Source organism: Argopecten irradians, chromosome 6 (assembly GCF_041381155.1).
Source record: "Argopecten irradians isolate NY chromosome 6, Ai_NY, whole genome shotgun sequence".
NCBI lineage: Eukaryota > Metazoa > Mollusca > Bivalvia > Pectinida > Pectinidae > Argopecten > Argopecten irradians.
Window position 1 is genome coordinate 16,285,218 of NC_091139.1, and position 143,747 is coordinate 16,428,964.

At 34.4% G+C, this 143,747-nt stretch overlaps 3 protein-coding genes and 2 long non-coding RNA genes across 16 annotated transcripts; 2 read left to right on the plus strand and 3 right to left on the minus strand.

Moving 5' to 3' along the window:
* The first annotated feature begins 30,914 nt into the window (after positions 1-30,914).
* LOC138326372 (uncharacterized) lies at positions 30,915-50,794 on the plus strand. Its single transcript, XM_069272483.1, has 12 exons — positions 30,915-30,963; positions 31,269-31,502; positions 38,338-38,547; positions 40,535-40,780; positions 42,659-42,757; positions 43,889-43,984; positions 44,264-44,356; positions 45,712-45,804; positions 47,298-47,390; positions 47,656-47,751; positions 49,557-49,727; positions 50,067-50,794. Exons 1-12 carry the CDS (start codon positions 30,915-30,917, stop codon positions 50,189-50,191), a joined length of 1,605 nt encoding a protein of 534 aa, XP_069128584.1. The 3' UTR covers positions 50,192-50,794.
* Positions 50,795-54,910: 4,116 nt separating this feature from the next.
* On the minus strand, positions 54,911-91,802 carry LOC138325147 (cell death abnormality protein 1-like). 11 transcript variants are annotated; one of them, XM_069270607.1, is made up of 23 exons: positions 91,685-91,802; positions 90,943-91,181; positions 89,962-90,060; positions 89,303-89,395; positions 79,139-79,348; positions 76,694-76,939; positions 76,124-76,222; positions 75,842-75,934; positions 74,856-74,951; positions 74,478-74,573; positions 72,541-72,636; positions 72,066-72,155; positions 70,381-70,473; positions 69,239-69,337; positions 68,738-68,833; positions 68,157-68,252; positions 66,937-67,035; positions 66,431-66,526; positions 65,850-65,945; positions 65,285-65,377; positions 64,056-64,151; positions 61,959-62,255; positions 54,918-58,419 (listed from the first exon to the last, which is right to left on the minus strand). In XM_069270607.1, exons 5-23 carry the CDS (start codon positions 79,341-79,343, stop codon positions 58,241-58,243), a joined length of 2,361 nt encoding a protein of 786 aa, XP_069126708.1. In that variant the 5' UTR covers positions 79,344-79,348; positions 89,303-89,395; positions 89,962-90,060; positions 90,943-91,181; positions 91,685-91,802; the 3' UTR covers positions 54,918-58,240. The 11 variants fall into 11 exon arrangements, with proteins under 11 accessions (XP_069126712.1, XP_069126716.1, XP_069126714.1 ...); XM_069270608.1 differs by having other exon boundaries at positions 90,943-91,119; positions 91,685-91,793; XM_069270615.1 differs by lacking the exons at positions 90,943-91,181; positions 91,685-91,802 and having other exon boundaries at positions 54,915-58,419; positions 89,962-90,024.
* Positions 91,803-98,100: 6,298 nt separating this feature from the next.
* Positions 98,101-118,977, minus strand: LOC138325146 (receptor-type tyrosine-protein phosphatase alpha-like). 2 transcript variants are annotated; one of them, XM_069270601.1, is made up of 32 exons: positions 118,817-118,977; positions 116,823-117,032; positions 116,308-116,547; positions 115,279-115,377; positions 114,750-114,842; positions 112,372-112,464; positions 111,705-111,800; positions 111,409-111,504; positions 110,660-110,755; positions 110,300-110,389; positions 110,056-110,151; positions 108,967-109,062; positions 108,615-108,704; positions 108,107-108,235; positions 107,413-107,518; positions 107,099-107,187; positions 106,662-106,924; positions 106,314-106,401; positions 105,899-105,975; positions 105,497-105,533; positions 104,893-104,990; positions 104,554-104,682; positions 104,097-104,242; positions 103,736-103,871; positions 103,140-103,286; positions 102,319-102,418; positions 101,929-102,002; positions 101,362-101,487; positions 100,474-100,590; positions 100,042-100,199; positions 99,218-99,353; positions 98,101-98,834 (listed from the first exon to the last, which is right to left on the minus strand). In XM_069270601.1, exons 1-32 carry the CDS (start codon positions 118,947-118,949, stop codon positions 98,766-98,768), a joined length of 3,753 nt encoding a protein of 1,250 aa, XP_069126702.1. In that variant the 5' UTR covers positions 118,950-118,977; the 3' UTR covers positions 98,101-98,765. The 2 variants fall into 2 exon arrangements, with proteins under 2 accessions (XP_069126702.1, XP_069126703.1); XM_069270602.1 differs by lacking the exon at positions 111,705-111,800 and having other exon boundaries at positions 118,817-118,976.
* On the plus strand, positions 113,269-126,247 carry LOC138325154 (uncharacterized). The gene is made up of 4 exons (XR_011208734.1): positions 113,269-113,431; positions 114,735-114,802; positions 115,281-115,393; positions 126,077-126,247. It is a non-coding gene; the product is annotated as an uncharacterized lncRNA (long non-coding RNA).
* A 1,517-nt stretch (positions 126,248-127,764) lies between these two features.
* On the minus strand, positions 127,765-129,092 carry LOC138325152 (uncharacterized). The gene is made up of 2 exons (XR_011208732.1): positions 128,417-129,092; positions 127,765-128,027 (listed from the first exon to the last, which is right to left on the minus strand). It is a non-coding gene; the product is annotated as an uncharacterized lncRNA (long non-coding RNA).
* Between the last annotated feature and the right edge of the window lie 14,655 nt (positions 129,093-143,747).

Genomic DNA, 143,747 nt, shown 5'->3' on the forward strand with positions numbered 1-143,747 from the left:
AAAAAACATGTATATATGACTTATGTGATTTAATATCATATCATAACTCGAACATATGAAGAAATAATAAAGCGTAATTGTGCACAATCATTGCTTTTAAATAAGAGGCTAGCTGCAATAACTATCAACATACCGTAAAGTATTTTTATATGTATAGAACCAGACGATAGCATGACCAAGGGTCCTATTTAAATTGTGGCTAACATTACTTATAGATTACTAGTATTATCTTTGAATATATGGTTTTAATAAAGACATATTTCAATATGAGGAGAAATACATTTATCTTGTTTGAATTAAGTTATTTTGACCTTGTGTCCCTACAAAGATCATTTTCATGCGGTTTAAGGGGTGGTCGATTTATAACATATAGAACTGCGAAATTAAATATTTCTTTTAATCTAGACTCTTATTTTTAAATCCGATGTTAACTATTAAGTTGTAACTCATGGCCCTTTGTGTTCCTGGCGTTGGATTAAAAAGAGGGGCATTGACCTAAACGTAAAAAATTTAAATAATGTGATTGATTGTTAAAGATGCTCCACCGCTGACAAATGGTATTTGTTCACATACCAAAAACAGGAGCAGACGATTTGGTAATTTTCTGCAGTTACAAAAGTTACTTACTTTACACCATTACCACCATTGAAAAGTTTTTAGGTTCTTATTCTACTTCAATTTGAAAATATGAAAAATAATTAATTGCATCCCGAAAAAATTCCGTGGCACTATATCCTATATGGAATAAAGTACAGATTGCGAATGCACCAAAAGCAAAATAAATTATTTTTATATTATTATTTTTTGTGTTAATTAGACATATATATACACGATTAAACACCAATTATTGTTCAAATAATGAATATCATTTATGCTCTGTCGGCGGTGGAGCACCTTTAACATCCTTGTTCAATATTATAGAGACGTCGTGTAAGAGTAGCGTCACAATAGATTTCATACCATAGATGTCTGTAGCCAATCAAAAGTTTGTAATCTGTCTCGAAATGTTCTAAAATCAATAATTTCTATTTTAAGTGTAAAGCATATAAAGGAACTCTAAATACACCATATACTTTATATACAGAAATACACGTATATCTAGAACATAATTTAAGTCGTATACACCTTATTGTCCATACAAGTATCATCTTCATGTGTTTTTAGACATTATAAAATGAAATACAATACACAATCATTTCATAATTGTTACCATTTAAACTTAACACTACTTCAAGCAATAATGTCTACTTGTATGATTATAATTTTGCCTATTTTACATTTCGAAACGGACCCAAATTTCGGAATCCGTGCCGGTGTCGGTGTCCGTACTCCGTGTCGGACAAAATGAGAGATGTCTAATAGACTTCTAAAGGACTTAATTGACTATTTTTCAAGATGGATCGATTATAGGTTTATACCAACAAAAAGCCTTTGACATAATAGAATGGTTATGTATAGTTTATATGAGTTTAGATTTGGAAATAATATTTTTCTTTTAACAAGAGGCCCATGGGCCTTAACGGTCACCTGATATTTCATATAGATTTTCAAATACACTATAAATTATGATGCTACGATATTATAACAGTGAATGGACATATATCATTCTTCTCAGCTACAGTGTAGAGTCCAGACAATGTATTGGCTTATAAGGATGCCTCACATAACCTATTGCTTTCCTCTTCCTGTAGTGTGATGTAATAATATAGTTATATTGATTTTCCCTGCCAACTCAAACAGTCTGAAATTTATGAAAATATAGAAAAAAATATAGGACTTGTGATTTTATGAAACGGTTATATAAAGAAAACTACACTGTCATACATAGCTCGCACACATTATCTCATGCCTGCATGCTTTCATGTAACATCATCATCTTTATCATCAAATACTAATGACCTCACATAATCACCCTCACCATCATGATTGTTTCATACCATTATTTTCACTAACCAACACATGCATTCTTATTATATAGAATTCGAATATTGTTTGGGTATTACCTGGTACTGTAAACCACTCTGTTTCTATGGCAACTATGTTGTTTACTCCCGACTCCTTTTCTGCAGGATTTAATTTAGTCAAGGGATTATATATTTGTGTACATTATATCTATATAAAGTAAAAAAAAACACGCCACAATATTATCATTAATATTTATATTAATAACTACTTAATATATATAATTCATGTCATTTCAAATATAACCTCGAGAGTACACTATATCTACATATGTAATTGTAACATCATGTGAAAATTTGATTTATAATATTAGAGAACGTATATATATGACGATTGATTTTTTTTTAAAAAGTAAATATGAATTTCAAATGTCTATGCTCTTTGCACCCATGTGAAATTTCTTCAAAAATAAAAAAAAAAGAAAAAAAAAGAAAAATGTTTTACTAATGATACACAGTAAATCCTTTTAAAATTGTAATGACAAATGAAGTTAAATTAAAAATTCTACCTACTATCACAACGCCAATTATATCACCGAAAGTAGAAATGAAAAAAAAATGAAATATTCAATTACAATATGAAATATCTTGGGTTAATGTTTGAAAAAAATGATAAAAAATACAGACATTGCAATTACAAATGAAATGAAAGAATTTCAATGGAGAAGTATACAATTAATGTACGTAAACTAATGCATACTGAAAACCAATTAAGTTTACTGAATAAATCTGATCAATTATGTTATATGTGTAGACCTGAAAATGAGACTTTGAACCAATTGTTTTTAACTGTATATTCGTAACAGATTTGTTAAAAATAATGCATGATGCAAAATTTACTTAAAGACAAGATGTTCTTGTACATACAATGTGGAAAAGGAGGTGATGATTTAAAAATACCGAAACTTGCTACAAAAATTGTGATTTCATCAATTAAGTACTATTATGTATGTGAGAGTTAATGTTCCTTGTTGCTGATATAGATTTAATACTATTGAGGTTTCATACTCGATACTCAGTTTAATGAATCCTTAAAACTACTTATTGATTGTTTATAAAGTTACCTTTTAATAAAATAATCATTGAATCATAATCACTAAAGTTGCAAAAAAACGCTCCATATCAAGTAATTCCGAAGCGCATTTTTTCATGGATTATACAAATGAATGGAGATATTTTATATCGACAAAATTTGATTGTACTTGGGGTTTGAATTAGACAAAATGTCGTTTAAACGTGCATTCGACTGTTTGATGTCAAACACAGAAACAAACGAAACTATTCATACAACCGATATCCGATTACGTTACCCGATATATATATATATGTACCATACCATTATTACCATATAAATACTTGATCAAGTGTGTTTGTGACTCATTGAAGGTCGATTTCCTTCGTGGGCGGTTTAAGAGCATTGTAAATGAATGGTACAATATGTGAAACGGAATAGTCTCTATTTTACTTTTTATATAAGAGTTGTCGTCCCTGACATATGTGCTGAAAATTAACTGTACACTATTTGAAATTATATATAAAGTTATTTTGAATGGATGTGAATGAATGAGATGTAATAGCGTGTAAATGATTTAATATATCTGTATTAAATGTGAAAGTGTTCTAAATTAGAATAATTAATTTAAATATGGAAATTGATGTGAGAGCCATTACGTTGTTATTTACATGTCTATTGATTTGTTTTCCTTTTAGAAAAAAGTGGATCGTATAAATAAAAAAGAGTATCAGATACATTACAATATTTCTCCCATACTTTCTCACTTTTTCTTTCATACGCACTGGAAAGTGACGTTACGTCATCAATACATACGACCATTGTTGACTCATGATGACCTTCCTGTGATGTCGGCGGTTTGAAAATGTTTCTTAACAAATGAATTTTCCGTTACTGCTGTTGAACCCTATCTGTCAACGCCAAAAGTGTAATACAATTACGACAAGTATCAAGATCAAGACAAGTACTCCGCGGCGTCGAGAATCAAAACGTTTTTTTCATTGGATGGTTCGTTTACAAGATTGGCGGGGCTAAACATGACTTGAAGGGCACGTGGGTTTGGATGTTACAATTTGGTGTTTGTGCCAAAGATGGACGGGGCCTTCATATGTATACATGTATCAGCGAGGACCGATGATATTTCAACATAAACAATTATAATATTCTAAGATTGATCAAATTATCGTTGGTGTTATTTTCTTTATTAATTAGTACCCGGCTTAGTTTTCATTATCGACAATATGAATTCGGGAAGGTCGGGAAACTCATGATTATATACATAAAATCTACCCTGCATGCAGTTCAAGTTTGGAGATACACACACATGTAATGTTCGACTCGTAGTACTCTACGTAAATGTAGAAATCTTCATCTTACATCTCTGGTATTTTTGGAATATTTTGCCTATCATACTGAAAGGTTACAATTTTGTCACATGCATAGGCCTATAACATCTAATTTTAATTGTCCGCGAACGTTTGTGACACAAGGGAAATTAACACGCGGGGTTTGTTTAAATTTTAATACCTCTCAAATTTGACCGGAACATAAATTTACGATTACAAATTAAAAACCGTTAGGATTTCTGTAATAAACTGGTACAAATTACAATATATGTGTTAAATGTAATACAGATATATGTAAGCTTATAATTAGGTACTGTGAAACCCGCCATGATCTGATAAACACGGAGTCTTAAAAATGATGGCAGATGCGTATACGAAAAAGCGTAATGATTTCTCTTATAAACCGATACAATATTTACTAAATGAATTTTAGTGATAGCGAATGTATAATTGAAGTAATAAAAACACCTTTTATGGTAAAGAACTTAATTTCAACGATAATATAAATTACAACACAATTTTTAAATCTAGGTGGATTAGATATCATTAGGTTTTGAAAATAATTAACATTATAAAATAATATTTAAAGACGGATAAGCAGCGAACATTAACTTGACAAAAAATGGAAACTTTAAAACAAAAAAGCCAGAAATATAATGATTTAAACACATTTAGGTAAAATCCGCTTGAATCTATCCCGGGCTATACTCGTCATGGAATTTTGATATAAGTTTCAGATATTGTCGAGAATATTGTTTTGTGACATATCATTTTGTGAATAAAACTTAATTAATAACTGTTAAAAGGAAATAGAACTTTTTTGTCACCGAAAGTCTAGAGCTACAAAATTGATTAAAAGATTGATGGTTTAGGTAAATGAAATCAAGTTGATTTCAAACTCTTCATTCTACAAGCAGAAAGCTGAATTACACATGAAATATATTATCACTAAGGTTTATGATGAATACGTTTAATCATAGTTTTGGACTCGCTCATGCATATTCTACGAGCAGGAGACACATGAATTTTTATTAGGGGATTGGCAAATATCTAAAGAAATGTTTTTTTTGCAAATGGGGCTGGTAATTCTTAGTGACGGGACTATGTATATATGTGTAGGATGATTTTGAAAGGAAAACTATCGCTCTTTCCAGCGGTAGTAGCCGTTTTTATGAAGATGTGCCAGAAATGTGTTTTTATAGCCGCTAAAGGTAGACGGGTTAGAAATTTAGCCACAACGTTCAGCTGACGTTTGATCTTCAGCAAATGAGACTTCAATCATTTTTAACTCCGCCTACTTCAAGTTCAGCCAATCATCGCCACCTTAGGGTGAGTGGGACGCGACTATCTTGTTGCGTCACTTCATTCAATACAATGTACACTCGCTACAGTAGTATAGTACTTTCGTCGTTCACAGATAGGGTTCAACGGCAGTAAAGTATGAGGGAAAACGAATCAAGCATGTCCCTGTCAGGTAGGCAGGGATTTCTACCCTATCTGCACTGCCGTGAGGGTAAGATCACCTGTCTTACCCAGGGCAAGACAGCATGCATGTGTCGAACATATTCGCGTGATAAACTGAAAGTTGTAAAACGTTCATGCATTAACATGACTGTGCAGTCAGTCCCATTGGACATTCTACATCACCTTTAACCATTAGTTCGTGCTTCAAATGTATCCTTCCACGCCAACATTTTAAAGAGATAATTCATTCATGTCAATTCTGTTACTTAAGAAATGATTTTTATTTTTTGTATGTACTGGTATGTAAACTGCATTTGTTGGTTAGATATTTAAAAATGACGCGCGTTTCAACCGACTATTTCTTTTAAAGTTAATGTTTCGATAAACGTTATACGATTAATGTAATAGCTGGTCAATCCCAGAATGGCTGGCTCCAATTTGGTGGGCAATGTTGTCAAGTTCAGAATGTACACAAAATATAGTTTCACAATAACATTATCTTTTTCATTCCATTGATGCAATATTCCTTAAACATTTAATTTTCTGGAATATAATTCATTATATTCAAATTGATTATATTGAAAAATTAAAAAGGAGAGAAACAATAGGCCAAATCTAATGCGCATTAACACTACTTGTGGAATTCAGTGTTCCGGTGTACGTATTCTTGCGCAACAACCGACTGCGTTTACACAAGTGTAAACGATTTCCCAGTTGATAAAGTTATATAGCAAAGAAATTACACGGAAATGTAAATATATAAGCACGAAGGAAAATATATGGCATTCGACATTCCTTATGAAACATAAAACATAACATATGGACAAATTCCACGATATTGTTAAGTATTTTCCAAGTTCCAAATCGTATATTAATACGATTTAGCAAATACACTATGTACGCTGTACTCATACCTGTGTCCATGTAATTCATTAATCCAATATATGTAGTGATTTCTACGCAGGAAACGGCGCAGCAAAAATGTTTCCCAACAACAAAATATTATTGTTAACCATTTATTTGACCTGCTATCAATCAGTAAAAACAACAACAACAACAAAAATATATAGAAATACAAAAGAGAATGATTATTTTACAGTCATTTAGTTTACAAATCATCACCGGATGCATATACAGGTCATATGGTTGTTATTTTTTCCAAACCGCTGACACTACAGTTTCCTGGTGTCTTAGAATTCCATGAATATAACATTGACTATTGACAAAATTTTGTAGACTAGTAGCGTATCAAAATGAATTCCGAAACGTTTTGTGTCTTTTAGAATGAACACATCCATTGTTAATTTTTTTTCCTGAGTATAACGCAAGGAAATGTCAGATGGTTACTACAGTGTCACATATTTCTTTCACATGTTCTTAATGATAATCATTATTATTGTGCGTGCTTTCTCATGTCGTCTTCGATGTCGATGAGCTGGTGAACTGATGTGACATTACATTACCGGTTTTCCATCGTGGTTATATCTTTTCAACCGTCCGTGGCTAGAGTTAACATTATGAACAAATGGTTCAAGGAAGTTGGAGCTCTTCCTGTTTCAAACCTAGTGATTCACATATCGTACATGATGTTCCAGACTTCCCCGGCATGATGGAAAAGACACCAGATCCACATTCTTCGAAGGGTTGAGTTGGTTCTCCTTAATTCGTATGAAGCACAATTCCTCATTCTTGTAAATCTTCAGTGACCATAGATGGCACAGGTGAATTCTTTGAGGTCATAAATGAGGTCTACAGTGAAGTTCCACTCTTTGCCAAGTCTCCGCGCAAACACCAGATGTGACACAACCAGCACCTTGAAGGGAGTGGGAAAAGTCAGGCCAATGTAAAGCATTTGACATTTATGACCTCATTAAAGACCTCGAGGATATCACCAGTGCCATCTATAGTCGCACGAGGGTCCACAAGGTTGATGAATGGTGCTTCATACGAATAATGGAGCCATGTGCTAAGGAAGACCAATTCCACCATTAGAAGAATCTGGATCTGGTGTAATTTCCGTTATGAAAGTCTGAAACATCATATACGATATGTTAGAATCTGAAGGAGATCCCACATGCTTGAACCTGTTGTTCCTGATATGAACTCTGGCCATGGATGGGTCATGAAAGATGACAGGCTAGAACAACACTGGTAATGTACTGTCATATCAGCTCATCGACATCGAAGACGACGCTCTGGCTTTCGACGAATTGGATATAGATATCTCGATTATTCTTATTAGGACTGCATGTACCAGCTACCAGGCATGTCGAGTCACTTTAGTGGCTAGAGCAGTGAGGCGAGAAAGCACGCATAATGGTAATGATTATGATTGAGAACCAGATAAATATGTGACAATGTAGTAACCATCTTACATTTTGCTTATTCTATGCATAGGAAATAAACAATGACTGTGCTCATTTTCAAGACCCAAACTTTTATAGCATTTCTATATATTTTTGTTATTGTTGTTTTTACTGATTGATAACAGGTCAAATAACTGATTACGAATGATAGTTTGTTGTTGGGAAACATTTTTTGCTGCGTCAAGTCTAATATGAAAAATTTGCTTTAAAATGTTGCTTTTTTTAGCTTAAAATCCGAGTTTTTCATTTCCTGCGTAGAAATCACTACATATACTAGATTATTTGGTCCTGATATGCATTTGTTGTTATATTGTGGTCATTTTTATACCTCATTTGTCTATTTCGGTAGAAAACTGTCGATGTTGTGACTTTTTTTCAATTGTTTGTGAAAATCCAGATGGCGGCCATCTTTATGACGTCATAACCGGAAGTTCCTCTCAACTTATACAATGTTAACATTTTGAATTGTGATCAGTGGGTCAAAGGGGTAAGAAAAATATTGGTCCGGAGGTTTGGGGGGGGTGTATGTGGGACCCTCCTAGCCCATGGCCTAAATAAGATGTTAACATCATAGTCATGCGGCAGGTTTATTAAACATATCACTATTGTTTGTTGTTAATTTGGACAATGGAGAAGGACATGTTCTGAAGTTTCGTCAGATTGATTACATGAGCAGCGAGGACTAACTACAAGATTGTGATAATGTGAGAGTTTAGGGAACTGCAATGCGTTCTGAGGCGGGAGTGATGATTCTGGCCATTTCTTGTTTACAATGATAATAGTAGAGGGGGGCAGTTGGAATATCAGTATTGAGGCATTTTTCGAGACCGGTAATAGACAGGTTAAATTTTACGATGTCCGGAAGGAAGTTCCATAGGTTGACAGAAGAAGGTAGAAAGGAATCTTTGTAGAGGTAAGTACGGCATGAAGTTTGACAGAAAGAGCCGTCTCCCTCGTGCTATAGAGTATATATTATGATGAGGAGGTGGGAGCATGTTAGTTTAGTAAGAGGGGCACTGACCATTTCTGGGGTATATACAGATATACAATCTGATTGGGAGGGAGAACTCGATACAACAGCTAAAATAGATAAAAAGAAGAGGGCGAAATTAAAACGTTTTACGGCCACCGAGTGATAAGCAAAATATTTTGCATGAAGATACATTAAATTTGTATGGTCTATAACTTTCGCTCTTTTTTCATAGTGAAAACAGTTTAAGTGTTATACATGTTTTTCTCCGTCTATCTGAGTTTTAAACTTTCTAGTTTTACCACTTTTTATAAAGTTGCAGCACTGGAAGTATTTTTAATTATCAGAGTAAAAACTCTTTTTAACGTGTACACGTGAAAAATAGGCTCCAAATATGCCGAATCATTCCGAACTCTTCCGAACATCGTCGCGACAATCTCGAAGTAACACGAGAGTTGTGAATCCAAAAGAAACTACAAAGAAAATAATGCTTGCACATTACAATTGTAAAATTGAAGATTTTAACAGGTTCCTCTTGGAGGGCCGACTCTGACATACGACAAAGAAGAAAATGATTTCGTTAACATCTTTTATTTTCGGGTTTCCGGTTCTAGTCAGTATCTATAAAATATACAAATAACACTAATTAATACTCAATCGAACGCACTCATAGTGATTACACTCACACTTACAAAACTCTTATTTAGATTCAGAGAATCCACATATTATCGAACAATTTCACACATCTCCACAACAAATACAAATACCAAGTTACAAGTAAAACTAAAGGGATGTTTGATATTATTATCAAACACAACAATGATACAAACTTATAATACTCGATCGACAATGATCGATCGACGTCAATATATAAAAAGTTACTAATATATGAAAATATATAATTTACTGATTTTGGGAGATTGAATTACTTATTCCAATAATTTACATTAGCCTTAATGTATTTGTAAAGTAAAATCATTATTCACTTACCCCGTGTATGGCACAAGGGACGTTCATATAAATGTGTATGGAAACGACGATAGAGCAACGATGATCGTCTTATCTATTGAGGATCCAAATTAGAAGTGAAGAAAGGAAATGAAGTAAGTCGAGAAAGGAAAGAAAGTGTTAACGCGCATGTCCAGGTCAAGTGGTCAATGTCCGTAACACGTGCAAAACTATATACTGTATACATATTATGCCCAGTATACCTAATCGTACGATGGCCGATATCAGCCGTCACGTTACTCCCATTAATGTATGACAGGTTACATACATGTGATACGAGTAAACTTGACATAGGTAAAAACACATGACAGGTTACTCACATGTGATACGAGTAACCTGACATAGGTAAAAACACATGACAGGTTACTCACATGTGATACGAGTAACCTGACATAGGTAAAAACACATGACAGGTTACTCACATGTGATACGAGTAACCTGACATAGGTAAAAACACATGACAGGTTACTCACATGTGATACGAGTAACCAGACATAGGTAATAAGACATGACAGGTCAACTATTCTACATACAACACACATATACGCGACGAAACCGAAAGTAGACGCGGACTTACGGATGAACACAAAGAAATACAAAAACACTGACAAATTCAATTAATATAATAAATTAACAATATATCAAACAAGAGGCCGAGAGGGCCTGTATCGCTCAAATGTTTTTTTTCTCTAAATTCTGTCATTTAGTAATTAGTGATTTAAAAATAACAATGACAAATTGATTTTTTAAATTTTGAATCCCAAACATATAATGATGCTATAGATACCATACGAATATGCTATCCAATACATAGTTTCAGAGAGGTAGTGATTTATATGAAAATAGTAGCCTAATTAACCTTTTTGGTCCTGCGTCTAAGGCCCCCGGAGGTCAGCTCTATCATTTTTTAAATTTTAAATCCCCACCCTTTAAGGATGCTACCATTGCATTATGAGTGCTATCCCATGCTTAGTTTAAGAGAAGAAGTCGTTAATATGGAAATAGCCAAATTGACCCCTTTTGACCCCGCCCCTCATACCCCCAGGGGTCAGCCCCATCATTTGTACAATTTTGAATCCTCACCCTATAAGGATTCTACTATTGCATTATGAGCGCCCCTCAGGTCCCCGGGGGATCAGCCCCATCATTTGTACAATTTTGAATCCCCATCCTATAAAGATGCTACCATTGCATTATGAGAGCTCTCCCATACTCAGTTTCAGAGAAGTTGTTTATATTGAAATAGAAATTTGCCCACTTTTGACCCCGCCCCTCAGGCCCCCGTGGAGTCAGCCCCATCATTTGTACAATTTTAAATTCCCACCCTACAAGGACTCTACCATTGCATTATGGGTACTATCCCATGCTCAGTTTCAGAGAAGAAGTCGTTTATATGGAAATAGCCAAATTGAACCCTTTGACCTCGCCCATCAGGCCCCAGGGGGGTAAGCCCCATCATTTGTACAATTTTGAAACAAGTCCGTATATGAGATATGTTTCCATTTATTCAAGTTGTATCTAATCAAGCTTAAATTCAGGGTTTTCACTCAACAGCGACATCTACATACGTAAACTAATCCTTTTAACCAACCGTCCGACTTATCTAAACACACTACAAACTAATCACTAACTACTTTCATCTGACTGTCCAATGACTCCAGCTGTATCTCTCGGCTGACTCTCAGCTAACTGTCCCACTCTCAGGGTGTCTTTCCCTTCTACCGACGACACTAATTTACATCTCTATTCTAAGACTACTATTATTAGCTATATACTCTATTCTAAGGACATATATTGATAGGACGGCTATCAAAACACATGCATACCTAAAATAGGATGGCCCCTGAACTCTTTGTGACCTTGGCCTAAATTGGACATAGCACCTAGATACCATAACTAAAGATAGAACAATACTGAATATGCAAATTAAAGACTGACCCATGCACCACATCTTTATTTGATGCTGAAGATAGTCGTCGGAATCACCAGGGAGCAGAAGTATATAAATAACTCCAAACTAAGATAAGGAATTCCCCTATCCATCCTTAGCCTAATGACCGACCCTTACTACAGACAGCTCATTAGTTAGGCTCTATAGATACACAATCACTGACCCTTTTATTTACATACCAACTCCCCTGCAGTGCCCTAATGTTCTTTCCACCATTACCACATCATTAGCACTCTCACACTGACCACAGCCCTTTCTAACCTATAAATGGCTTAGTATACAGATGGCGTTGACCGGAACCGCCATCTATATTTAACCCCTGCTGGTCTGCTGACCCAATAACTACAAACTAATTGGACACGGTAATTTTTACACCCAATTAATGATCTTAGTGATCTAAATATACCTGTCATAGAGAACTAACAACTAAAACTACTTAAAAATACAATTATACTCAACCTTTATACAATAAAAACGCCACACTATCCCCTGCCTGCTGTGAGCTCCTGCGAACACTTTGAAAACCAAATGTTAATCCAGAGAATTTGAAATAAGGTTACACTTAAAGTAATAAATCCCGAGAATAAGTAATATTGTCAAGTTCATCTCTGCAACGTAATCCTGGATGGCCGAATAAAAATGGAACACATGTACTTATTTTTATTGTCAGGTTCATCACTGCAATTTAATCCTTATCCCATTCCGAGTGGTCAAAAATAAAATTTCATGCATTTATTTGCATTGTCAAGTTAATCACTGCAACTTAATCCTTATTCCATTCCGAGTGGTCGAAAAATAAAATTTCATGCACTTATTTTTATTGTCTCATTACTGCAAATTTGATTTTATTATGCGACTAAATCTGACATCGGAGTTTCCATGGGCAAGCTAGTTCTTGGACGTGTTCTTCAGACCAGGCTGTAAATTTATTTGAGGCAGCTGTTGGTTTTCACTTTAGCTGAGTTTTGCTCTCTTTGTTGTTTACTCCGGACCATTTTTCTGGCCATACCTGGATCAGATGGTTTGGTGTTGAAACCATGTATGATGATTTGGATGTTGACATCCCAGCAGGAAATGAAGAATTAGAGGTTGACTCTCAGCACAATATGATGACTTATTCGTTGAAGAATTGGTCCCGGCGTTGCAATTCCAGTAGAAGACGATTGTTTAGGCTTTGTTATCCCTTGTTCAACGGTGATGCAGAGAGCTGCGAGGTTGTGGTCTTCACCAACTACCAGATGCTTTTCATCAATTCTGGAGATATCGACGACTTTTGACCGTTTCTGTTATTTTCTTTAGCCCGATTTATCCTCTTTGAAGTTTTTCTGCAAGAACCCTCTGGTAGTTGAGGGAGCGGCTCTCGCTCTCTTTGAGGTGTTCTTGTTGTTGGCGATGTCGTTCGTGAGATTTTTTCTCTAGCGTGTCTATTTTCTTTTCAATTTCAGTTAGTCGACCATTGACGTCGTTTAAAAAATCGACCAAAATTTGAGCAGTAGTCTGCGGCGATTGTTGTACTATTGGCTGGTGTGTAGCTGGGTTCGGTAACGCCGTGCAGAAATAGACCTCCGACACCGGCGAATAGGGATTAACGTCAACTTCATCTTGTACTGGAGTCCCCAAATCGCGCTCCATAACTCAAAATGTTGGATTGTAGATGTTGATCCGTCTGTAACTTTAAGAAAACTGAATACCACCCACACGTGACAGTCTCTAATATGATGAATCTAGGTTTTCGTCAAAAGTTTCTTCAAAGGCTTTCTTTCCATGACGGTTATCAGATTTATCTAGTGAATGCTCATTTGTTTCTTCAAAATTAATGATTACTTTCTAAACACTGGGCTATTAAGATAGACGGACCTGTTGGCAAAGACATTCTGTAGGGATCACTGATAAAAACCCCAAAAACATCAGTCTACAGGCAACTGGACTTTTTCTAAAGGCGTCCTTTCGGAACAGACATCAACTATCCAGTTACAATTAAAACCCAATAAACAACTAACAAATCACAAACAAATTGTTTCATACTGTCCTTCAACCACACTGAAAAACTTTCTTAACTCCAACATTTACCATTCTCCAAGTGTTCAAAAATTTCTAGATCCCTCGATACCATGTTCCCAAAACAATCTCAAAAATTCTCAATTTTCCATCAACAAACTACACGTAGCTACAACTATATACACAAAACTTATATATATCTACATGTATTGGTGATCTCCTGCCTAGACCAGACTACCTCTCCCATAGTTCTATTCCAAACCTATAACAAAACCTATGTACAAAATCACACAATAACTAAGTCCATGCCAAACACTGCCAAGATGTATTTTCTATTTTGAAATCACATCAAAATTAGTAGACTGGCCACCAGACCCTAAGTTGTTGATAAGACTTTCTCAGCAGAGTTCTTTACTAGATTATCTCCCCCTAGTTTAAAACTTAGTCTAGAATCAGGCATGTAGTAGAGACAAAAATAATCAAGCCAATTTTAGTGAATTTTTTAATATTCTAGAGACTGGTGGCCAGTCTACAAAATTAGGTACAACTGGACAATACTCCCTCAACATTTCCAAGTTCACCGTTTTAAAATCCCATTAAAACTCACACCAGAACTGGACAATGCATCAGTATTTCCAAGTTTTTTCTGTACCACCTCACTGATTTGAAATCCCATCAAAACCATCATTGAATAATAAGCGAATAAACTTCTCTATAACTAATCACAAGTTCGTTTGTCATTAAGTATATACACTACATAGTACCACAACTCCATTTCCATAGTCCTTATATGTTCCAACCGTTTTGGCGTTTGTACAGTCCTATATATATATATAGTTTACTTATTTTCAAGGATCCCATTGTTGTTCAGATAGATTACTATTGACGGCTTTTAGGGAGACAAATACAAAGTTCTCAGTAAAGTCACTTTCTCTAGAACTGTTATGCATATCGTTTTCATCATATTTCCTACAAAAAATGCTTTGATTGTTCACCAATGACACACATTGTCCAATTAATAGAAGGTAAATCAGGAGTCCACACATCATTTTGTACCAGTCAACAATACCAGTATTTCTGCTCTCATATAAATTAGAACAGGCACGTGTTAAAGTCTTAATCCCACTTCTGACACCAGTTGTTACGTTTTTGCGTTCTGTGCTTTAATCTGAAGAAGTATCCCACTTCTGACACCAGTTGTTATGATTTACTACCACTGCTTTATTCAGAAGAAATATCCCACTTCTGACACCAGTTGTTAATTTTTCTCTTTGTTGTAACCAAAGTATAAATAAAGTTCAAGTTTCAGGTTGTCAGGCACCGCCGAAAAATATTAAACAAAGTATTCAAGTCGTATCAAATCAAGCTAAAGTTCATGGTTTTCACTCACCAGCAACATCTACATACGTAAACTAATCCGTTTAACCAACTGTCCGACTTATCTAAACGCACTACAAACTAATCACTAACTTATATCATCTGACTGTCCAATGATTCCAGCTGTATCTCTCGACTGGCTCTCAACTAACTGTCCCACCCTCAGGGTGTCTTTCCCTTTTACCGACGACACTAATTTACATCTCTATTCTAAGACTACTATCATTAACTATATACTCTATTCTAAGGATACATATTTATAAACTGCTATTCTTAACTAGATAATCTAAACTAAGGATATATATTTATAGGACGGCTATCAATACACATGCATACCTAAAATAGGATGGCCCCTGAACTCTTTGCGACCCTGGCCTAAATTATAGCACCTAGATACCATAACTAAAGATAGAACAATACTGAATATGCAAATTTAAGACTGACCCATGCACCACATCTTTATCTAATGCTAAAGATAGTCGTCGGAATCACCAGTGAGCAGAAGTATATAAATAACTCCAAACTAAGATAAGGAATTTCCCTATCCATTCTTAGCCTAATGACCGACCCTTACTACAGACAGTTCATTAGTTAGGCTCTATAGATACACAACCACTGACCCCTTTATTTACATACCAACTCCCCTACAGTGCCCTAATGTTCTCCCCACCATTACTACATCATTAGCGCTCTCAGACTGACCACAGCCCTTTCTAGCCTATAAATGGCTTAGTATACAGATGGCGTTGACCATAACCGCCATCTATATTTAACCCATGCTGGTCTGCTGACCCAATAACAACCAACTAATTGGACATGGTAATTGTAACACCAAATTAATGATCCTTGTGATATAAATCCACCTGTCATAGAGAACTAAAACTACTTAAAAATACAATTATATTCAACCTTTATACAATAAAAACGCCACAGTACTATCCTATACTCAGTTTCAGAGAAGAAGTCGTTTATATGGAAATAGCCAAATTGACCCCTTTTGGCCCCGCCCCTCAGGCCTATGGGTGGTCAGCCCCATCATTTGTACAATTTTGAATCCCCACCCTATAAGGATGCTACCATTGCATTATGAGCGTTCCCCCATGCTCAGTTGCAGAGAAGAAATCGTTTATATAGAAATAGCCAAATTGACCTCTTTTGACCCCGCCCCTCAGGCCCCCGGGGGGTCAGCCCCATCATTTGTACAATTTTGAATCCCCAGCCTATAAGGATGCTACAATTGCATTATGAGCGTTCTCCCATGCTCAGTTGCAGAGAAGAAATCGTTTATATAGAAATAGCCATATTGACCCCTTTTGACCCCGCCCCTCTGGCCCCCGTGGGATCAGCCCCATTATTTGTACAATTTTGAATCCCCACCCTATAAGAATGCTTCCAATGCATTATAAGTGCTATCCCATGCATAGTTTCAGAGAAGAAGTCATTTATATGGAAATAGCCAAATTGACCTCTTTTGACCCCGCCTCTCAGGCCCCCGGGGGGTCAGCCCCATCATTTGTACAATTTTTAATCCCCACGCTATAAGGATTCTATCATTGCATTATGAGTGTTCTCCCATGCTCAGTTTCAGAGAAGAAGTCGTTGATATGGTAATAGCTAAATTGACCCCTATTGGCCCCGCCCCTCAGGCCCCTGGGTGGGTCAGCTCCATCATTTATACAATTGTCAGTCAGCAACCCATAAGGATGCTACCAGTCAAATTTTATTGAATTCCTACCAGCGGTTATGGAGAAGAAGTCGATTGTTGACGGACGACGGACGACGGACGGTATTCCATAAGCTCACCTCCGGTCCTTCGGACCAGGTGAGCTAATACTAAATAAACATTCTCATTTACCAGGTGCAACACAATATTTGATATACACAATATTTTAAGGCAATATGTGAATTGGATGTTTCAATTACTCATTCTGTCGACATAAATGTATGCCGGCATAATTTGCTCATATTAGCCAGAAGGAAAACATAAACAAACACATGTGCGCTTACGCTAGTTACCTGGCTCACCACGTACAGGTCGTGTCGACGTCAATCACGTGATACGATTCGGAATCCGACAAAACCCGAAGTCACTTAACATAGCGGTGATTGAAGGCGCTTTATTCAAAACCAGAAATATATTATCCCTAGATTTCGGCTCTCTTATAGGTCGACGTATACTTTTGGGGAGCTAAGTCATCAAGTTACATGTCCATGTTCAAATATCAAATATTTAAGTGACATATCTTTACAGTGAAATTAGCATGAAATATAACTTTAAATATATATATAAAAACATTAAAAAAACTTAACAAATCATTTCAGTAATGTATGCATAAAATAATGTGGTTCTCAGTGAGTTTTTTAACAAACAATATATTTTGTTTGGATTAAAGGTATGGCATTATTTGATTTCTAGTAAATATGTTTTCCCATTTTTGGAATCATTGTGTCTTATTTTGTTGATATAATTATTCTTGATATTAAGAAGAATGTTTTTTTTTTTTCATATCATGCTCCACAATAAATGGGAATCTGTATATTTCTTAGGATTTTTTTTTTATAAAATCCGGATTTTCATACCTATTTCCGGTTCTGTTAATTGCTATGAACTATCTAACCCATCCAAGATCTATCTAACCCAGCCTAAACAAACTCTACATGTGTTGTCTATTCAACTGCTTTCATATCTCATTTTTATGTAAGTAAATTATTGTCCGTCACTTCTAGTGTTTGTTTGAAATAATGTACATGTACTCGATTACATTATACTCCTAAATATAACCAACAACTTACAAAGAATAACTTAGATAACAGTCGTGACTGAAACATCTGATTACAATACCCTCTCCATCTTACACGAGTTCTGTCTCAGGCTTCATCGCTTCACCTAATCCTTAACTAGAAGAAAGTCACACAACACTTAGAGGATTATCACGTAATGGTTTATCCGTCCACATGCTAGCGTGCTTCATGGAATTTGCCTCTGTCCAGTTGGCATTCATATTGGCTTTGAATGCCAACTGATAGACGTCAATGCTTATATTTACATTTGGTTAAAATTTCATGATGAAATCCCAATGGATTTACATCTATAATAAATTAATCATTCATTATCGTCATGGATGAAACAGCCATTTGAACAGCTGTTTTCCGTGATCACTGGCACGACAATTGCGATATCACAATGAAAATGACGTCATAATAAGCGCTTGAAGTTTATGGACTATATGAATGCAAACTGTGCATGGTAAGGTTACATAGTGGGACTGCAGTGAAGATGTAAATATAGGCAGGACACTCGACCGCACAGCTACAAAACAACTTAATATATAGGACTAAGCCGCGAAAATACCTATAATTTTATAATCATTTAACGTCACACTGTCAAAGTACATATCGGAATGGATCACTTCGTTACTCTTCTTTAGACATTAATTAGTAATGATAAATCCTGTAATTGAACAAATTGCATAAAAAGGAGATGGTTTATAAAGGACAATACCCGATACTTCATTGTTGATATGACTTCGTTAAAAACAAACATATTCATCTGATTGATTTTTACCATGAAATACGTGCCTAAGACGCATGATATTCATTTGAAAAGCTAGGAAGTTTTTACTTCACATCGACAGCTTAGACATCTCATCAGTTGCCTCGTTCATATCATATCTTCCACCCAGACTACTCTAAGTCTGTTCTCTGACAAACGAATGGAATTATTTCCAGGCAATGGAGGTCAACAAGCCACCCATCTTCCTCTGTGGCTCCGCAATCACAATTGAACTGGGCTGGCAGGTACGTGTGAGTGTAATCGTTGAGTTGGACATAAGTCCAGTAAGAGGAGTTTAGATCGGTCCCGTCAAGCCATACCCATGTTCCCTCGGTTTCTTGGTCGCCGATACCTATCCATGCTAAAGTATTATAACCATTTCCTGTAAGCAATTAATTAGAATGACAATATTCTTTCACAAACTAAATTAGCGGTGAATACATTGCTCACAAAATTGATTTAAAGTTTTCATATTATGCAAACACAATCTACCCTATTCGGTGTATTTATCATAACAAATGTATTTTACTAAGCTAAATTCATGTTCTGTTGTAATAAACCAATTATTAAGATGTAAACAAAGTTTCTTTTTCGTAATTTCAATTTAAAAACAAGTTTGCGAAGATTAACACTCCAAATAAGAAAGGTAATCCCTATCGATGTAAATGTTCTTCGTGGAATTCATCTTTCAAGAATTTACTTGGATCGCAAACTTACCGAATATAAATCGCATGTGAAAGCAAAAAGACTTACAATAATGTCTTGGTTTAATAAATCTAGTAATTGACATTTATTTTTTTTCAATTCTCGAGGAATGCAATAATTCATTCATTCGGGTCATAACATTTTTCGTTAAGAGAATGTAGTGTACTTTTTATTATACTGACAAACATATGAAGATTTGTGTTTTCTTCCTGAGCTTATACAGGACGACATTATCAATCTGGTTACTACATAGATATTTAATAACCATTTTCACCAGACAAGATACCAAATAGAGGGGTTATAATAGTCTAAATATTGAAATCCTTCTGAAATTGCTTTGATTTAACAAAATTATTATGTTGTGTTAAAAGTTGCTTAAAATATGCCTACTGAGCGCCGATGAAAACACTATAAAAATAGCTAATTTTTAATGGTTATAAAAACTTTATAGACCAAAATGATGATTTCGACAGTTTTATCCAACCAAAACGTCAGCTAAAGATCAAACATAGATAGACACAAGGCAAATGTTTCAACCCTTCCCTCAAAACTCATTTTCACACTTTCAGTATCTGATGTGAACTCCATTTGCGTCTACACAAGCTCGACACCTTCGCAAAATGACCGAACCAGACGCTGGATTCTAACTAGCTGACTGTTTCTCAACTCTTCTTGAAGAGCAATTTCAAGGTGGCGTCGATTATGTGGCTGTGGTTGACATCGTTTCACAGATTGACCTAACTTGTCCCACAGGCGTTCAATCGGACTGAGGTCAGGAGAGAAGGCAGGCCAGGGCAGTGTCTGAATATTTTGGTTATTGAGGAAGTATGTCGTCAGCATGAATACGCACAGGTACTATCTTGCTGCTGAACGTCGACGGCTGCATGATTTCGAACGAACAGCCCGACGGTAGTTTGTATATATAGTATATAGTTTGTCAATATAACGTCGCGCCGTTAGGTTACCATCCGCAAGGTCGAATGAAATCCCTCCCCAACTCATCACGCTACCACCACCCGGCCTGAAACATTCGTTGACGCAGGAATCGACGTAGCGTTCTCTCCGTCGTTTCAAACCAAGATTTCTGCTTTAACTATTACGGAGATGAAAGCAAGACTCATCCACGAACAAGACGAGTCGTCATTGCAACATGAACCATCGGCGAATGATGCCTGGTCCACGTTAGACGATTTCGACGTCGACGTGGTGTAAGCACGTTTCCATTCAACGGAAATGTCTTCGCGCGTTTAAACCAGCACTACACAAACGGCAGCGGATGGTAGAAACATCCGTCTTCCATTGATGCTAATCTTTGTTCTGGCCGTTTGGGCAGCTGTTTGGAAGCGGTCACGGTGATGGACTGGCCGTATATAGCGGTCTTGTCCAGCCGACGTCACTGGTTGCCTCCAACCACGCTGTCTATCGTTCAAGGAACCAGTTTATTCGTAACGCTGTTGAAGTCTAACAACAGTGGACGGCGAACAGCCCGTTCTTCGTTGCAATTTCACGGCGTAAAAGTCCATTTGCCAACATACCCATAACTTCGTAACGCTGGTTGTCTGTAAGTCAAGCTATGGTTTTCCAAACTAAGCGGAGTTTTCAAAATTACCAATGACTAGACATATTGTGGAAGATAGATCAAACGCGTATTAATACAACGTACACGTGCATAAAGGTGCGTTTTCGACAATTGGCCGCTTCACGGCCCGGGAACGATTTCAATCATGCGGATCATTATTTGTTTCATTGATCATTTACTCAAGGTTGTAGATTACTAACGTTGTAGATGTGAACCATGATTTAAAAAAAAAATCATTCACTAAACAAGTGTGGTGTTTTCCTCGGCGCTCATCATATAATATTGTTTATGAGTAATACTTTTCCCGTTCGATGTGTCAGTATTTTGAGTCAGAACGATCAAAACTTAATTCTTAATATACATGCTTTAGTATTCACATCACATATGCATATGCATGATTTAGTATTCATCGGGGCCGCGGTAACCGAGTGGTGTTTGAAGATGTCTCGAAATGTTATCACAATCATTCTGGGTCGCGAGTTCGAATCCCATTTGGGGCATTTGCAAGGTACTGGCCGCTGATCGATGGTTTTTCTCTGGTTACTCTGGCTTTCCTCCACGTCCGTATATAACTATGGCGGCTGTTAATAGGAAGTTACACTAATACATGTATTACTAGTATTCATTTTGATATATTTCTACAAATAATTAATTCATCTTACGATAATTACCATAACTGAAGTACGCCTGATGTTTTTTAGCATTATCTATAATGACTAGTCGGCCATGGTCTTGTTCACATTGTGTTTTTGCGTTGTCCCAGGTCGCACCCCCACTGTGAAGTTTCACACATAAAGGTCCATCCTTGATCCATGAATAGCCCGCTAGATCACAACCTACAATTTGACAATTTGTAATTATGTTTTATGACAATATTTGATTCAATAGCCTTATCTAACACATGCATATAACGATATTACATAAATCGTATAATTATTGCCTTTAGATTTGTGAAAACATACATAATAAACGGGTTTATCGTTTAACCTTCCATTAACTACCAATGTCATTTATGATGAGGAATGCCGGAAATCCATGTGGACAAAACGATTACTACCTTGCAACTATCCACTCACAGCTATGAGATGCATACTGCATGTAGCATAAGTATAATCAGCAGTGAGATACCGCTAAGCGGTTAAAAATTGAGTGGTTTAATTTCGCATTATTTTAAAAACTAACGAACTGTTAAAACAGTCAATGACATTCCTTAAATAAAATAGCTGAAAAAAGAATTAGTGAACCGTGAATCAATTTAAAGGATTTAATGTAACTTAAGAAATATATGTAGCAGATGTAATGCCACTTTGAACACATTAATTTTTCATTCAATTCATGGATTTTTCTTGAACATAAACATACAGAGACCGGACAGAAGTATTCGGACAAACGCGTCGTGATGTATACTTCTAAATTTCGTGCGGCGCGTAAAATTCCGAATAAATCCAGTTTGGAGGCTTGGTTTGCGTCATCGTAAACGTCATCGGAAAGATGACGTCATGCGTAATGTTGTGGCGGTAAAAATAAATTACGTCGTCTGCTGACGGAATCGCAGGAATTCACGGATATAACATGGGTCGTCGTGGTAAAGAAGTGACATCAGGCTTAAGAAAAGCAGTCGTAGCGATGATAGAAGGTGGGATAAAAACAAAGAATTGTTGCAGTTAGGTTAGGCATACCAAAATCTAGAATTTCTTATATTTGGAAGCGATATGTGAGACGAGGAAACATTGAAAATACACATCGATGTGGAAGGACGCCATATTTGACAGATCGCGACCAGAGAAGGCTCTTAAAAGTTGTGCGCGGAAATAGGAGAAAAACGTTGTATGAAGTAACAGCCGAATTAAATGACTACAGGAACACTGTAAATGATGCACAGGTTAGTAAGAAAAAGATTGACCGGAATTTCAAAAATCAGGGATACCGTAGTAGGGTAGTGAAGAAAACCATGGTTGTGCGTGAAGTCAATTTGAGGAGACGTGTGACATTTTGCTTTGATAAAAGAAATCTGACTGTAGAAAACTATTGGAAAGATGTTATATTTTTTCAAAAGTTAAATCGTGATCGGTAATGACAACATAATTTGAATATGGAGGCGAAAAGACTAGGCATACCGGCCAGCCTGCATCTGTCCGCGGTCACACTGAAAATGTTCCGTGATGATTTGGGGGTGTATTACCCATCATGGAGTTGGTACTGTTTGCAGTGTAAATGGAATCATCAATTCACTAAAAGATATTGAAATTTTGGAAGAGAATTTGTGGCCAGTTTTAGCGAGACACTTCACAAACCAAAACTACATTTTTTCAACAGGACAATGCTCCAATTCACAAGGCTCGTGTTGTGTCTGAATATTTTTACAAACCATGGTATTCCCGTTTTAGAATGGCCCCCACAAAGACCTGATTTAAATATCATCGAAAATGTGTGGTTAAAACTTAAAATACGACTAAAACCAGTGGTCAACAACATCAATAATCAAACAGAACTCTTTGACGCAATACAAATCATCTGGCAAGGCATTGATGTAGAATACATTCAAGGTTTATACCAATCGATTCCCGATCATCTGAAGGAAGTACGGAAGTCCAAGGGTCAGATCACCAAATATTAGGTCAGTATCAAAACACATTTTCTCAGCGAGATGTTAACATGACGGTACTGCGGCCATTTTGTTCGAATACTTCTGAACATAAACATAGCTTTAAGATTGTAGACCCTATTTAAACTGCAGTATCTAGTGTATGCACCCGACCTAATCTTATATATCACTGTTGACTCGTAGAGTGTTGTTGATGGTAAATTGAAGCAAAAATGCAAAAACAAAAAAAATGTACTTTTTTGTTGCAAGTTCACAGGGTTCCTTATATCATGCCATTTTGTTTACTAGTGTTTCTGGTTTTGACCAGATTCGCCTTTATTTTGCCATACCCATCGAGTCTTTTTTGACCTTGTCAGGACAATGGCGACTGTAGATTATAGCATACAAATGCGGCATATATAGGACGTCCCAATTGATACCAAGGGATGAATGTATATATTCAAATGTTACTATGTCATCTGAACATACGCGAAATAATGTTTTAAATTCATTTCCACAATTCTGCATGTTTTGGTACAAATTCTGCAGTTAAACATATTTTTCTCAAAACTAGTCTTCGTTCCCTTTTAGTGTTCCTATATAATTGACGTATTAAAGATGATTGAAAAGCCATCCTTAATGTTATATTGGCATCATATAATCTACAGCTGCCATTTTCCCGACAAGGTCTTTGTATGTCTAAATATAATGATATGCTTATGTGGTGACAGAAATATGTACTGAACCCTGTGAACTTGCGACAAAAAATATAATTCTTTGCACATTTTACCAAAATTTACAAATAACATGACAATCTACGAGTCAACAGTAATAGCTAAGGTTTTGGAGGATTCATAGACACTTTATATCAACTAAGTTATGTTCAAGTACACCTAAGAAGTTATATATAGGCATACAAATAATCACTAGTTTGAACAGGGTCTTAGACCTTAAGCAAATATATATGTTGGAACCTATGTCACAATCTTAGTTTGACATACATTATATGTATCTGATGACAATGAAACAACAGCATTGCAATGAACTCATTCAGCGACAAGTCATAAAGAATTAGTGCAAGATTAATTTCATTATTTGTAATTTTATTGACATCATATTTCAGATTTTAAATTTAAAAGTAATCAATTTATTGCATAAAAGTTTGCAAAGCGGCTTACCATGTGTATTTTTGTAGATGACCTCTGTCTCCTTAAGGGTAGAAATCGGGCTGTGTGTTATGTACCGGAAACCACGACAGGCTCCGGTGACGTTGCTGTACCCAAACATCAGGCAGTCAGAGTTAAACAAACAGACGGCAGCACAGCCGCTCAGCGATAAGTTGCTGACTATTACAGTATAGACAATGCCACCAGTTGTGTTGCTCCAGTGATACTTCGGATCAATCTCCCAGTATCCAGACAATATCAGACAACGGCAGCTCATATCTGCGACATATGCACATGAACAGTGTGGTCTAACAACGATATGTATTTTCATCAAAATCACATTTTTTTTAAACCTTAAAACGGGGGTCACGATTTCTTCTTTCGGTTCAGATACATATGAATGTGGTGTACCATAATTAACTTTGATCATTTAAGTTGTTAGCATTTTTTTCAAGAAAACTACGTACATTCTGTTAAAGTCGACACAATTTTCTCGCCAAGTCGCCTTGGCAGATACAATGCACGTGTCACCATAACTTTATATGTTTGAAATATCATTTTTAACGCTAACAATTCTTGAGAAAATATACGTGATCGACAATTCGACAGTGCGATATGGACGAAATCAGACACGACATGTATGTTTCAATAAGAATTATATATCGGAGTCCCCCCACTCAGTAACATTGCATGTCGGCCATTACATCCAATGAATTATTACAAACAGATGAGATATACGTTCTATTGTGAATCAAGAGCAAAATCCAAAATTGAAGTGGAATTTCGGACGAGAACTTTAACGCGATAACTTAAAACTTTCAAAATTGTCTCTGGAAAACAACGAAAAACAAAGAATCTTAGCGCCATTGCATCGTTTCTTTTCGTATATTTTAATGTGTGATATGCTCTGTTTTTCTACGATTACTGTAAGATTGACTAATATATACTTCAAAATGATTTAATATGGCGCAGTTTCAATGCATTTTGAAAAAAAATATTTTCAAACTGCGTTGACTTGCACCATATTTAAAGCACTTTGAATTATTTTTTTTTCAGAGTGGATTAAGAAGGTACATTGATTGTTTTTCAATACGTGTTTAACCCTTTAAATGAGCATATTTCAATTAACTTGATGGAATGCATAATGGTTTCAGAATTCATCTATAAAATACAATTAAGGATTGATTTCAATTTTGTTGCTTGCATTGACTGATGAAGAAGGTTAATCTCGTGCAAATCAAGTGAACTGCGAAGCAGTTCATGTTACATTTGCACGAGATTAACTTTTTTTCATCAGCCAATGCAAGCAACAAAGTTGATAATCAATCCTTATATTTACGTTAACCAATTTAAAATTCCCGCCATTAAAAGTCAAATTATATGTCATCGGTATAACATTATTATACAAATTTGCAACATTGTACCAGTTATCGTACATGTATGTACAGCTACGGAACAGCCGCCAGTCAGTTCTTCTCGCCACCATGGCAACATAAAATGTAGTTCGAAAAAAAACCTTTTTCTTTGTGCGTTTTTTTTCGATTAAAAACGGCGATTTTGAAATATTTGTTTATGTACAAGTATTAATGACTTAATTTTTATCATGAAAATATTATTATGTAGCTTCAAATCAAAAAGATTGCTGTGCAGTACTAGCAGAGCAGTCAATGTGTTATCCGGTAGCTCGATTCAGCAAGGGTCCGGTTTTGAAGAAAAATGACGATTGTGGTGAAAATGCTAAATAGTTGGTATCTACATATAATCAAACCTTTTTAAATTCATTTGCAATTGTTGTGGAATGTAACTGAATGTTGTATTTCCGTCTGGTAATTATTTGTAACTGACATTTAAATGTTTATCAACTAAACCTGTTGTCTATGGTATGCGATGCAGTCCAATAACCATGCTTCCGGGGCTCAATATAAACGTGTTAAATTGAGGGATTTAGTCGCAGTACTCACTGGAATGACTTCTGTGTTCATTCTTGGAAATGTGATAACTTTACTATCAATTGGAAGTTTTTGGGCTTGAAAAATCTATAAAGTAAGTAGAGAAACGTCGATTTGAAAATGTTGGACGGTTTCCAACGACCCCCATATGCCATTAGTTTTGACACCTCAAAGATTTCGTTTCGGTAGGCTTTATGTCATTGAAATCACCGTTTTGCATATTTGAAGCGTTATTTTCATGGAATATATCGTTGTCTAAGCTTAAACGTATGAGGACCGTTCACATAGATTGTTACACGTTATCGTAACTATTTGCATTCGAAGAGGAGTTTGCCTTTACTTGCGAATAAATTTTGATACCTCACCGCGTTCGGTCTAGCTTATGTTTTCAGCATTTTTTTCATGGCTATGAGACTAAGTCCGCGTTTCATCAACTATACAGTGTAAATCATCTGGTATAATATTATATTACTAATTGATTTAATATCACTACATCAAGAATTTCTGTCTGTGTTTCTAAATGTACAACGATAGGGCCAGAATGTTCATTCAAAACTGAAAGCGGCATAAATCGTAGGTCAAAATGTATACAATTGTCAAAATGCTATTTCTTACGCCTCGTCAGAAGTCAGCGTGTGTGGACCAAGTATTTCATATTGGGAAATGAAGTGATCGGAGGTGTTAAACTTAGTTTCATTGAGGCGAAGCGAAGTGGAAAATGTAAAATCATGTATTATGTATGCATAGCTTTTCCTACTAGCAATACAGACAGAGCACTACATTTGTACGTAACAGTATAGGATAAATCACGCGTATGGTGTAGGAATATGCCAACGGAAAAATACCCCTTTCGTAGTGTGCCCGAAGGTCCCGACATTGGGTGTTTAACAAACAACATTAGTCTACAAGAAATGTCGAATTTTTATAAATATTATAAATATTAATTTGTGTGTGTGTAAATCATTAAAGGATGATATTGTCCAAAAAGATGAAGTAAAATCAATCTGTATGGCATGAAAACTCATCAAATATGAACTATAGGAAGCAATTTACTAAAAATAATCATTTGTCATTAGTATATGTTTCTATTATGTTATACACAGATATTTAAGTGATTTCAGATGTTTCAACACATGTACCACAACTGTTTTCACAGTTACGTTGAATATGTACCATTATTAACTATATAACCTTGTAAACATGTTTTAACGTTCATTGAAATATTTTTTTCAAAGTGCGTTTAAATTTTTCAAAGTGTGTCTGTAACAAAGCTGACAAAACTTTATGGATCCCATGAATAGGCGAAAGGACGTATTTAATCAAACTACCGTACGCGTAAAGCCGGTTATTATCGCGGGCTATGGTATTTTCACAATTTCGCGAGACAAAGAAATGGTTGAATCATATATACCATTTAAAGCCAGACTACGCAATACTATTTGTTATGAAAACATTAATTTCGAAGTTTAATAGGATTTAGTTACTCACCAATGAAGAGGAACAGATGAATAACAAAGTATCTTCATGAGGCTTGTATCCCATATTCACTATCAATACCACGATGGATGGGATAATCTGTGGTCTGTGCTCGATGTGGCAATTTAAATACATAACTTTTTTCAGTTAAGTACAGCTATATGGTTAAACTTGTTTTAAACATGCACAGAACATTTTATAATCAGTTTGTCAATTTTTAATAGATTAATACCCTACGATGTTACAAACATAGACTTATCAAGTACCAATCGATATCGCATTGTCTTAATTCAGTCATCATAATATACCTGAGCCATCATTACATTGCTGCTGATGCTTCTTACTCAGTGATGCTAAATGTACATAACTTTCCTTAGGTTTTCCTCCACCAACAAAACTGGCACGTCCTTACATGCATGACCCTGGCTGTTAATACGACATTAAAACTAATATAATGTATTTGCAATTGGCGAAGTATTGGGTGGTTTATTTGATACAAAGCATACCAAAATGGTGTACAAGTTCCATTTTAAATTCATTTTGCAAGTGTAGACACTCAGTGGGTGTACCAGTCAGGAAAATGTCGAGTTTTTTTGTAATGTATTCTAATCGTCTTTTGCTATTGTCGTCAGTCGGTTTCTTGTAAACTCTTTACATTTCTACATTATAGGAGCAAGGTTTGCACCAAACTCCAATGTCCGCCCATAGAATAAAATAGTGGGGTGTGTTGTACTTTTTTTTCTTTCAAATTATGGCTTTGTTGCCTTTTTAACAAAATCACAATACACATGACAACTAACGGTATATAGTTTAATAAGAAGGATTATGTTTATAAGCCTTTTAAAGCTTACAATTACTTTTTTAATCTCAAATGTATACTTTTTAACTTGGCATTGTCAGCTTTAAAGGTATATAAGGACAAAATTGAGTCACGCTGTATAATACAAACCATACTGTAGTATATCATGTAAGTAAGGTACAAAATCAAAATAATGTAATATTATCAACAACGTTCGCTCTTCTATATTTATATATCAATGCAAGCTCTAAATTAGTAGTCTCAACAGTAAATACAGTAATGATGTCCCCTCAACAAGCTATATATGCTTTCAATGAAAACCCAAAACGAGACAGGCGCATGCGAAGCAGATAGGTTCATATTAGTGGAGCGTCGTATTCCAGTTCAATCGAATGTTCCGTCAAACATTTGATCCATCAATGCCTTATCAGTAGCCTAAAAATTATTTTCCGTCATTGGTTCTGATCACATATGTCTTTCGTATAATAGTCCAGCAGGTAACTACAGATTTTCAGAAGATTTGTGCACTTAGTGGTAAAAAGCACCAAATTTGGCACAGATGTTCTTTAGTGTATACTGTTTCATTTTGGCGATGGGGGCAATATGTAACTTCCGATGTAGGGTAATGGCGTCCATTTTCCAAGATGGCCGCCAAAACTGTTGATTTTATTGTTATGGTAACTCTAAAAGACACTTTAATTATTTGTTTTGTGCATTAACCCATGTTCTTATAACTGCATTTATTTAATTTAATGATTCAATTTCGTTTTATTTATATAAAACCATGTACAAGACGCCACAGGAAAAAACCCAGAAGCGGCAAATGGAAAAGTTAAAAAAAATTGTTCTGCACATGTTTATACTATATATGTGCTACCGTATTTTTTTTTATAATTAGTCATTATATATGATGACTGGCTAAATTTCAGTCATTATACGCAATAAATGAACTTTTCAGTCATTTTACAAAATGCATAAAACTGTTTTTTATATTTATATAATGACTGGTTATAGAAGATCACGGTAACATACATATAAATCGTAATCTAACAATTGTTTCTCATTTCAGAACTAATTAAAAACCACTAGATAAAATGCAGAATTTATCATTATGGCTGACATAATCTTTAAGCTGTATTCTACAATCGAAGATGGTGATTTGACGTCGAACCGTACGAGTACTCCGATTGACTGGCAATTGTGTGTGATATGCCAGATTGACACAAATGAAAATTGTCATTGTCCTGCTACTCATAATACGATCTGATGCAGTTGTCGGATACAAAACATTAGCAAAAAATCTTCTGAGGTTGGACGAGCTTCATATTCTACCTTAAACAATATATTTGAAAAGTCTCGATGATGGAAGTAGTATCGCGAATAATTTCATCAGAATAAAGCAAAATGTCATAGATCGTGCTACATAATATAAAATACAAACGAAGAGAAGCGAGCTGAAAAAAGGGCATAAGAAAAAAAGACATCGAAGTTGATGGTCCATCTGAGGAAAAAGGTACCAGAAGAAGCCTGTCAAGTAAAACCACCATTGGCGCATCAACCTGTTTCTTTTGTGGTCAAAAGTCTGAAGTTGCACAACTACACCAATCATCGACTTTCGCTATCGATCAACGTGTTCGCGAGTGTGCTATAATGCTCCAAGATATAGCTCTTCTGGCAAAGTTAAGTGCAGGGAGACCTGGTAGCTCAAGAAGCCAAATATCACACTAAATATTTGGTAGCCTTATACAATAGGACTTCGCGAATGGGAAATGATATTACTACAAAAACATAATTGGATGAACGGGCGATCCATGGAGTAGCGATTGCGGAACTCATCAGTTACATAGAAGATTCCCGAAGTGAAGAAAACGCTGCCCCAGTCTTCAAGATGTCGGAATTAACTAAAATGTATATACTGATAGAATTAAAACACTGGGGTTTACCCACAAAAATCGACTACATAAGCACCAGACTGATGCATTAGAATCCTTGCTCATATTCCAGATATTGAGGCACATAAGGAAGGACATGATAATTTGTTTGTGTTCAAGGATGATGTAGGAGCTGATGAATGCAAAGTTTGTGAAGAAGACCACTACCTAAATTATATGAAGATGAGGGCCGTATCATCAAATATACGTCAGGATATTTTGACACCGGAATCAGTATTTGAGCACATTTTCATATGGATGTCAAGAATCGTCAGTGCAAATATCTTTACTGACCTTAGTCAGCATGGTAATGCATGGACCTGATATCAACAGAGAGGTTTATTCGCAACAGACTCTTCCTGTCTCACGAATACTGATGTATAACACATTCAAGGGCGGGAAATAAGATCTGGTACGCAGCGACATCGTGCGTGTAGGGAAACGCCTCTACCCGTGTATCTCGGTATAATGGTTCATTGTCAGACTAGGAAGCGGAACCTCATTTGTCAGTTTCTTATGACAAAGTATTGGCCATATCGACAGATTTTACCAACTCACATTGCCAACGTTACAAGTCGGACAATTTGGTATGCACTTCCGCACTGAATAAGAACTTGTTCACCACTGCGGCGGTCGATAATATAGACCATAACCCCAGTTCGACAACAGTCAATGATTCGTTCCATGGGACCGGGATATCTATCTTCCAACACCGATAGCGACAGATCAGGCCAGTACAGACCACCTTTTCACGTCACATCCTCATCAAAGAGTCTCTCGGCAAGTCTCCCAGTATCATACACAAGCATTCCTCCTGCTATTCTTCGCACGAATTTTCCCCCTATACCGTCGAGACTATTGGACATCACCGAGCTACTTCGAAGGGAATCTCAAAGCAGGTCTTGCTCCATGTGGCCATGGAGAGGCGGACACTCGTATGATGGTTTTTTAATGATGCGGTGAACAAGGGACTGACAAAATCATATTAATTCGAACTGTTGACACGGATATTGTTGTTCTCGACATTTATGCAATGGTGTCATGTTTTTCATTTCAGAACGGGTTTTTTTCAAACAAATATTTACTATAGACTAGTGTTCTTAATTTTCCTAATTTTTGGGTTGTAAATCAACTCTAACAAACATTTGTAAGCATTTAACAACAACAAAAACATTGATTTTGATAAAAAAATTTTCGAAAAAAATTGACATAAATATTATATGTTGATAAATAAAATAGGTTGCCGGCCGCCTGTTGGTCACGGGACATAACGCAGATTGCCCCCCCCACCTCAAATTCATAAGAATATTCTATAGAATAGCTGTGCCAAAATTGTTGCTTTTACCACAAAGTGCACAATTCTTGTGCTTATCTGCTGGACTTTAAGTGTTTTGACGTTCATTTTCATATAAAACTTATATCACGATATCAAGATTTCAGATAATGTACAAACTGACAGCATTAACGTTGTTATAAATAATACTGACTTATAAGTGGACAGCTATCAGCTGCCAGGTGTATAGATTCATGTCATTTATACAGGGGACGGTGAACGCCTCGGCAGTACAAATAAAGTGGACTACTGCGGGACAGGGGACGGTGAACGCCTCGGCAGTACAAAAAATGGATACTTCGACAGGGGAATGTCTCATAAACCATTCCTAAAATATTTTATAGATAAAAACAATATTAATTTGTTTTGATATCAGTTAAATGCTTGCATGAACGTTTGCATACTCTGTGAATTCGCGTATGTTTGGAAACACTTTTACCATAACACGAAATAAGAAGGTTTCATTTAGTTGGTAGTTCCCTCTACGTACATGTTTACCATTTATTGTTGAGTGTGATCTGTAACACCCAAGTTAAGCTGAAACTAAGAAAAAATGTTGGAAATGTGTAAATAAAGAGGGAGTTGTAGATATTACATAGACATACAGTATTAACAGTGTGAGACGAAAATGATTATTGCTTCCTCGGTTTTGAAATCGTATACGTTATCATGAACAATTGACTTAACCTGCTAAGTATTTAATGACCAAATGCAGACTTTGATACGTATGTTTTATCATCTTGTCTCGTTGCTAATAAAATTAATGAGAAAAGCTACGAAAAATTAAAATAAAAACAAATCAATTGTCTTATTCTTTATATCATTACTGTTTATTTGTAAACATTTCCCAAATAGGTATAAGATGCACTGATAAAAAGTTCTGACTGATTAAATATTACAAATAAATGCACTTATATACTTTATCTCATTATCGTTCATTTGTAAACATTTCCCAATATAGATACAAAAATGCACTGATAAAAGTTATGACTGATTAAAAATTGAATGAACTCAAATAATTGAAAATGCTAGGTATTATATTGCCACATATCAATAGTCCTGTACATTACATTCAGAAATTGTAGATCTAATATGCAAGGAAAACGTCTGCATTCAAACATGCTTCCATACAAAAATCCTGAATCGATTTAGTATCCATGGTGATGCTGATGTCGAACATGGATACACACTTCTACAATTCAGCAAAAAATGTTTACTTGTTCTACTTAATTAGTAAGTACTTTGTTTTAAATTTTATTACAACTTATTGTTCATGTTTTTTCATAAAAAAAAGTTTAATACCGCCATGGAACCATATGGATTAAATGTATCCTTGCCAGTGAAATATATAACAATTTTTATATACACGTACAGGTACCTTGTTTGTAATATAATCGGCAAAGTTTGTTGCTAGACATATATAATTAAGTGGATCGTACTAATCAAAAACAGTATCTATACATTACAACATTTTCTCTCAAACTTACTCACTTTAACTTTCATATGCACTAGAAAATGGCGTCACATCATTAATACACACGACGGCCATTGTTGAAGCATGGTTACATCCCTGTGATGTCGGCGGTTAGAAAATGAATTTTATTTCAAAGTATGAGAGATAATACCAATCAATAATGATCTTGTCAAGTGGGAAACAATTTCTACCCTATTGGACAGAAATATCTGCACTTCCGGTAACGGTCAGATTTATCTGTCTCACCTGAGGCAAGCCAAATTGCACGTGATTTACCCTTAACCTTTCTTCAACATGGAAGTATGTCCATGCAGGTTGAATGTCAAATACAAGGTGAAAGTAATATAGGTACGGAATTATCAAACATCAAATTCTTTATTTTAAAAATAATATTTTAAAATGACTTAATTCAAGATAACGGCCATCTTACTATTGATAGCCATCTTGAATACTTTAAAAATACGCCAAAAAAAACACACACCTGGATCTTTATATGAGATATTGTTCCTCACATGCCAAAAGATAGTATTAATATTTAGTAGAAAGAAAAATCTATCAAAGGTATTTAGTCAAAGCAGAACTTTCTTAATGGTAATTTATAGAGTTTTGGTTCGCCATTTTGTTTTTAGTAATAATGAAAAGCAGGTTTTTTTTAATATATATATTTGATAATTCCGTCCTTGTAATATTTAACCTTAATCTTGTATTTTGACATTCAAACTACATGAACTTATCTTTTGTAAAACTTTGTATTTATAATCGTGTTTTTAGTATCTGACTCTATTTTCTCCATCATTTTTTTATTGTTGTATTTTTGATGAATCAACTTGTGCTTTACTTCCGTTAATTACCAGTCGTATTCTAAAAAATACTTTAAATGAGATAAATACAGTTACAGATGTTAGTTTTTATATGACATGCTGAAGAAACTATAAATTTTGTTAATTACTAGGCGGTCATCTTGGACGCCATATTGAATATTTCAAAATGTTCAATGGAGCGAACTCCACATCCACCTAGATCTTATTATTATACATATATATTTGGGTTTATAATACTCTGAAAACAAGAGGCACATGGACCTTAACGATCATCTGACTATTGGCTCAAAACAACATAGTCATAATATATAGTTGTATCTAACAATTAAAGCACCACAACCGACTCCTTATTTGAAGTTGTAGTCATGTACTGTTAAAATTGCCTATATTTTCAGATTTAATTCCAAATAAGGGTTATTGTAGAATACCAAGACACCTTGTGATTTGGTAAATGTACGAGGCCGAAGGCATACTTCACCTCTAACAAAATGGGAAACGAAAAGTGAAGCATATAAAGTAAAAATACTCTTATTTTACTCCAATTGTTATTTTCTATTTACATGAACCTTTTATTCTAGTGAGTATTTCTCCGTATTAGAGATCTTCACTAATATGTTATTCCATCAGTCTGTCAGTACCCATTGCAGTGAACAGAAGGTGTTTTTTTCTTTTTTATATAATAAAAGAGCTGAATGATACTGGCTTCTGGAACTATCAGGTAACAACATTGGAAATGAATACCATCTTGATTTTTTGGATGGAAGAAGTGATTAAATCATAAAAGGTAAATGATATTTACTAAACAATGAAAAATATTAATCCTGAACTTATTTTGGCGTTTTGTACCCAAAAGGATTTTCGTCATTGTAATGATAATCAATTAATAAGGTATCATGACACGTCTCTGATTAATTTTTATCTAATTATTGAAATGGCTTCATTATATTGTAATTGTATTGGCTTTAATTTATCATAATAAGTAGATCTCTACGTTGATAATGTTTTCTTCTGAATATTTACTATCATGACAAAATTATTGCATTGATTAATATTTTTATACAGCATACATTCCCAGCCCTTTTCATAGTCATGAAATCCTAATTGTCAATATGGAGTGACGCTCCATTGTTTACCTTATATTAACATTGGGTATGACCAATTGAAAAGCATGAACACACGAAGTGTTTTTCTTGCGCTATGAGTTTTCCGATGGTGTGAGAGGTGTGGTATTTTCCAAAGATATATTAAACGGATAAAAAAATCGCAAAGGATTGCTTGACTCTTGCAGATGAGCAAATCCGGTAAAATAAACTTTCACTTATCTAGATGTTTACACTATTGTAAATAAAAACTAGCTTCCCGTAGTAACACACTAACTCACAAAGAAGCGGGGGGGTTACGGAAAAATGTTGATCAGAAAGAAACATAACACATGACTGTGAGGATATATCTTATCTTGTTTGTATCTGTTCCGGGTAACAAGACCAGAAAGTAAAGGTTTATTCCTTTACCTAGCATTAATTGATGTTATTATTCTGGCTGAGAAGGGACATAGATAAGGAAATCTGAGGTAGGTTGATGTTTGTTTCCCTAATGTCATATTACCATTCCAATTAATGACGGTATCCTCTGCATGAAATGTGGATAGTTGAGGGAGAGAATGTGTAATTCCAGAGACTGAATATTCGTAAATGATAAACAAAATATACCCAATGTCATGAGATTTTCATTTCTCCTTCTTCCCTGGACAGAGATATCCATACATCCCATCAGAGTAAGATATCTCTATTTTTACCCAGGGCAAGATAGTTTGCATGCACAGAACATTTTTATGACATTACGACAACATAACCATGATATTACGACAGTGCTGTTTTGATATCACGACAGTGCTGTTTTGATATCACGACAGTGCTGTTTTGATATCACGACAGTGCTGTTTTGATATCACGTCAATAGCATCCTGATTCACCACGCCAACGTTATAATGAATGTATGACATGTCAACAGTAAATACATAATTAAGTGCACAAGGTAAGAATAAAGTTACCATTCAACATCTTTGTTGTGAAAAAGAGTGGATATCAACCCTCGGGGTAGGCTGTAAAACACCCGCTTTCTGTGACCCCCTGTGGTACCGTCAAGTGGATAAAATATGTTATTTTTATCACCCTAGGGCGAAAGCTAATGTATAAGAAATCCTTGTAAAGTTGTTGAATTGATAACAGAAATAGGAAAAATCTTTTAAACACTTGTAAGCCTATAAAGAAACTAATCTCCTCCTGTCTCATCCCATGGTGTGGAAATGTTACTTAGGCCTTACTTATCTATCTTCATTTCGTCTCATATTGCATCGATATTTAGGCGTTCTATATTTCAGCATATAGTTATGTAACGTCATCCAATGAGCATCTATATAAAGACAAGAGAGGAAATGCTTTTAAGGGACCTACTTCCGTTCGATCAAAAGATAACATTAGGAGCAACAATTTACTTAAGTCTAGATAGGCATGTACCATGTTCGCGAGCGATATACATTTACGCGGTGACGGCGTATAAAGTGTTTCTCATTGCCGTTTTGTCTATCGCGACGCCGAATACAACAGCACATGTACGGTACATGTATTACATTTCTGTAACATAAACCAACTAACCTAATATATAGTACATGCATATCTCATACAGCGACATCGAAGGGGCGGAATTGGTCTATAGATTACCAAACTAAACAGACTTTTTTCCACTAAATGATTGCGAATATAACTACGTACGCATACCTGTAGGACTGCATCTAAAATATATATCCAAACCCACATTCAAAACAGAATACTGTAGTGTAAGGAATTGTAGCGTTTCGCTAAATTCGCGGATTTACTCAAGTTCACGAAATTTAATGTTTTCAAACTCTATAATCTGAATGACGCTTTCAAAGAATACAAACAAGATTCGCGAAGATAATTCCCAACGAGTAAGTTACAAACATTAAGTCGTGAAATTTTGCACCCGCAATATTAAACAACAATACAGTATACAGGCGGACTCTCAGGGTAACGCCGATTATAGGATTAAGTGTTCCGGAGCAGTATGCGCTCTCTAATTCATCGATACCATCCGCCTTACAAATCAAAGTCAAAGCATAGATTATACTTTAAAATTGCCAAACGATACAGGTATCGAAACGATTACACGGCAATTAACCCTAGGATATCAGGTCTATTTGGGCAAAATACATATGGAATTTTAGGGTCAGTCTTGTAGATTATGAACAAAATAATGGCGACATAAATGTTTCGTTAAGTACAATACGGAATAACCAAGTATCACACAGTTCAAAATAAAATGAATCTTTCAAATGGTGGTGTAGAAATTTAAGAAGCCGAAAAAATAACAGAATTTGACAAAGTAGAATGTTATCATGAAACTGTTGGTTTATTGACAGAACACTATTATGTAAAGAGTGTTGGGTTTCAAATGGTGAGAAGCATGTTTATTTATACATTTTATTATCTTTCAGTCAATGTCGCTTTAACAGGAACTGCAATTCAATCCTCATACCTAGATCGAAAGAGATGGTATGCGCAACGAGCTATTGACAATTGTACTCTACAAACCATAGAAAGTGACTGTTGTTCTCTCACCAAGCCCAATCTGTATAAAGAAGCGTGGTGGCGTTTGGATTTAGGACTGGTAATGACAATTCAGGACATCACCATCTATTACAGAAGTAAGATTCATATTTTTAATAATTCCATCGTCGTTGTTGACATAATATTGATGTAAAAGTAAGATCCACCATGGTTCGTAGCACAGTCGCATGGGCGATCCCGCCATGGGGAGAGCGACAGTGCGCCATGCAAGGGCGACAGTGTGCCATGTACATAGCGAGAGTGAGTCATGCAAAGCACGACATTGAGCCATGCTAGGGCAACAATGCGTAAATATCGGTATAGTTAGGCTACATAATATGTATATATAGTAATGCAAATGTTTTAGAAAAGATAACGCGTTCGCCCAAGATTGACGAAAAATTAAGAAAAACATCTCGCTTGACAAAGTTTGAAGCCTAATTCTAAACTGTGTTTTATAAAGAAAGGTTTTACTTTATCTATTTAAATTTTAACAGCTATTCAAGTTCAACCTAGATTTAGTGTAGCTGTAAGCTATGCGATGGAAATCAATTAAAAAGGAAGCCAATTGATTCTATATAATGATTTTCAAAAAATAGCCATGGTGACCTTGCCTTGATTTGGTGATCATTAAAATCGAATGTATCCACGATATATATTATTATTTTTTTTTTTTTTTTAATATACTGTATTTTGGTGGAAATCAGTAAGAAATCAGTAAGAAGTGACGTCACCACAGTGCTGACAATGATATTCTTTAAATAACACCAGTAATGTTAATCTTCACCTAATAACCCTAGAACTCTTTGCAAGTGCGATAATTTTTATTGAAGGCATTGTCTAGTAAACAAATATTCCTGAAAAATAATGTATTTTTAGCTAATGTGACCTTTCTAATTCCATTGTTACTTGAAATGCACATAGCATACAATACGTTAGATCCTTCAATTGATGTTTTTCTAATATTGTAATAGTACTTTGGTTGCATCTCCACTTGTTTTGTTTTATGTAAGATATACAATTTGTCTTAACAAATTGGCAAGAGCTCCGTATTTAATTTGAGATGAAAAAAATAAGTACACTTGTATTTCAAGAATCGTTTATAAGACATCCCCTTGTCGAGGTCAGCCATTTTTGTGTTTCTCTCTATTCAGACAACGTTATGTAAGAGACATAAGCCTCAAACTGTCTATTATGGGAAATACTGGACTGTCTGATGCGCGTCCAATAGTTTACATAATAGACAGTTTGAGGCATATATCCTACTTAAAACACAGTTTGAGGCTTATACATGTATCCTACTTAAGTCCCATTTTGTGTTAATATTAGTGGACAGTAATTATAACTTTTTCCATTTAGTATGTGCAATCAACTATGAAATATGTTGATATGACAGAGGAAGGTTTTTAATATAGCTCACCTTGCATGCTTATTTCATGTTTACATGTGCTAGAGATGTGTGAAATCATGGACGAGGTCATTTTAGTTTCATTTGCCAAAAAGTCATCAGAGAATAAGGATGGTTTCCAGCACAGTGTACAACAATATGTAATAATTTTCCACCTACAGTAGATCTAGAGCCGGTCAGGTGTTAGTTGTTACACCTTAAAGAGCTACCGTTCGATTGATTGCACGTGCGTGGTTCAAGCGTTTTATATAGGGTCGGCAAGTGTGTCGTTTCCAAGCAGAGTAAAACAAAAATGGCAAATGTACTTCCTTAGAAACGCAAGGGGTTGTCTCATAAACTTATTTTGAAAAAAAAAAACTTTGCAAAAAACAATTTTATAACTTTTTTTTATCTCAAATACATACTTTTTAACTTGCATTGTCAGCATTGATTATTAGAATAAAAGCAGCTGTAGAGACTAATCAGTGTCAAAACAACATTAAACATTCTCTTGTAGAAATATATGCCTACAAATCAAATGATTATTATAACCATTTGTTATCTCATCGACAATAACAGCCATTAAAAAACTATGTGCAAGATTGACATATTCCCGAACATGTTTTTAATTTGACAGTCCTGAAAGGTTAATAATACTAGTATGTGTAATTGATTTTTGTTCATATATATATTCACAGATGATTTTTTAAATCGATTTGGAGGATATTCACTGTATGTGTCGAATTCCACCGCCATTCCCACACAAGAAGAACTCTGTTATAAAGATAATAGTATTTTACTGACTGACGTCAACTTAAACCCGACACATGTGTGTCCGAGTGTAGCTCGGTACGTCACTGTCTACAACAGGAGAGAAACACCTAAAACACGCGACTGGTACGATGATTTCGCTGTTCTGGAACTGTGTGAGGTCCAGGTTTTCGGTAAGTAGTAGACCTTGTCTATGCTTTCTCTGAAAGAAGCGTCATGCAGTTTATTAATTCTAATTAGCGGGTTTTTCGTACTCATGGCAGTAGTTATTGTATATGTTATGTTTTTGTTCTTTTGAGCTAGTTTTTATTGAAAAAAAAATTAGCACTAACTTATGAGGGTGAAAAGACACATCATAAACGCACAGGAGTTTCCGTGATATGTATCTGACCAAATGTCTTTCACAGATATCTTGACGTTATCTGGTACATGTTTTTTTATATTTGGCGAGTAATAGTATAGCATAAAAGGAAATATCTCCTGAAGTAATTAAATACAAAAACGAAAACTTCAAAATAAATAAAAGGCAGCTAAGCACTTATGCATACCGATACTTGCACATATATTTTATAGGAGTTTTCTCCCTTTGATCTAGTACCCAAATTTATTATAAGGATTACTTCCCTTTACTGATAGGAGGAAAGGATCATGGGTAGAAAAAAATTTCAAGGCGCCATTATGATGAGAAAGTGCGAGCTCCAATTTTGAATTTTAGCAATTACCCACCCTCTTCCACTCTAAATTTATCATTTGTAGAACACAATTCCTCTTATATTTCCATCCTAAATTTATCGTTTTGAAATCTTCTATAAAATTATAGTTTCCAGCCATGATCTTTTATTTTACTCCAGTTAGTTATTTAGTTATGTTTTTTTTGTTTTTAGTCTTATGTTCTTATGTTTGGCAGAGTTTTGGTAAACCCCACTCATGCTTTTCTTTATTTTACAAAGTGTCTCCTTTGTTTGATATGTATAATGCTATGCCTTAGCAACTATGACTTTTTATTTGTTTGTCTATATATTTTGTGTAATATTAAATGTCACCATCCGGTGGCTATTACACAAAAAACTATTTTTTGTTGTTTATGTGACAAGATGTAGGATGCATAGAATATTTTATTTTTATTGTTTATGGAAATAGAGGTTCTGCATTTGACGGACGACATCATTTGTATGTAATGATAATATATGTTAAACCATTCTGGCTAATTATTCAGTGTTCGTTCAGAGACCTCTCACCATGTTGGTACATTAGGTACGTGAATCGACATATCACCAGGTCAAAGTAAAATATCATGCACTCAATATTTATGTAATATCCTCATTGTCTCTCCAGCAGATTTGTCATAATAAGAGATGTTCACACAATATATGAATATATTCCGCACTGGAAATGCATATATACATGTTATGTGTTAACAACACCTTGTTTGGAAACGAAGGTCGTGGTCATTCGGAAAATTACTTCATAGGTTAAACAGATATTTCTGTTGTCGTCTAAATTCATCAAATTTACTGTGTACATGTGTCTATTCTTACTTTTGAAAAAACCCACATGACCAGTCCTTTTGCAGTAACAATTTCATTTGATGATAAACCATTTTTGATTATGTGTAAGGAAGTCTAGACAGTCGATTTCGCACAGGTATTTTTGAAAACATTTCACATGTACTATTTTGATTAAATTCTGATTTAGAATCTTGTAAATATTGTTATGTAAGCTTAAACAGTGATATATTCAGCTAATACTACTATGAATTACAAACTTTATATTCCAATACTTATAATCAGGATCACGTTAAAAATCCAAACAAAATGTTTAAAATGAAACCAAACATGGTTTTCAACGCAGTATTAATAAAAAGATCAGAAATAAATATTGCAACATATTTCTACAAGTATAAGCAGATAAGCAGTATAAGCAGATAACACCAAGCTCTGAGAAATATAAAATGCCCCGTATAATTCTTCGCTGATTACGGTAAAATGAATTATACAGAATTTTTCACAAAAAAAAATATTTCCATCGCATTCATTACGACCTACATGTAGGATGTCCTATTGGAGTATATGGATACGGCAAATGTACTAACCGTTGTTCATCGAAGTGCTTTGGCGGAAACTGTAATGCTGCGACTGGACATTGCTTCTGTAAGTAACAAGCATAATATTTTGATGACTTTGATCTCTCTAGCAACACAACATGTATCAAAACATAGAGACTTTAATCACATAATCCGCCCGATTTAGTCCGTGTAATATTTGTTCATGTGTCACAAGTGTAATATGACTTGGAGCATTATTCATTGGCTAGGAATGCATTTTGACGTCATGAATTGGTGTAGAATCGTGACAGAATTTAGCATGATGACATCTTCGTTCTTGCATTTCTTTCAAACATCATATCGATAACACTTGCTTTAGAAATAAACGTGTAAAGGACGATGACATTTCTTTCTTTGTATAACATTGACAGCTACTTTTGTTATAAGTTAACGTTGTCAACGCAATGCTTTAAGAACTACTTCCTGCTGAAGAATTTTGGATGAGAACAGTACTATAAATTTAAAATTAGTTTAAATCATCTTAACATCAAATATAATTTCACAAGTTCTCGAGAGCAATTTGGAAGTAATGATAAGTTATGAAAATAGCAGTGTCAGTATAGTAGCATTCCTCTGTCGGTAGAAAAACAGATAAAATACGTCATCTTCCAGTAGTTGTTCTTAACTTCAATGTTTAATGTCATTTGAGAAAAGTTTAAAATAAAACAAATTAAATTTAAGATTTAAATCTAACAATTTTTAATCAATGTTTTATTACGAATAGAAACTAGGTTTGTGATGAAAAAGTTCATTCATTTTAGTGATGATAAACTGTGTCATAGATTTAAATATCTATAATTTTCATATGGACTACATTTTATAGATTTATGCAGAAAAGTATCAAGCAACACAGGTACAAGGTTAATATGTAAATAGTGGGAAATGCGCATTTTCAAATTATAAGAGTTCGCGAAATTAACTTGCTGCGAAACAATGAGAATCATAAACATAGCGGAACATTTTTACTGTGACCTTAAGTGAATCATCTTGGAGTTGTCGTGAAGGACGAACCGCAAAATTAAATCAATGGGAAAAAATAACTGCTCTACAATTAGTGAGTGATTTGAACGCCTAGTCGCGGTTACTTCACCACTACCTGTATATTGAGTTTTGCCCTTCACATATTATCAGGTCTACATACACTTAATCTTAAATAATCTTCTTTAAAACCATTCAGACTGCACCCCGGGCTTCTTTGGCACTTTATGTACTCACGAATGTCCCCGAAACTGCAAAGACAAAATATGTACCCAGGATACCGGCGTCTGCTTAGGTATTGTATCTTATTTCGTCAACTTTGAACAATGAATATCTAGTTGGTTGTCATCTTAAACATGCATCGGTGTGTAACATACATAAGGTGATCAAGTATATCCAGTGGTACGCGCTAGTGCATCATCATATATATATAGTAAATATATATAATTGCCACTATTATACGTTTAATGAAAATGCAATCTGAGTTTACACGCTACCATCTTGATATTCTAAAAATACTCATTTTCATTTAATGTATATTTTAATTGTTGTTATCTAGATTTGTTCATTTCAGATTGTGAAGATGGTTTCTTTGGTCCGTCATGTTTGCCCTGTTCCACTGGGTGTATCGATCCAGTTTGTAACAAAACTTCAGGGAATTGCGACTGTATTTATTTTCTGTTTTCCTGAATATTGAACAAACCATTTCTGATTTTTTTTTACATGCTATATTATTTCTGTTATACACATGATTGCGATGCGTCGCTGCTATACTTGGGAAGGTATTGAATTTAGTTAATAGAAATATTTCCTCGATATAATCAACTATAACGTCATTGTTCTCAAATTTATACTCTACCCAAATTCATGCCCTTAGTGAGAAAACAGCTGAAACTTTTCTGTGGATAATGGTTACCTCATTTATTAGTGAGGACACCGAGGTGACATGATTTATTGATTATCATGCTTTGTTTCATGTACACATTTCTGTTGTTTTCTTTGAATCATAACTTTGAAATTGATGACTTAGTCTGAAACATGTACTGTTAAGTACTATTTGTGCTATCCTCTTTTTTCAGAATATCTTAAGACCTTCTCAAGGAAAATTAATGAAACTTAAAGAAAATAAATATAGTTGTTTAATTTTTTTCCTTATCAAGTTCACAAATCGCTCATAGTGTTATTGTATCCATCTTGATTCTTACAAAATCTTCAGTATCTTATAACTTGAGTAGATATAATAATTATATCTAGTCCATTTTTGTAAATGTAGGTATTTTTTATTAAAAATTAGTACAGCCATGTGAAAAGAATCGGTGGTTGTGTTTCTTAGAATATAGCAATCACTTCTCACATATTGGCACAATGAAAATAAATTGAAATGAAATCATTGAAACTCCACTTACGACATTACGGAGCCCTACAGGAATACTGTTACAGTAGTACAGTAATGAGAGACATTATTTATTTTTACGGAAACAATATCATCATATTCTGTATCACTATATACGATAAACACAAATACACGTACATTTCCCTGAATACAGTAAAATCCCATTATATCCATATATCCAAATATTCAGATACTGATTTTGTCCTACATTTATACGTTTTTCTTTCTCAAAATCAATTTGGATATACGCCATGTGATTGAACTGGACGCTACCAGTAAATATACGCACTGTCAAAACAAATCCAAACCATAAGCTTGCATGCACTTTTTCAAAACATGGAAAGAAATTTCCAAGCGACAAATATAAAGAGAAATATAAGTACATTGGTATCCATGTTGGTACAATTATACTATTTTCAGTTTTTAATGCGGCAAATGTTATAAAGGACATGCACCATATTCTATGTAAGATCTTGTCATTCTTGTTCATATAGACGGAGGTAGCATTTTATTTCATGATAATGCAATTGCAATGACTCAATTTTAAACACAAATATATTTTTTACGAAATTCAAACCACTCTAACTTAATATAGCGGAAAAATTTAAGATATCAAATGTTCATTGCAGTTTGTGAAGATGGTTTCTTTAGTCCACTGTGTTCCCCCTGTTCGTCCGGTTGTGTTGATACAGTCTGCAACAAAACGTCGGGAAATTGCGACAGTACGTATTTTCCTTTATTCATTTATAATAATTACACGCTAGTATTCCCATGGTTTTTTCCTTAAGAATTCATACCCAAGAGAAGACATGTTTTTCTTGAATTTCTGATATTGATTTTAACTTTAAATTTTGTTTTTTAATCGTATTGATCCTGGACTAGGTAGAGCACAATGTCATCGCAGTGATGATTAAAACGAACATAAATAGTTCATAAACATGTTGTAATGACGTTTCTCTCCTTATCAAAATGTCCACCATATCAGTCAATTCTATTTAGATTCTTTAAAAAAAATCAAAATTCAAAACATTCTTTATACTAGGTTTGAACAAATTTTCAACAACTAGACTGAAACATTAAAATGAAACATTCCACATTGCTAAAGCTTCATTTGATATACTCACTCATACATATATGCAGTCAAACCTTTTTAATTTGACTAGTTAGTACGGAATGTTACTGACTCTCACTGGAAAAGAAAGTGGCTGTTCCTGCCAATTAACAAAGAAATTGTGGTTCAAGGAAAGATATGTCTACAAAACGACGAAAGCTCTAGTAATATGCTTCACGTTGATAAGTCATATACGTTTTTAAAGATGCATCAGTCAGAAGTATTGAAGAGATTATAGGACATCAACAACCCAACAACTAAGATGGTATTCAGATGTTGCTGCTAACATTTGTGTCTTATTGGATGCACCGTCTTACATAATAGTCATTATATTGCATACAAGTTGTTATAAAGTCATCAAGTCCCCGGAGTTCTGGCATTGTCTGTGTGTAATGGGGTTAAGGGAGCGTACGATTTTCTGTTGATTATTGGCAACTGAATGCTGTTCTCATTCCAGATGCGTATTCGCTTTCAATGCTTTTGATTTGTCAACCCTATACCTAAAATCAGGTTGTTGGTAGATTGAGAACCAGAAGATCTACTTTTCACAATATTATTGGATATGAAAAAGTGTTTATCCAATCATTTCTATAATCCCAAATCCATGCTAGTTTATAAACCCTGATCTTTGATTTGAACGTATAATGGTGTCTTGCTGACACAACCTACTTCTTGGCCATGACAAAGATATTATTAGAGTACGATGTTCGTAGATGCTTAAAAGATATGCTAAACAGAATTTGATAGAATTATTAGAAATCTCAAGAAAAAAGTATGCAAATCGCAACTAGTTTCTTTTGAATTGCCGTTTATATGTATCTGGTTTTATTTTTGCAAAATAAATAATACAAATTAATAATCTGTGGTAAAGTTTATTCTGTTGCTCGAAGCAAAAGCTCAGATCAATTGGCAAATACGTGTTATTACTGCAACAATACAATCTGTAAATTGTAAGATGCTTATACTGTATTATCTCTATTTATTGACCTCGTTATTCCTACAAGCAGCTGTCTTTGCTTACCATAGCTTAATAATTACGATTTACTAAATTACGCTAAATGATCTAACATCATATCTTACGTGTTGGTGTTTAATGAATTACAGCTTGTTTGACTGGTTTCTATGGATCAGACTGTACTCAGACATGCCCAGTCGGTTGTGAGGACAGATGTGACAAGGCCACAGGGGCTTGCTTAGGTATAAGTATCCAATTCTATCTAGTAACCGCAACATGTACATTGAATTCGAGCTGCGCAAGTGAAGGCCATGATTACATCAATATATAAATGTGTTAAACTGTTAGGAAACGATTCGATTTCTTTTGAAATAAAGAATATATAGCATGTTAATTTTAATGGATTTCTTCAACAGCGTTGCAAATTATATTGAATAGCATGACGTATATCAGTACGTATTGGCTACATAATTTTATCAGCTATTGCATATCATTTTTCCTTCGAAGGCTGTTTGAATGGGAAATACGGATTGACATGTGACCGTAGATGTTCAGATCAATGTAAGAACGGAAAGTGTACACAATTGCATGGCAAATGTGAAGGTTGGTATACTGTATAATGTATGCATTCTGAAAGTAATGCCAAATGATACTTTTAAACACTAATATCAAGTAATTTATCTGCAATGAAATATAGTATATCTATTATTATACCTCACTAGAATACTCGCACTGGATTAAACTTGAGCACATCATTTGGAATAGGATATTTCAACAGAATTTGAAGACGGTTGAAATAACACCAGGGGAATAACTTCTCAGGGAATTAAACCTTTTAAAGCTCCGCACTTGATCGGAAGTGGACGTCGTCTGCAACTTCTTTTTTTACGACAAAGATGCTACAGACAACAAGAAACTATATAAAATCTTTATGAGTTACTCAAACTCTTATTGAAGTTAAATATAACAACTGTATAGATATGTATTAGTTTTCTTCGGTATAATGAAATAATTATGTCCCTATGTGTCGGGATACATCTAAAATTGTCTCCCTGAAAGGAGATATTTTCTGACCAATAATTTCAGCCGGTTAAACTTCATCCGTTATTGCGAACCGCATAGGGAGGTCAACAGCGTATAAAAACACGAATTGCCATCTTTATACTGCAGCATATTGGCATTTGGGGAAACTCCTCAAAATTCAGCTTCAAATTCTGAAATGATCCCAAGACCACGTGTGTTTCAACCTTCACACACAGTCACGTGTAATCGTGACGAAATTATGCCTAGTACTAACTTGATGCCGAATGTCGGTTTTTTGGATAAAAAAGCGTTTTCCTCGACTGTTATGTCTAATTATACTTCCACGGGGATGTTAACTAACTCAGTATCCCACGAATTCACAATTAACTTTTCCAGTTCTGTTTACAAATGGCGTGTCTGTACCGTCACGCGCCGCTTCACAGTAACAGTGTTATCAATATGCGGAATTGCCGATAGTTTGAAAATGATGTATCAATAGACTTTTCCTTTACTTTCGGACACGATTTTGAAGAAGAAAAAAAATCTGTCGATTTTTTATTATTTGAAAATCAATACGATTTTTTTTACATAAATCTTTAAAAAAAACGGGAATTTTATTTATCCAGTTACTCTAGCTGCATAGACTATTGTAGCTACTCTACTTAGCAACCAATATTGTTTCAAAACCCTGAAAATAGCTACGATAGAGGGTAAAATATGTATAATATCGTTTTGTAAGTGTTTTATTGTGTTAACGGTGGAGTGAATGCATTTTGGTATGTTATACATGTAGCGATAATGCGCTACATTAAATATGACTATCCGCATGGCATTCATACCACCGTAATGACTGTATCCACATTGACAGTCATACCACCGTAATGACTGTATCCACATTAGCATTCATACCACCGTAATGACTGTATCCACATTGACAGTCTTACCACCGTAATGACTGTATCCGCATTGCATTCATACCACCGTAATGACTGTATCCACATTAGCAGTCTTACCACCGTAATGACTGTATCCGCATTGCATTCATACCACCGTAATAACTGTATCCACATTAGCAGTCATACCACCGTAATGACTGTATCCACATTAGCAGTCATACCAACGTAATGACTGTATCCACATTACCAGTCATACCACCGTAATGACTGTATCCACATTAGCAGTCATACCACCGTAATGACTGTATCCACATTAGCAGTCATACCACCGTAATGACTGTATCCACATTAGCAGTCATACCACCGTAAAAACAATAAAAACGCTTTTCAATCCTTACATGAAAAATAATCTACCGAAGTTTCTTATCATAGCTGTGGTAACGCTGAAGTTTTAAAATTATAATTGAAGTAAATTTATCTCACATGCAGATAATATTAATGTTGCTGCTATCGGAATAGGGACCGGATGTGGACTGGTCATTGTGGTTTTGGTAGTAGTAATAATTGTGATGGTCAGACGTAATTCAAGGAACCAAGCAGACGGCAGTAAACCAAATCAAATGACAGATATGACAGAGATGGATGGTCGACGTACAAATGGTACATGGTATAAAATTCCAATTCGTAGGAAACTCAAATAAAACATCGTTTTTTAAATCATGTCAACGTTTATCATAAGAGTCATATGTGTAAGTCTTTTGACATCTTTTGGCTAAAGATATCTTATAGATGCACATGCCACCTGAAAAGTGATAACACCTTTCTCACCAATGCTTCCTTCAAAGACATAAATCGGTTGAGGATTCAACCTCTCAATATACACATCTTAATAATGCATTGTCTTAAACCAATGAATGTTGATACTCTATTAAATTGATATACATGTATTAGATTTGTTGCTATTTTTAATTTATTTTAATGCTTTAATTTCTACACTAGATCCAACTTACTATGGAATCGGAGAATCTGGACCACATGAAGTAGATAGTGACCGTTATGAGGGGTTGGATCCTCGGACCGTGGAGCAGCCACATGCCTACGAGACCGTACAAATACACCTGTAAAAGTAACCAGTAACACACTACTGAGACGTATTATGTGCATAATCTCAAAGACTATTTCATATATGTACATGTACTAACTATCGAAGTATAATCAAATTGTTGTATACGTTACAACGTATGTATATGTCTATAACGTTACACCCGAACTCGGGTGCTGGTCATCGCATGAGACCCCTACTGCTGACACTAGAGAGATATAGGAGACCGCTGTATATTGGACTTTCCATGTAAAAGTGCTTTCTCACTGAAACATGACGCCAAAGACATCACACAGCATACCCCATCCACAGGTGCATGCAGATCCGTTATATAAAGTGTCTGTAAAAGTATAAAGGGATAAGGTTAATGGTTAGCTCAAGGATTTATTAGTGATACGTCATCTACGTCATTGGGTCAAGTCTATAGGACAAGGCTAGCACGTGAAAATATGCATCCACACTACTTCAATCGATTAAAAATCACATTTATTCAAAATAACATTTCACAATCTATGTGTGGCATGGACAGTCTGTGCTGTCCAGGTGTCGCCATTCGTCAACCCAACGCAATGTTACAATTAATAAGTTGTGTAATGTACAAATAAAGTGTTGAATTAGGTCAGTTTTTGATTGTTACGTTTAGTTTTTTTTGTGTCTTGACTAAGTCATTCCTGTGTCAGTGTCGATGTCAATATGTGGATGTCTGTGTTGTGCTCGCCACTCTTGACATGTGTGTAACATACATTGGGTGATCTAGCATATCCAGTGGTGCGCGTAAGCGCATCATGATAGATATGCTAGAACACCCAATGTATGTTACACACAAATGCATGTCAAAAGTATGATAACCAATGCTTATATTTGCATTTAAAGTAGTCATTATCGTTTTGAAAAAGAAAATAAATAGATGAAGATAAGACGTATACGCCTGCATTGAGAAAAAAAAATCAGCCGATGGAACGGCCTATGATTTGGCGGGAAACACTGTGTGCCACTGACTTCCGGTATGTTGTCATGGACAGCCGACTAAACAATAGCAGTAGATGAAATAATCCTATCGATAAACCAGATATACAAAAATAAATACAACGCTTTAATCTAGTTCAAATATTTTAATTAGAATATATTGTCATATTGGTCAATTTAAAAAAAAAAATATTTTAACAGGTTTTTGCATTGTATTCTCACACTTGAACTCAGTGTTTTCGTGACCTTTTCAACTTTGATTGTGGTATTATTACGCCATACCCTAACTGCCAATGTTAATATTGGAAAATAACATACATTGGGCTTAGTAGTAACAAATAGGCACTTTGCGACGGTAATGTAAATATATTTAAATACAAGCATTGAACATCTTTCAGTTGGCATTCATAGCCAAAATGAATGCCAACTGGACAGACCAAATCCAAGCTAACGCTTCATGGAATTTGCCTCAGTCCAGTTTGCATTCATAATGGCTATAAATGCTAACTGAAAGACGTTCAATGCTTAAACGTGAGTAATGGTTCTGGATCAGGTGATTCCAGTGAGGTAGGGACTACTGACTAGGATTAGGAACAGTACTTTGTCAGTTTTGAGGTCCCAGGTAGGAACCCTTGTCTTATCATGCATTTGTCTGCTCCTCTTATTTACACATTTCATGTCTGTATTTAGCTATGGACTAAATAGGTGTTTTACATTGTTAATACTATATTTGATAATTGCGTTTATATAACTGTGGATGCAATAAAGATGCATATGTACTTACATGTACCTTATGTACTGCCGTCAGTTCGAAGATCTAGCCAATTTGAAAGTCAGTATTTTAAGTACTAGTCTAGTACTTATATGAGACAGTTGTGTGATATCGATGCCGGACAGGACTCATTAACTGCAACTGTATCACCAAGCACTGTCGTAAATCATCAGCATAATCACTCAGTCACTATTCCAAGTCAGCTGTCAAGTTGACGAGTTTATAATCATGATCGAGCTCGACTACCCGATCGCAAGTTGGTTTGTCCTGCTAGTCACTTTGGTATTACTTAAAGTGATTAAAGTTCCACGATAACCTAATTATATGTCATTCCTGTTTGTCTTTCTTCTAGTGTCACATTACAAGTGCACTGAGTCTATATGATCTTGCTTAAGACGGCTGAAAGACGTCAATCTTTCCTCACACATCAAAACTCGGCAACAAAACATGTCGTAAAATGACCTTTTCTTTTGACCTTTTGAAAACGGATATGTCGTGGTCGTTGTATCGAAATACACGACAGATTAATGAACCGTAATATCAATATGATTTATGATATTGTTTAATTGATGACTGTGATAGAGTTAACGCGCCTGAAACGGACTTGAACTTAATTACAATGGTTTGATGATTATTTGGCGGGAGGAAAACGGATCGTGCCGTGCGCAAGCTTTTATATAGTTCGTCAATGATTAGAATACTGTTGAAGCAACTATGAAAAATTGAATTAAAAAAGGTGTATAAATATTCCTAATTACATTGTATAATAAATTGATATTTGCCGTCTGGTATACATATGTTTCCTTGAATCACAACCTCTTTGTTGGTGGAAACAGACACTTTCTGTGCCACGGTAATCTGGTTACATCCCACATCAACTAACTTCGAGTTAACGAGGTTTGACTCTATATATGAATGAGTATATCGAACGAATTCTTGACAATTAAGGTATTTAAGAAATAGACTTTTATTTTGTTGATGTTATGAGGGTATAATGATAATGGTGCACGTGTAAATTATTTAACCCCGGCGAACCCGAACAGTTTTTCACGTAAATACATGTTATTTATTATCGCGACAGATGCATATTTTTTATTAAAATACTCATATTTTGTTCTCTCCCGTCATTGTCAACGAATTCGATTGAGCAGCTAATTGGGATCGAGTCATTCATATGTTCCCACCTAAAGTGGGGTCATGACCCCACGTTGCTCCGCCAGTGACTATTCCCGTTCAATAGAATCGCCGCATGTGTTGTACTATCATTATACACTGATAATGATAAAACTAGAAAGCATAGTTATTGAGTCCATGTCAGAGCAAACTGTAAATATTTCCTTTTAAGATGTGATTCTAGTTGACAATTAGTTCAATCCTGGTTCAAAGAATGTTTTGGATTTTGAAATTGTTTCAACAATATACCTTTATTTTTTTTTAAGATTTTTGAAATAAGACTTTAAAGAAATGGCGGTGCATTTTTATGAAATACATGCATTTATGTCCATTTAAATCATCACTGCAATGACATTGTGTCTGGCCCAGGATCAATATGCAGGGTGTCTCATAAATTAGGTTACACTTTCAAAATGTTATTACTTTTGACATACATGACCAACAAAAAAAGATATTTTGGTATATGAAAGCATTCAATCAAACGTTCTATCATATGCTTATTATAAAATAATAATTTTATTCTGCTGCAAATAATTGACGTCATTATGACGTCATCACATTTAAGATATTGGTACATCAAGAGGACATTCTACAGGCACTATGAAATGTTTTATACTTTGTAAAACAGTGTTTTTGGTCATGTAATGCCCCAGTTCTCAAGAACTCAAATCTTTTCTGTGTGAGTATTACCAGACGTACAGAAAGTAATCACCATCACCAGAAATTATTGTCCAATGCATTGATTAGGCATTATAAAATAAGAACAAATCTTCAATGCTATTGTTCAAAGGTTGCTCAAATATCAAGGATAAGGTCGTTTTTACCGGATTTGTTTAAAAATGTGTGCTTTGTGAAAACCGTTGCTAAGATTACCTACATTTTCAAGCTGTTTTGTTAATCAAAATATAAAATGCATGATTGCAGGCTTTTTGAAGATAAAGTCCTGGTGATTTATGTGCTGTATTAAAGAAAATATTGAACTTTGAAAGTGTAACAAAATTTATTGGAAACCTGTATATATTAGTTAATTAAATGACTTTCATTCCCGTAAAAATTCATCTGACACACGTCAGGCTCACAGTAATAAGGTGACATGCTCTCAATGCTCGCACTGGTACGATGTCATACTAATGATACATCTATGTGGCATAACATAAACCACCTAACGTTACACATATATTGAATATCTAATATTCTTTTCAATGCATATTACGCGGTAACAAACTCATAAACTATAGTCAAGTAAAAAAAATCTGGAGATGAAATAATGTGTTAAAATGTTGAATTTATATATCAGAGAGGAGTAATAGGTAATTTAGGTTGTGGTACCTTACCAATAGAGATTGAACTGAGAGGGTATGCAAAGTCTTAAATACCTGTTAGGGAAACAATTTATAAACTATACCATTTACAACAAATTGAAGCTAAGTAATAAAAGGTATTGTTTATGAAAACCTAAGAAATGACTTATTGAACGCAGTATATGATAAATACCAAAACGTTAATTTGGATATAACCACGAACAGTTCTTACACAATATGCGTAATGATGATGCTCAAAGACTATCAAATTTTATCAATGTATTGAAAGATTCATATCTAGCCTATGTGTTCTTTTTCCAATATACATGTATAGCTGTACGTCTATGATACATTATGTGTGGGCATGTATGTGTAAAGCACATGCATGCATGTTAATATGTAAAAAGTAGACAAGGAGATATATTTGATTATTGTTATATGGCAGTAGTGCTCATGGGCAATAAATTCTATATCATTTTTAAAAAAGATATTGTATATCATAAGAGGCTTGTGTCCCTTATGCCCAAGAGGCAGCGTGCAGAATATTTTATACTTTATAGGACATCCTGTATATATAAGTTGATTAAATGACTTGTTTTTCGCTCTCGTAAAAAATCATCGTGACACACGTCAGGCTCACAGTAATAAGGTGACATGCTCTCAATGCTCGCACTGGTACGATGTCATATTGATGAAACATCTATGTGGTATAATGTGGTATTAGGTGGTATACGTAAACCACCTAACATTACAGATATAAAGAATATCTAATATTCTTTTCAGTGCATATTATATAAATGACACTGCAGACATATGTTGATGGCAGGATGTATCGATGGTTTTCATGGAATACGTGTTCCAAGACCTGTCTCCGGGAGAATGGTCTCTGTCTATGTAAGACTATGTGTGCATGTGCATTAACAAAGGCATTTAACGATTGCTTAGATATGTGTTTATCCTGTACTATCCGGCATACTGACCAATAACTTCTGCCGGATAAACTTTATCTGTCATAACGAACTGCATACCCGTCAATACTAGGGAGGTCAACTGTCTATAAAAACATAAATTGATCTTTTCATACTGCAGCATATTTTATTATGATTTATGAACGATGTTCTTTACATTGAACAACAACAGCAATAATAACAAAATACAATGTTTATAAGTTTTGCACAATGTCAAGATTTATCTGCTTTAAAATATGTTGGAAACTGCACAGATGTGGGTGTTTGAAGATGTTCAATCGCCGACAAAGCATAAACGATACTGATCATTTGAACAACAATTGATTTTTACTCATGTAAATTACGTAATTAACACAAGCGTAATATTTTTGCTTTTGGTGGGTGCGAAATCAGTACTTCATTTCATATAGGGCATAGTGCCATGGACTTTTTTCTGGACGCAAATAATATATTTTTTTATATTTCTATCTTGAAGTAAAATAAAAAATCTCAAACTTTTCAATGGTGGCAATGGTGAAAGGAAAGTAACTTTTGTAACTGAAGAAAAAACTAATTCGTCTTCTGTTTTTATAGAGGAAGAATACCAGTTGTCAATGGTGTAGCAATTTTAAGAAGCAATATCACCTTCATTAACTAATATGAAGTCTGAATCAGACTAAAATATATTAGTATATCGTTCTTTACCCGCGTCATTTCGGTATCTCGAAACCGACCTATTGCTTGTAGTTGTTACAACGACAGTGAACTGATAAATATACCACCATTACGATATAGTGAACTGACGAAAGGCAAGTGAATTTATGCCGTGGAATAGCGTCCGTTGTCCGTCCGTCCCCCCGTCCAACACAACTACATGTTCTTCTCCAAAAGTAGTACCTATGGAATTGGTCATAATTAATTTAAGACTTGACAAATGACCAAAAGTATCTATCCTTTTTTATTGTAAATGATTATACATACGACAAATAAGATAAAGATATGATAAATAATATATAAAATATTTAAACAAGTATACATTGTACTGCAAATAATTGAAAATGAAGTATCGTTAAAAAATCACAAAACTATCAATAACATTTCGCAGTTATGAACATTACCAAACAGCTGCCGGTGAGCTTTCATGGTCGATGGTCTCTCTGTATATTTCAATGGTTACTTCAATACTTTATTGGAATTCCTCAAACACATAATATAATATACATATAACTAATATGGTCAAATACAAGCAGACATATTTGCAAAAATATTTGCATTTGATAAAAAAATGTTTGGAATACCAAATAATGGTGTAAATGTTTTCTAGTTGCCTATAAAAACTCCTCAAATATTGGTCCACAAAAGATAGGAAGGACCTCTTTTAATACTAAAAAAAAGATTTAAGTTTTCAGAACTTTCTACATATTTATAATGATAGATAATAATCATATAGTTAAAAAGGACTTTGAGTTAAACTCACTTGAAGTTGGTTATATTATGAATGATAAGCAGCTAACTGTAAAACAAAAACAATGCCAAAGACTACTGAACGATTGGGAGAGAAAGATAAAAACCATAGGTAGCAAAACAACGATACAAGAAATCATAACGCGGTAACAAACTATAGTCAATACAAAATCTAAAGATGATTTAATGTGTTAAAATGGTGAATGTATAGAACAGAGAGAAATAATAGGAAATTTAGGTTGTGGAACCTTACCAATAGAGATTGAACTGGAAGGGTATGCCACGCCTTAAATACCTGTTAGGGAATCAATTTATAAACTATATCATTTACAGCAAACTGAAGCTCAGCAATAAAATATATTGTTTATAAAAAACCTAGGAAATGACTTATTGAATTTAGTATATGATTAATACCAAAACGTTAATTTGTATATAATCACGAACAGTTCTCACACAATATGCGTAATGATGATGCTCAAAGACTATAAAATGTTATCAATGTATAAAAGGATTTATATCTAGCCTATGTTTTCTTTTTTCAATATATAGCTGTACGTCTATGATACAATATGTGTGGGAAGGTATGTGTAATGCACATGTATGTATGTTAATATGTAAAAGTAGATATACAGATATATTTGTGTATTGGCATATACGCAGTAATGATCATAGGCAATCAATTCTATATCGTTTTTAGAAAATAAATTGTATAGCATAAGAGGCGTGTGTCTCATATGCCCAAGAGGCTGCGTGCAAAATATTTTATACTATTCATGTAACAATTAATTCTTATTTGTTTTAATACTAAATCCAACTTTCTACTCGACAGATACTTTTTCATCATTCTACTCTGAAGAAAAAATCTGAGAATAGCGCGAAAACTCGACGTAATCGCGACATTGACGTCGCATATTGATTTAGAAAAGAATAATCCATTGGCAAATTAAAGAATCATTTAAACGTATTAAATGGTTTCATGTTGTCTGAGAAATTAATTATAAAAATTAATGTTACAGTTTTAAAATTAATTGGGTTATGACATTTTTTTGTAAGAATCAGCTACGGATACGCATAATCCGATGAGGTTGCAAAATAGTGACATAAATTCTGAAATAACATTGTATCTTATACACTTACAATGCGTTATATGCATTTTAATGTATCTCCTACATTTTTAAAGTAATATATTATACGACTTTGGTACATGGCACCTAAATAAGAATTAACAATTTTAATGCTACTGTTTACTTACTTGTGCAGCTATATAACAAAATAACCATTTTTGTACCACGGCCCAAAAACTTCCATGTATCAAAACTCTAGTTAACTAGTTTTACAAACATGTATGATAATCATCTTAAGCTATCAACATGATAATTATCTCCAGCTAGCATAAAGTCAAGATAAAACAATAAAGAATATTCTAAGCTCCTGAAATTATACTCCACTTATAGATGAGTTGTAATCTTGTCGCTGTCGATCCTTTGCCCCGGTTCCAGGTATAAAGGCTCGTATTCTCTCTGCTTTGTTTCAAGTATTGCTTCATAACTTCCATGAATAATAGATTTCTGCTGGGGAAATGTATTTTGTATTGCTTCGTTTAGAGCTATGTCGTCGTATGCATGATCTGGAACATGAAGGAGAACAAACGATTCTTATCAATCCTTTGCCTTACGAATTTGGTTCATATAATGTTTTTGCCATCTTTGCATATTACAGAGTTGGCTCGCTTGTGGGTAGTTATCAATCGTTACGTATATATTTTGTGACAATTCACATCGTTTTTCCGTAAAGTATGACGCTAGTAAATACATGACGTCAAGATCAGTACCTAACGTCATCGTACCCCATTTGGTACAAATTTGACATATGTTTTGCGATATTTTCAATATGCATTCCTTGTGATTTAATGTATGTCAGTTTCTGACAAGGACTGCCCCTGGGCTGTACGTCCACAGTAAAAAAAATATCCTCGTAACTGCGAGCTAAAAATAGACCGGTTTTGCGAGCTAAAAATAGACCGGTTTTATTCCTCACTACGTCACTTCCGGTTTTGATACAGCGAGCGGACCCCTTTTGGTACACGGGACATTTTGCTTTGAGATTCTTGATTGGTATGCTGAAATTTTAATTTATGCACTTTAATCGAAATATTGATTCCTAAACAAAGTTTTCAGAAATGCAGAATTTATCATACCTGTTTAAGAATTATAAATATATATGTATTATATTTTATAACATTGCAACTTTAAATCAAGAATACAACAACCCTTTTAATGTAAATAGAAAAGATGGAGAGAGAGAGAATAAATGAAATATTTTTGAGCAATGTCTTCTATATAATGAAAGATCAAGGTTGTACATGTAAGTTCAATGTTATATTTTTTCCATGACTGCATGTGATTTTAAATGCCCATGATGATCCTCAACACTGATCCAGTTTATTGCTGTTTTTGTGTAATGAACTCTATTAACTATGAAATAGTATTTGGCTGCAAATCTGGATTAAGTCATTTTATAATTTTGAGAAACCATTTTAAAAAAATCTACTGAGTTACTGCTTACATGTAAGTTTCATGTATCTGTACTGAGTACATTTGTATGTCATTGTCTTGGGGAAATGTCACTGGTCTGTTGGTTGATTATCTCATTTGATTTAAGACAAAGGTACATTCATATGGTGTACATGTAGATTATCTTAAAATCTTAGTGATTAATAAACAAAAAAGTAATAATTGACACCATCACACAATAATTATATAGATATATATATCCTTGCTATAAATCCAGATCATTAAACCCCCAACCGAGCACCTGGCCTGGTAGATCGTTTTAGTCAGCAACGTTGAGGCATGCGCATTGGTAGTAAAAACAAAAATGGCGAAGCAGGATGTTTGAATTGCGGTGCTATACTCAGAAAAGTGGCGTATGTGCGCTAATAAAAGGGGTATCGTTATGGAAATGATATCCGAAGAATTTTAGTGATATAGAGATTCATTTAATGCGTTTACTTTTGATGAAAACGAATAAAAATGTAGCATAAAATAGTCGTCGAATGGCTCTACGGCGCCAACTGCTAACATTAACGGCCCTTTCGCCCATTTCGATGTAGGCGTATAGGAATATAATCTAGACGATCGAAGTCAAATTTGAGCTTAAATTGTCATTTTATACTTGTATTTTCATATCACAATAGTATAAATAACAAAACACAGTAACTAGGATTTTAGAGAGGGAAAACCCGAATTTTGTACCAAAAGGGGTCGTGTACCAAATGGGGTATGGTCACGTTACCCGCAAGAGCAGTTATCTCTGTAATATTCAAATACAGAATAATGTATTTAAAATAGCACACACAAATTGTAGCGGTTTGAAGTAGTATACACGTATTTCAAGCGAAATATTGAATTCCCTCAGTAGGATATTATGAACCGGCTATGATTGCACAGTTGATTTTTATTTGCAAGAATATAACTTGTTTAATTACCAATAACATAGTCACTGATGTATAGAAACACGCAACCATTAATTCTAATTAGTATACAAAATGTAAATATGTATTGTTATATTATTTGGTCAAAGAAGTAATGAAAAAAGAAGTCATTTCTAGGATGTTTCACAATCATAGCCGAATCGGATGTATGTATACCGTACAGCAATTCGCTGGCGAATATTTAAGGGATTTGGACCAAAAATTAGAAAAAATACATTTTTGTGGATCAGAATTACTCGACCAATGTGGGGACCCGCGGAATCGCAAAAATAACGCGAAAACATCCAGCTATATGTTTTTTTTTTTTTGCTTATCACCGATTGGCAACAAAACGGTCCAATTTGTAACCCACATGTCAGTGCTATAGTTGAATTCGCGCAAGGATGAACGCGTGCAAGGCGCTAAATTTAGGACATTTTTAATACTATTATGATGTTGGAGAATCACCGTACTAATCATTTCAATAAGTGTCAGTTCGAAAGGTCAGTATGTGTACATATTGTACCACCTTGTTTAAGTAGGTACTTATCAATAGTCTAAAAATAACTGAGTGAGTGGCATGTGTTTAGAGACAGCATTGGCTGAAACCTGTCATTGTCAATTCTGTGTAGGCTTTACAATTTAAGGATACATGTATAACAGACAGAGATTCTGTCCTCGAATAGTCAGGTTGTTATCATCGCAAGGAACAAACACTTTCACTCCTGAACCGGAATTGATAACGTTTTTGCATGTTACTTGAGTGCCATTCTTATTGAGCTTATTGCTATTGTGTTTGATGTATTATATTTGAATTATTGAACTAAAGAACTGCTTCATTTATCTGACTGACTGCATTTTTGTACACAAGTAGTGAATTCAGCAGTTACTTTATTTAAAAAAAAGTTGTACTCAGTAAATATTATATCATGCTGATGAATATGGCTAAATTAACATCGGTCAACGCGTATGAAATCCTAAATTCATTATTTTTGCTACCAATATATTTCGTTGACTTTTTACATTACATACCATATTTTAATTAAAATGATACCATTAAAATAATGGTAGGAGACGTGCATAAGTCCTAAAACATCGTAATTTGACAAAACCAAAAATAGGCTTATGAATAAAAAAATTAAAATGCTAGCTACATTGTAAACAAATCCGTTGAAGCCGGCCAGCATGCTTATGTAATTATTTTGAAAATGGGATCGAATGTGCAAACATTCCGTTACCATCCCTTAGTGTATCGATGCATATGGATAAAGACAATGATATACAATGCAATTTTGCACATTCTGATAACGTATAGTTTGTTTACATGCTGTGTGGACACTGTCCAACAACAAGTTACGTTACATACGCTGTACATCTAGATTAATAAAAACACACGTTCGTCGCGACGAAGGCCTTATATCTACAGAAAATAAGGTAACTGACATCAGTAACGATACAGTGTTGGCAGTAGTTCTATCCTACAAGTGTTTCATTTGTATAAACAAATAAAATTAGATCAGTTTGATGAAGTATATATATTGGATTACCTGATAAAAGAGCTCTGAATAGTTTATATAATTTGTTGTTCACGCTTTATGACAGTATAAACAAACATGTATGAAAAGTATGAAAAGAACTTTGAAAAAAGTATTGATTTTCATCGAGAGAAATGTACGTAGAATATATATATATACCCATGCTAGTCTGTTGTAAGTTCGAATCTGGCACACTCGTATCTGTAATTGGATCAAGATACATTTCGTATTGATACATTGATTGGATAGTCGAGGTAGGCCCACTTGTACCTATGCTTCTCTGCTGTATTTCCGACTCTGGTATACTCTTACTTGTTTGGCAACACGAAATAGGCCTATATTTACGCCTGGCCAACAGGATGACCGCCACGACCAGAACACAAATGACCATTCCACAACCAGCTCCAACTGCGATGGCAAGTACGTTAACATCATCTGCTTGAGGGTGTATCATATCTAAAATTTATTTTAGTAAATAAAAATAAAGTCAATGACAGGGTCATGATAATAATAAGATATGTAGTCAAACCTGCCTTAACGACTACATATGTATAAAGACCACTTTACTCTTCATCTCAATTTGTCAATTTCAGTATAATTTGACCTGTGTATTTTGTGTATAAAGACCATATTTGCCTGGTCTTATTGGCGGTCTTTATAGACAGGTTTGACTTGTCTAAATTTGGAGTTAATTGAAAAGTCGGCCCCAGCAAAATCTTAAACTTTGTTTGCATCGTCGCTTATTTTACTTTTATAAAATGTTCGTTACTCTTTAATTGAAATATTATCGTCGCTGCAACAACGTCACCAGCGGATGGTACATATACATAATGATGATGATAATTTATAATGTTCAAGAAAACAAGATGCAAATTACCTATCATTATATGTACAGTAATTTTCACTTCTAGTTCACGGTTCGATAAGATGTTGCGTCATATGGTAATCTAAGTAAACTTTTGATAATTACTTAGTTTGCACATATGACAGATTTGCTTTGATTTCATAACAAATTAAAAGCCGTGTTCGATCTTGGTTTCAAGACTGGTCCTTAGGCTGCACAGACAATATTTTGATCGTCAGTACTCAGGTGACAGTTGCAATGAAATGTAAACAAAGTTTCCTCGTCATAAGTTATCAGATCCAATTATATATATATTCGGAATCAAAACAGAATATAAAATCAAGAATTATTACAGTAATAGACAATAAGATGGATCGCTGGTTGAAGCTACAATCGGGGGCTCCTCAGGAATTTTCGGGGGAAATTCCATAGCTCCTTGTACATCAATATATGTATACGATCACTCTTCTCACCTTAATATATATTCTAGGAGCTTCTAAACGAACTATAGGTTAACAGATCACTACAGTTTTCCAGAAAGAAAGAAAAAACATTATTCCAAACATTATCATCAGCTTTATCTCCCTTCTTTGCATTAAAACACAGTAGATATAGGCTTAACTTTTTCTTACACATATGAACGAACACCATGAAAATACTTGTCTGTCCTCCGTACCAGAAAAGTAAAGTCATAACTATGAAGAATTTAGTCTCCGGGTCTATATCGCGTTCGTAGACCAATACATCCATGACATACATTCAGTAGCTCAGCGGTCATACCATCGATAGGCTATAGGTATCACAGTAGTTTTCTGTGGTTGAAAATCAAATCTGGCGGCTCGATCCACTTCGGACTGCCTACATAGTATTTACGCTGACAACGATACATATAGTCGTTCCGCCCCGATTATCTCCATTTTTTTTACTTTTTTAATGGAATTTTTTGTTATATGATCAAATATTCAAATTGAAGAAAAAACAACATATTTTAAAAGTAATTGAAAAGTGATGTTGTTAGTTTTTCAATCGAACGGCAGCTGTAAAGTCTAACATTCGGAACTACATTTTGTTTATTTTCATTCACCCTGACAGTAAATACCCAACTTAGCAACCAACATCGTTTTAAATATGACTACGAACATGTTAAAGTAAAAGTTTTTGTAAATATATAGATTAAACAGTGTTTTATTGCTTTAAAGGTAGTATGAACGCAATTGGATACAGACATATTCTTAATATAGTGCTAACGAAATTGTATAGAAAATAAATAAATATTTGTTTATTTTAAAATGGTAACCCAAAAATCATTATTAATTTGAAAACAAATATGCCCCCCAAAAATTGTTAATATTGAAATAATAATGTACTTGCATCGTACCATTTAACAAAAGTAGATTTAAACTTTTATTTACCTATACAGCGACCATTCTCCTGGCGACAAATGGTTTGTATACAGTGGTCAGGACACGTCTTGTTGCAGTTATCTCCATGGTACCCTTCCACACAACCTGTCACAGAACATATTTATTTAAATTATTTATTTTGATATCCATTACCTATTGTAACCCCTTTATTTTCGCGATACACATAATTTTGCGTAATTTTGCGGGAGTACTCGATCGCGATTTGTATTCGAAAAGATGTTGAAAATAACGAAGCGAAATATTGTATACCCGAAAATAAGTCGGTGTTCCATATATCTGCATAAAGATGCATAAATCATACTCATCAATTCAACAATAATTGGTGTTTATTCGTTTATGTATATGTCTATTTAAAACAAAAAAAAATCAATAGAATGATTTATTTTGCCTTTGGTGCGTTCACAGTTTTGTCAGAATGTAATTAATTATTTACAATATTTTTATTTTAAAAGTAAAATTAGAAGCTCAAACTTTTCAATAGTGGTAATGGTGTAAGGTAAGTAACTTTTGTCACTGAAAACAAATACTAAATCGTCTACTCTTGCTTTTTTATTGAGAAAAAATACTATTTGTCAGCGATGGAGCATCTTAAAAGTCGAGAATGAAATTCGCTCTCTATTTTATGAATATCTTATCTGCATTTGTCTCAAATTTCAAATCAGCAAAAAAATTATTTGCAGTATATGACAAATTGCGCGCGCTAACCTTTTGAACATGAAGACAATTACGTGACTTCATGACTTTATGCGGTGTGACCGTGGCGTGCTTTGTCGATGACGTCATCGATAATGATGTGCAGACGATGGAACAATGTTCATGTCGTGGTGAAAATGCTTCTTTTTAGGCTATTATATGTTCTTTTTTCTTTTGTATATAGGAGAAAAAGAAGCATTCCCTTCCTATGAAGGTGTGACAACAAAATCACAACTCTCGCGGGAATTCCTGAATGTCCAGCCCTCGGCAAGCCTCGGGTTGGACGTTCATGATTTACCCCTCGGGTTGTGATGTTGTTGTCACATCCTCTAGGTAGGTAAATATTCTATTAGTCAATTATAAGTACAGTAAAACCAAATGACTACATCGCGAAATTCATTCTCTGCGAAAACGTGATCAGACATGAAAACGGGAATTTCAGTCGCCGCTTAAATAACGTTGATTTACAGTAATCTGAAAAAATGGACATCTTTTCGATGTTTGATTAATCTTAATACTTATACCTGTACAAAATCCGCTATTTCTGTCACATTTGTCTCGACAGAGTAATGGACAATTCTGAATACAATGTGGTCCATAAAATCCAGTCACACAATCTGTAATTTATTAACATACAGTTCTTTTCACTTATGCCTTGTATGTTAATCATCGAATCGCGCAAATACTAAAGAGATACAATTCAACGCTAAAATATTTCGTTTGTATAACCAATATACTTATGAACAATAAAGGCTAGAAAACACCTATATTTACAACATCATTATTGCTATATATGTAGAACGTAATATATTGATTAAAATAATGTATTCAATTTTATTCTCAGCAATATTTATCATTTTTTAGCATGTGTATATAGAATATGTATATCATAGGCAGAATGGTGTTTTCTACTGACTTTATTGTACCTTACATGCAACTTGTAGACATTTACCTGTATTACATGTGTATATTTCATACAAGCAATGGTTCTCTATCATACAAATTACACATGTGTATGGCAAAGTGAATATATACGCATAGCAATTTTAATATATCAAAAGGAAAAATTTGAATACATGTTGTTGATACCTATGCATGTTCCAGAGCTCTGATGACATGTCAGATCTGTGCAGTTCAATGGGCACGTCTGATGACATTCATCTCCGTGATATCCGGGGTCACAACCTGGGATTTCAAAGTACAACTCGTTAATTTGGTGCGATGCGCAATCAATTGTAGAAATACGTAGTTTACGTTAAGTGTACCTATTTTGATTCTTTAGCAGTTAAAAGCAATTATGAATTCGGGCCATCACAACAATAGCTATATATACGATATACAGAAAATACAATAAGATCATGAAATCATATTTTGCGTAGTGTTCGTGGCGCTAAAAAATGAAAAATATTACTGATAAAAATTTTATAGCTTTCAGCATTTCAGCCAAAAACATGATTCTTTTTAACAAAAACAAATATGACTTGACAATAGCAGTAATCCTGATTTAACGAAAACTTTTGTATACGTTCACTTGCATGTTAAGAGAGACTACTTTGCTGGGGAAGAAACGGTTCATTCAAACACAACGTGACCTGTATATAAATACTTCTTGACTTATAGGACCATTCTACTTGTCCCGAAGGTGGTCGTTACGTGATTGACTGTAATACCTTGACAATATCCGGAATCCTGGGAGCATATTTCGTCCTGACAATTAGATGGACAGCTCTTATCACATTTACTGCGGTGGAATCCAGCGTTACATACTAATAAAAATAATATTTTAATATTGTGTAATCTAAACAAACTGTGAAGCGGTTTATGATGCAAGTACACTCAGATTTTTGTGTTATATCTTTATTTAAAAAAAATCTACTCAAGTTAATTAAAAGTAAAAAAAAGCACCAAAATAACCATTGTTTGAATATTTAAAACATTACGATAAAAATAATCAGGGATATGATTTCAAAAAAAAAATTATTTCACATAATTTCAAAACAATAATAAAGTGTAAATTCACTAACATATGTAAACTTCTTATAATCCAATTTACTAAAGTTAATCTTTTCAAAAATCCAAATTCATTTTATGACTCTTTTTCTATGAAATCATTGCGGCGTTTCTTCCCTTTTAAGCCAATGAAAATGCTCGTTATAATCAAAATTGAATCATTTACCTATACAGTGCCCGTCCTCCTGGAAACATTTGTTCTGTTTACAGTTCTCAGGGCAGGTCTTGGTGCAGTTATCTCCATAGAAACCATCGATACAACCTGCTATCAACATATTTCTTTAATTTCATATATTCATTTAAAAAAGCACAATAACAACTAAAATAAATAAGTAAATAAAATAAAATAAAATAAATAATGTTTTGTTATTTGTTTTGTATACATCCTCTTAAAATCCATTATGAGACTCGCTTCCTATTCTATTTTGGGGGTGTCTTTCTCGTTTGAATCTCAAAGTGAAGATTAATATAAAACATTAATTGCAGTATATAAAAATAATGATGTAATTCTACCAACCTTCACATTTGCAGTTTATTTGTATTTATCACATGGGATCACATACTATCTATCAGTTAAATGTCGCCTTAAATTTCATACCTTTTGAATTATAAAATGTGTTGATTATATCATGTATATGAGTAAGAGAAAAAGAAGAAAACGCTAAAAGCATATACATCTACAGACCAGACAAACCAGTAAAATATGCTGGTTGGAAAGTTGTATCGGAGACTGAATATCAGATGAATTTATGAATGAAAACAGAAAAAGGAAAATGATAATCGGTAAAGATTGTAAAAAGGTGTAAGATTGTACATAACTGCACATAATTGCTTAACTTATTATAATAACACTTTTGATGAGAAATGTTTTCTTTCTGAGAAGTTTCAGAATTATTGATTAGAGGTGACATAAGAGGTGAAATGGTTAAGTTTCAAAATGGCCAAATGGATTACACATTATAAGACTCTTTCATATGTAGATATGAAGGATAGCGATATTCTACCCGGTCACAAAATGTTATAAAACACGAAGTTTGTCGATTTTGTGATCCCGAGGTTACAATATCCATATCCTTCATATTCACGTATGAAAGAGTAGATTTCCCCCACACCTTGATATTCTATGGCAATTTCACAATTATGATATCCCGTCATTTTTAGAAAAACTCAAAAAAATGCGATTGCAAGTCAATTTTTTTCAAAATTTATCACGAAAACCCATTGGTTGAATCAACTTGTAGACATTAACCTGTATCACATGTGTATATTTCATACAAGCAATGGTACTCTATCATAAAAATTACACATGTGTATTGCAAAGTGAATATATACGCATAGCAATTTGATTGTATCAAAAGGAAAGATTTGAATACATTTTGTTGATACCTATGCATGTTCCAGAGCTCTGATGACATGTCCGATCTGTGCAGTTCACTGGGCATGTCTGATGACATTCATCTCCGTGATATCCGGGGTCACAACCTGGGATTTCAAAGTACACCTCGTTAATTTGGTGCGATGCGCAATCAATTGTAGAAATACGTTGTTTACGTTAAATGTACATATTCTGATTCGTTAGCAGTTAAAAGCAATTATGAATTCGGACAATCTCAAAAAATCTATATATACAATTTATAGAAAATACAATTAGCGAAATCATATTAAGCGTAGTGGTCGTGGCGCTAAAAGTATGAAAATATTATATTACTGATATTTGAAAGCTTTCAGCATTTCAGCCAAAAACATGATTCTTTTCATCAAAAACAAATCTGAATTTACAATCACAATAAACCTGATTTAACGAAAACTTTTGTATACGATCACTTTCATGTTAAGAGAGACTACTTTGCTGGGGAAGAAACGGTTCATTCAAACACAACGTGGCCTGTATATAAATACTACTTGGCTTATAGGACCATTTTTCTTTTTCCTGAGGTGGTCGTTATAGACAAGGTGGACTGTAATACCTTGACAGTATCCGGAATCCTGGGAGCATATGTTGTCCTGACAATTAGATGGACAGTTCTGATCACATTTACTGCCGTAGAGTCCAGCGTTACATCCTGATAAATATAATATTTTAATATTGTATAATCTAAATAAACTGTGTAGCGGTTTATGATGTGAGTACTCTCAGTTTTTTGTGTTATATTTTCATTACATAAAAAATCGATTCAACCAATGTTTGAATATTCAAAACATGTTACTATACAACTAATCAGGGATATATTTTGAAAATAAATAAATCTTATTTTACATAATTTCAAAAAGATAATGAAGTGTAAATTCACTAACATATGTAAAATACTCATAATTGAATTTTTTTAAGTTAATCTCTTCAAAATTCAAAATTCATTTAAGGACTATTTTCTATGAAATCATTACGCCATTTCTTCCCTTTATGAGATGATAAAGTACATTTGTAAGCCAATTAAAATGCTCGTTAAAGTCAAAATTGAAATATTTACCTATACAGTGCCCGTCCTCATGGAAACATCTGTTCTGTTTACAGTTCTCAGGACAGGTCTTCGTGCAGTTATCTCCATAGAAACCATCGATACAACCTGCTATCAACATATTTCTTTAATTTCATACGTTCATTTAAAAACAACAATAACAACTAATCAAAATTTAGATAAAATAAAATAAATCATGTTATGTTAGTTGTTTTGTATACATCCTCTTAAAATCCATTATGAGGCTCGCTTTCTATTTTATTTTGTGAGTGACTTTCTCGTTTGTATCTCAAAGTGAAGATTAATATAAAACATTAATTGCAGTATTAAAAAATAATCTTGTAATTCTACAAACCTTCACATTTGCCGTTTATTTGTGTTTATTAATGTAATCTCATAGTATCTAACAGTTAAATTTCGCCTTAAATTTCATACCTTTTGAATAATGTATGAGTAAGATAAAAAGAAGAAAATGCTAAAAGCATATACATCAACAGGCCAGCCAAACCTGTAAAATATGCAGGAGGGGAAGTTGTATCGGAGATTGAATATCAGATAAATTCATGAATGAAAACAGAAAAAAAGGAAATGTTAAGCAGTAAAATTGTTTAGGTAAGATTGTACATAACTGTGCATAGTTGGTTTTCTTAGGATAATAACACGTTTAATGAAAAATTATTTCTTTCTGAGAAGTTTCAGAATTATTGATAAAAGGTGACAAAAGATGTGAAATAGTTAAGTTTCAAAATGACCAAATGGTTTACAAATTATAAGACTCTTTCATATGTAGATATGAAGAATAGCGATATTTTACCCGAAGGTCACACAATGTTGTAAAACACGAAGCTTGCCGAGTGCTTTATAGCATTTTGTGATCCCGAGGTTAGAATATCCATCCCTGCATATCCATGTATGAAGGAGTAGATTTCCCTCATGCCTTAATAGTCTATGGTAATTTCACAATTATGATATCCCGCCAATTTTAAATAAGCTCAAACAAAAACGCGACTGCAAGTCAATTTCCAAAATTTATCACGAAAACCCATTGGTTGAATCGTTGATACATGTAGTAAACTACAATAGAAGGCTGTATATTGCATGTGATAAACCGGTATTACATGCGAGAGAAATATATATACAGCTATCTATGATACCTTCGCATTCCCCTGTGATTTTATTACATCCGTCGTAGCAGCTGCTAGAACAAGTCTGAGTACAATTCGGATCAAAGAGACCGGGAAAACACTCTGTGAAAAAGCAACGTCAAAATTTGGACTGACGGAATTTTACAAAAGTTAATATAGTCTATAGAAATTTAATCTGGGTGTTATTTATGTAGATACATAAATCTCAATTGAACTATATTTCTAGTTTTAAAGGGACAATTCAATCTAAGAGAACATTAAAATTTGTACACATATCGGGAAAAACAGTTCTTATGGAAATTTGATCAGTCGGTTTTACTGTGATATGCTAGAAAAGCCCATGGTGGTGAAATACGTGTGAAACTTTCAAACTTGCTCGCTGTCCGCCATTACACATTGTGGTCGAACATCTTGTATGCCGAACTCTGTCCCTTGCTCGTAGAGTAATGCAACTTTTGTCTAGAACTGCTCAAATCGCTCTGACAGTAGTGGTTTACCTTATAAGATGAATTGTCTTGCCTAAAAATCATTTTATTACTCGTCAGTGGTTATGTAGTTCGTTTGTTTAACGTGCGTGACTTTGGCTCGGGTATGGGTACAGAGTACATACTGTACCTGCTTTATCGTATTGATCAACGATTTGTAATTACACGGTATCAATTAAAATACTTAAAGTGAATAGTCGGGCAAAGAAAACCAGTCTAAATGCGTTCATTGGCCTTCCAAAAGTTCTCACTTATTAATACGACGGCCAAGTTCTGCATACGTTTCCCAGTTCTGACCATTAAAGTAAAGGAAAGTTGAAAGCATTGAAAGCGAGGCTGCTTGGAAATGTAACCACGGACATAGTCAGCCGGGAGGACGTTTTAGAATTCCTATACTTTAAATTAATTTCTTCGCACGCAGACGGCTTTTGGCGAGAGATTTTATTTTTCTATTTCATGAGAAATTATACTGGATACATTCACACAATTTTACCGACTTTAGCCATCCTTGCCCGACTGTTCATTTTAACAATGACGTGGAATTTGTCAATATATTGTGTTAAATGATTCAAAAGAAATGTAGAACAATACATTTATGCCATATTTTGCTTCTTGGTTATGTAAAAGAATTAGCCTGAGTGAATTGTCCCTTTAAGTTTTAGATGGTTTTATGCGCGCTTACGCGAAAATGTTATAACATATCATTCGACCTTTATTTAACATGGAACACAATACCAATGAGTACCGTGTCTTTGTTAACTTTTTACTACATAACTTTTTGAAAAGTTAATTTAAAAATCGTATCCTCATTTGCAGTTTCATTCATAGGTTTTCTTTTATTTCATATCTATTGAATGTCGTTGTTTCTGGAATAATGTCTCACTGATACCAAAACTGAAAGGAAAATAAAGTTTGCAAAGCTATTATTGTGAACATTTTGCAATTGAACAATATACCACAAGATAATGGTATAAATTGTAAGTAAACCACACATCATAGAATTAATCACCACATATACACATAGTTTTAGCTTATTGTACCTAAAGAGTATCGTTGTTAAATGTGCATACTCGTTACCGAAATGATCAGATAGACATAGACAGTATATATACCTATGCCAGTGCATACATTATCACAGTGTAAAGCACAGTCATTTCATAATGATATCTTTTACCAATAAACTTTGGGTGAACTTGAAGTTAGGATTACCTAAACATTGATCGGTTGTTTGGCTGCATGTGCTGCAATTCGAAGGGCAGTTGGCATCACAGAAGCTCCCTCTTTTACCAGGAATGCATTCTGAAAATGTTAAAAAATATAGCACTAAGCCTTTATCGTTTACTGTAAACCTTCTTCCTTTTGCGGTTATTTAAAAATTTCATGATTATCATTTCACATCCAATTCCCGAAGATTGGCTTTCGCGAATTTGAAATCAATGGATTTTTCTATCAATACAAATGATGTAGATATAAATTCACAGATAGATCTATTCGCGAATTATTTGGATCGTGAAGTTCGTGAAAGTAAATCGCAACCAAAACAAAAGTTGTTAGCAGTATCCGACCTACAGTTTACGGATTATAAGTGATAAGTTTATTTTAGCAAACAGTGATGGTGAGATTTCACTCTAATGATATAGGAACGTCACAAGATCCCTTCCATTACGGTTCTAAAATCACATACCTAAGCAATGGCCATTATCCTTCTGGCATACTGAATCTTTGCAGTTGTTGGGACAATCTATCTCGCACACATCGCCATATGTGCCATTGTTACAACCTGTAAAATACTCATGTAAATTAACACTCAATACCGTTAAATTAAACTCCAATTTTTTCAATTGTAAATATTTCATCATGAACTACTGGACGTTTTAATAGTTTTACACGTTTTAATGCAGACTGAACGTAATCCGTGTTTAAACATGTTTTATATGATATTATGTTAAAACAATATGATTTTATTTGTCTAAAATTTATCTGAAAAATATTCAGTTGTAGCTCCCTTTATCCTATCTGAATTTGACATTTAAGCCTAATTATAGCAATGGGACTAATTCACGTACCACGCGGTTCCTGATAACGTTTGTGCATGACTATTATTTCTATTTGTGATTGAATGACACTAAAAGATGATATCCCGCGTGCTCACGTCATTTCAGCTTAAAGATTACAAAAAGTTACGTTCCATCACCACTGGAGATACCAGTCCCGCACAAACATTATCACGTGGTTCATTTATTAGTCCGATTCTTATTACCATGAACCTTTAACGCATGTTTTCGTCTCAATTATGACTACATTTGAATACTGGTCTGCAACTGAAGGCAACAATAGCGAAAATTGTGTTCATTGTAGTGTTGAGCATATTATCATATTTCTAATATCCTGAGCCACATTGTTCACAGGGTAATTAACTTTACATATGTCTAGCGAAAGTTTCCTTTCTCATTTACTGCAAATCCTTTCATTACATGTTTACCAAAATAAATAAAAATGTAATGAATGAATGATGAAATTATTTTATCTTGATTTAAAAATTGTCGTTTCATGCTAAGTTTTCTATATACTATACCTCAAGACAGAAAAGGAAGCCCCCTTTAAATGAATTTATCAATTATTTATCAGAAATATATGAAATTGACAAAGTTAAAGCCCAAAGAAGGAATGCAACTGGGAAATTTGAAAAGAAGTGGGAAGTTTTGTCACATATTTTTAGTTTGTTATCAAAATACTGTAAAAAAACTTTGTAATATGTACATTTACAGTGTGAAAAATAGTATAGTTTTTGTAATCTTCTCTGAGCAACTTCATTTATTAAGTCACATTTTATTTACAGTTTAAATGCATATTGCATAGTATGTTTTAATGTTAAGCTCTACGACACAGTCCATGTATTTTTTATAGCTATATATTATAGCTAATGTAATCCTCTATGAGCTCATTTATGCACATGTCTATATAAGTACTACAATCATACATAAAACCTGGCTGAGTGACACTAAGGAATATCTTCTAACTCTCATATGAGATATTTTAAAGTAATAATGATACTACAGCTTAATTAACCTTCTAAAAAATCCAATGAAAAAAGAAATGGCAATATAAGATATTATTATAATTTAAATATATATATTTATTTGATACGAGAAGAGACCAGGGCTACACCAGTACGTACCATGCTTGTGTTTTGTCTTTTGTTTATGTTTCTGTAACAGTATTGTTTAAATTTAGTGCTACCCATGTGTGAGAGAAAGATGTAGGCAAGTTGTTTATGTTTGTATATTAGTGGTCAAGATGGATGTAAGTATATTATGTTACATGTATCATATAAATATGTAATGCTTAGGTTACATCTTATGTAATATACCAATGTTATGTTACATGGTATGTTATTTGTAATGGAGCTGTGTGTGTGTATGTGTGGAAAGGGGCATGACTTATACTGAGAGCTGACCCCAAGGCTCCAACCTTAGCAGCTCTCCAATGTTTACATGTCTGAGGTATAAAATGTTTTTGTGTTAAAGAAGTTTATTCCGGCTAACTGTGATGGATATATTTCAATCTGATGATATAGGAATATCATTAAATGGCTTCCATTATTGTTTTAAAATCATATACCTAGACAATATCCATTATCCTTCTGGCATACTGAATCTTTGCAGTTGTTTGGACAATCTATCTCGCACACATCGCCATATGTGCCATTGTTACAATCTGAAAAATACTCATGTAAATTAACACTCAATACCGTTAAATTAAACTTCAAATATTTCAAATGAAATATTTTATGATAAACTGCTGCACGTTTTAATCCTTTTACACGTTTTAATGTTCTTTAGGATGTTGAAAGATTTTATTTGTCTTATATTTATCAGGAAAATATTCAGCTGTAGTTCGATCTATCTGAATTTGACATTGAATCGCACCAGCACATAATGATATATGTAAAAGCAGTATCAAATCGTACTTAATATTAAAAAAAACATAATAACAAACCCATGCAATGTCCATTACTCTTCGCACATTTTCTGTCTTTACAATTTTCTGAACAAGCCCTTTCACAATTATCACCATATTGTCCGATGATACATCCTGTAAAATGTAGACAATTAAACCCTTAAATGGTAACATTTAAGCGTTAATAACAATATAATGGGACTAATTCACGTACTACATGGTACTTGATAACGTTTGTGCGGGACTATTATTTTATTAATGATGGAATGACACTAAAAGATGATATCCAACGTAAACGTCATTTTAGCGGAAAGATTACAAAGAGGAATGTTCCATCACCACTGGAGATGCCAGTCCCGCAAAAAAAAAAATTATCACGTGGTGCATCTATTAGTCCGATTCTTATTACCATGAACCTTTAATGCATGCTTTTGTCTTTCATTTATGACTTCATTTGAATACTGGTCTGCAACTAAAGTAGCGTAAATTTTGTTCATTGTTCACATAATCATATTTTTGAGACCCTGCACGCAGTTGTTTAAAGGGTAGATAGCTTAATCAGATGATAAATGAAAAGTTTTTCATTTCCTGCAAACGCAAATGATTACATCATTACTAAAATCAGCAAAAAGGTCACGAATAAAATTCTTTAAAAACTTTTGTAAAATGAATGGTGACAAAATATTTATATTGATTTGAAAATTGCTGTTAAACTATGATAAGCATAATCCCTTTTTGGAAAACTTGTCCCGATTTTCTTACCAAATCACATATCAAAAATCACATATCAAAATGTATATATTATTATAAAGAAACTTGTTTTTATTAAAAATGGAAGCTTCTTAATATCCTTCAATATTTGTCAAACGAATCTGTTTGACCATTGAACAATAAAAAGAAATAAATCAATTGAAGTTTCCTTTCACAATAAGCTACAACTTTTTCCGAACGTAATTTATAAGGGAGGTAATTCTTCTTCAATAATCTAATTTTTTCTCTGATTTTGAAGATATATATTCGCTTACCAATACATTGTCCCGATTCTATCTCGCAAGTGCTGCTGCAGTTTGGGGAACAAAGTTGTTCACACAATTCGCCATACATTCCGGGAAAACAATCTGAAACATTCGATATATGTGTATTACGGTTTATGGCTGGTGGTGGATTCTACTTCGTTATTCTAGGGATATTTAAGGATGCACAAAAAAAAATATCAAGTATATTTTCAAAAATGTCCTTTTAGTCACTGAAAAACACAAGTAATGGCTATGAATTTTAGATTAAGATTATAAGTAATAGATCCATACTTATGCAAGATCCAGATACGGGGTTACAATATCCTCCGAAACAGCTGTCGGAGCAGGTGTTATTGCAATTGCCGTTACCATACCAGCCGATTGGACAGCCTACAACGTAAATAGTAAATATTACAAAGGTGGCATAATCATGTTTATGTACATATAGTATGTGTCTGATATGTTTAGTCGATAAAATGTTAATTATATAACTTTGTGGTTACATAGTGCTGTTTATATGGTATATATGTGTTTGTATAAACAACCACTTCTGTATGTTTATTGAGTTGTATGTGTTGTCTCCCTTTCTTTGTAGTTCAGAGTTTAACAATTTTTATTTCTCCATTCATAGAGCTCTCCTGTGAGAGAAATAATAATAGGTAGTGAATAAAAAAATGGTTATTTTCCCTCCTTACGCTGCCAAGCGACATAATTTAATACTATAATTTTCTCAAGTTGTCATAACTTTAATAACTTCCAATATATGGCTTATTGTATCGAAAGTTGTTTAACTGGTGACTGGTGTCAAGTCGGCATCGTGTAATAATAATTTAGTACAAATACCGATTGACAAAATCTTACCAAAAACCTGGACCTCACACAGTTCCAGAACAGCGTAATCATCATACCAGTCACGTGATTTCGGTGTTTCTCTTTTGTTGTAGACAATGACATATCGACCTAAACTCAGACACGTGTGTGTTGGGTTTAGGTCAACTTCAGCTTCCTTAATTGTGTTATCCTTAAAACAAAGAGTCCTCTGTTCATTGCCGATGGTGGAGTTTGACACGTAAAGGGAGTATCCGCCAAATCGATTTTCAGCGCCATCTTGAAATAATACGTTTATTAATTTGTTTGTCATTATTATAACGATATCCCCTGTAGTGCCATCAATAATATCTTAGATAGTTTTGAATTTGTTTTACCGAGGAATTAGAAATCATTATCAAATTTCTCAAGATATCATTAACATTTTGATGGACGTTTTATAAGTAAGACACATTGTGCATTTAACTATTAAGGAAAAATACTATAAATGATAAATATTGTGATTAATTAATATAAATCAAGACTTGTTTTATTTTTTTTGTATTTTTTTATTTTTCAGAAGTTTTCAAAATGTAAAAGTTACATTAGATATCAGCACACAAATCATTCATAGTCTTCATTCACTCATTCATCATCATCATCATCATAGTACATATATTTACTCAATATACAACTCAGTTCGCATCATCATTACCATGATCATCATCATTGTCAAAATATCCTTACTACATGTATTTTAATAACATGGTCAATAAATTTTAAATCTTATATTTTGATATCATAATCAAAGTTATTACATGTCCTCTTATCCTCAAACATAACATTATATATGAGATCATCCACAAAGACATCATTAATAGAGAACGATAATTGTATGAGGTAGTCATTGTACATTTTACATGTAAGCATCCAAATTGATCTGAATGGGTTTTATTTTTTTTAAGTATTTTTAATTGATTTGTGTACAAACAAACAGAACAAACATACCAAACCTAATTAGGAGAGAGAGAGAGAGAAAGAGAGAGAGAGAGAGACTGATAGACAGAAACAAGCAGACAGAGACAGACACATAGACAGACAGACAGACAGAGACAGACACACAGACATGTAGACAGACTGACAGACTGACAGACAGACAGAGAGACAGAGAGACAGACAGAGAAAGAAAGGTGGGGTGTAACTATGAGACAACAAATATTCAACATTGCAAGAAAAGTAAAAGCAAAATTTGATTAATTGTGGCAATAATATTCAAGATCGGGAAGATAAATAAGCAAGAGAGTTGAAAAAAAAAAAAACAAAAAAAAAAAAAAAAAAAAAGAAACCTGGGCAAATAATGTATACCTTTTACAATGCTACCAGTTTTTTCCCATTTCTTCCAATTCTTATCAAACTTTTCTTTAGCAGAATCACCTTTACTAGTAGCTATATATTTTTGTACCCTATAGTGGTCCTTGATAGTGTTGATTAAAGTATTTATACTTAAGGAGTTATGCAGACATCTCATCTTGTAAATATAATGTTTGATTATAATGAGAATTTCATTATCTATCCCATTATTTTTCAGATTCTGTGAAAGAAGACCAAATAGATATGATTCTTTATTAAAATTGAAGGGAATGACGAGTGCATCTAAAAGATTTTCAAAAGTATAGAGAAGGTTCTGAACCTCTTGACATTCCCACAGCACATGAATAATAGTCTCAGTTTCAGAATTACAGAGAACACATAATGGGTCAACTTCAGCTTCCTTAATTGTGTTATCCTTAATGCAAATGCTGATAGGCTTTAAATACATCAAACCAAAAAACTATTATTACATTTATTTTGACACACTCTTACATATTCAAGCCCACAGTTAGCTAACAAACAAAGAAGTCCTCTGTTCATTGCCGATGGTGGAGTTTGACACGTAAAGGGAGTATCCGCCAAATCGATTTTCAGCTCCATCTTGAAATAATACGTTTATTAATTTGTTTGTCATCATTATTATAACGATATCCCCTGTAGTGCCATCAATAACATCTTAGATAGTTTGGAATTTGTTTTACCGAGGAATTAGAAGTCATTATCAAACTTCTCAAGATATCATTAACATTTTGATGGACGTTTTATAAGTAAGAACACATTGTGCATTTAACTATTAAGGAAAAATACTATAAATGATAAATATTGTGATTAATTTTAAATCAAGACTTGTTTTATCATAAACATCAATTTTACAGGTAATGAGTATTTTCATTGGCTTAAAAATTACGTGATCAGCCCATAAAGGACAAATGACGTCGCAATTTGTAACGTCACTTCTGATTGACTGATATATCAGCGTAATGATTTTTATAGAAAAAAGAGTCCCAAAATAACTTGTGAAGAGATAATCTGTAGTAACATTAAATTCTAAAAATCTATGCAAGTTAATCCTTAAACGTTTCCAGTAAACTAATTTTTAGATTTATCAACTACAGAGTTGTTACCCACTTCTGTAGAATATGGTGATGCTCTGTATCGCTGTTTTCTGTCCTAAATCCACACGCCACCAGACTTCCTTATATGAACTTGCTTTGGTATGACTGCAGCAGTTGTATAGAAACGTCTGATTGGTACAATTGTCAATGGCCTGTCGTGCTGTCCACCTGTCTGGGAACACATCTGATGATTGGCTTGGAGTTCCCATTAAAGCCATGTTTACTGGAAAGGTATATACCTCTTTCAATTCAACAACTTATTAATGAAAACATTTGTTAAATTATACATATTATTCTCACAATTAGTGTCTCTTAAGCCTTAATATCATAGACTGGGTGTCACCTTAAAATTGTAGTCAGAATTGTACACTTACAATATTCATGACATTTAAAAAAAATAACATGTGGCACTTTAATTAAATATAGCGAATTGTATTTCTATAAAGGTCCTACAATCGTCGTCATATTCAATTCCGGGTAAAAGAAATCAAAACAAAACGAAACGAAATCAAACGAATCGAAATAGGAAATGAAAAATACATTTTCACAATATAGACTACGCTGATAAAGATATGAATTTCAAATCTGTTAAATTGACCCTTTTCAGTTGTCGTGGTGAGTACCGCCTGCTCTCTAGCATTATCATTATATATATATAATTATCTGCTAAACGCCATTTCAAGATTCCTTCAGGTTTGTGATATATTTATTGGTACCGAAAATATGAATTTGGGTCAGTTTCAAGAACATTCCTGAATTGTCAAGAATACTTTAACTTAAGATTTTCTAAGAAAGCACTACAGAAGTTAAGAAAAGTTCCTAACAGCTGACAAAAAGTATTTTTTCACTATTAAAAACAGGAACAGACAGTTTTAGATTTTCTTCAGTTACAAAAATTACTAAATTTACACCATTACCACCATTGAAAAGTTTGACCTTCTAAGTTTACCTCAAGTTCAAAATATGAAAAATAATAAATTGCATCCTGAAAAAATTCCGTGGCACTATGTCCTGTATGTAATGAAGTACTGATTGAAATTGCACCAAAGACGAAATAAATTATTTCATATTATTTTTGTGTTAATTAGGCATATATATACACGATTAAACACCAATTATTGTTCGAATGATGAATATCATTTATGCTCTGTCGGCGGTGGAGCATCTTTAACTTAAAACATTTTCGTTTACATCTGTTATTTTTGCCCATTGATAATATTGTGTAATATTAGGCAAAACAATTTGTCTGTTCAGGGTTACATTGGCAAACAAAAATAGGGTCGGTAGGTCGGGATTTTCTTTTGATTTTGTTTATCTATTTTTTGTCAAGTCCAGATGCAATAGTGAGCTATTTCCTAAACAGATATATGGCTCCCGTTTATCAATAAAATTAATAAACATTAGTAACTTTCACTCTTAACTCTTTATTTAACAATGAATAAATGGAGATTTGACTAAGAAAGAAGGTATTAACAGCCCAGATTGACCTAGAGTAAAACTAGGAGTATCCTTTTAGGAACAGAAAGAAATAGGTTCGGGGGTAAAAATAGGGTCGGTCGGGTAACTCTAAACAGACATATTTTTTTTGGCCTAACTGGGTTTGAAAGATGTTTCGTTTCATTTTTCTTTCTTTTCGCACTTTACAGTTAGTCATTCAATCTCACATTTGGCACTAGTTGTGACATATAAGATGCATTGGAGTTTTAACCGTCCCAATTCTGACATCAATTGAAACAGTTTCACGATCTCATCAGCTACAAGTTTCTTGAGTTATATTATCGATTGTAACCTATCTAAAGTTACAAGTGTATATTATCTTTCCTAGTTTAGTTGCAACATGCGTAAGTTTTCACCGTTCACCATTTTTTTTCTAATTTATTTTTTATTCATTTTTTAAAATAATATACACAATACAACATTGACATGAGATACATGAAAGACAAATATAATAAATGTTACATATGAAAAATTATTCAAAATCAAATATCTTATTGTACTAACAATTATCCTATTAAACATTACATAGTACACACATATTGACTACACACATTGACTATCTATCAGTTATTTCCCTTCGTACAAATGAAGTGACAAAGTGAATAAGGGAGACAACTCTTGATAAAGCAGAAAAAGTACACCAAGAACAAGACAGAAACAGGGGATAAACCTGGGTCAGAGAAATTTCAAGAACTTTTATTAAAATGTTACTATTTATATACTTAACCAATTTTGTAGTTCTGCAAGTATCAGTGGTTTACGCTTTAGATTACTATTGGATATTATAATAATGTGAGCTTTTAATTCAAATTTAATGTGATTTTAGACTGTTTATGTTAAGTTATTTACAGTTGTAAATGTATTGTTTTACTAGGAGCAGTATCAAGTTTTCAGCATGAAAATTAGAATGAGAAGCATCTTGTTTGCCGAAAATGTTTTTCAAATCTTAGACTAAAATTATTAGTAATTAGCGATATTCTTACTTGTTCAATCAAATTTGATACATTATCACAGTCCCAAAATATATGAGTGATTGTTTCTGGATATGTTTTACAAAAAGTACATAGATTGTTGTTTAATTTACCAATTATAATAAAAATGATTTTGTAGTTATTATTATGTGATTAATTTGGAATTGCAACCATTGAAGTTTGGAGATAGTAGTAGCATTAAAAGGGTGTTTATAAACATTTCCCAATTCATCTCGATCAATCTCAAAATCTTGATTCCATTTATTTTGTGCAATATGTATAACTTCGTTTTTAATAAGAACAGCATATATATTTTGAACATCTTTTTTACAATTTAAAATTAATTTGAGATTTATTGGTATGTTGGGAAGAGCTATATTTTTTCAAAGTTAAAATTTTGTTGATTGTTTCCTATGACAACAATGTTAATGGCGATTTGATTCCTTGATATTCTAGAAAATTGGTCTGAATATTACGAAATTCGTCTAGACTTTATATGGATTTGTCTGCTTTCAACATGTTATAGATAACAAGTACATCTTTTTCATACCAAAACTTCTAAAAAATAACTTTATAATTTATTTTGATTTCACTATTAAACCAAATAGGGTTTTCTAAAATATTTGTTTTGTAAATATTACTTTCACTTAAAGTCTTACACCAAACCTCTATAACATCTGTCCAAAACAATTTTTTGCAATTTTTAGACTGTTTTTAAGTGTTCAATTCCAGTGTTTGCTAATTTTTGTTTGTCAAATAGAGATCTTAAAATAGTATCCCAATTTCTTACTTTACAATAAATTCGTCTAATCCAAGAAACTTTTAGAGCAATTATAAAAGATTTTATTTTATTATTTTTTAATTATTTTTTTAATTTTTTAGTGAAATTGTAATGTTTTAGAATCTTTAACGCATTTTTTGCTCAAGGAAATGATAAAATAGGTACAACAAATTGTACAAAATCTAAAATACACTTTAACCGATTATCAACATTTTCGCGATTTTAACAAGAAAGGTCGCAAAAAAATATCCCGGCGTAAATAACCGGTTCTACGGTAGTATTAGCAACTTCTTACATGTATCATACGTCATAGTATAATAATATTCCACAATGTTGTCGTTTAATTGCAACCACAACGAAGAAAACACTATGCAGTTTTGCCTAATATATATACATTTGATTTCTTGAGGACGCGTCGTATAATTCAAAGACCAGACTCATACCAAGATATTATATTATCAACTTGACATCTGTTTCGCTGAATATTAAACGTTGAACACACTCGCCTACTACCGGAATGCATGAACTTCCTTGTCCACATACCGCGTTTTTGTATATTTATTGGTTTTTTTTTATCTATTTTTATTTTTCACCAAAGATGTTTGTTTATTTTTTTGTTTACAACCACCGAACAACGGTCAGTACCTGGCAACTGCCCCACATGGGATTCGAACCCGCATCCCAGAGGTGGAGGCCTTGTGGTAATCTGTCGGGACATCTTAACCACTCGGCCACCGCGGCCCACTCACCAAAGATGTAACTTTCAGTATATCTTACTGTAATACGTGACATAGTCTTACAGGCTAGATTCCTGTACACTTGTGCATACCCGGTTGTTAACTGGTAAAGATAGTACTGATCATCATATCACATAATGGACTGATATAATGCATTCTATTTCGCGCTTCATTGCACCCGTGTTATTTGGTAACACTCGTCATTGTGTTTCTATTTCTAGCTCAACGTCATTGCTTACTATTATAACGGGTAACACGAGAACTTCTTTAATTCTATAAACCAACCTTTCAAACTAGGTAGGGGAGATAGGGTAGTTCACACTGTTACAATAACTAACTAGAAACAGTAAACAAATAAACACACAGAACTTTCTGGAAATAGATCATTCTAGATCCCTACTAATAATCAACATGTTTATGTGTACAAACATATTTGTTTATACATGATAATATTCTAGAAAGTTTTATAACCTAATTTATCTATGTGAACTTTATAGGATGTATTGATAATATAGCTATAGGAGTTATCACCCTTATTTAATAACTACATGTATTTAGTGTCATACATAACAACACTAGTGAACCACCATGCGTCCCCGGAAGCCAAATCGGCGTTCAATGGAAGGGCCGTCTTGTTGATTAAGATACTGCTTGTACTAGGCACGTATGTCTGTTATTTTACTTGATAAGGAATGGCAGAGGGGACCATTAACAGACACAAACTTCCACAATAAATAGGTCTTTCTTTTAAAAAAATACACCACGTATATTACATAAGAAATATGCATCATTAAAAACGAATAAGATTGAATCATACAATACTCGTATCTTGTTTACGTTAGCGATGAATACACAAACATAATAAAATGTACATTTCTAATTGAATGACACAGAAGTAAACTTACCTTCGGATCGTGATGGTACCGGGAACATTATGGTAAACAATAACTGCCAATATCGTAGATATGGTGTGGTCGACATGTTAATAGTTGTGTTTATTGCGTGGAAATACTAATGGAATAGCGGCAGCTCAATGCTGTTCATTAACTTTCGGTTTACGATAGAATTACATTGGGGATAAATATAATGGAATTTATAAACCGGTTGTACACTATACACCTTTTTTAGAGATTTAAATGTGTTTTAAATGAATTGATGCGTGGTACACTATCATATATATATATAAAAAAACATAAATCGGTATGCTCTTACCTATGTATCCTGCACAAACTTTATACTGCCATATCAAAACACATTTTATTTGATAATAAACGTTTTGCCAGTGTAATTTCAGGTATGGTCGCAACCTGATATTGCCCCTTAAGCTGATGAAAGATGTAGTATCAAAACGTTCATAAAGATATGAAAGTTTCATTACAAAAAGTGTATGAAAGAATATGGAAATGACCATGTAGCTAGTTCGTCCTTCTAAGGCTTTTCAGTGATATCAGACAAACCATGTAACTGTTTCACCTTTCTAAGACTCGTCAGTGAAACATGTATCAGAAAACCACTTAGCTAAAAGTCGTGAATGAGCACGTCTTCCCACTGCCTGGGACCGTATACGGCTGATGATGTATATAAGATGGGGTTTTGGGCTGGGGGATCCACTCTCCCCCAGAGTGCTGAAGGTTCGTTCCTCTTTCAATCCTAATTAGATTGCTATGGAATGTTCCATGGGAACCACTGAGATGGCAGCTACCTTCAAAAGTCGTGCACGGGCACGTCTTCCCACTGCCTGGGACCGTATACGGCTAATAATGTATATACAATGTTAAATGGGGGTTTTGGTAAGGGATCCACTCTCCCCCAGAGTGCTGAAGGTTCGTTCCTATTTCAATCCTAATCAGATTGCTATGGAATGTTCCATGGGAACCACTAAGATGGCAGCCACCTTCAAAAGTCGTGCACGGGCACGTCTTCCCACTGCCTGGGACCGTATAGGGCTGATAATGTATATAAGATGGGGTTTTGGGTTGGGGATTCACCCTCCCCCCAGTGCTGAAGGTTCGTTCCTCTTTCAATCCTAATTAGAGTGCTATGGAATTTTTCATGGGAACCACTGAGATGGCATCCACCTTCAAAAGTCGGGCACGAGCACATCTTCCCACTGCCTGGGACCGTATACGGCTGATAATGTATATAAGATGGGTTTTGGGTTGGGGGATCCACTCTCCCCCAGAGTGCTGAAGGTTCGTTCCTCTTTCAATCCTAATTAGATTGCTATGGAATGTTCCATGGGAACCATTGAGATGGCAGCCACCTTCAAAAGTCGTGCACGAGCATGTCTTCCCACTGCCTGGGGCCGTATACGGCTGATAATGTATATAAGATGGGGTTTTGTGTTGGGGGATCCACTCTCCCACCCAGTGCTGAAGGTTCCATCCTCTTTCAATCCTTATTAGATTGCTATGGAATGTTCCATGGGAACCACTGAGATGGCAGCCACCTTCAAAAGTCGTGCACGAGTACGTCTTCCCACTGCCTGGGACCGTATACGGCTGATAAGGTATATAAGATGTGTTATTAGACCCGGCGATCCAGTTTCCGACCTTAATCTCATGGCCCGTTCCGCTTTCAATTTGAATAAGATTTCAATGGAATGTTCTATGGGCACCAATTAGTTGGCAGCCACCTCCAACAGTCGTGCATGATCATGTCTTACCAGTGCCTGGGACCGTATACGGCTGATAACGTATATAGTATGTGTTATTTGACCCAGATATTCTGTTTCCGACCCGAAGCTCAGGGCGCGTTCCGTTAGTTAGTATAATGATCCAAATCAATTATATAACTATCACAAACTTCTACAACAAATAGGTCTTTCTTTAAAAAAAATACACCACGTATATTACATAAGAAATATGCATCATTAAAAACGAATAAGATTGAATCATACAATACTCGTATCTTGTTTACGTTAGCGATGAATACACAAACATAATAAAATGTACATTTCTAATTGAATGACACAGAAGTAAACTTACCTTCGGATCGTGATGGTACCGGGAACATTATGGTAAACAATAACTGCCAATATCGTAGATATGGTGTGGTCGACATGTTAATAGTTGAGTTTATTGCGTGGAAATACTAATGGAATAGCGGCAGCTCAATGCTGTTCATTAACTTTCGGTTTACGATAGAATTACATTGGGGATAAATATAATGAAATTTATAAACCGGTTGTACACTATACACCTTTTTTAGAGATTTAAATGTGTTTTAAATGAATTGATGCGTGATACACTATCATATATATATATATATATAAAAACATAAATCGGTATGCTCTTACCTATGTATCCTGCACAAACTTTATACTGCCATATCAAAACACATTTTATTTGATAATAAACGTTTTGCCAGTGTAATTTCAGTTATGGTCGCAACCTGATATTGCCCCTTAAGCTGATGAAAGATGTAGTATCAATACGTTCATAAAGATATGAAAGTTTCATTACAAAAAGTGTATGAAAGAATATGGAAATGACCATGTAGCTAGTTCGTCCTTCTAAGGCTTTTCAGTGATATCAGACAAACCATGTAACTGTTTCACCTTTCTAAGACTCGTCAGTGATACATGTATCAGAAAACCACTTAGCTAAAAGTCGTGCACGAGCACGTCTTCCCACTGCCTGGGACCGTATACGGCTGATGATGTATATAAGATGGGGTTTTGGGCTGGGGGATCCACTCTCCCCCAGAGTGCTGAAGGTTCGTTCCTCTTTCAATCCTAATTAGATTGCTATGGAATGTTCCATGGGAACCACTGAGATGGCAGCCACCTTCAAAAGTCGTGCACGAGCACGTCTTCCCACTGCCTGGGACCGTATACGGCTGATAATGTATATAAGATGGGGGTTTTGGTAAGGGATCCACTCTCCCCCAGAGTGCTGAAGGTTCGTTCCTCTTTCAATCCTAATTAGATTGCTATGGAATGTTCCATGGGAACCACTGAGATGGCAGCCACCTTCAAAAGTCGTGCACGGGCACGTCTTCCCACTGCCTGGGACCGTATAGGCTGATAATGTATATAAATGGGTTTTGGGGTTTGGGATCACCACTCTCCCCCAGAGTGCTGAAGGTTCGTTCTTATTTCAATCCTAATTAGATTGCTATGGAATGTTCCATGGGAACCACTAAGATGGCAGCCGCCTTCAATAGTCAAGCACGGGCACGTCTTCCCACTGCCTGGGACCGTATGCGGCTGATAATGTATAAAGAGGGGTTTTGGGTTGGGGATCACTCTCCCCCCAGTGCTGAAGGTTCGTTTCTCTTTCAATCCTAATTAGAGTGCTATGGAATGTTCATGGGAACCACTGAGATGGCTCCACCTTCAAAAGTCGTGCACGAGCACGTCTTCTTCTCACTGCCTGGGGCCGTATACGGCTGATAATGTATATAAGATGGGGGTTTTGTGTTGGGGATCCACTCTCCCCCAGTGCTGAAGGTTCGTTCCTCTTTCAATCCTAATTAGATTGCTATGGAATATTCCATGGGAACCACTGAGATGGCAGCCACCTTCAAAAGTCGTGCACGAGTACGTCTTCCCACTGCCTGGGACCGTATACGGCTGACTGATAAGGTATATATAAGATGTGTTATTAGACCCGGCGATCCAGTTTCCGACCTTGATCTCATGGCCCGTTCCGCTTTCAATTTGAATAAGATTTCTATGGAATGTTCTATGGGCACCACTTAGTTGGCAGCCACCCCTAACCGTCGTGCACGATCATGTCTTACCAGTGCCTGGGACCGTATACGGCTGATAATATATATAGGATGCGTTATTTGACCCAGAGATCCTGTTTCCGACTCGATGCTCAGGGCGCGTTCCGCTAGTTAGTATTATGATCCAAATCAATTATATAACTGTCTAACTCTTATATTTTTCTTCTTATACATTTGAGTTAAAAAGTAAATAAATGTGAACGCAACTGAAGATTTGGTTATAGTAAAATAATTTATTATCGACAAAACTCTTAAATGATTTGGAAATGTCAGTGCTTTAAATATTTACTAGAAAACTCCGAAAATATAGTTATTCTAAGGAATTAAACAAAAAAAAATGACTTTATTTAATTTGGCTGCATCCGTCAAAACAGGTGACGCTTGAATAACGAATAACTGTCTAACTTTACTTTACCCGGCCAGAGGTAAAGTTAGAAAATTATTCGTTATTCGAATAACGAATAACGAATAACTGTCCAACTTTACCTTGCTAAAAATAGTCCATAAAGTGCCTGTATACCCATAGAGATATAAAGCAAATGTTTGTTTGTATAAGAATTATATACAATATACATGAATGCAAATCAAATCCAGACATGTTTTTTGGGGGGCGTCCACACTTTTTTTAGAATTTTATTTCAAATTCAAACATATTTTATCGTCAAAAAAAAAGAGAAAAAAGGAAGGGAAAGAGTTCATTATCATATAATGACAACAGACCTAGACAATATTTATAGATATTTAATACAACAAATACATTTGTCATTAAATCAAAATCTTTTACTAGATTTTATGTATTAATGAACGTCTCTGAAAACACTTTGATGCAAATGATCAGTATATAGCTGGATATAACCCAATTAAATTATGAATTTATACCAAAATTAAAGTGTATTTCGTTATCAAATCAAAACATTCTACCATTTACGTACATTTGTACTTATTACATGGAATGAAAAAAATGATATGCACTCACACTTATGACCACAGATATATTCATATGGAATGTTGGTGAGGCTTACACGGAATATGTCAATATTTAACTGGCTACATCGATATGTACAATGTGTGTATTTCTGTCACCAAAATTGTACTTAGCGGGGCATGTTTTATCAGGATTATGTAATAGACATTTTTATAGTTGTCAATTATATCCATTCCATTCCTCATATGATGAAAAGGTATAATGAAGTTTTGGTAAGAAAAGGCCTGTAAAAAAAGGTTAATGTAATTGCTGTTAATTCTTAAAGTTCTTTAAATTTGGTCATTCTCACGCCGCTCATCAAATTTACCATCAACACCAAATAAAATATAGGAGACACCTCACAAAGAACACACTGAATCTACGATTCAAACTTTGGTAAACTTGAAATCTTTACAAGTTTCATTTCCTATGTTTAATTTCCCAAAAGATAGATAATGACAACATCACCACAAAAATCATCATACACACTTACCAATACAATGTCCCGAATCCTTCTCGCAACTCGTACCACAATTTGAATCACAATTTTGTTGACAAAGGTCACCATATTTCCCAGCAAAACAATCTGTAATTATTAACAGCTTAATTTCAATATAAGTGTATTTGTTGCACGGTTTATGTTTAAGTGTTCGGTAGCTAAAGCACCAATTATCAGGACAGCAAAGTCACAAGTGGGGACCCAGGGATACACAAATTTGAAAATCTTGAAGAGGAAAGGGTCGTCCAGGGGAATCATGACGCTGTGTCGTGTAGGGAAGAATTAGAATTAGTGATGATTCCCCTTCCTTCTGACATCTACATTACCAAAACTGTTACATGAGTTATTTTTAAAAACTTCCATGAAGTTGGTGAGTTTCCATCCTACTCGATGAAATATAATTGTTATTCATCAAGGTACAGTCTTGTATTTACTCATCTTACATGATACTCGATAACGTTTGTGCGGTACTAGTGTCTTCAGTTGTGATGGAACGTTACTCTTTGTAATCTCCTTGCTGAAATGACGTTAGCGCGCGAGATATAATCTTTAAGCGTCATTCCGTCACCACTACAAATGAAAGTCCCGCACATACGTTATAATGTATCACGTGTTAGATGAATTATTTCCATTGCTGTTGAAAAGTAACTTACAGAAGCAGTGGCCAGATATCGCGTTACAATTTCCTCCAAAGCAGCTCGCTGAGCAGTTATTGTTTCAATTGCCTGAACCATATGTTCCTGTTGGACATCCTACGTGGAATGAAATACAATATACTTTAGTCAATGTAGATTTGCGTTTATTCATATTTCAATTAAAATCACATAATAATTAGATAATTGATGTGCCTCATTAACTGATAGATATATTGTCAAAAAAGTTCAGAGTTATCAAATGAGTTGTATTCATCAAGTTACAGTACCATATTTATCTATGAGAAGTCAATGTCCAACATTATCCACAAACAAATATTTAAAAATGTCCGCAGTCAGAGAAACAAGCATTTAGATACCTCATGGAAACATATCAAATAAAAATACTAATGTTTTTAAGTGTTAATTGTCTGATTGTGTAACACAATTTAAGTTAAACAGCTACATTCACCACTTCTATAAGAAAACAGCTGTTGGTGACGTAATAGAATTTTGTAGGAAAATAATCATGTTTTTTGTATGATAACCATTCAAATATTTTGAAATAAGTGCAATTGTTATGCAACCAATTTGCGTGCTGATAATTGGTTGCAGTAGAGGAAACCCTATATTGAATAGATTTTGTTTCTATTGTAAAAAAGGGGCCGCGGTGTCCGAGTGGTTAAGATGTCCCGACATATTACCACAAGCCCTCCACCTCTGGAATGCGGGTTCGAATCCCATGTGGGGCAGTTGCCAGGTACTGTCCGCTGGCCGGTGGTTTTTCTCCGGGTACTCCGGCTTTCCTCCACCAACAAATCTGGCACGTCCTTACATGACCCTGGCTGTTAATAGGACGTAAAACTAAACAAACCAAAAAACTATTGTAAAAGTATGTAGCCAGTAACTTCCAGTCTAACACTTTACCTTATTCCAATACTGTTGTAGATGTCATAAATGACTTACCAGACTCAGATACTGAACGAGAAAGGGTTGACTTACCGAAAACCTGGACCTCACATAGTTCCATGACAGAGTCGGGATCATACCAGACACGTGTTGTAGGTGTTTCTCTTCTGTTGTAGACAGTGGCGTACCGAGCTACTCTCGAACATACATGAGTCGGTTTTAAGTTGACGCAAGCCGAGAAACTGCTGTTGTCTTTATAACAGAGAATGCCTTTTGGAGGAATAGTGGTAGATTTTAAAGTGAGTACCCGCCAAAACGATGGCCATGCATACCTTAAAACCAAGAATGCATTTATTGCAGTAATATTTTTTGCATTATGTAATTTTTTGTCAAGCACACAAAAGAATTGAAATATGAAGGGATGGTGTCTCTCATTCACACTAAAACAGTCAAAACAATTCAACTATAATGCAAATGACACACCATACAGTACTTTGTAAATGGAATCTGATTAATTTACAATATACATATCGATAGATTAGTATACAATTATAGGTACTTTCTCTAGACGTTATCACTCTTGACAGCGAAACGCATTTATTTTTAAGTCAGACATTACATACAGTGTGATAAGTAATATATTAAAGAATTTTTTAAGACAAATTGAGCGATAAGAATGCTTGAAATGAATGTTATCCTGCATCCGCCGCATACACTGACGGAAAATTCCTACCGAAAGAAATTCGTACTTTGTCCGTCAATACTAAATGATTTAGCTATCAATACGATCACGTGAATTTGTTTCACATCTGACAGAAGTTTTCTCTTACCTTACCTTGAACTTAAATTCGGTGAACGTTATGTCATATTCACTGGAATGGTGTCATTTTTACGTTTTTGAAACCCTTGTATTTCGGTGACGCCTTTCTCTTGGCTCATGTCAAAGTTATACACTATAAAGTAATTTTTTATGTTTAATTATTGCTTTTATTTAGTATTTCCATATTGTTTCAGTGATACTACATTCTGAACAGAGTTACTGGAATCGTTTACGAAGGTGCTTAAGTATTTTCCACGGTAGTAAAAAGGAGTACACTTTGGATTAGTGAATAATTTTTTTCTTTGCAACAAAGAAGAATTTCGCTTCTAGCGAAACCAAGTAAACAACCGGCAAATTGCTTTTGTTTTAAATGTCATTTACAAGGACATATAGTCTAATTAGAAAAAACAGGAACACAATATTTATTTTAATCGACCGTTCATAAAACATTGCAATGGCTATTTTAAATAAATATTTTATTGTTTTAATGTAAACAATCACCATGAATTATGATACTTCATATATTTTGTTGTAAAATATTTCTTGAGAGTCTTAAAACATGTTAATCTGACAATTGCACGATGGATGGCAAAAATAGGATCGGATATCACATAGTCGTACAATTGGAAACAAAGCTTAGATAGGATCACTACTTACTTCTGTAGTAGATGGTTATGTAATCTTTCGTCCACATTAGTCCTAAATCCACTCTCCACCAAGCCTGTTTATACTGATGAGCCTTGGTATGACTGCAGCAGTTAGAGAATATATCTTGGTTGATACAATCGTCTATTGCCTTATTTGCTCCCCACATTGTGATGTTTTGCTCTGATGAGTGGGATGCAGTTCTCCCCAAAGCGATATTATCTGCACATTGTGTAAAAGTTCTTAAGACAGTATTTTACTTGTAATTTCATAAAAATGGCTTCTGAATGAAAATTTCTATATTGATTACAGTAACCTATTGTTAAAGGACACAATAGAACAAAAACAAAAGCGAACCAAGTGTAACATTAATATGTTAAGAAGTTTCGCATTACTCAGAACTTAAGTATCCTAAGTATTTATTAGACTGTTAAAGAAAAGGAATTTCTTATGCGCAATCCAAATCAACCCGAGTGAATCATCCTCAAAAGGAAAAACATACATGTGCACATACGAGTCTGGTAAACGAGTGAAGTAAATAATTGAGCGACAACACATATGTTGATATGTATGCAAGTTCCTTTTTTAACATAAAAGTTTATTCATAATAAACATGTTATCATTATACATGTAGTGTCCTCTCACAGGGGGGGATCCATTCATCATTCCCACTTTCATACATAGCTAGGCCTAGAACCTACAGATTTATGTCGTGATACCTTATATTAAGGGAGGTAACTCTTAATACCACCCGGAAGTCGGTACTTTCACGCGAAACACCTGTACAGTATCCACATGTTGGCGTCTACACGTGGTCCACTAAGCTAGCTATAGTCTACACTTGTAGAAAAATACATGTGCACATACGCACATGTGCACATATATTACTGTCGATCCAGTTTTTAAAAATAATAGATTTACCCTCGTAAGTAATGCTGGAGTTACCCCATATTATGCACGTATGTTGGTAAAGCATTTCGCTCTTGTGATCTAAATTTAATCCAAGACTAGTATTTTTTTTATAAAAAGCTCGGATCTCTTCAATATTATGTATCTTTTTAAGTGATTTGATATTCATTCTGAATATTAGCGAATTGTTACCAAATTTATCATAATAGAGTTTAGTTATTATTGTCCAGTTCGAAAAAGAATTTTTTGTGTCAAATAGTCTTTTCACCCATGTAATCCTAAGCATTTCTATATGCGTTTCAATATCTCTATGTTCAAACCTCCATTATCTATTTCATTTATCAGTATATTTCGCTTAATTTTATCTGGTTTATCAATAAATATCCAAATATTAATTTTTCCAGTGTCTTTATTTGATCACTATTTTATGGACTGTTGAAAATTATTTTAGGTATGATTAATGCATTTATTATAGTAGCTTTTCCAATTAGTGTCAGTTTTCTTTTTTTCCAGTTTTTTATGAGATAATTGATAGCATTTATATTTTTTCCCAGTTCATTTGCTCTACTTCTTTATTTTTAACACAAAAATCTCACCTAGAGACTTGATGTTTTTCTCTTGTCATCTTTATACCATAAACCTCTTTTTTGTTCTGGTTTTTTACCTAGCCAAAGCCTTGTGATTTTGTGATTTTCTTTATTAACTCAAGCCCAGAATGTATACCAAAGTTCTCAATTTCTTTTATTGCTTCTTTTATATCACTTGATTTTACAAATAATGTTGTATCATCTGCTAATTGGGAAATTTTTATTATTTTTCTTTTAATTTTAACCCTTTTGATTTTTTTGTTTTCTCTTATATTTATTGCCATAATTTCAACTGCAATCACAAAGATCAAACAACTCAATGGACAACCTTGTCTTATTCCGCGTGAGATTTTATATGTATCAAATACATAATTATTGTTGGAAATACACCCGTATATATCATAGTACAGTGTCTGGACTCAAGAGATAAAAGATTTTCCAAAACCAAATTTGTCTAAAGCTTCTAGCATGAATATCCGTTCAATAGTATCAAAGGCCTTTTTAAAATCTAAAAATAAAATTGCGCTATCTGTTCCAAATTTTTCAGCATAGTCTATCACATCTTGTATTTGTCGTATATTAAACCCAATAAACCTATTTTTGATGTAACCATTTTGATCTGTATGTTTAACTTTAGGCATTATTTTTTTTCAATCTTTGAGCTAATACAAATGCTGCAATTTTATAGTCTATATTTAGTAAGGTGATCGGTCTCCAATTTTGTAATGAAATGTTCATCACCCTTTTTGTATATTAAAGAAAGTAAACCTATTTTTTGTGAATCTGACATTTCTCCTGCATAATACCTTTTATTTAAGGCGTTGATTACATCATCTCCAATAATACTCAAGAAATGCTCGTAGAATTCTACTGTTAGACAGTCTAAACCAGGGCTTTTATTTTTTCATATTTTTGATAGCATGTGTACATTTAGATTTTGTTAGGGGTCCATCACAAATAGCATTTTCCGATTCATTTAGGGTGTTTTGACAATTTGTATTTCTGAGATATTGCTTTATTATAGATTCTTCATTGGGATTTAGACCACCATCTTATCAATACCACTTTGATAGTGTCCCATTTATTACACAATTATGAGCTGTGTATATTAAGAAACTTTCCCTTGTCCCACCCCTAAAGACAACTTTCCTCCTTGTCCCTGGGGTGGTATTCGTTCAGGTTTGACTGTACATATATTTTTGCTTTCGAATTTTTGAAACACACAACAACATAGGTTAAACGCCCTACTTGCAAGATAATTAAGTGATAGAGTGAGTAAAAAATATTTTATGTTGGAAGTTGCTATTGTCTATTATAATTGTTTTAGTATGCCTACTGAGTCTGATCACAGTACCTGACTCGTTTTAAAACAAGCCAGGTACCTTTGGTCTGATCACGGCTGAATCAACGTTACTTGTTAGGTTACTGAAGAGTACAGATTAAAAATGTCTCGTAAACTGACAGTTGCACAGACTCTTAGACAGATGCCGTTTGAATATATCGTTATTCTAATATATTGCTTCTTTTATGATCAAATGGTTGGTAGTTAAGTCGTTAGGTGACGTGAGGATAACATGTGTATTTTTGTTATTGTTTTGTTGATCAGTTGGCTACGTTTGCAGTTTCAAAATAGCACATAGAATCATCACTAGACAAGACACGACTGAATTTTTATTTCAGTAATACGTAACCATAACTTTAGTATGCAAATACGCTACCTACATATATCTTTGTAGCCCTAACAAACATGAGATTTGAGAGTGTAGTCTCCCTACCGTACCTAATCTCGTACTCGACGTAACATAGAGTGGTCTCCTTTCCTCAAAAACCTTTATGAAGCCCCAGGGGCAACACGGCTGAGGAGGAAATGGGAGGGAATAGAAGGGTGGGACTCACTATAATTATGGTAATTATAACATAATCAAAATTGGTTTTACATTGAGAAAATTTAATTTCATTCAGTAATACCTAACCATAAATTTACTATGCGAATTCGTTTAACCGAAGTGGAGAGTGTCTGAGGCCAGGCAGCCCAGTCAAATGTCAAATCCAGGAGACAAGCCCCTTGTTCTTTTATGGCTCTACTCAGCTTAGACGGAAATTGATTGTGTCAATTTCTTTGGCTGTATTTATCCATTTGTTTGACGCTTTTGGTAAAATTTTTCATACATTCAGTGGTGTTTATTTCCATCTGCCCTGCGTTGTTCTTATTTTATATTGTCATTTGTCCTTTGTGCATTTTCGGCCATTATATGACTGCTCCACGTGTCCGCCGGTGTATTTTGTGATCATTCATTTTAGGTGACGTCTCGCTCCTTCGGTTTGTTTACGATTTTTCGGTTTTCGTTGCTGAGACTTCGTTTTCCGATTTTATTATAGGTAAGATTAGTATCACATAACACCATTTTAGTCTGTTTGTTATTTGCTTTACGTTTTAAAGGTATTATTCCTACTTAGTAAGTGTTTACGTATTTCGTTGTGTTATGCCAGGTATGTCTCGCCCGGGACAGCTTCAGGGTCATGGGTGTTACCATATCTACGAAGGACGGGACCTACAAGCTGCTTCTTCCCAATATCGCCCGTGTCATGACCCCCCCCCCCTTCAGTTTCTGGGGCTCATGGCCAGTCCATAGGTCACCTAGGCGATCTTCGTCTTTACGTAAGAGGGACTCGTCCTCATTTCACGGGAGGAGAAGGCAGCAGGTTGTTATTTCTAGTACTATTTCTGTTCCTGTCTCGGAGGTTCCTGTCTCTACAGGTTCTTCTCAAGATCAGGGGGTGGTTCCTCCTGTCCAGGATTTTCCTGGAGAAGGAGAGGGACAGCCTGACACCGACTTAGCTCAGTCTATGGTCGTATTGGCTGGGTATGTTCGTAAGCTTCCATGCTTGCCTTCGGGTAGGGACTACCAGTCGCCGGTCTCTGCCATGGTCAGCCGGACCGGCCTTCGAGGTGGTGTAACTGTTTGGGGCGATCTTGACGTTTGTTCGGTTATAAAAATATGTAGTAGAACGCTACATCACATTTTATTTCTAATGATATCTACTAGGTGTTGTGCTATATTACGGAATGTCACATTTATTTTCCTAAATAGGCCTATGGTAAATTTTGGTGCTTTAAAATATTGCGCTTAAATATGATTTCCTAATTCAATTGTTCTGTTAACTATGAATGCTGCAATGCGTCATGCCTAATGACAACAAAATGCCTTTAAATGTGTTTTTTTTTTTTTTTTTTAATTGCGTTTAAGTACGGTTTCAGTCTATAACGTTTTGCTGATAAAATATATTCAAGAGTTGCCAGCCATTTATGAGAGACTAGCCATTTTAAAATAATAAATTTAAACCATTATTACTGTAAAGCTCAGTATGTATAGAAAAAAGCAAATAAGACATCACAATTTTTATAACATCGCAATTGAATTTAATACGATAGGGGATATATTGTATTTCGTTTCGAGCTGCCGAATTAGAGCCGTTCATTTACTAAATTATTTTGACAATTATTTTGACAAATGTCAACTCAAACACTAGTATAAGAAATAATTATTGTAAATATTTATTCATGAAAAATGTTGAAAACATTAACATAAAAAAGATATCACCATAACATATTGAAAAGGATATATGTATATTAAAACATAATATGAAACAATAAGAGGCCCATGGACCTTAATGTCACCTGAGTTCTGATGCAGATGTGTAAACAATATAAATTGGCACATTGCGCCCATTAGGCCCTTGACGTTATTTAGGACAAATAATATAATTTGAGCATACAATTTTATATAGTTGCTAAAACGGTCCAAATGTAAGAAATATATAACCCTTTGTTAAAAAAAAATAAAAACTTCTGTATTTGCATCACATATGTTAATTAAGAAGAGTTTTGTAATTTTGTCATTTGACATCTTGTCCCTGGAGTTCAGCCATGAGATGATGTTAGAATGGTATAAGCAGGCTAATAAGTCTAACTTAGCTTGACTCATTTATTATGGAAATTGCTTTATGCCTTAAAAGGTTTGTGCGAAATTTCATTGAATTTTACTAAATTATTTTTGAAGAAGAAGTCAAAAATGTAAATTGTTAACGGACACACGACAGATGATGAACGACGTACGACGACGGACAAAAGGCGATAAGAATAAGTCACTAGAAACTTTTTCTCGGGTGAACTAAATTTACTTTACAATAAATGATACTTTCTAGCACGTTATCGTATAAAATCACGCCTGATTTAGCACCAATTTTCTAAAAAAAAAATTCCTTTTCAATTTTTCTTCTTCATTCTTTAATCTCATACTGGTCAAAAAGGTTTATGCTAAATTTCATTGAAAGCAGTTCGGGAGAAAAATTCAAAAATGTAAATTGTTAATGGACACACGATAGAAAATAGACGACGCACGACAAAAGGCGATAAGAATACATAGAGCTCACTGGAGACTTCGTCTCAGGTGAACTGAAATTACTTTACAATAAATGATACTTTCTAGCATGTATAGAATCACGTCTGATTCAGCACCTATTTTCAAGTCTACAAATTTTACCTTTTTTCCCGTTATTGTTGTTATAGTTTGTCGTTTGTAATCTCGTACTGATCATACACACTTAACGATAGTAACCTGGCTTAAACATTACATTTTTGCACATGAGTTCGAATGTCATTTGTATACACTATATGGAGGCTACATTAAGTAACCTTATCTCGGTGAATATTCGATTCAACCAGGTTTGTACAACGTTATATTTACCCAACTGTCGGTCCATATTTGAAACACATCTTTGTGGTATCTATACAATCAATAATTGTAATAAATCATACAATATCATACATATTTACATATAAGTGTATATGTCGCATTGTGATAACTCCTCGTTGTAGAATATCATTTATGTCCACACAGAAGAGGTCAATTGAAATGATATCCAATATTCTGTTTAATCGTTGTTTTAAATTTTCAGTTCATATACACATCTGTGGTATCAAGATAATCCCTAATTGTGTTGTAACAGCACTGGTATTGGTCCTGAAACGGAAGAAAACAATTTCTTTAATTAGTGGGTGTATACTGCATATAAATTGTGTTTATAAAGAACATAGTCATAATGTCGTCTTTACAATGCTTCTTAAATCAATGTTCTGTTGAAATTAGTTCCAAATAATTTTCATTCCTCATCAAGGTTCCTATATGATGTGTGTATATCTAACTATTCTTATATCGAAGTGATTCCGTTGATACCCAGAGGTTCGCTATAAGCGTGTTTTATATCATTTATAAATGTGCGATATAAAGAACGACCGACCGCATTTCCTATTTTCTAAACCTACCTCTGCAGTGCAAAATAATTCAAGTGATAAGATACAAATCTAGTACAATACAGTACTGTCACATATCTATATGATACGTACAAAGCATGTGACGAACTCGGGTCGTCTGAAAAGTAATTGTCGGGCAATTTGGAAAATGTCGACCTCTTCATCAGTTTTAATCTGATCCCGCGCGTTGCTTATACAACAGAAAAGTCCACTTTCTGAGTACCCGTCTCTGAAAAGTAAAACAACGGAAGTGCATTAAGTGTCGTATGTTTCATACATGATTCCACTTTTAAGTCTTTTGTATGTGAGAAATGTCTACTGATGTAACTGTTGTAATTTTTGTTAATTTTAACATATAACTATACGGAGTATTTACATACCATTTTAGATGGAGTAACTTGAATGTAAAGCACTATATTTTTGCGTATACACTTATTCGCGAAAACATAAGTTCGCCATCAAGAGCTGTTACAGACAAGTATGCATTCATATGTACGTTTTATATAATTTTTCGTGCAACATTTCGATTCATGTTCGACCTTTGTAGAGAAATTACAATAAGATTACCATCTTGCAAAAAGAAAGTGGATTATTGTATGTATCATTTTATTTATTTATTATGGGTTTGATGCAATTCTGAAGAAGATAATATATGTCTTTGTAATTTACACTTCGAGTTCCTTGATAAATAGTTTTATCACAAAGCTAATGATATTTACAGGAAAATACAAACAATATGAAATATGCATATGTGGTGAACGAAAACTGAACGCAAACAATACATTGGAACACAATTTAACTTGATATACCGTCAGTAATTCTTAATTTTATATCTTTCCAAATGATGATAAAAAATATGTAGATCAGAAAGCCCTCGTTTTATTGCAAAAAAAAACAAATAAACTTTTATTACAAACCTGCACATGACCACTGTTTGTTTAGATTGGTTTGACTTCCGGCGGCTGTCTACAATCTCTAGAAGTTGCAGGAGACCTTGAGAGTTTTGTGGAATTGATACTTCTTTATCCCATCCAGACATGTGAAACACTCTTACTCTGGATTCATATTTGTGTTCCTGTTATAATCAAGCATGAACAGGTAGGTTATCCAAGTTCTGACTGGAATATATTGATATTTCTGGTTTCTCCATACCTATCTTGAACTTTGATTAACAGGTATGTAACCTTTGTTTTGTTCACATGTTACGGTAGCATAAAACGAAGGAACAAAAACACTATATAAACCAAGTTAAACGTGGAATGTCTACATACATGTAAACTTTTATTACAAAACAAATTATAAGGTATCGTTTACGATTGAATCAAAACGCCTTAAATGAACTCTCTTACTTTGTTTGAGATGACAAAATCGGTAACGTCTGTATTGGAAAGACTCGATGAGTCTGCTGCATGTTGGATTACAAAACCTCCGAGAGATTTTTCGCTGTCCTTTTCTGGCAACCATTCCTGAAAATTGACATTTCACAATATCGCTGATTCACACAATTAATTTTTGCCCAAATCGATTTGTTTTATATAATTTGACGTCTAATAGGTTGATTACATGTACATTTGTCATTAAAATTGTTGTAAATGAGTCTTTCGCAAGTGTTTATCACGTTAGACAATGATCATAACACATTCTAAATAACATGCAAAAGGAAGTGTATTGTTTGTCATAGGTATCATAATAAACTAAAAACGATATTAGAACCGCTCTTAGTTCCGAGACTTGTAATGAATAACATTTTTTTTTGCAATATATAGACTATTAAACAATAAAGTAAACATGTCAATGATATACGAAATTAAGCGTTAGAAACATATCAAAATAAAGATTTATCGGTATGTAAACTTTCTTCTCAATGAACAATGGAATTGACATATAAATCACTAACATCAAATGTAACGTCAGAGTTGTTCTAGCTTGTCCATAAATACAAATCTTTAAAATGATTTATAATAACGTATCAAAAATCATAAGCTGTTGCTTTTGATTTAACACCGCATTTGCTTGACGTATAGTTGTTAAATTTCATATGTGTAACGATTTGCTGTTTAAAATTTTATTTGCGGGTACTGATTTTCGCGAATTATCATTGTAAATTTTGTATGTGTGGCATGCATTTGATCAATTTTGCGAGGTATTAAATTTGGATGAATCCTCGAATTTAGCCAAATTAAAACCCCTTGAATATTAAAAACTCTACAGTATACACAAACATAATGTATAATTACCAGGTTGTCGTTTTCGATGATAACTACGGTGTCACAGTCGTAGTCCATTATCATTGTTAATAGGTCGACTACGGTGTTGTGTAAAGGATTCTGTGTGACGATGTAGCCATTTCTGGAGGTGTAGGACTAGAATGAAAGTAATGAAGGATGTTCGTATTATATAGTTTATCACAATGATTAATATCTATATCGTTCTATTTCACATGTGTTAATTGTTACGTCATTAGATTTTACGAATGAGCTTGTTGACTTATTTTTGTTACACATAATTGATTTAGCAAATTATTTCGTTATACGAACAGTGAAATGTGTTACATAAAATGCAATCAAATGCATAACCTTCGCACAGCATGCATTTTATACCTGAAGAATAAAATACATTTTATGCTATGAATTACAATTTGGAATTTCAGAAAAATATATATGCATTTAAATATAGAAGACATTTGATTATAGTATCGTCTATCACGATTGGTCAATTAAGTTATAGCACTAAACGTAACTGTTGTAATGATATGAGGAAAATACTTCTTTGTGATGTATTACAGTATATATATACGAACTTACAGGAATTTCCACGGCGTTGATATAGTCTGTGCTGCCCAGTGGAGGGGAATTCAAGTATACCCTAAATCTGTCAACTGAAAGTAAATCACAAATTATGTATTTGTTTATAAATCAGTTCATTTCGTTTTGAAAATGCAATAATACATTAATATGTCAAACCTAGTTCTTGATCAGGGCATCAAGTTTACCCTTGGCATTTAGCAGTTACGGGAATCAAATATTTATTTCTCAGAAATCTGAAGAATCGAAATATATAATAAATATATAAAACATAAATAGACATGTGTTTCAAACATGTGAGTCAAATATGATTTTTTGAGAGTCAAACACACTCTGAGGGGTCTACTAGCTGCCCTGTTGAAGCACATATTTCTGTATTTGGTAGTGTACCTGGCAGGGACTTTTGGTCTCTGTTCTTGTTACTGTTTGTGGGTAATGAGCCAGTTCTGCAGTCCTCAGTGGTATATGTAGGCTTCAGATCCTGTGTTAGCTGTTAAAACAAATCATCGAAAAAAATTTTAAGGAAGAATGATGACTAAAAATAGTTTTCGTTAGTTTTCCTTTTTAGTTCAACTATTATCATTCCGTTCTATCAGAGTTACTGCCCTTCGTTTCACTCCGTCGGTACCGATGCAGTGACACGAACGGAAGTAAGTCGGATTGATCAGCATGGGAAAATATGAAAATAACACGAACAATTGTTTTTATAGAACGGATATACGTACGCAGCCTACCATACCTTTCGGCCGTGTTCAAAATGGTACCAATGTGTCCTAGTGGAGCAGTTCCTCAGACAATCACTCGGGCATTTGTACTATATTTTTTGTAGGCTAGTTGTCTAATTATTTTATGCGTATACTTGCATTTATATATTTTTTGTCTAAAGCAAACATAACTGCCATTCTTAATATCTACCGTATCGCTCACAGGACGTCAAGTTCGGAATTTGTAGATTTATTGTCGCATAATTTCCGTTCAGAAAGACCTTCATATGTATATGTAAAAAACAATGTCTCGTTGAGAATTTAATATTATATACGGTTTAGTTTTGTTGCCTAAAAGACAATTGAGGATAATAAATGAATTTCAAACTTGCCTCTCACCTTTACATGACCAAAATAGTTGAAAATAAAAATAAAGGGCATTGAAAAAATATTCATACATACAAAAACGAACGTTGACAATGTAAATCAAGATATGAGATTATGAACCTGATATTCCTGTCTCAGTTTTGTCTGGTTCTCCGGTGAACCATTCTGCAAACTAGTCAAAGTTGTGTGGAACTTCTCTCTCGATACCAACGTGTCCGGTAGGTCAAACGCCTCGATCAAGATGTGGTGGAGAGCGATATATTGTTCCTATATATAACAAAATATATTGTTATCATTTTGCTTTTCACTATTAGTCTTTGTTTCCTTTCATTTGGCAATATTTTAATATAGGATGATACAGCATTGAATATGGTTCACCGGAAAAGCAGTAGAACATTAAACTTTCAGTTTGAACTTAAAAGAAACTTGAAGGTTGATATTTTGCCATAATGTAAACATTTTATGGCAATCGATATTTCAATTGGTGTCAATTTATTTCAATTTCAAAAAGTTTTCCTGCAAAAATCAAATGAATTTGGCATCAGGCAAAGCCTATTTTAGCCATCTCCAAACACGTTCAATATGGTACAATTTTTCAACTAAACAGTTGCCTATTTTATTCTTGGTACTACGGCTTTCCTTCAACAAAAATTTTGCACGTCCTTAAATGACGCTGGTTTTCAATAGGACAAAGACGGGAATCAAAGCCCACTTACACTCGTTTGGACCATGTTTACCCTATTCCCTCTCATTGTTTTAATATATCGGTTAACATCTACAGCTCCGACTTGTCTTCCATGTTTCCATAAGGCATCAAGGGCGATAAATGTTCCGGTCCGTCCTATACCGGCACTGAAATTAAAGAGTTGCCATATCATTCACCTATTCACAGTATTTTATCCACCCATCGATTTATCACATTCTATTAACTTAAATGAAGAAATGAATGAAGCCTTAACACGTTGATTGATCCGGGCCATACGCAAAGGAATTTAGATAAAATGAAAACAAAAACCTGTTTTGAACTGAAGCAAAATATGTTACATTCTATATTATTTTAAAAATGACCATAACTACCTGCAATGAACTACCATCTTTCCTGGTAAGTTGTTTTTATATTTAATGATGCGGCGATGGAACACAACAAGTTCGTTGGGATCTGGGGTCCCGTGGTCTGGCCACGTGGTGTAGTGAAACTGATGGATTTGTCGTACAGACTTGGTCTGAAATGTTTTAAACTCCACTAACAATAATCATCAAATAGGTATAAACACAACATTTACACACACATTTGCAACATGTAACTTCGGCATAGCATATAGATATTATTTTTCAAACAAATAACTATACAGTGAACCTCCGATAATCACTTGCGTTCCCAGCAAAAACCTCCGGATTGCGAATTTTCCGGATCGCTGGATTCTGTTTTCTTTGTCAATTATCAAATCCATTCTCTTATTATTCCATCCGAATTTTTAAGTTTTCCGGACTATTGGTATCTAGATAATTGTGGGGCTACTGTAGAAACCGATACCTTCTTTTCTGTGATTGCGATATCCCTGATTAAATAGAACGCATAGACCCTCTCTCTGTCCTGCACGATGCTGAAATGTTTTGTTATCATCGGTTCTCCTTCGTCAGGCCAGTATTTGGCGCACTTTTTCTACAAATATTCAGGCAATGTGTTCATTTCCTCATACATTTCAATTCGATATTAATAAAATGATAATAATATACCTTGCAGCTCTTCATATCGTTAAAATATCATATACAATGTATTACATTTTATGCAATTATCTGTGATGTTTTACGGTGTTCTTTGTGTTATCGTAATGATGTGAACACAATAAAACCAGTATGGGGTTTTAATTACCTTTGTTCCCTCGACAAGGTTAGTCAGCATAACGATTTTTCCGGATTGCAGTTGCCAAATCATACGCCAAAAATCATCAATTGTTTTGTCGATTGGGCCTATTATCAAAGAAAAAAAGGTTGAATTAACTGACAATAATTTGTGGAATTTACAAACAATTACAAACAAGTAATGTTCTATCCCCCACGATAAAACCACGAAATTATTTCTCCAAGTTTTCGAGCAGACTGGGTATGCTACATGTATATCATTTCACCAGTTGATCATGCGTTGAAACATTTAACCGAAGGGCGGTCAACTTACCACGTGCGCAATATCATCAAAATTCAATCAGATGTAAAATGATTTCAATGACCCTTATTTTCAAGAATGCCACAAAATGAATCGTATCTATTGGTTGTTTTCAGTTCAAGTTAAAAACTATTTAATCAAGATAAACTTGTGTTTCAAAAATCATTTATGAATGGAACAGAAGAAAATCAAGGACCCATTATGAACCCAAAATGACTAGAAAATGCCATGAATGAATCTACAGTAGAGACTGTTAATTAAACTAATTGACAGTTACTTATTGTTGTCGCTGTTTATATCAATATTAACTTACCTTGAGTTGCGATGTACTCAGTTGGTAGGGAGACACCCTGAAATTGAACGAGTTTTATAAATACTCCGCAGTCGTTATCTTGAGTCTTTTACGATATCATATTTTCTCCAATAAATTTTAACATAGCATATGAAACGGAAGAGATATTCTTATAATTTCTATATCTTATCATATTTATTCCATAATACATTTTTCTAGTATGGAATAGGCGTGTACCATTATCAGCTTAGAAATCTTTGGGTCTACAATATTGCACCTAACATTTTTCTCGCAAAATACATATGCAGTCATGTTCTTAAAGTTTAGTATATACTGATATATAAATGCTTTATGCATGTATTGTCATGTAGATTAATCAAAGTTTTACTGAGATAATATATCATAATTGATTGCTATACAAACATCAATGTAGTTGGCGTTGATGTAATCAGAGTGGGCATCTTTGTCTACTTTGTCAAGAATCACTCGGGAATGGTCATCTGAAACACGATTATCGAAATAAGTTACTTCAGTGATTTTAAAGAAATAACTTAAGAAGATTAAGGATCCATAGGGAAACGATCACAACTGCAAAAGAAGGAGTATATTTTAATCGATAAAGGGAAAATGTACAATGAAATGTAGGTATTTATTTCTTTTTTTAATATAATACCTTTGTTACAGATTGTTTTCATATTGAAGTATTTTGATAATAGCAAAAACATTTTCATAGATATATATAGAGAGAGAGAGATTTAACATGCTTGCACGTTTGACGGTTTGATTTTTAAATAACAAAATTTTGTAAAATCGTTTCAACTCGATAATAAAGACTTACATGGAAAAGTAGTCTTGAATCTATTTTTCCATTTGTTTTCTGATTTCATCCCAATTTTGTTCGCATGGAGGTCGCCAGTAGGAAGAGCCTTTAAATATATGACATTCATTTAAACATTTACACCAAAACCATTTCTTGTCAATGAATATTAACAATATCCGGCATTATTACAGGAACTCATAAAGAATGTTTATACTATTCTCATAAATTATCTCAAGGTCGTTCGGTCAATTCCCTAATTCAAATTTTAATTTCTGAAATATTTCAACATTAATATTTATCTCAGAAAAGTTAAAGAAAACGTATCTTTCTAAAACATTTTACTTTTTTTCGTGAGTTTGCTTTTACCTTATATTCGTCCTCAAATGCTTTAGCCTTGTTGAGCATCTTTGTTTTAACCATTGTTTTCAATTCCGATATCGCGGTCCCAGGGTCAACGGCATTATAGTAGGAATCGTCGATATAAGCATTGGCGTAAACACTCCCCAGATGTTCGTCCTTAGTGACGTCATTAGCGTTGATATAAACATGTCCTTCTCCTATCTTTGTCTCTTTAACGTATCTGGCCTCAGGTTCGGGCTCGGAATAAACGTTTGAATTGTTACTCTCACCTAATATAGAAATTGATATTTTTCAATTATGTAATAATATACTTCCTATTTATTAATCTATGTTATTTTGGAATGGTTCTAAATTATAATTCAAGTCATTATAATGGTCTAGCAAAAAAGTTACAATTTATTTATATTGTTGATTATTTCCGACATTACGTTACCAAACCTTACCATTCATTCTCTTGTGACGGAATGAATTGGATAGTCCATTTCTGTTTATATCGTCGCAAGGTTGATCTTTCGCTGAATTTTGTCTCCGTCTAAAATTTTCACAAAATAAAAAAAAAAGTTTTTTTATCAAGCAAATGATACAAATGACGTGTACAATGTGAATACGAACATACAGGTCAATGCATATATCCTTTTATTGCTAGATGATTGATATATTACTATGGGAAAGGCTGTTTGATGTTGATAGAATGTCAGTGGAAATTATATTTCATACATTTTATATAAACAAAACCACATGTAGTAAACAAACCTACCTTCTGATAATTAACAGAATGACAATGATTATCACCACCACGACCAGTATGCCTACTAGGACACCAACAATCGCCCCCGTACTGTCGCTAGATGGCGGCATGATTCCTGTAATTAACGCGAAATCAAATTACGATCGGCAGCTATTGTGATATATAGAATCTACGATTAGTTTGATACTTAAATGACAAGAGATTTGTGTGAAATGAGAATAAAAACACACCAAACCCCACAATAAATGATAAGCATAATTGATTCATAACGAAAATATATGTTCTATATGTCGACAAAAAGACTTTTGGATTTGATTTGAAATTGAATGTTTTTCAAGAAACTCTGACTAGTTAGCGACAACACTGTGGGCTATGACATTTATTTAACGTAACCTTACTATTCCGTAATAAATCTAACTTTCTGACGTACTGTGAACTTAACTGATGATAATATTTGGGATTTTTGGACCTATCATATGATTACGTCATTTATATATTATGTATGTCGTGTTGTCGTTAGTACAGAAATTGCTTGGAGTGCGCGAATTCATCTCTAAGCCAACATGTTCAAATATCATTTTTGTGTGACAGTTTTATGCTCCATTATAAGTAAGTTTACAGTGGCTCGACAGAGTTTCAATTTGCATCCCATATTTACAAGAACAAACACTATATATAAATGAACAAAGTTTTGATATCTTACTCGCCATACAGGTATTCCCCTCGTATCCAGCAGCACACATCGATAGACATTCACCAGTATCCTTCCTACATCTCTCACAGTTTCCACACGGTATACTACAGTTAGCACCGTACATACTGTCCGTGCACTCTATCAATAAAAAAGTGAACATTATACCCCTCATTTGAAATGATTCCTATGACATGGAGCTTTTGGATTTCTATGGAGTTGCATAAAACATTTATAAAAAATATTAAATGAAGATACTAAATCGTGTAACATAGATTTCTCTAAAATTGACAATTGTTATTAAGATGATTTTGGACATATATACGCTCAATCAGTGAAAAGGTTTTATGATTTTGGACATATATACGCTCAATCAGTAATGAGTTTTGCATTCCTGCCAAATCGAAAGTTGAGCAAACAAACGTCGGGAACCCATATATAAGTTAAATATTTAAGGAAACACCTTCTTTAAAACGCCAGATACTTTAAATTTGAAAGTTAGATTAGTTAAATGAATTACCTGTACAAATGCCGTCACCTTGTTGACATTTTTTGCAACCGGGGTCACATTGTGAATTACAATCTGGTCTAAAGTATCCATTCTTGCATCCTTTGATAGGCATTTAAAATAAAATCACAATGCTTTTTTAATATGAAAGAGTCGCATCAATATTGGCATGGCTTGCTTTGAATTCCATGCAGCGTTACAATTATGAAGAAATTCAATTTCTATGTATGATGATTTATTTACATAACTGTATATTGTTACCTTAAATATGCTTTAATATCACATATATTTGAAAAGTCAGAGCGCTTGAAATACAGTATAATTTTGGAAAACATATTAGTTTCATGCACATTAATAAACATACCTTCACAAACTCCACTTCTTATATTGCATTCGACATTGAGACAGTTGACAGAACAGTTCATATTACACAAAGACCCATATTTCCCAGGCGGACAATCTAACGAAGGTTAGGTATACAATTTAAACACGTATTTGGATCAAATCAAATATCTGACTATATGTCTGAAACAGAGTATCATGTTTGAGGACATCGCAAATCGGGACTAGTTTCGCAATAATTTGATTGAAAATGCTGTTATTGCGAAGTTTGAAATAGATTACAATATGTAACGATTTCACTAATGTCAGTCTAAGTGTTCATTTGCCAAAATATTTACTGTACATTGAGACTGATATTTAATCGTGCATGTGTGTCTACATGTAATTAACACAATTGTCAAAATGCATATATTTTATTTATTTTGCTTTTGGTTCATGCCCAATTAGTATTTCATTCCATATAGAGCATAGTGCCGTGCATTTTTTTCAGGGCGCAATTAATTAATCTTAATATTTTTATCGTGAATTAAAATAAAAAGCTCTTTTTTTTTTAAAGAAAGTAATAATCTAAAGAAAGTCAATTTTATAACTGAGGAAAATACAAATCTGTCTGTTTCTGTAAAAGTTCGTCAGTGGCCATGGTGGAGCATATTTAATTGAATTCAACAAAATTATTTGTCAAACTGTTATGATTCTAAATTGTTTGAAATTGAAATTACATTTCAAACAACGTGTTATCTCCCCCATATGAAACAAGTTTTGATACCTCGGATATTCTAGAATGGATGTTGTTTGCTATCTGCTTTCGATATTGCCGCTGATGAACATTTCTTAATTAATATTGTGACAAGGCCTGGATTTGACCTTAAATGGTATGGCGGTTGAGTTAACAGAGAGTGCTCGGTTTTTAGTAAATATTTAATTTTCCATTTATTTAATTTTAAGGAATTTCCATATTAATTAGGGTTTTGCCTTCCTTCAGAATTTTTCCTTGAAAATTGAAATTTTGTTACAGCTAGTTCGAACATTTCCTGATAGCCTGTACATGTGTTAAACATTTCTCATAAAAAAGACATTACTGTTCATATTATTGAGCATTGTAAATAATTACCTGTACAATTTCCGAAATCTTTTTGACACATATTGTTTTTGCAGGTACCACGGCAATCCTGTGAGCAAGTCTGGCCGTATTTTCCTGGGATGCATTCTAATAAATGGAAATGTATATCTTTAGCTTCTGCCAGTATTGTTAATCACAACCAATCTAAATTTTTAAATTTATATGGAAAAGCAATACCATTTCTAACCTTATATTTCCAAACAACTTTAGACTAAAACATTTAAAAGATCATTACCAAAACATTGCGAGGTTGTTTGACTGCATGTCACACAATTTGATGCACAATTCATATCACAGATGCTTCCTGTTTTGCCGGGAATACATTCTGAAAATTCAAACAATTACATAACATTACATAACGACGACGATACTTACTATACATAGTTTTATTGTCCATTAATCATAATTTTGGTTGACATTTGCTAAATTTGAATCCATTTTGAGATTTAGTTTGGCATTCCCATTCTCATTACATCTTTGACGATTTTTTAAGACTTGAAATAGGGTGATGTGATATATTATTTTGTTATTTGGAAAAACCCTCAAACATTAAAATATGTGGATAGTGATTAAGTCAAGTTCGTTTGATACTTACCTAAACAATTCCCATTGTCCTTTTTACATTTATCTTTACAGCCGCTTGGACAATCAATCTCACACTTACTACCATATTTTCCGTCGACACAATCTCCTAAAATACGCATAAAAAGCTTTTACTGTATCACATTAAATACGCATTGTGTTGCGATAGTTGTTGCGGGACCATTATAAAGAAAACAACGGGATTTGTTTTATACAGGTCCCAAAATGTCTACCACGATATTTTTCACACCACAAATTACTTTTAAAGTGTCCACTGCAAGGAAGTCGACATCAATATGGAACAATTAGGACAAAACTTATGATACCTTGTGTATTACTAATCAAATCCAATATGGCCGATAAGCAATTTTTCGATCCATGGTAGCCCAAAAGTAACACACCAGATTTTAATGGTGAATTATTCTACCAAATTTAAAGCACAGTACTTCACTACCTTCCAGACAAAACTCTCATTTTTGGTCATTTTAAAATTACCGCTTAGCGGTCATTTTGAATTCGTATAACCGATTCGGTAAAAACGGCAGGTCTAGATGGCATGGGGAAATCATCTTACCAACTTTGAGAACAATACTCTACGTTCTTCCATCGTGATTGTACAAAAGAAAAAAAAAGAAGAGACGAATAGACAGCCAAGTTCATTAATATAGGGCACCCGCATCTCAATGTGGGCCCTAATTAAGAAAAGAACGGCTTAGTGACCACTTAATACAAGTACATACATTTTTAACATGTATAACTTACCCACACAATATCCGTTACTCTTCAAACATACTCTGTCCTTACAGTTCCCTGGACAGTCACTTCCGCATTGATCACCGTATTTTCCGGTTATGCATTCTATGAAATGTTTAATACCATATGACTAGAATCGAATCCATACTACCCTTAGTAATAATATATGACATATGAATTGATGATTCGTGCGGTTAAAACTAAGAAAAAATATTAAAATCAAAAGTAGTGAACATAGATTTCATAATGAATGCTGCTAATTCCGTGTTTTACTTTGTAATTGTATTGGATACTTCATCATTTACGAAAGCAAAATCCGTTATCCTTAAAGCACGTTCTGCCTCGACAGTTGTTTGGGCAATTCAGCTGACACGCAGTCCCATGCTTTCCATTCTCACATTCTTAAATATGAATGTAAGAAATGAGTATCATCCATTAAGTGTATTCTGCATTCGGATTGAACGTATATATGCGTCTTTGGATTCAAAAAATATGTTCAAAAAATAATAAGTGTTCAACGTCATCATTCGTATATTTGTTGTTAGCGTTTACTAAACAGCATAATTTTGATAGCAAATTCATTTACTTTCAGTTGTGTATTAAACATTAAATTTCAAAATCATGTTGCTAAATATTAATATAAAATATTTGGTTGGAGGTGAGGCCAAATATGCACAAATCAAATATAGCTTTTTAATGTATTCAGCTTCAGGTATTATATGTTATGCATTGTATAGAATACCAAATTCAACCTATATCATTCAGATTCGGTACCGTTGCATTGCCGGGTTCTCCCCAAATACATGTTTAAGCTTTTGCATGTTCATGAGATTAGCAACATATTAGCCCCCGGGTATGATATATCATATAGGATATAGCTTTGAATCATCTTACTATTTTATCCTTAATGCTCTTTTGTTGTAAATCAAATCTTAACTTTCAGCTGTCATTGACTTGGTTGAAGTTAGTTACCGAAGCAGTCTGTAGCTGACGACCGACTGCATGACACACAGTTCACTGCACAGTTGTCTTCACACGAAACACCTGTTTTACCGGCGGTACATGCTGAAATAAACAAAATCGTTATTTGCTGGATATATTTAAGCAGCTACTTATTTCAAAAATAAAATTACAAAGATAATAGCATGCCTTAACCATTTAAAGGGTTTACTGCTGGAAACTGTACACGACGCAAATTGCGAAATGGAATAAGATTCGTAAAAGAACACTATGCGATTGCATAACCCAGAATTGTTATCAATACAGTGCAGGGGTAAGGGAGAATCGGGTCACCTCGTCATATGTTCCGAAACTGGACTTGGAAATAAGTAGTAACAATTTCGTACTACTTCCTGAAAAAGATGGCGGCGCCCATGGTAACAGGCTTCATCGTAACTAGTTGGCTTCAACGTAACTAGTTGGCAATAGGTATTTCTTCGTCGACTGCATCTGTATATTCTGTATATGGGATTTAGATGATGGTTTCCTTGATCTTGTAGGTGCTTCCTTTTTGAAAATGATGCAGTCGCCCTCTTTTGGGCGGTGTACAGTCAAACAGCATGCTCAAATCTTTGTACTGGTATATAGTGGAGGCAGGTATATTTCTAGTTTTGATATGACTGCTAGGAATGCGATGCATATGACTATTTTAGACAACGATATTGGACACAAAATGTGTTTATAATGACATCATCAATTTTGTTGAAAGTGGACATTTTACATCTATTACATGTAATTGTTTTCTCTTTACGCATATTTAAAATGATAACTTAGTATACAATTTAAAAAAGAAAAGAAAAAGAAGTTATGTCTATTCTATGAACTCTAAAATGATGATTACAATTTAATAATAAGCGGTATTTTGATAACAGTATATGTTCATGTGTAATTATGATATCTGGTTAGTAAAATCAGAAGAGGAGTTTGTAATATTTATGATAATGATTCCTGAATTGTATATCTCCTTGTATGTATAAGGGTCAAAGAAGTAATATCAACAGGATTTTCCAGATGACACGGGATCCAATCAAACGTAAGTCTGCTGGATACGAATTACTTCAAATGGTAAATATGGGTCAAGGAAGTAATTCCAACCGTGTGGACAAAACAAATTATCAATTTTTCGAGGCTGCCACTTGCCGAAAGCTAATTGCGCTCCATTATGCTGTATAGTTAAATATTTGTCTACTTTGTTCCGCATTACTGTTAATTATAACTTATAATTTATGAATGACCTATTAATTGAACTGATGATGCCGCTCAACCACAATCACGGACTGTTCAAAGCAATACCATATAAACCAATTAAGTAATCGGCTATGTCGTTTTCATATGATGAATAAACAGAAACGTACACAACGAAATGTATGCGCCGCCATACAAATAAACACTGACTTTTGGTAAATATTTCAAAATGGTTTAATAACTTCCCTATTGAGGCACAATGTATGGATTCAAACTCAAGTTTAATGTATTAAGTCATATATATTAAATTAACAAAAGGTTACCGTTGGATGAATTTTCTTAACAATTCATAGCTTAAAGAAAATTTCGTCTGATGATTCTTGTTCAAGTATTCATGTTCATTTTGATAAATATATCGCGTATAGTTTGTAAAAGAATATTTAGGAAGTATAAATCAAGGACTTTGTTTACGTTCTTTTTATTATTATTATACGTTTAGATCTACGTGTGGAATAAAGATACGGCTATGAAGCAGACAAAAATAATGGTCTATAAATGTTTGACAAGGGAGGCAACCCTTTGTGATATAGTCCTACAGGTAGTCGGTAATTTGGCCGTTGTCCGTGCGGATCACAAACACATCATTTTAATGTGTATTCATATAGTTTGCTCAGTGCCTATATTCGCCGAAGTGGGCGAGGTGTTCCGATCGAGGTAATAGGATCAGGTTAGGATTTTTTTATATCGTCACTTGCACAAAATTGATTACAATACTCAAATGGGACAGGGACGAGTGTAATAATGCTGCGTATGTTGTTCAGCAACTATTTAGAAACAAACATATTGATACTCAAATGGTCAACCGCGAGCGCATTGTCAACATCTAACGTGGTTACAACTCAGATTAATTGTGAAGTCGTTTTCGAAAGATACTGCCAGTACCATAATAAACGAGGTTTTATTTGATTTTGGACTATACAATTATACTTTCAGAAACTAGCAATAAACTATGACATTATATCGACGAAGGCAAATTATTTTGTTTTTCAAAGTGTTTTAATGGTATGCATTTGTTATATTTATTTTATGGACAACTAACATTTTTGCTATTGTTTTTGAGAGACAATTTTTGTTTCAATTTATTCTAATAGATAAGATGAACTTACCATCACATTGTCCGGAATCCTTCTCGCAACTCTTGTTACAATTCGCAGAGCATGTAAGTTGACAATCATTTCCATACTTTCCATCAAAGCAGTCTGTGATAAACAAATAATTAAGTTTAAGCAGTTATATAGATATGTAAGTTGATTAGCCATGATGTGTGTTCTAAAAAGGCAAGACATGGATATACAGCTGTATGTAACAAGATGAAAAACAATAGATCTATTTTTGTGTCTGTCGTTCACAAATATGAACTAGTCTCACTTTATGTAATAATATTGTTCTACAGCCGGTGAGACTTATACATGTATGTGTAACGTTTCGTCATCTTCATCAGACACTATGTCACACGTCAATTTTTCACTGGTTGCGTAACAAATCATTAAATAAACCATACGTTCGAACATAAAGAAAATGTTAAGAAATGTTGTTGCTGTGATTTTAAGCATTTAAATTTGTTTCGTTCGCAATGGGTTTTTTTTTACCCACTAAACGATTCCGTAGTAACAAATTAAACTGTTAGCATCTTACAGAAACAGAATCCAGACACAGAGTTACAATTTCCTCCAAAGCAGTCCACAGAACAGGTGTGGTCGCAATTCCCAGAGCCATATTTCCCCACTGGACATCCTGGATAATATAAAACGTAAGTATATATATTTGTGTCTAAAATGTTAAAAAACAATTATATTTATGTGGTAATAAGTCTTATTTCAGAAACATAATGGCTTGTTTTTTTACTATTCTGATGGGATGTATTCAGTCGTACTCGTTTATATGAGTTAAGAGACATATATGAATATATTTTATTATAAACGAGTACGATTGAAAAAATTATGGTTTTCCGAAAGTCTATGGACTACGGTGATTGCCATTATATACAAAGGAGGCGTAGGTTTATAACCGATACTGCGAAAAAAAGTTACTAATGAAAGCTGATCTATAATGTGGTTTGTAGGTGATACGGTTTAACGTCCAAATAAACCGGGGCTTTTGTTGTAATTTCGCCTTATTCGACCTTAATATGGTGCGTCGAGAGGTCACTCCCTACCCATAAGCTGATATTATGGAATATCTTTGTCCATATACTATTTTTGTATATGTCACTAATGTAATATAATTAGAGCGCTAGAAATTCATTATGAGGTCATGATTTGACGTCAGTAAACAAGACGTGACGTCAGGATCCGAAGACGTTGTGACAAAATGCCCGCTGATTTTTTCCCAACACTTATGACATTCGAAATATTGTTGTTGTAAGGTGAACAACCGTATCTTAGATTTGTGTTCATTTAATATGACATTGAATGAAACTTATATCGAAGCGAAGTTTTCATTTTTGCTCGCCAAAGAAGACAAAAATAGAAATTTTGTAGACTCTTTTCATAAAATATCATATGCAATGAACACTCACTTAAGATCCCATGTATGTGTATTCAACTGTCGGTATCTTTATACAATGGAACAACACGATATTTTGTCATGCACATGTTGATGTATTAACATTACAAGTCTTCTCATATTGAATTACAGATATGTTTAAAATTTAATTGTACATACCCATCACCTGGACTTCACATAATTCCAAAGTAGCAAAGTTATCCTGCCAGTCGTATTTTGGATTGTTTACTTGGTTGTGAACAATAACATATTGAGCTACGCTTGGACACTGGTGTGTTGGGTTTATGTTAACATTCTGCGCTAAGGTACTGTTATCCTTATAACAGAGAAACCCCTGTGCTTGATTAGTAGTGTTGGACACATACAGGGAGTACCCAGCAAAACGATGTGCTGTTCCGTCTGATAGAGGTGAAAACAAAATACGTCTCAATTCTAAGTTCAAATACACGGTTAAGAATTTGATTCTCGGTAAGCATTTTCCCAAATGATGTCACTGAATGACACAATTAATTGGTTATAACTACACAAAACATCAATTCATAACCCACATTTTGAAAATAATGTAATAAAATCTTCATAACATGTACACTTATAACAGCTAACATCATGATTAAATGTGTAACAAATAATAACCCCCGTTTTTCAGCTTGATAATATCACATATTTGAACATACCTCTGTAGTATATGGTAATTCGCTGTATTGTATGGCTTTCTCCTAAATTAACACGCCACCACGCTTCCTTAAAATCTTGAGTCTTAGTGTGAGTACAGCAGTTTTGATCAATTTTTTGAAGTGTACAATTGTCGATACCTCTTTCTGCTCGCCATTTGTTGGTTTCCTGGTTTGACGATTGACTTGCTGTCTTAAATACACTAACATTTACTGAAATATAAAGCCAGATGATCTGACAAACAGACGAAAGCTTTGTCTGTTTTCTTTGCTATACAATTAAACCAAACACTTACTGTTAAAGTGGAAATAGAATATGTCATATTGTCAGGTATTAAATGGAAGTCGGTATTATTTCATCGGATGTTCTGAATATACAGCAACAAGACACTTTAATAAACCAAACCTATTTGAAACATGGATGTCTTTGGCCAATGAGTATACCGTTCTTGTCCTAGATCATTTAATACAAATGTAACAAGCAAATTGATAAATTATATTTATATGGATTATCAGAAGGCTTTCGATACGGTTCCTCATAACAGATTAATCAACAAACTACATTCTTATAATTTTTCCAATAAAATAATCTCTTGGATTTCGTCATTCTTGAAAGGTCGACAGCAAAAAGGGTCGGTAAACGGCATAGATTCTGAATGGACCAACGTACCATCAGGAGTTCTACAATGTTCTGTACTAGGCCCTTTAATGTTTGTTATTTACGTGAATGACCTCCCTGAAACAGTAGACTCGGATATGTACTTATTTGCTGATGATACTAAAATAATAATAATTCGAATAATTGAAAGCAATCAAGATAGCCTAGATCTTCAGAAAGACCTTGACACTATGTGTAAGTGGAGCGACACTTGGCTGCTAAAAATGCACCCTGGAAAGTGTAAGCATATGAGGATAGGCAGAAGACGTAGCAGGAACCACAATGAAACTGAACGATTTTATCATCTCAACGGAAACAACATGCAGAAAACCATCCAGGAAAAAGACATAGGAGTAACTATAGACTCGGAATTAACTTTTGATGAACACATATCAGAAAAAGTTAAGAAAGCAAATTCTATGTTCGCACTTCTCAGAAGAACTTTCCAGTTTATGGATAAAGAGTTATTTATTCCCCTATACAAATGTTTAGTAAGATCCCAGCTCGATTATGCCAGTCCTGTGTGGGCACCACATCTAAAAAACATATTGAAAAAATAGAGGATGTTCAAAGAAGAGCAATTAGATGTCTCCCAAAAATAAAAAAAACATGACCTACCAAGACAGGTTGAAGAAACCAAATTTACCAATGCTAGCCTTCAGGAGAATCAGGGGAGATATGATCGAACTATATAAGATAACAAGTCATTTCTACGATAAAGAATGTTTCAATGCCATATTACTTATTGCATAAAGATGCATCAGACCGCAATAGTACTGGAAGACATACGAAAAAAAACATTCCCAAAACGATCAACAACATTATTCAGAAAGAACTATTTCGCTATAAGAACTGTAAATATTTGGAATGAACTGTCAGATCATGTACATATGTAGTATCAGCAATTAATGTAAATTCGTGTAAGAATAAGTTGGATAATCAATGGAAGAATCAGGAACTTTTTTTCAATCACGAAGCAACAATATCATAATACCACAATTTTGTATGATGTGTACAGATTATAAATGCATTTATGACTTATGTAATATGTATCTAAACGAGTCTGGTATAGAGGACTCATGATTGTTCTGAACCAGAATAAATCTTATCTTATCTTATGAAATAGACCGGCTTTTAACTGTGTATACACCGACACAGCCTGAACGCTGGAAAGCAAATTATCAATTATGTCGCCTTGCTATACTAGATGTCAAGAACATATTAGTCTTGATAACAATAAGAAGTAGCTAATACGTAACTGAAAGTTCTGTAACATATAGATATTAAACATTAAATAAGATTTTTTCAGGAAATGCGATATATAAAGCTGTTAACTTACTTTCCGACCTTGTTGTTTGTACAAAGAACAACATGACAAGGAATATCTCCCAGTACCGTAAACAGTTTCTGGACGACATCTCCGTCTTAATCCTCCTCTGTGTTATTATTGTATTAACGACCAGGAAGTACATCGGAACGTATACGAAGGCGAACGGCAGTGTGTATATACACATCTTTAAGAAAGTTTTTAAACCGGTTCACGCTTCACCGGACATCACCTGTACGAGTTTATATTTGTATAGATCATTGTACTGTTAGATTAAGTTCGATAAGGAAGTTGTGAAACACCCGTGTACCTTTTAAATGGCTTTGGAACTCCGACGAATCTAGACTAGGCTATTTACAGAAACAACGCACTTTAAAAACGAGGAGCAGTGTACAAACAATGGTTCGGGAAAAAATATACATTTTATATAGGCTAAGTATGGTGATATATACCTTAAGTCGGAAGAGTAACCTGTTATAACGACACACATGTAAATCGTCAATTGTCGTCGATTGTTTTTAAAAGTATATTGCATAATGATTTTGCAAACACTATTATGAGATATATCTATTAAGCGACAGAAGTAACGCGCAGTAGGTATTCAAAGGACTATACGAAATGTCAATAGATCTTTTTATAGTGTGAGTTTTATATTCACTGTATACGGGTATAAAGAATCCACGCATTCATGCTATCCTACATTCTACGTCAATGTTTTATTATTGAGATATCAGGTGACATTTCTCTTCAAATAACCACTGTTATACCTAGCTTTATTAAATTTAACGAAACTAGTGTTCCATTTAAATTCTGACTATGTGCAAGCGGATAATGTTTATTCATCATTATCATGCTGTTCCGGAAAAAAGATATTGAGGATAAAGTCTCACATAATACATATTGTTTAAGGAAAGTTTGTTCACATATGACGAGTAAATTTCCTTCAGGTGAGTGATGTAATAAAGTATACAGTGAGACCGGCCCTTATACAGACCATCATCTTATTAAAACCAGTTTCATAGTGTTCCATTTATTACACAATTATGAGTTGTGTATAAAGAAACTTTTTCCTGTCCCACCCCCAAAGACCCCTTAAGACAACTTTCCCCTGTCCGTGGGATGGTCTTCAGAGACAATGTTGTCTGTACATATTTTTTTTTTTTTTGTTTTTTTTTTGCTTTCGAATTTTTGAAACACCGAACAACATAGGTTAAACGCACTACCTGCAAGATATTTAAGCGATAGAGTGAGTAAAAATATAAAAGTATGATATCTTGAGAGGTCTTCAATCAAACTTATTAGGATTTAAATGTATTACATGGTATATGATAATTATGGTAATGATTAATATCTTAGTACAGATATTTTTTTCTCTCAAAGAGGCACGTTGGAGATAAAACAAATATCAGATTACCTTGGTCACAGAGGGAAGTTCACAAAGTCAAATAAAAAAAATGTGACTCAATAAAATCGGTTTAAATCGTGATCTATACACACTCAAATTACACGGCGGTAGTACAAGCGACGAAAATCCTCTGCTTGTAATCTTCCCCTACGTATCATTGATATATATAAAACTCGATATACTGTGTAACCGATTGTCGGATTGTGACCTTTTAACCCCTTCATCTAAGGGGAAAAGTGTATATGTCAGAGACGAAAGCCATTTAAGAAAAAATGAATGTAATGTAGAAAAGGCTTCATCTGTTGTTGGGAAAAAGAGTAAACTCAAGAAAACATAAATCTGTATTTTACTTTTCTGCTGATTTGTCGAATTAGATTTGTATAGGGCACATCATCAATTACGAAAGTTGACTAAATTTGGAACTGTGTGTATATTTTGATGGGTTATAAAGCTTTAAAAACAACCTCAACAAATACAAAATATGAAATGAAGAGACGTCAGATACGATAACTACACTTATCGTTTCATCGGATCGAAATGTTAACATGACAATTTTTAGCTATCCGCTTATAACCGCAATTTGAGTAATAAGAAAATCCACCAATATGTTTTGCTGACATTTTTAATGTAAATCACTCTCGGCGCGATCTATCGATTGAAGTAATCGTCTAAGCTACGAAAATTCATAACTAAGAAATATTTTGATCGAAATCACCAAAAATGTTCTGCCACTTGCTTCTGTTTATTCCTTTGGCTTTTTTTTATTTGTTTTACGTTTTAAACGTGGTTTTTTTCTTGCCTAGTAAGTGTTTACGTATTTCGTAGTGTTATGCCAGATATGTCTCGCTCGGGACATCGTCAGGGGTGTACCCACAGGCTGCTGGTTCCCAATGCCGCCCGTGTCATAACTCCTCCCCTTGTAAACTCTGTTCAGTTTCTGGGGCTCATGGCCAGTCCTGCACAACACCTAGGCTATCTTCGTTATCACGTAATAGGTATTTGTCCTCATTTTACGGAAGGAGAAGGAAGCTGGTTGTTATTACTAGTACTGTTTCTGTTGCTGTGCCTCAAAGGTTCCTGTCTCTACAAGTTCTTCTAGATATCATGGGGTAGTTTCTCCTGTCCAGGATTTTCCTGAAGTAGGTGAGTGGCAGTCTGACCCCGATTTAACTCAATCTAAGTTCCATTGACTGGAAATGCTTGTAAGGTTCCATGTTTGCCTTTGAGGAGGGACTAACAGCGGCTCCGGCCATCCTGTTTGTGTCCATATGTGTTAATATACAGACACGAATGTTTGCACTACCTCTATATTGATCCGTCCCGTAACAACCCTCCACGATATAAAGTCCCGATAAAACGTTTGTTTGGTTAAAAAATATGCTCTTTACCGTTGTAGTGAAACGCTACATCACATTTCATTTTTAAAAAAAAATATCTGCTAGGTTTTATGATATATGATTAAATGTCAAATTTATTTTTCGATGACAAAATCGGTAATGTCTGTGTTGGAAAAATTCCATTATTCTGCTTCATGTTTGATTACAAAACCTCCATGAGAATTTTCGCTGTCCTTTTCTGGCAACCATTCCTGAAAATTAACATTTCATAACATGGCTACTTCACACTCAAAATAAAACAGAATATTTGGGTCAAATCGGATGTTTAGCTAATTTTTTACGTCTGATTGATTATAGATATAGAGGTTACACAACGAGCAGCTATTGGATATTGAATTTATTTCACTCGAGTGAATTATTTTTTAAAAGTTACAAAAGACACGAGCTTTAGCGAGTGTCTTTTGTAACTTTTAAAAAATAATTCACGAGAGGGAAATTAATTCAATATCTAATAGTTGCGAGTGGTGTGACCTGTTTCTACCACAATGTTTTTGTGACAATAGCACCCCACGTTTTTTTGCTAGAGTTCCGTATGCAAATTAGGCGTAGTGATATAACCTGTATGATACAGAAACTAATTGATATGCAAAACATTTAATTTCTTAATTATTTTTTATTACTTTAATAATTGATAATACACAAATATTTCTATAAAATAATGATAATTAAATGTATTTGATATCCGAAACCCAGTCATTTCGTTCTCTTTAAATCAAATTGACCGGGGACTATATGCGCGCAAATTCAACAGTTGTGTGGCCTCGGCATGTGACGTAATTTTCCTGCGCGGATTGTTCAACCCACTCTAGTCCGTGTCACTGTCGGAGTAAAGCACCCTTGGCCTTTGGCGTTTCCTACAAGTACACACGGACTTGTTTTTTATGTTAATTGTGAAAGATCCACCATTAATGGGTCCCGAAAACAATGACGGGAGCGTGTTTGGTAATGGTGGTCTGTTTGATACGCTTTGAAGTTGAACATCGCCGTTCGGTGACACTAGTGATGATGGCCGGGGGCCGGATGATGGGTTGTTTGCTGGCTGACCGATCTGCTCTGAGTGCGCGTTCGACATTGTTCTTGAGATCGTCCTATGTTGGTTTGAGTTTATTGTCGAATAATTGTTAATACTCTGGATGTTCTTGTGTCCGGAAATCTGAAAGGATAAAAAAATGCAAAAATATGCAAGTGATTCGTAAAAAAGTTACAGTAGCCCTAGGCCTACTGTACCGAAATATTTGTGATGGGATGTATTTTCTTAAATAAAGGTAAGTCTGTATGAAAAACACACATTTTTGTTATTATTTAACGTACAAGAATATTTATTAATACCTGCATAATCTGATTGGGAGGCAACCCGTTATCATTCAACTTCTGCACAAGATACTTTCTTGCGCTATGGTTCGTGAGGCGTTTTCCATTTTCCCCTGTTTTGCTCGTCAAGCCTAAAACATTTTTATTGCAAATATTGAAAACTCCTGTATCATGGGTCATAATTCAGTAATCATTTAGTATTAAAGTGCAAATAACCAGGACAATCGACCTTGACTGTTGTGTGAAATTTTGAAATGCAACATGACATCGTGTACTGTTTCAGTACACACTGTTATACATTGTATACATGTAGCCTGTGTACAATCTGAAAGGGGCGGGGCTTAGTTTTTGTTATTTTGTTGACAGCAGCTGTTTATTATAATGGAAGTTTAGGATGAATTCATAAAATAATATACCTGCATTTTCTGCCATTGTAGTCATGAATCTTCCCAGTTTATTTACGCCGACAGGCTGGCACTTAAACCACCTGCTAGATTTGTCCATGTTTGTATTAGTGGCGATATAATAGGGGGCATCATCATGGCAGCATGTTGGCAGACGGCGAGATTGGTAGACCTTATAAGTGGCGACAGGGCAGCGTGATAGGGTTTTAGGGGTAGCCCAGGCGCGCGGGGGGACGGCCCTTACATTCTTAGGATTTGATCCAGGCCTTGTTTTAGTTTGCCGTTCACGAAATTCAATGTACTCATTATTCTCTGAATCTTTACATAGCTTAACATCCCCCCAACACATATCCCTGTGTTCAGTAACACCTCGCATGCCAAAATGCACAGTATTTAGAAACCAAACTGTTCTTAACAAACTGTCAGGGTTGTGTGAACCAAGTTGACCTACATCATACAATTTATCTATGTCTTTGTCTGAAACAGCATCAGCCCTCTTTTCTAAATTTCCCTTTCCCTCTCGTTTTAGCTTTTTTTTGCTTAGATGTGATAACCTCCATTACCTTAGAAAACTCTACACTTGTTAGTTGTTAGTTGTTTGCCGTAATCTTTCGATTTCAAATACCGATCAATGCTACATGCCATGTTTCTAATGGTAGCAGGTTCATATTCCTTTCTAACATTCATAAAATAGATACAAAGTAATTTGTTCAGCTGAACTGGCGGAACCGATTCTAATGGTCTGTTTTCCTTGAGAACACTCTGAAAAAAATCTCGTACTTTTTTCATATCTAAATCAGTTTTTTTCATAGTGTTTTTGTTGACCTCTGAAGCAATGAATCTGTCAACATCAAAATCTTCTAGTGAATCTTTGTCTGACAAATATGGATCATGGGGCTTATCAACTGGGGGTGTTAATGTACTCTGAATGGTTTCCGATATCGTGACAGATCTAACGTTAGTTTGTGATATTGTAACGTCGCGACCCGGGCATGACGGTATGACGTCGAACCGATACCGGGCTTCAGTTGCTATTTTGCCTGAATCAAACTGAATTTCAAATCGGTCGAAACCATAATTAGTGTCTGCCTTTGAAATAGACTTGATTACTCCCCTTTCCCCGTCACATAGCTTCACTCTGTCGCCAATATTGACCAAATCTTCGTCCATCGCAGCCATGATGTTGACGTTGAAAGCAGACGACGTAAACATTGATCACGTGGGGTAGAAAAAGTAGTACCGGTCAAAGGTGAATTTCTCAACCAATCAAAACGCCGGAAGGTTATATTCCACTAGTGGAATATCAATATATATAATCAACGGTGTGTACATATAACTAATGGCCTGAGAGTTGAATAAATCGACACATTGTGGTAGAAACATTATTATTTCATTCAAACTATGTTTAAAGAAATCTTTCGCAAGTGTTTACATGTTTCAAACAACACGAAAACAAACACCATATTATTTTGGGAGAAAATCGCTAACTGACGCGTATGTGTTTATTAGCAGAATCATACTTTAGATTTCGCAAATTTGGATGAATCCGCGAACTCTACAGTATACACAAACACATTGTATAATTACGTATACGAGGTTGTCGTTTTCGATGATAACTACGGTATCACAGTCATAGTCCATTATCATTGTTAAAAAGTCGACCACGGTGTTCTGTAGAGGGTTCTGTGTAACGATGTAGCCATTTCTGGAGGTGTAGGACTAAAGACAGTAACGCAGAATATTCGTATTATACAAAACATTACAATGATATATATCTGCTTTGTTTTATTTCACAAGTGTTAATTGTTATGTCATCATATTGTAAGAATAAATGGGCTTTATGACTGCAGAAGCTTGCTTGATTGTACTAGCTTCCGATTTACAACACATTTTAAAAAAAAGTTACTACATATATTTTATGATATGAAATGAATTTTTGATAATCAGAAAAAGACAGTACACAAATGTTATATAAATTCGATCGGTATTAACCTTTTCTCGTTTATCATTTATAGAAAAATGTTCTTTAATTGTCATCAATAAAAAAGGAGATTTTTGGATGATAACATTTCCAATGGGATTATGAATAACACGATTGGTCAATTAAACTGTATCACTAAACTGAAGTATTGTAAACTGTATAAGGAAATATACTCCTTTGTGATGTATAGCAGTATATATATACGAACTTACAGGAATTTCCACAACGTTGTTATAGTCCGTGCTGCCCAGTGGAGGGGAATTCAGATATACCCTGAATCTATCAACTGAAAAATCATCACAAATTACGTATTTTTGTTCCATATATCGGTTTATCTCGTTTCGAAAATAAATAATACATTAATATCAAACTTTGTTTTTGAAAAGGGCATCCAGTTGACCTTGACGTTTAGTAGTTTCAGGAGTCAAATAACCATTACTGAGAAATCTGAAGTTCCCCAAACATATAAGTATTAATTTAAATAGTCATATGCTTGAAATCGAAGAGTCGAATCTTTTTTTTTGGAAGTCAAGACCATATTCTCAGGGGTCTACTGGATGCTCTGTTGAAGCACATATTTCTGTATTTGGTAATGTACCTGGCGGGGATTTTGGATCTCTGTTCTTGTTACTATTTGCAGGTAATATGTCTGTTCTGCAGTCGTCAGCGGTATATGTCGGCTTCAGATCTTGTATTAGCTTAAAAACCATTCGCAAAAATAATTTTGGAAGTTATTGGAAGATTACAAATATTTTTGTTTGCTTTTTGTTTCAGTTTGACTATTGACATTCCGTTGTATCAGAGTTACCTGTCTTCGTTTCACGCCACCAGTACTGATGCATTGACACGAACAGAAGTAATTCGGATCGAACAGCATGGGGAAGTGTGAAAATAACGCAATAAAAACAACTGTTTTTATATTGATAGAGCGTTAAGGGAACAACTTTTAGAATACAGTTTTTTTTCTTATGACTTTTTTGAAAGAGGGGTTATTGACAAACAAAAAAATGCAATAAAAAATATATGTTGGTGTGCATCTTTTTTCTCTATAGCTTCTTGAAAATGCCTACTTATTTACACTTTTTTCATCAATTTTCCATGAAAAATTCAATTATGAACAATAATTATTAAAATAAACAAAATATAAGTATCAGGTTAATTTTCTTCTTCTTCAAATTGATTCATGACTATGTCATTTACAAAGTTTGAGCAAAAAATTGTACATGAAAACGCATGTGTTGCCATTTGTTTCTTATTTTCATCCAGGTATGATTGATTATGTATGGCATGATTTAAATACATTATTTTAGCTTTTAAACTAAAATTTATCCAAATTGTTGTAAATACATCTTCTCCATTTTTTTCATATGATAAAAGAGACCTAAATGAACAAATATTTGAAAAAAAAATAATAGGTTAGTGTTGAAACTTTAGAAATAATGATGAAAAAAGAGAAAACCAAAAAATTACAGAGTTATCTCCCCTGGCCCGATTTACCAAATACATTGCTATTCATTTGGGGGTGCATCCAAATTAATACAAACATTGCAACAAACATTTCTTATTCTTCCAAAATAGCAAAAGTATATAGTTAATTAATTTTTTTTCAAAATTTATATTGTTTTTCAGATACAAATAGAGGACATCGAGAATCATATATAATATTAAATTTTGCCACTTTTAACATGACTGACAGAACCACAAAGTTCAGGTCTTAGTTATAATATTCATATTTATTTTACATACCTACAATTATGTAAGTATGTTGAATAAATTAATTTAATAAAAAATGTCTTTTTATAGTTTTTTTTTTTTTTTTTAATTTCACCTATATATATTTAACATTTTATTGTTTTCACAAGAAGAATGAATGTTGTAATGCCATAACTATTTAAATGTCGGAAAAGAAATATCCATTTTAAATATGATGTCAATAGTGAATATAAGTTGTAAAAAAAATATAAATCATTAGAATTCCATTTCACATCTGCTTCAGACTTCTGTATCCAATTCATTATTATACAAAAATAATTAATCAATGCATGTTTAATTTACTCCGCCTTACAGCTAATAAGTATATACCAGGTATATATATAAAGAGCCATCAATCATGACACAACAAAAGTGCTAGCAAGAAATTTTGTTGTTGTTGTTATTTTTTTTAAATATATATATAATATATATATATTTATATATGTACATTGTATGTGAAAGGTACTACATGTATATATCAGTGATTTTGCACCAGAAATTGACTTCATTGGCAGGAATAAGAAATTTAATCTAGACTATTCCTATACATGTGTAATGGTTCTGAATCAGTATTAGGTACAGTAGTTTATCTGTAAATTTGAGATCCAAGATTGGAACCCTTGTCTTGTCATGTATTTGTCTGCTCCTCTTATATTACACTTGTATAGTTCATGTCTATATATCCAACATGAAAGAAGCTAACACAATACTGCATTATTGATTTATTTATTTCACATAATAGAATTTCACCTGATAACATACACCAGGTATATATGCCTCTTTCACATTATGTGTATGACACATTTCCAAGAAAATTTTACACTATTATGATAAATTAATTGTTAAGAGTACCAAAACTGAAAATGTTTTTGATCACAGAATTTTTATTTCCTCTTGTACACACATGTTGAACACAAATTTGCTCCTGGAGTGGTTCCTAGTCGAATAATACTGTGATGTGCCTGCAGCCATTCTGTAAAAAAAAATATGAGAACATACATGTACAGATGTATATCATGTAGGCCTTTCATGTGCCAAAGAAATATGATTTGTTACTTTCATAAATTTTACAACAATATCAGTTCAGAAGAGACAAGAGATGAACAAGTTTTCATTCTTTTCTTAATACCCTAACCTAGAATCATTTATAAATTATAGACCTAAATCTGATAAATGAATGTGTGCACATTGTACATGTACTCAACTGTACTTGAACTGTATGTGTGAAGGGGCTGATGGGAATATAACCTGTGTGCAATGTACAATATTTTAGCTATAGAATAAGTGTTTTACACATTGTTAATATACTGCATTTGATAATTGCGTTTATAGATAATGTAATAAAAATGTAAATGTACTTACATTTAGAATGTACCTTATTTACTGCCGTCAGTTGGAAGATCTAGATCTTGCGACTTTGAATAACTTGTTAGCTTTAGATATTCTGAACAGTGTCAGTCAGTATTACGTACTAGTACTTAGAGGCAGTTACGTGAAATCGATGTAAGACAGGGTTTATTTTCCGCAACTGCATCATCAAACACACTGTCGTAAATTATCAGCATGATCACTCTTTCAACATTCCAGGGCAGATGTCCAGTTGACAAGTTTATAATCATGAGCTCGACTGCCCAACTGCAAGTTGGTCTGTACGTCTAGTCACCACTCAGTTTGCTATTGATTAAAGTTCCACGATATACTAAATCTTGGTGTTTCATGTTTGTCTTTCTTCTAGTGTCACATTACAAGTGCACTGACTCTATATTATTTTCCTAATGACGGTTGAAAGACGTCACTCTCACCACACACATGAAAACTCGACCGACATTGTTTACATTTCCGGTCATTGCGCCGATATACGATATGTCGTAAAATGATACTATTTTTTACTAAAACTAAAAATAAACACTTGTGACTTCATGGAAACATCACATTTAGTTTATTTTTTAACAGTAAACACCTTAATAACCAAAACATATTTTAAAAATGGTTTACGTCATAGTAATGGTGCTAAAGAGTTACGTCCCTTTGTTCACGTCAAAATCCTCACCAGAAAAAACTACCTTAAGGCCGATTATACTTGCGCTATTAGCGTACCTTAGCGTATTTTGTTTTAAAAAATGAGGTAGTGGAGGTACGCCTTGGTACACTATTATACGTTATAATAAGTTATAATACGCTAAATTAGGTCTAATGATGTGGGCATTACTAGGTAGAAATACGCTAATGTAGGTTCTGATACGCTGTCCTACGCTTCTATACGCGTATTATAAGAGTTAGGTTAGTGGTATAAGTACACTTAGGTACCCTTTGACACGCAGTGACACGCTACATTGTACATTGATGTAGGTTGACCTACGATGTAATACGCTAATGCGTGTTCCGGTACCTTATTTTTTTATTTTTTATCTAAATGATATGTCAGCATGGATTCACAACAGCGTACTTGAAACATATGTTTTCGGCAGCACGGGGAAGCCAACTTTCAAGAATGTGATGAACAATAATGCGCCCCAATACTGTGGATGACATGGATACTCTGTGAGGGATCTAAATAAATATCCACGTGTCCTCTTGTGCCTGACATATTTAACAAGTTAATTATGTCATTAGTGCAAAACGAAAAGGCTGTTGGGGAAAATGATAAAAATAGATTATTGGACTCCTGGTGAGTAAAATGATAAAATGAGATTATTTGACTCCTGGTGAGTTAAGGTTGTTAGTTTATTTGAAGGATATGATGGCTAATTGGGAACTTAAAGTTTGTTCTTAAATCATATCAGGTCCGTTTTTAAAATCTTAAGAACCATTTCAAAATTAATGTAAAATAATTAACCTAGCTCTACGCCGAATAACATCCATCAATTTACATTAATCTATAACATAACGTGACCTAGTGTACGACAACGTACCTAACCTATCTCAGCCTAGGAGCTAAGGTAGCACAGCATGACTTTAGCGTATCACATCTAACATTTATGCGTGATTAGGGATGTAGCATGTAGCTAACACAACGTGGCTCATCGTAGTATTATGTACCTTAACGTTCTTTAACGTAACGTTGACGTGGATTGAAGCAGGCGGCGGTGGTACGTTATCAGTACGTTACTACCCGCATATCAATACATTTAGGCACAATTAGCGTACCACAATTTTGTGCATGTTCAAAATTTAAAATCGCCATAATCGTGGGGTAAATTATGGGCATCCTCGATACTCCAGGGGTACCGATCACTTACGATCTCTACACCCCTGGACTATCTCATAGTGAAATTGAAGGCAGCTCAGCGGAAAACATTTGACCAATCACAGGCTAGCAAAGACTTCCTTTGAAGACTACAAAGAGAGCGACGCTTAACATCAAAGCCACACAGTCAACCACAGTGTATCGTTATACGGCTCTTTTGATGTACATCAAATGACTGAATTACCTGTTCTATTCTGTTGCCTCCAGTTTTACTATGAAATAGTCCAGGGGTGTAGAGATCGTAAGTGATCGGAACCCCTGGAATATCGAGGATGAATTATGGGTAGAGGTGCGCTAGTCTATACGCTCCGATAAGTTAAAGTACGTTAATGTACGCTTTTGTAGGCTAAGCTACGCCGAGGTACGTTACTCTCACAATACGTTATGGTACGCTTTTGTAGGCTAAGCTACGCTGAGGTACATTACTCTCACAATACGTTATTGTACGCTTTTGTAGGCTAAGCTACGCTGAGGTACATTACTCTCACAATACGTTATGGGTACGCTTTTGTAGGCAGAGGTACGTTACTCTTACAATACGTTAATTATGGTACATTGTTGTAGGCTAAGCTACGCTGAGGTACGTTACTCTCACAATACGTTGTTGTACGCTTTTGTAGGCTAAGCTAAGTTGAGGTACGTTACTCTCACAATTACGTTATGGTACGCTTTGTAGGCTAAGCTACGCTGAGGTACATTACTCTCACAATACGTTATTGTACGCTTTTGTAGGCTAAGCTACGCTGAGGTACATTACTCTCACAATACGTTATGGTACGCTTTTGTAGGCTGAGGTACGTTACTCTCACAATACGTTATGGTAAGCTATTTGCGCAAGTATGACCAGGCCTTTACAGTTTTTCAGAAGGACTTAATGATTCTGTACAACATAAAAATACAATATCAAGTATTCTAGTTAGAAAGAAAACATCCCATATGTGTTTAGTTATTAATCACTTTAACGAACAATCTCTTCCAATTTGCTACGAACATGCTTAATTGTAATTTGAAACAAATGAAAACACTTGATCGGATAATACAATTTGTGTTTTAATTAAAAACCCTTTCATTTATGTATTTTTTGTTTCACTCTGTTTGAAATATTGGTTAGATATAACTCTGTAATATTCCTATTTGGTTATGGTCTAAAATTCGTTAGTCATAGATTTACACCAATTAAAAAAAGCAACAGATGCCCAGATATAAAATTACTTTCTCTTTTTTTTTTTCTATTTTTTTTTTTTTTTTTTTACATTTGGTAATGATATAAAGCTATTTGGCCCATATGTTTTGTATATTCCAACCTCATCATGTATTCATATCATGGTTATCAATAGTGAAAAGATATGGTAAATTCTTAAACCTAATTTGCATTTGCAAATGTCTAGTAATGTGTCGAAAGCATTTTATGTATTGAAAGCTCGTAATATCATTTTATCTTCCACAATTCACTGATTTTTCACCGGTTTTAGCCGTGGGGGGATTTCTGTCAACCCCTAGGGTATGACAGATTGCGCGCGCTAACCTTTTGAACCTGAAGACAATTACGTGACGTCATGACTTCATGCGGTGAGACCGCAGCTTGCATTGTCGATGACGTCATCAATATTGACGCGTAGACATTGGAACCATGTTCATGTCGCGCTGACATGCTTCTTTTTAGGGTAATATCACTTCCTTTTCTTTTGTATCATTACTATGCTATTACTATCTGACATATGATCGATGTGGAATTAACTGCTGTTCGCCTATATGTATCTGTTTTGACTAATGTACTTTATGTGGTTTAGTAAAGGAATGCATATTTTTTACTTACAATACATATTTTATGTACTTTAAGTTACCCATACCCTGTGCGCTCAATATTATTAAAAATCATACCTCATCTTTCATGATCTGGAAAATAATTCCGGATCTTCCTTAATCCCGTAGGTGTTTTATGACCTTATATGCAATTAATATCTGTGTTTTGTTCCAAAAGGTGTCAACATAAATGATTGGTTCATACATGTATAGTGAGATAATTATTCAAACCTTCAGGGGATACAATTGAAGATTCCGTGTAGAACACTGAACTTTTTCTTAGGGAACCACATGTACTTTTAAAATGTCAATCAAAACGGACGTTACGTAGTTATAGTTTCTGTTGATGGAAATTAACAATCTGGTTTGTTTTGATTTTATATTTCTCAGCGTTCTATCTAATGTTAGACTATCTAAGGACGACTTCCCCGTATGGGTGGTATAATGTGCATGTGTTTTTGGAGAATGCGGTAATGTTCGTATTGTGCATCTCCATGTTTAGTGGAGATTTTGCCCAATTTTGTAAATCAACCTCACTATACCTTCCTAAGACATAGAACAGCACACCAATTGCTAGAAATATGACATAAAATCATAATCTGATGATTGAACTCCTGCATATCCCATCTGTAATTTAGACTTTTCATATTGATAACACTGTGAATTGGGAAAGCGATATGCTTAGTTGGTCCCAGGTTAATTTTTAATCTTTTTGGTTGCCATAATCAATGTATTCCTGTTAACATTACTTTTACTTGGGACTCCTTTTCATGCCTAGCTTGGTCGGCCAAGCCTTTTTTGATCAACTCCACTAATTAACAATACGAAAAAGAAAGCTTTTATATCTCCGTATTTCTATAAGAAGTTTTTAACAACCTCAGCTCTGATGCGATATCCACAAAATCCGTTATTGTATATTCTACATATTTTTCACGTAACATTTGCAGACACATCTGAGCACGACCATATTTCTCCGCACTATGCCTGAGGGAGATTTAAATTTGTGTTTATTGCTTTAAGAGTCCCAGAGGGAAAAGAAAATACATCTCCGAACGGAACTCGATAGTTTTCCAGAAACACATGTGGATGTTTACTGTTTGTTTCGGTGTCTTATTTCTTTGGCTCCTGTTAGAATCAAAATAAATCATAATCGAACGATTGATGTTGCTATAAATGTCTGATATCATTACAAATTTTGTCTGTCGTCATAAAGTAGAGATGTAGACACCATATTAACGTCCAGAATAATAATTAAAAAAAGAAAACACAAATTGCTGTTTTTGAGAATGTTTTGAAGCCGTGTAGCTTTCATTCAATGATACAATAGTTTGTGTTTTTGCTTTATTTAAGTCCTATTGACAGCCAGGTTCATGTAAGGAGGGCCTCACAATGTATGCGGTTTGTAGTTAATATGAAGTGTGTGGTGTGTGTGTTTTGGGAGACTACGGTATATTCGTGTTGTGTTCTTGTTTAGTGGAACTGTTACCCTTTTTATAGGGCTTTATCACTGAAGCATGCCGACACCAAGTAACACACCCTATCCGGTCAAATTTTCTGACAAAGAGCGAACCCGTCACCCCATTTCCTTAATTGACGAACCAGTCGCTAAGCAGGGAGCAGACACTACTACTTTTATAGACTTTGGTGTGTCTCGACTAGGGGACAGAACTCAGAGCCCTACCATACAATGCCGAGCGCTCACCCAAAGGCACAAAGTGAGACGATGTCATAGAACACGCTAGGAAGAAGACAGTTAGGAAGAAGAGAAAAGATAAGATCCTAAATTTTGACGCTTTCTACGATCATGCAATAGGGGCAGCAGGTACAATTTTAACGCCCTTCTTCAGGGCCTAACATGATACAATAGAAAACAAATAAGTGCGTCACACTCGTCTTCGTATAGTTTCACTGATCATTTTAAAGATCGACGTTCTTACCTGAAGATGGGAAAATTACATCACTAAATAATAAGGTTAAGGATAATTGTATAATTTTCATTATAATGCTAGGGATATGTTCAATGAAGTAATACAATTATGTTCAAACCTAAATTTTACGATGCCTTAAACATGCAATAGGTAAATTGAAATAGATACTATCATTTATTTCCTTAACAACATGGCAAGGTGTAATTGGCCCTTCCTTTGGTGAAGAAGTTATCTAGAGCAACATACCTTTCTTAGAAAAAATAGTGAAAATGTACAGGCTACCATGAAGATTGCATTTGAAATAAAAAAAACAACGACTGTATTCTGACGATTGTGTTTTAAACGATATTATAATCAATATCCTAAACACGACCTGTATTAGAATAAATTAAATTAAAGTAGAGCCATATTTTATACTACTATATGAAATATTTAGATATTTTAGTATTATGTGCATTAAAGATGCTCCACCACTGAAAATGGTATTTTTTTCACTATTAAGAAAAGGATTGGACTATTTAGTATTTTTCTTCAGTTACAAAAGTTACTTAATTACACACCATTACCATCATTAAAAAAAATTAATAGCATCCCGAAAAATATCCATTGACACTATATCTTATATGGAATTAAGTACAAGATTGCGCATGCATCACCAAAGCCTATATAAAGTCATTTTGTACCATTTTTGTGTAATTAATTAAATATAACCGCACTATAAATATTACGTCACTAAATCCTTGATCTTAGACCGTGATTTTGGACCTCAGATGTAACAGATCGACCATTTTGTCACGATTCCCCAGGAGTGTTGTCACTCTTGCAACTAGCACGAGGCCGACGATACAGCTACGGACCTCACATCGGACCAGAGATAAAGGTTAGACTAGGGTATATTTATGGACACAAGAGGAGCCACTAGATGTAGGATCGTTGGACCGCGGTTCCGACGGCAAATCTACGGAACATTTAATTCAGGTTTGGAGATTCATGGTGTGCGCTTGGAATTGGGGCAAATGTAACAACCAGTTGTTGCAATAACACTTTATAGGAATATCCCCTGTGGCCAAACAGAAGTACACATGTTTAGGACCGTCTTGGGATGGCTTTGGGTAGTAGAGCGGAAAAAGTGGACAAACCAATAAACCCTATCCACTTACTGACTGCAACAGCGTCGGCAAGCGAACACACTGGCAGAAAACGGACTGCTGTTTGCAAAGCTTGAACACACACAATTCGGACACATACGGTGTCTGAGAACACCAACTTTTTTATAAATGGTGGTCGCCAAACTGTAAAATGGCTATGCGAGAAAAACATAGCCATTGAATCAGGTCCAGCAATCGCCAAAATTTAGATTTAGAAACCGACGAAAAAATTTCTAGTCCGTCGATCGTCGGTCATTCCAACGACACAAAGCACTATACAGACCAAGACACGTTAGCCAAATAATAGACAAGCAGAGTTGTTTGGGGAACTACAGCGTAAAATAAAGAATAAAACTACCCACCTCCGTAGAAAACCGCATTTCGGGGATGTAGTAGCGTTTCAGTTCTCATTATCCCCCCCCCAACGCTTGTCATTGAAAAGGTGTTTTCATTACTGGACCATAACGCGGTATTCATAATAAACGCCTCCATTTCTTAAACGCACATATAATTGTTTGGACATAGACAAAAGGTAGGAAATATGATGTGTAAAATAATCGCACGCTAACGTTCTTTCAGCTCGCAGTCACTGAAAATTGCACCAATTTACCCTACATAAAAGAGAAAGTCGCTACAGAAACAAAGAATTCATTTCCATTCCATGGGAAATCAAAACAGGTGGCAAACTTAATTTGTGCCCGTCATGTTTACTTCCCTGACAGAAAAGCAACTCGTTCCATGGCAAATAAGGGTTGTTGACATAAGCCGACAGGGGGGACGTTGTCGCGCTTGACAAGGTGAATCCAACACCTGGTCGTTAAAACGGTCTATCCCGATAGCGACCAGTACAAAGACAAAACTCGCGATTGTTCGATCAAGGCGTTAATGTGGGCCCCGCTAACATTATCCTTAACTCGACCAGGACGTTTGAAAAGTTGAATGAATGATTACACTGCTAATACATAGAAGTCATTTAATTGGTAACAGTCCATAACTGAAGAATAGATAGCGAAGTTTTGTATTGCTTTGGAGTTATAACCATTACTTCATCGGATCTCTTCCAGGCAAAGCAGCACAATTTGATAGAAACAGGGCTAATTGCCACCATCCCGCATGTCACACCTCCAATAAACCTCAGCATATGGCCCACTATCTGCGCTCGCGCACGTACGCTTTGTTTTATATATTTAGCTTTCACCGAAAGTTTATTTACCTTCATCCAATAAATTAAGGGTTATGGTTGCGGAAATCCATGGGCTGTAAGAATGTTTTCTATGCAACACTGAGGACCCGTCTCACTGACGACACTGTTTTAAAGGTGTGTTAAAGTTGTTCAACGCAATTTGGAGCCTTACGAGAGACCGAACTAACTTCCGAATGAAGAGTGAGTGTAGTATGAAGACTGGACAAAATACTAGAACTTCAATCGCGCCAAGCTGCAAGAAAGCTATACAGATTGTGACTTTTTAGGTAACGACATGGTCGACTCGGTGAAAGATGTCTACGATCCAATAAATAATCGACCTAGGACGCCTGTTGATCGCGATAGCAGCCAGAGTAGAGGTGTGATGCATTTCGAGAGTGTGAACGCCGTAGTCGCACCAGAAAGTCGTAACGATACTGCTAAACACTCTAAGCGACCATTATTCATCAGGAACCAATACGGTTCAGATCTTAGCACCCATGTCCAGTACGTATTCATTGCGAACCGTAGAGGCGCTCACAACTTACCTATGTGCAAATACTAATCCTTCAAAATGATATCCCACCATGTGATAAACTCATAGCGCTGGTGCAACTAGGTAGTGTTAAGATGAGAGAGCCCTAAGATTGTTGTTAAGAAAATTGAGAAAGTAACATGTTTACATGAACTTTGGGGTTTCATCGCCTATAACTGAGGCAACTACGGTTTGGGATTCCTGAGGAAATGTGTGCTTCTAAATAAGTGGGGGTTGTGCTTAAATATCGATTAATCGTACGTCTGCTGTTTTGCGTAAGAACCTAGCGTCAAGATGGGACAGTGAGGGTCAATATAGGACAGTCTCTGGGAGATCAGACGACGAAGGCCGGATCCTGGAATTTTGAGATATGACCCTAACAGGGCATGAGCTTTCGTAATAGCACATAAATACCAAGGCCTCATAACTGATTTAATAGACTAAAGCAACATTTCTGGTCTTAATGAACATGTGCTCGGTATCAGCACAAATGTTTTAGTATTTATAATATTAATTTTAGCTGATGAAGGAAAATAGCCAAGTACATTATGTAAATCCATTCCATTAGATTTAAGGTCAGACAAATGATTTAAAACCTTATATAGATAATTTAAAAAAAATGTTAAAGAAGTTAAAGCGATTAAACGTTCCAAACTTTTTTAAATCATAAGTGAAGTGAAATATATTATTTAAAAGTATAAGATACTGATGTAAGTTTGCAATTGTCAGTGGATACTGACCACAAGATACATCTTTTAAGAAAAAATGGTTCTTGTATAATTCTGTTATACAGTTATGGACATTTTATCTTATTATTTGGAAAATAAGGATGTCCATCACCGGGAGCTCACGCATAGAAGGCTTTTTCGAGAGTTTTGACAACAATTTGTGCATCCAAAGGGTATAGGGACTAAGTCCTATCCTGTAGTATTCCAACCGTGCTTGAAATGAATATATGTTTGAAGAAACCCGCGAGTTTTTAGTCAAGATAGCCTATTACGTAGAACATCGGTCATTGATATATTCTAACGCAATTAACTGTTTGCCTTTCTTTACAGTAAAACATAGCCTTTTCCCAGTGACTATACGATGTGGTATACCAGGCCAAGTACATACCCAGCCGACATGAGTTTTATATACGTTGAGATAAATCGGAGAGTACTACATATGTACAGCTGTAAGTATGAAGCAAATGCAGGACCTACTAATGGATACTACCAGGTAAACCTAGTTAACTGAGAGCTTATAGTCTAAGAAGCACGATATTATTTTAAGTAAGAGCAAAACGTTAGTCTTTGATTTCTTAATGATGCGAATCCGCAACACAGTTGTAAAACATACGGTCTTGTTGTTTGCTTTTATCCGAGTTATCACACTTAAAATTCAGCTTTTAATTTGTCTGTGGGGCCAGGTTATTAGTAGCGTAACTCATATGACTAAAGTAAATGGTGAAGTAAAATCCATCTATTGGCTTATTGCGGTCCTATATCAAGTATTTATTTCTTGTTTTGAGTCGATACGGAGAAATAAAATAAATTGGTTCAAGATATCCGTGGCTTAAGCTTTAACGTTCCGTGTCATGATGGCATATAAAGGTACAATCAAGAAAGCGAAGTTTGGAATATCTTGATGAGACCCGAAAGCCATGGCAGTGCATGAATAAATAGTCTTTCAAGCGCGAAAATACTACTGATTAATTCTGTTCAAATTCTTTGCTGAATAATGTACGAAGCTCGTGGTCATTCTCCAAACGTTTAGATTAGTAACGAGATTTTAGAGCTCAGTATATAAACGGTCAAGACAATTGTGTCATTAAAAAAAATAATCAGAACACGAGTTATTTTAAATGAAAAATGTAGTATTTTTTACAGAAATTTTAACTGTTCATTGTCTGCATATGCTCTGTAATAAAACATTTATGTGACGGCCATTGGTGTGTTTGTATGATATGGAAATCTAAGAAAGCGTGAATTTAGTGCTTGAAGTGAATCTAAACGTTCTCACGTTCAGGTTTACGACGCGCTAAACAAAATTTTTTTTTTTTTTATTGTTTGTTGGCGCGGCGTAAACCTGTGAGGTCCGCTTCCAACAGTGACAGTGTCATGTAAGAGGACGGCCGTCCCTTATGCATGCAGGTGTGCCGCGTTGGTGTGAGAGTGCGAGGTAGCTTGTCTTTGGAGACTGCCGGGTAAAGTTAGTGTAGAGTGTCCTTGGTTGTTTATAGTGGTAGCTTTTGCTATTTTATGGTCGTATTAATCACAGAAGGCTCATGCCAACCGCAGACACCAATACAACACACCCAATACCCCGGTCCTCCATTTATGCTGTGACTGAACTGGGCGAAGCAGTGTCGTTTGCTGTTCGCCGGATATGGCTGAGCGCAAATGTCAGTGATTAGAAACTACTTTACTGTTTATAGACTTTGTTTGTCTATATTATGAATGATAGTAGTTGGGTTCATGTATTTGTACCAACCTTCCACAATTATTTTACACAAGTGCAGTGGTTTGTTGTACAAAGTAACTCTGTGCTTGACTATTAAAGGCAGTGTTTTCAAACATATAAAAGTGAAATTGTTGATAAGGAAGATTCAAAATCTACTTCCAGTTCATCCATTTTTGTCATAGTTGGGGCCAAAAGGATGCCACTTTTTATGTTAAACTATTAGAAAGTGACGACTAGAAAAATTATCGTTTTTTTTAATAGGCTAAAACCCATGTCAGCAATAAGAAATAAATGAGTTTAAAAAATTGCGATACAGTTACCATGTCACGTTTCACTGCTGAATGTCTGTCTCATATATGTCGATCCCCCGTCATCTTTCGTGTGATGTGAATAGGCCATATATTTGTGAATTTAATGTTTAAGGAAGTTTCGCGTTGACAGCGAGAAGTCTACGATTGATTACTCTTCTAGGTCTACACTAAGGATTTCTCAATAACGAAGAAAAGTGAGAATCTAAATCGAAATTCGTGAGCTACCAACTTTGTGCAAGCTAAGAATTATTGCCGTATAGCCTTGGCCTACGTTGCTAGTGTCCTACACTCATGAATATAAGAAAGAATGAATATCGCTTAGTTCCGAACTATTCCTGCATGAATGCATTTTTCGCAATATAGTTTTGTTGGGATTGTATTAAAACATATAAGTACAAGTTCGACATATGAAGGTCATATCTTTTCTCGACTTTCTAACGGCCTTTTGATTCTTTAGTCTAACGCGTGACCACCTACTCTTGCGTTTTGCCTTCTACAGTTTCAAGTCGTTCGCATCTTGTTAGAGGTATCTGGGTTCCAGACCCCTGGAGGATCACACGAGTCGCTTAGAGCTTTAAAAGTGGTAAAGTTCACTTGCTCCATTTATAGTCGCTATCAGCATAACAGGGAGTGGGGCAACTGACGGTGCGCGTCTTACGGTGATATGAGTCTGGACGGGGGTGAGTTGCTTGGATTTCATTTCGCGGCATTGCTTCATTGGATCTGAACCTATCCACCTTACAAAGTTGCAAGAAAACCACGACATAATTAAAGAAAGATGACCGAAGGTCTCCTAAAAAAGACACTTCACACATGCATCAAAAACTCTTATATACCAGCCAATCCTTAAATGGCCTTGCGGCTGGTAATAAAATTGCGGATTTAATAAACCTCAGAATCAGATTCACATTTTTTGCTTTTAATTGATTTGAAGGTTACATATGTGCTGTTGAGATTTATAGCATAGCATCTTTTTTTTCAATTGGACAACAAACAGGTGCAATGAGAGGTAAAAAAAAAAAACTATTTTCACCGGGGTATGAAAGTAAATTTCTGACACGTTTTGATCAGCTGATTTGTATTATTCTTTATACGGTGGTCTATTTTTGCTCGTTGAAATACATATTTCGCTTCTTCAGTTGTATATGCTTGTTAATTGAGATAAATTTGAGCTTGTAGTCAACTCCTTTTCCGTCTATACGCTCAGATAAGATTCATCTTGTATTCACAAACAGGTATCAAACCCTGAGATTAATAGAGGCCACAGTTCGACACAGTATTATTACAAAAACACTTCACATATAGACGATGACTGTTAAGTATTAATCCGTGGACTATAAAAAGGTTCACTAGACATCAATATCATCGCCTTGTGGGAAGCCTACAGCCACAAGGGCTAACGGTATTAAGAAATAAGAAAACTACGCTGATTATAAGTTATGTAAAGTTTATTACATTAATAAATCTCACAATAATCATAGGAAATAGTGTACAGATTCAGTACCATTCATATAATACTACCAATCAGATAAATGAATTATTTAAGTAATCTATGACCTTGAACATTTACCCGCTATTTACTTATTCACTCTAATATCGTTATCTTTTTGCAGAAAACATCGGTCGTTATTTATTGACAGATGAGTTTAATGACCTGCGGAAGATGTTAATTACCAGATTAATCTAGCTTCCCTCTAACCAGATTATTGTCCTTATCAGGTCCAAAAGAAATCAGGGGAATTAACTTATGTGGTTTATTCTTATAAACCTGTTATGGAAGAACTAAATATCAAGTAAAATGTTTCACGCATGATAGTATCTTCCACGCTTATTATAAAGATGCTCTCACCGCTTGACAACTGGTATTTATTTCCACCCATTCCCACGCAGGAGATCATACACAGTAGTTATTTTTCCTTCGGTTACAAAAGTTACTGTTATTTGACACCGTTGACCGGCCATTGGAAAAATTTGAGCTTATACTTTTATTCTTCAAAATGTAAAATGATAACAAAAAAAAAATAATTGTGCGCTTCCCGAAAAAATTGATACGGTGGCAGTATATCCAATATGGTAATTAAAGATCAGATTGCTCATGCACCAAAGGCAAAAAAACAATTTGTTGGAGAGTAAGTTTGTATGTGATTTTGGATAATATAGACATATATATACACGAGTTAAACACCAATTTATTGTTCAAATTGATGATTATTCATTTAATGCTCTGTCGGCCGGTGGCGCAGTCTGTAACGGAGTTACAAGGATGCAGAACTTGTTGAGAAATGTGTTCATTAGTACGGTGTTCACCTTTAGAAAGCTGTTACACCTAGAGCATTGGTGTGACCTATGTATATAAATTGTGTAGTGATACTCGGTACAAAATTGACAATATTTACATACAACAAGAAAAAAAATCTGTTAAATAAACACTAATGCTACCGTAAAACTGTTTGGTACACTCACCAATGGCGCCCGCGATTGAATTAAGCTCCGTCACGCGGCATTACCATTCCCAATTGTATAGATATTGAATTCTAGTAACACAAGATTAAATTGAGGTATCAACACTAGACGCGCTAGTAGTTTGATTGCCAGTGTTTATTATTAAGTCAGTGCTTTCTATTTTAGTTACCATCTTCCACTGGAACACTCCCGGACTGGAGAATTGTATATTGGAAATCACTAATTCTGATAATGATTTTATGTAGACCCTTATTAATGAGAGTCATTGAGTTCATTATCGTTCAAAATACGGAACAGCCTCTTAGCGGAGAGGTGAACTTTGCGCGCAATTCAAACAATCCTTCCGTGAGTTGAAAATTGGTTTATCTCCTCAATCTAGATGTAAAATACAGTCAGTTGCTTGTCAGTATATATTTGATGGTATGTAAACAGTAGAAGTGAAGGAACAGTCCCGTTGGTGCGATAGATAACGGATCTTGGCTCTTTTTTGTGATACAATATACAACATCTCTTGTGTGGTAATACGAATCACCTTGGCATGGTTTGTGTTTCACTTCAAATTGGCCATTTTCGCAGAAGCCAGTGCCTAATATTTTGGAAAGAATAAATGCATGGACATATTTATAATTTTTTTCCATTCTCTACTTTAAGTTTTCCTGTTAAAACCAGTATTTGGAAAGATAACAGTCAGATGGACATCCCATCTGGTCAAGCGTATGAAGTATTGTTAAACGCTGTTTCCATCGCCGTCACTGACAATGTATAACGATGGTATACTTGCGCCGTATTACATAACGTTCAACTAATTAAAGAGGCCCCAACGGGGTCACCTGCGGTTCATAATATAAAATGAAACAAGAGACATTTTAAGACATTTAATATCAGGCCCTCTTCACGAATCAGTGTCAGTGATTATACTATTTTGTTTAATTTTGAATCCTATGAGTAAAGGTTATTTGTTCTCCATCAGAGCTTAGAAGATCTCAGAAGAATTGTTATGGAAATTAAGTCATTTTTTACCCTATTTGTGGGGGTCCCGTACCCCTCTGATCCTTCAGGGGGTCAGTGAGGATCGAATGACGGTTGATAAGACTGCATCATAAGCTTAGGCTAATAAGCTGCTAGCAGAATTGGACATACTATTGATATGTAACCGATCTCTGTCGTAGTAAAATAAAAAGTCGTGGATGCGTCTCACGGGCGCCTATGTATACTTATTTTTCTTCCGGGTGGGCTTCACCTTACGATAAATGATACGACCGCGCTGCTTTAATATTTATGAACGGCTTTGTATTGAGCGATATTTGGATTAAGGGACACGAATCAACATATTTTGAAAATATGGTTTTCGAATGCCATGCCATCCGCATGTCTGCGGGAGTTTTGGTCATTTTGCTGTGTCTCAAAAACAAACCAGTCGCACCAAATCATTTACGTACTGAGCGCTAAGCAGGAACATACACTACCAAGTGGGGTCTGTGTTCGGGCCTTGGGAAAGAATCCCAGATCATCCGTAAAAAGAGGCGATACGCCTCAGCTAAAAGCCAAATGTAGCGCTCTGGTAAGGAAGACGTAAGAGAATAAATGAAGTGTATATAAATAAAAGGAAAAAATGATACCAAAAAACAAA

Bases quoted from the DNA above. Each gene is read 5' to 3' on its own strand.
- LOC138326372 (XM_069272483.1), top strand. From the start codon at position 30,915: ATGCTCCAAGATATAGCTCTTCTGGCAAAGTTAAGTGCAGGGAGACCT. The intron at 30,964-31,268 runs GTAGCTCAAGAA...CTCATATTCCAG, and splicing joins GTTAAGTGCAGGGAGACCTG to ATATTGAGGCACATAAGGAA. The intron at 44,357-45,711 runs GTATTTATTTTC...TGTTCATTGCAG, and splicing joins AACTTCAGGGAATTGCGACT to TTTGTGAAGATGGTTTCTTT.
- LOC138325147 (XM_069270604.1), bottom strand. From the start codon at position 84,092: ATGTCGACCACACCATATCTACGATATTGGCAGTTATTGTTTACCATA. The intron at 67,036-68,156 runs GTATCAACAAAA...ATATGTTGATAG, and splicing joins GAGCTCTGGAACATGCATAG to CAGGTTGTATCGATGGTTTC. The intron at 64,152-65,284 runs GTATAAGTATTA...GTTCTGTGACAG, and splicing joins AAATAGCGGATTTTGTACAG to GTTGTGTGGAAGGGTACCAT.
- LOC138325146 (XM_069270601.1), bottom strand. From the start codon at position 118,949: ATGTACTTCCTGGTCGTTAATACAATAATAACACAGAGGAGGATTAAG. The intron at 116,548-116,822 runs GTATGTTCAAAT...CACCTCTATCAG, and splicing joins AATTACCATATACTACAGAG to ACGGAACAGCACATCGTTTT. The intron at 103,872-104,096 runs GTAGTTATGGTC...CTTTAATTTCAG, and splicing joins AAGATGGTAGTTCATTGCAG to TGCCGGTATAGGACGGACCG.